Source organism: Brachyistius frenatus, unplaced genomic scaffold (genome assembly GCF_029030835.1).
Source record: "Brachyistius frenatus isolate BFR_SWC_R1_liver_20210118 unplaced genomic scaffold, ASM2903083v1 Contig_14, whole genome shotgun sequence".
In the NCBI taxonomy this organism is placed as follows: domain Eukaryota; kingdom Metazoa; phylum Chordata; class Actinopteri; family Embiotocidae; genus Brachyistius; species Brachyistius frenatus.
In genome coordinates this window covers 3,394,872-3,539,050 of record NW_027210613.1, presented here as the reverse complement: position 1 = coordinate 3,539,050, position 144,179 = coordinate 3,394,872, and the positions used below count along the sequence as shown (strand labels likewise).

Here is a 144,179-nt window from a genome sequence, read left to right as displayed (position 1 = left end):
TGAGTTCACTTGCAGCTAATTGTGCAGTAATGGGGGTGGGGGGGGGGTAATTATGGGGATCAGCTATCTGACGTATGCCTTGATACCTACCTGTCACCTGAGAGACCTGTGGACACGCCCAGTTCAGCTATCTTTCCCAAATATTCCCACAACCCCTCGCTCTTGCATTGCACCAGGAAGTGACACTGGTATTAGCAGCTGACTTAAACATCAAAGACAAGGTCTTAATCCTCTAACAATAGCCCCTGACGTCCCTACAAAGACATTGTTTATAGAGACATTTCAGGTCAGACACCTCATCTAAACTTCCACTAGATGCCTTGAGGTGACCGTGTTGTCAGCAGAATTCCTGAGACCAGAGCTTTTTTGTCAGAGAAACCCGTTCGTTTCTTGCTAAAGGCATACATGTACCAGCAGCAGAGGCACATCTCGCCTCATTAATGGTTCTGCCAACAGCTACATTTGCAAGGAGCCTAGTGTTCCGATTAAAAATGGTTAAAAAGCCCGTGTAACATCACACCCCATGTTAAGAGTTGAGTCAAAAACTTCAATCTGGCTGATATAAAGTGTGCATTTAACCGCTGCTAAGGTTTTCAAATGCCAACCTGGAAACAGCTCATCAATAAAGTTACAGCAGCCTTTGATAATTCCTGAAGTTCTCAGAGTCATAACTCTGATCATGATACAAACAGTTTGAAGGTATTTGTCTCGACTTGTTTCGGTCAATGACAGTTTCACCACTGTGCAGGTTCTGCTCCAACTTGTGGCCCCTGTGGCTGCACTCTTTATATTTTTCCTCAGTGACATCATGATATAAGTTAAATGGCTGCAAAAGAAAATAACTTTTTCTAAGACGTAACAAATGTGAGGAGAAGTTTTATCCATAAAAAGCTGATGACACCATTTAGAAAAGAAATGAGTTTTCCTCCCGCTTCTTCTATCCACAGGCCTAATAACTTGTGTGAACTAAGAGCCCACCTCCAGGCCACAGGGTCACCAGTAAACATAAATAACAGATTGTAGAGCTCCTCTCAAATGCGGGCAGAGGCTTATATGGGCTAGATAGAGCAAAGATACGGTATATAATACACACCAGGCAAAACAAAAGAGAGGCGCAAACTCCTTCTAATAGGATAATCAGCCATGTATTCTTTTACAGGTACTGTGACAGAGTCCATCATTTCCCACTAATGCGTTTCCCAGGAGGTCTGGGTGCCCCAAAAGACCTTCTACCATACATATTTGTGAAAGCGCAGTTGATATTGTGGATACTCAGCTCTTTTTTCCCTACATTTCTTTTCCCCTCTCGCTCTTCCCCAGAGCCTGCAGAACTTCCTCACAGTTGTGGTTACATCAGCAAGTTGCCACTAACATTGTCTCACGCACTACTTTAAGTAAATAAAGCTGGCGATATATTGGAAGAAATATCTTAGGACTGGATTATGCCCACTTGGCCTCAGACACTGGTGTGAACAAGTTTGAAAATCAGACCCCCCCCCCCATCCCTGCAATGATGTCGTCACATCAATCTAGACTCTAGATAAATAATAAATAAAGAAAAGTATTGACATTATTTTATTTATTTATGGGGGGGGGGGGTTCTGTTGTAGGATGAATTTACATTGGTCTTCATTGACAGAAGTAGACTAAAAAAATGTTCTTTCCATGGCTCCAAGTTAATCAAAAGTCATGACAATGTCACTTTGGAGTAGTGCAAAGAATTATCAAAGCCAATCTTTGTTCTTCAAGTCAGTTTGTGTGGTACGCACCATCCCTCTCTTTCCGCTATAGGCTTTCGCAACGTCAACGTTTCAAAGTAAGAATTCACCTCGTGCCCCAAATCAGAGGCTCAGTTAGCACTGACTTAAATCTTATGTAACTCTGGGCTTTTGACAGGCAGACACCTCTGCTGACTACAGATAGGTAATTTGTTTTGATCTGTGATTATACCCCTCGTGTTCAGAGAAAGATGTAAACCCTCTCGTGAAGCTGTTAGGCAAATCCGCACAATGAGGGGAGAAGTGCCCCTGGGGGTCTCAAGTCTTCACCCTCCTTCTTCGTCTTCTTCTTTTCTCTCCATCTTTTTTTTTTTTTTCATCTCGTATGAGAGACAAAGCCTTCTGCCAAACACTGAAGCCCCCCAGGAGCTCATCATACAGAAAACTAGGGCTCCTCAGAGAACAAGAAGAACGAGAGAGAGAGGGGGGGGGGGGGACAGAGAGAGAAATGGAGTGAAGACAAGGGCCTGTGTAAAGGTGGGAATAGGCTGTTTGTGTGTGTGTGTGTGTGTGTGTGTGTGTGTGTGTGTGTGTGTGTGTGTGTGTGTGTGTGTGTGTGTGTGTGTGTGTGTGTGCGTGCGTGCGTGCGTGCGTGTTCTGTCGACAATGTTAATGATTGTTAAGAGTCTATTATAGCCACCGGGCATTTAGAACATCCCACAAGCCTCCATCCTTTGACACCCTTCCTGCTATTTTCCTTAACACTGCCTTTTGTGGCTTGTGCCAGACATACCTGCAAAATTATCTACTAATTATCTGCTAAATATGTTTGTTCATGTTGGTTGAACAGCTTACTTAATTGAAGGGGCGCTCTACCTTCTCTGTGTTCCCCTCCTTCATGCCCTCCAAGTACGGGAGGTGGGGGGTGTGGGCTTAGGAGAGTGGCTTATCTCCAAGAGCTCGTTATATTAATGCCAGTAATTATGTGTTTTACTTACTTTTGATGTCCCTCTGTTCAAACGGGGCGAGTTAATAAGAGGATGATGGCAAATATGTCGGAGGGCCCTCTGTGTTGTCTTTGGGCTCTGGAATTTCCTGTGTGTACCTGTGGGGGTCTTAGACACGTACGTGTGTGTGTGTGTGTGTGTGTGTGTGTGTGTGTGTGTGTGTGTGTGTGTGTGTGTGTGTGTGTGTGTGTGTGTGTGTGTGTGTGCGTGCGTGCGTGCGTGCGTACTTGGGGGTGATATGAAGGGGTGGCACCTGACTCACAAGAATGTCAGTACATAGGTGATGGTAGGAGCTTATGATCCAATCTTGACTTTATTTTTTATACTAGTGCTCTCCTCAGGCACACACACAGAGACACACACAGACACAGCTACCACCTTCCTTTGGAACCCAAAAAGGGTGGAGATGGCACTGGCAAAGGGTTTGGTAGAGGGGACTGTTTTAACTCTATTTCAGCGTTCAAAAGAGAGCTGGCTCTTGCCAAGAGGAGCATGGGTCTCTCTTTGCTGTCCCTGAGGAGAATGCTGGCATGATGACGCTCTCTCTAATGGAAAGAAACAATCGCTAATGAGGGAAATAAATAACACGCTCCTAAAACTGAGAGAGGAGGGCTGTAGAGGTAGAGAATGGAAGAACAAATGGTGTAAAGTTAAATTTGAATGAGAGTCATAAGATCAGGCAAACACAGTCGAGATACAGACACATACATGCATGCGATGCTGAGCTGTCATTGCTAATAACAGTGTCTGTGATGTAAGGACAGGAGCTTGCTGATGGAGATTCAAACAGACAGTTGAATAACATTATCTTCTCTCTCGTGTGCATTGTTTGTGGGTTTTTTTCCTTTCCCCCTTTGTTTCAGTGCACTGATTAATATGCTAAAACAACAGAACCCCTCTATTTCCTACCTTTTTTTTTTCCCAGTCCAAAACAATCATTTGTGACACAGAATGTAGTTTGAGGTTTGTGTAATATTAGATATGATCTACACAAACACTCACTAGATTGGGAATAAAATAGATCAGTGATTTTCAACTACTTAGGTCACAGAGCCCTTTTTAGCAAGGTGCAAATATGTAAAAAATTCAAACTTCTATTTTAAAGTCTACAGAACTTTTGCTGCTATGCTTTTATTTTGAAGGAGATACATTTCCAACTATGCAGCACACATGCAGTCTCTGTTTGCTGTTTATTTTCATGGTCATTTGTGCCTTTTGGTTTGTATTTCCTGTTTTTAACAGTACAATAAGGCATTGTCTATTACACTACACCAGTTTTATATGAAATTAATTTGAGAGGCTCAAAAAATAATTTTAAAAAATTGGGTCACGACTTAATGACACAGAAAAAATGTGGGTCCTAGAACAAAACCAGTTGAGAACCATTGGAACAGATTAACAAGTATGTAACTTCCATATCTTTTTCCTATGAGTTGAGTAAGGTCAAAGTAGTTGCATTGTCTCTCTCTTATTGACTGCTGTGTCCTCTGGGTCAGAGGAACAAATGTCATTTTCACAAGTGTGAGATGAGCAAAAATGACATTTCAGTGCCTGTACACAACAACTACCATCCCAATGTGAAAAAAAATAGAATTTCCTTGAAAGCACCACAGCTTTATGTGACTCTGCTTTTCACACTTAAGTCATAACAGTGTAGCTGTATATCACAGCACTTTAAGGCATTATCTCTATTTTTTAGCAAGTAAATCTATTTATTCTGACGCGTTCAATTAACGGTTGTTTTATTTTCTTTGGTTAACTGTTTAAAGCACGTTTTTCTCTGCTTTTGTTTCTGCAAAATTTCATGGACTGGAAAAAAAAATCATCTACTTTCAATACACGTCTCTTTATATCTCAGTGGGTCTTTTCTCTCTTCATCTCTTTGTACCTGTCTGTGTCCCCCATGTGTCTCCGTGAGGCTCCCTGCCTTGTGAGTTTACACCCCGGGACTGTGAAGGCGGAGACAGAGACTGGTTGAAACACACTGCCGTTTCCACATTCACATTCCACCTGTGTTTTGACAACACATCTCACAAGAGGGATCTGAAGTGATTTTAGAGTTTCTCTCTTTGCCATTTGATATCAAAAGAATGATCCCCGAGATGGCAGAACATGCACGACTCCGTGGGAGGGATTAATGCAACATTAAAAGTAATCCCCAGAGTAAGACGGTGCTTCTCAACCAAAGGAAAGAAACAAAGAGACAAACGGCAGTGGATGTCTTTATCGGAGTGCCGGTGGTTCCCATGGGTATCAGGAACAGGAGCGTCTTCTTGTATGAAATGTTTACACTGCTAATATTAAATAGGTTGACACTAGTGATGACAAGAGCAATAATTATCATTACATGCGTGACTGCTAGCTACCTCAAAGATGAACAAGAGATTTGGCAAAGATTACCGTCTATTTCACGGTTGTGTGCCCTTGCAGCAATATAATTTTCTTTTTGTTTAACACCTCAAATAAAAACCAGCTACTTCAGAGAAGACAGTGTTAATAGCTCATTAACATGGTTTAGTCAGGGGGTCAGCACTAGTTCACCAGGATGTTGAAGGTAAAAGACTAGCGCTGGGGAATGTTTCCTCATGGATATGTATTTCATCAAGGAAGAGCAATTCTGGGAATAGGATAAAAAAAAACAAATTAAAAAAAAAGAGCAATAGCCCTAAACAATAGAATGTGTTTTATAACTGGGTATTTTGCTAATATATTATGGAAAGTCACCCAATATCTTACTGACAACGATGAGAGTACACACAAGGACAGATATAACCGTTACACATGAAGATTGAAATACATTACAAATATCCCAACCATATGGGGCAGCAAAGCCATGTAGAGCAAGAAAAGAACTGCAAGTAACTTAACAAAGGCCTACACCAAGTACCAGCATGCTCTGATCATGGAAAATACTTTAACACAAGTTCCTCGCCTGAGATATGGCATTTCAGTTCTGCCGATTAGCATATAATTCAGGATTATTTTACTGTATGCTGATGATAGAACGCTTTCTTCAATACCCATCGCCCTCTTCCCTGTTAACCTCTCCCTGATACCACTCTGACTTCTAACACTGCCCCGTTGAACACCAGTTAATGATGTAATGGTCTCCTTAAATATGTAAAGTATAAGACTTAATAAAACCCAGAAGTGTGATTATGTTTTAAGTCTAAAACCCCACTCCTGGATATGCAGTTCTACAAGGTGATCCATTTTAAATCAGCCTCTTATCCACTGGAACAAGGGGAGGAAAGTCCATGTGTAAATTACAGAAGTCAGTATAGTGGAAGTTTTCCAATAAAAGAGCTGCTCTTGCTCGCAGTTTCAAAAATTGTATGTTGAGACATCAAACACTCATTAAAGGAAAGGTGAAAGCGTGAAATGTCACCAGTGTCAAAAGGCAATTAGTCTTCCTGTGCTATCACAGTGTTAATCAGAGTGATGAAAAGGATGATATGAAGCTCATTATCATGTATTCAATAGTAGATATTGCTTTCATGAATGATGAGACACTAGACGTATAATGAGAAAACCAGGGACTGCCTTACTGTAGAGCAACTTTGTTGAACATTTGATGGTTTTGGATAAGATGAAACCAGCGATATGTTCTTAGAGGTCTTCCTTTAAGGCAGTGAGTTTTAATTGCTGGATAAACAAGTTTTTTAAGTCACTTAGTTCAAAATCTGAAAATAAACAAACAAGCACCCAAAAATAATAATCTCACTTTTTGGCATTGATTTGGTCATAGCAAGAGAAGGCAGATCTCATTATCTGTGCTTGGAGGAAAACTGAAATGTTATCTTGAAACAACAGACAAACCGAGATGAGCCACTCTTTAAATTTGAGTGCTTTTATGCCAAAACACAAACGGAGGGGTGGGGGAGGGGGACAAGGGCGGCGAGAGAGACCGACAGACAGTGAGAAAGACGGAACAAAACCGACTAAGAATAAGAGAAAGCGTGAGGGGAGAAGCATAGCTAATGGCATTGGTATCAGATTTATTCCAAAGAGGCAGCAGCAGAAGGAGGCAGGAAGGAAGGCTGGATGATTTCTTCGCCCCATCTTCCCCTTTCCCTGATTATGAAAGGAGACATGGCGCGAGGTCGAGGGTCAAGCCAAAAGGAGACAGCATTGTGTAGAAACTGTCACGCACCGCCACCTATTTTGACATGCACAGGCCCGTTTGTTGTCTGTCGAACATGCAAATTGGCGAGCCCGGGCTGTCATATAAAGGCAGGCAGATATGTGCCGGTCGGGAAAATGAGAGACCACCTGTAACCAAGAGAATGGGGAGTGATGGACAAGCATTCAGTCAGCCCGCTCGTCATTTCCCTGCCCGCCATTCACCCATCAGTGGAGTATCCCCCAGCGCCCTCCCTCCTCCTTCTCAATCCTATCCCCGGCACACACATAAACATGTAAAAATCTATTCTTAATATTCAGAAGCAGGAAGTGAAGGGAAATAAATATATATGACGGAAGGGGATTGGAGGGGGTCGGTGGTGGTGATTTCAACCTGCTGGCTGCCTAATAGGATCCTGCATGGAGACAGCTGAGGGTCAGACCTGGATAATTAGTTGTCCACAGAGGAAACATCACTCTTCCACAGGGAGTGGACAGGAGGGAGACCCTGTAGGGTGGCCTTAATGTTGTGAATCCCAAAGAAAGTCCACAATGTGTCAGGTAATCAACATTACATTTTGTCCCAGCTGAGCTCAAAGCTGGATTATGTTGGTTCTACATGTTTTAGGTTAAGAGGGATTGTTCATTTTGGCTGTACAATTACATTTATTCACTTAATTATACAGTAAGATGACAGTGTGTCACGTAAGCTTGATGGCCTTATGTAAACTATCCAGTGTGTAAAGTTGACCAAATAATTAGCTGTCCAGTCGAAGCATCACCCTTCCCAAGAAGCTAGACGGGTAACAATGGAAGAGGTGGACCAAATGTTTTAGTCCAAGTGTAGATGTACCCTGAGTGACCCTAGTTTAAAGTTTCTTTTACATGAGGGCATTTGGAAAATAGACGTCTTCAATCCAAAAATTCCTCATCGCTGTATCGAATACCTTGAATTACCTCTTTTTTCACCATTTATTATTTATTTATTTTAAATATGGGTTATATGTTTGGGTCTAACATGTGAGCCTGAAACAAGTTTTAAGGGCGAAATTATTCATATAAAACACTAACGTTGTTGCTAATTAAAATGTTAGCAAGGATGTTTTGATTTAAAAAATAACTTTTGCTACATCTATGCAAGAGTAAATGTTATCAATGTCTGTGAGCAACAGTGTTTACCACACGTAGCCTTTTCTTGGGCAGCCTGCCCACGTAGATAAAATAATTGTGTTTTAAGTAGGGTAAATCTTACATTAGGACACCTTATTTCACCTTTTTTAAACTCAGTTTTGGTCACAAACCTGTCTGAGTTGCAGACGCTGCAGAAACTTCATTCTTCTCTGTGCACAGCTGGCTACCTAATGTCTACTCCTAATCAAAACGTATAGTGACAGGAGACATCTGTTAATTGTAGATGCAGATAACAAACTAGGTCACATCCTCCACCTGCAAACTACATTTTTTTTTTATTGTCATGTCAAATCTAATTTTCATTTTCTTAAAATGGATTTTTAAAATAAAAATTCAGGAACCAGTACAAAAGTCAAACTGTCAATCCTGGTATCAAAGATGTTTTACGAATACCCAGCCCTAACTAAGACTTAGTTTGATCATGGGTTTAGAGCTAGGCAAGTAGCACTTATAGCTCAGGTAAGTTTCCACGAAATCAATCTAAGTCAACATAATATCCTCTTCATGATGGAAACACAACTGCGAGTGTTTATTGTGTTTTTGTGCATCTGTCTGAACATGAGCACAACATTGAAAAGGCAGCACATGACTTTAAAAAAACACTCCTTCAGTGACTTATTCCTATTAAAACTGTCTCCGGTTGTTAATTATGATCAGCAACCACCTCTGCATGCAAATACATATAAATACAAATACGTTCTTCAACACTAACACAGATACACATGCAGGAACAGAGACGCCACCTCCAAAAGTTCAGTCTCTAAGGCGCCTCGTGGTATGCAGTCATGTGTAATTTATTATGAGATGTTTTGAAGAGAAAAGTTAAAAAGAATTATTATATTCCCCAAAGACAGCTCATTTATGAACTGAACTACCAAAACAAAAGGGTCACATACTGTACTTTTTTCTTTCTCAGTCAATTTAAGCAATAAATCATTATCCATGTAGACTTAAGCTAATCACTGCTGTCCGTTGTTGTCAATTCACCAGGCAAAACATTTTTTTCTTTTACCAAATGATCCATTAATATTGAGGGATTAGGGTCTCTTTTCTGTTATGATATAGGGCAGAAACTGTCCTCATTATATGATTTAGTCCAGTCAAATGTATTCAAATGCCACCTTTATTACCCTGGAGGTGCTTTGCATAAATTGAATAAATCCAACGGATTCTCTGCAAGAATCAAACATATCAAAGGTTTCCTGTCTTTGAAGTGGGGGTAGTCTCTAATTCCAAAACAGATTTTCATGATAAATAAATACATTATTTATGAAATATGGGGTAGTGCCGGTATAAGAAGACCAAGAAGAAGACCAAGAAGAACAGGAAAAAAATGAAAACAGCGATAAAAATGCATAAAACATTTTACGCTGCTGAAATGTCAAGAGACATAAAATGACACACAGAGTGGCGCGTGCCGACCAACTGCCTGACTGATAAACAAACTGATTAGCATATGCACATTGGAGCATATGTTGTGCTCATTTGCTTACACAAAGTCTCAATCAGAATAATACACCGCACTGGATGCATGTCATAAAAGTCGAGGAATATGTTGATGGGAATGATGAAGATGGAAACGTTTCAATTATTTCATTTCTGACAATTACACTGACGGCGTGACAACCTCGACAACCAGCATGCAGCATGGTGCCTAATTGCCCTGCGGAAATTTATGGAAATGGGAAATAAATAAAAATAAACCAACATGTTGACCAACTGCAGCACAAGCTCTCACATCTCTGTGCTGACACGTTGTCAGAATAACATTCCCACAATTTTATATTCTTTAACATTAAATAGAATTTGTAAAGATAAGTCACTGGTTGCACAGTAGGCCCGAAAAGAAGGTAATTTTGTTGGCATGCAGAGAAGCAGTGGTGCACAAAGTATGTGAAGATGGACCTTTAGAAAGTGTCAGAGGTGAAAGTTAACATAGCAGCAGATCGAGGGTGGATGTGGGACTGGGGGCCGCATTACTAACCTGCCTGAGAAAAGTATACTCATAATATGGCATGGAGATGGTTGGGCCATAACAAGGTCCACATGTGCCTTTGAAGTGCTGCAGGATTTATGGAGGCAAGAGGAGATAGAGTCTTTGAATAATTACACATTTTCTTATCGAAATAAGACTGGGACTTTCCACAAAGGATGGGTCGCTATTGGAGTTACAAATACACCAAAGCAGATGTTTTCTCTTCACTGATGTTCAACCTAAACATTAATTAGTACTGCACCATGTCCTCTAAGAGTTATTTAAGGTTTTCTTTCTATGCTGTTAACAAATCGAGACATTTCAAACATGTGGCATCATGTTTTCTTTTCGTTTTGTATGATTTATTTATACGAGTGCACCTTAAACAGAATTTAAATCCCACAGTACGTAGGCCTCTGGATGTGTAGAACCAGTCAGTATTCTTGCTGTACAAGACATATTACTGTCCTAGTGCTGTACAAGCCCATGCAGCAGTATGGTCATCATTTAAAATGCCTTTTTTTTTGTTTTCCAATCCCCGAAGGGCCAAAGAAAAAGCACATTAGGAATATTACAAAACATATATTGAATGGAGTGGTGGGGGGGATTAATCAATTAATCCTTTCAGTAAATAACCACAAAGGGGAGCCCATTGGGGGTAAATAATGGAGGTTCTGCACCTACGCAAACGTTCATTTAACCTGTGAACCACAAGGTTATTTCTGTTAGAAATGACGTTAACACACACTTGGACAAACACGCACGCACGCACGCACGCACACACACACACACACACACACACACACACACACACACACACACACACACACACACACACACACACACACACACACACACACACACACACACACACACACACCAGCCTGGAGGAAGGATGATTTATGTGGAAAGATCCATCTTCATCATCTTGCCTCTCACCTTGGTCTCCATCAGTGTTAATTAAAGGAAGGTCAGTGTCACCCTCCTTGCCCCCCTCCCCCCCAAACCAACCCCTCTTTTACATAATAAATCACCGCAGACACACAAAGGCGCTGTTGACACAAACAGAATGCTCGTAGGTAACTAGCAAACTGCAGCTCGTTGGACTGAGGAGTCAATTCAAAGCCTGCCATAAATAATACTGAATGTCACAGTGGTGTGTCTTTGTCTGGGAACAAAGGGTGGAAGACAAAGACAGGTTGTTCTGGGACTAAATTAATCCATGATATATACAATATGTACAAGCACAGAAGGCACACAAATCTCAAAATGATATACAAAGACAAAGACACTCAGAAAGTGTGACTGTCCGATTTGACTTATTGTCCTGCATTAAGTAATTACTTATTTTATTTTAATTGATTTACTCATAATTTTTGATACATTGCTTTTTTAACTTTTTATGATTAGTTGAACAAAAGCTGTGTCTAAAAACAGTGGCGGGAGAAGACTGTTGAAAACTTTGTGGTAGCTTGTGTCGCATTATGTCAACAAGTTTATCTAAAATCATCCGTGACCAAAAACAATAAAACCCCGGAGTAGTTATTATGTGGGTAGCTCGCTTCATATGCTTCCATTCTTTATCCACCGGGACCAGAATGTGAATGTGCGGTGGACTTAAAAAGAAATATCCATTGGCATGAATACACCACCCACCTCAAAACAGTACATCAGTTTGTGTCAGGGCTTTGGTCAGCCTCACATTGTCTACATCATTAATTTCTTGGAATCAATTTTCCTCCCCAAAAGAAACAAGAAACATGTGCTTTGTATTGTGTACAATTTCCTAGGTTTTCTAGGTTACTGTCAGACTTGCATAATGAGGGCCGTGGTGCTGCAGAGTTCCCCCTCTTATCACAAACTAGCATGCATGGCCCCGCTGCTCTCTCCTCAGTCATCAAGCAATTGATGTAATTGAACCAGCCCTTTGCTGTCAAGCAAGCAGCGCAGCTCAATAGCATATGCTCCGAACACTCTGGACAATGAGAGCCACGCAGCCGGGCAGGAAGGCAGACCGGCTCGTTGCTGTTCTGTCAATAAATTTCAATTCCACTAATTGTCCGGAATTCATTAACCGAGCCTTTGAGACAATGTGGTCCCGTAGAAAGCAACGCAGCAGTACGAGAACAAACAGGCAAAGGAGGGTATTTGATGATATGCGGTGAATATATTTTGTGAATTGTTGTTTTGCATTCTGTGGGTGGTGGTTGAGTGGATGCACCAAAATGATGAGTGTATGCTGGGACTCTACTGTCCTTTTGAATAAAATCCTTAAGGTAATCAGTGAGCGACCGTGGTATGTGTGTGCAGAGGACATTCAGCTATTAGTGACATAGTGACAAATACAGTGTGAAAGCAGATATGTTAATTGGGGGTACATTTTAAATTTGAAAAATTAATTGTTTTGTTTCAGTGAAAATATGAAAAATGTAAGCTTCAGTTTTAGTTTTTTTTTTATGTATATCTTGAATTTGTTTTAGCTCCGATTGTGTTATAATTTCTATAAAAACAACTAAAAAAAAAAAAAAAAAAAAAAAATGCACTGTAGCGCTCTGGATTTTTCTCTACAAATTTCAATTTTCAAGCCTGCTCCACGGTTGTCGTGTACGTGTTATACCCTGCAGTGGCCCTTGACTTTTCTTCCTCTTCTTCTTTCAATACTATTTTTTTCCTACACTGATTTAGCATGACGTCAGTGTTATACCCTAAAATATTGAAATTTATTACATCATTAAAATAAAATAAATTGACTTCAACCTCAGCGATGTTTGTTTGTCTGCAATTGCTGCCAACATTTGACTTGTGGTTTGCATTATCACCCTTGACTGTATGAAAGCAGAGAAAATTATCTCTCTCTAAGTCACAATAACAAATAATAACTTCTGTCTCCTCTGTATTCCCTCCTTCATCCGATTAGGACTGGCCTTGCTTTCTCAGAGTCCTTGTCGTCCTCCAACAAAGCCCTCAACGTCCCACGTATCTGCTTAAGTGACCGGCTAGGGTTCAAGGGTCGCCAGGAGCTGCCACTTCCCTTGTCACAGGAAACAAGCAGCAGGAAGGCGAACGGAGGGAGGGAGAGGTGGAGAAGAGAGGAGGGAGGTGTTATTAAAAGCAGAACAATGACAAGGAGGTGCCTGGAATTAGTGCTCTCTTTCTGTCTCTCAAACACACACACACACACACACACACACACACACACACACACACACACACACACACACACACACACACACACACACACACACACACACACACTTTGTCGGGCACAGGTTTAAGGTGGATAATAGCAGTGACAGGGAAAATGGTTTAAAAGGCGTTCACTGTGCAGGTTTAAAATTTAAGGGTCTTAGAGAAAAATTATAGTTTTTACATGTATTCTACTTGTGTAAGGTGTAGTCACATTTCGACAAAGTGCAATCATATAAACAACCACCTCTTGTGGAAATGCACACGCACCTCTTCACAAGCAGGCCCCGGTGAGAGCAGGGTTATGGTTGAGTAAGCACGGAGCCATTGCGGCTGTTGAGCCCCGCGCTACTACTCAGGAGGGATCACTAGATCACATTATCAATCATACAGTGCTGTACAATCAAACATGCAGTATCTACTCTGTGTGCGTGTGCGTGCGTGTGTGAGTGTGATGCAGTCAGTTCTCTTCTCTGTGTGTTTATTTTTACGTGGCACAATGGATCTTCCATTAAATCTCCAAATACTGCAGGTACACTGCATTGGGCTTCCTGGTAACACAATTGCAGGATACACTCTGTGTTAATATTGTGATGTATACTTCGTCATGAACATATAACTTCTGTGAAAACTGTAAACTATTGTTCCTCTCCACAGACAGCACATACAGTGATCCCCCTGCCACTTTGTGCACTGTGTTGCAACAGTGCACCAGCAGGGCAGTTATCACGTAAAAAAAAAAAACTTTAAACTTGGTGCAATGGCTAAAGCCACAGAACCACTGATTCTCTTAGTGGGTACCAAAACACCACTTACAGTGGCGACACTGTCATCTCTTTATTCGTAAAAGAGCATAAGCGCGGTTCCGTGAAATGAAAATAACTATTATCAAGGAGCTTCCGCATGTGCAGGCTGCCACAGCAAAAAAATGGTCCTTTGTGAGACCATGAGCTGACACAAGCGCGCAGTTATAAAAGTTCTTTAAAGTGCTGTGTACCTAGTTATTTTGAAGGCCGGCAAGTCATTATGCTTGATGTCGGTGCACGCTCCTCTCCTCTTTCACCAGTCAAGCTTATTTGCCTTTGTTTTACTTTGTTGTACACGCAGCAGGCCGGGAGTGAGCTGGTGCTGAGGCCAGAGTTTGGGCGTGGGGGTTTACAAAGTAAGATGGTTGGACAAAATTTCAGTGTGACTGAAAATCAAGAACATCTTGTAAAGATAAAATGTACCCACTGTCCATATGTGTGCACAATAGCCCAATAAATTACATCCTTTGACATCGCACAATCTTAAATATAGCAGGCAGTCAAGCCAAGAACAACATCTGCTGTGCAGGATCGCGTCTAGTTGGAATTTCATGGATGCAGTATAATAATAATAATTAAATTAAAATACAATTTGATAATACACTACCAAATATTCTTGTTTAGGATTATACAGGATTAGAATTATATTTTATTCATATTATAGTTCTACAAAATTACATCTTAGCATTGAGGTTAAACAGAACACACATTTTTCACATGACTACGGGTTCAGAAAATTAGTCGTGCTTATTGACTACAAGTTTTTTTTCAACTCAGTTCAACTCAACTTTTTTTTTAATGCCAACATGCCTCAAACTAATCTCTATTCCCTGTCCAAGTACACAGTAATAATGTTTTATTTTGTTTTTAAATCAGACCCTGCCATTGTTTTTTAGTATTTCATCATATTCTTTGTTGAACTTGATATCAAAATAAATATGTAAATATTAAGATATAACTACATTGTAAACAGCCCTTCATCCTGCTGCCTATATTGTTATACGTGTGATTTATACTTCTGAAAGCATTTAAATAAATACATCTTTGCATAGAATAATTCACTGATTAAAACTTTTGGTACAAACAATAACACATGCCAGGCGTTCCCACACTTTGGTAGAGAGAAAGTGCATCGGCTTCTGAGTTATTAAGAATCTTACTGTGCTCTTTAACACATCCCCCTTTCAACTATATATTCTTTGGAAAAGGTGAGGCAAAACTTTTACATCATCCTCTTTGTTAAAGCTGAGCAAAACCTGCACCAGGCCTGTGTGTTTACCCAAAACCCTGAGACTGCACTGCCCTCAAATGGCACAATGAGGTCAATGCATACGACTCTTTTCATCCCATCCCTGTCTCCATGCCTAGAACTGCTCCAGGACAAAGAAGCATTAATTAAGAAGCAACCATGAGCAGCCAAGGAGTATAATGCACCCAGAACACACACACACACACACACACACACACACACACACACACACACACACACACACACACACACACACACACACACACACACACACACTGCAGTGACTCTCAGCTATTCTTCCCTATTCTCCACAGCTTCTGATAACTGTGAAATTCACTCCCTATGCACAAAGACCGGGGAGGAAAATAATTTCAGTAATAGAGCTAATGGGTTTAAGTGAGACTGAAGAGCAGCCAAGAGCAACTAAAGAAGGAGAAGAGGGAGGGGAAGAGAGAGACATGGATGTGCGCACAGACGTGAAGAAAGAGAAGACAGTGAGCGGAAGACGGAGGAAGAAATGCAGAGTGTCTTTTGTATTGTTTCATGATTAGATTGTTGAAGAACAGAAGGGAATGCTCATTTTCTCCTGACTGCCATGATACAGTAGCCGATAAGCGTCACTTTGCGTGTACAATGGGAGGATTTGAAACGGTGGTTAATTTAATTGATAAAGCCCAACAATGGCACAATGCTCGCAGACCGATTACATTTCTTTTTGTGTAATCACCGTAGAGGGAGTTAAACAAAGAAAAGTGAGGCTTCCAGGCAATCTGCGATGATTCTGAATGCACTGTATCACTCTCGTGAATAAATAGACACACACAAACACAGATCTGTACTTGGAACAACATGGCCACTTAGTACATCAGTAGAAATATAGGCGGCATCTTCTGTCGCCTCCTCTCTCTCTCTCTCTCTCTCACCGGGATTCCTTCGAACAACGCATTCGTGTTATTTACACCAACACAATTTGAGCAATTGGGGCCGTTTAACAGTTTAAAATAGGATTTTAATTGCAGTAATAATTCATGTTTGTTTTTTTTGTTTTTTTAAGTAAAATCATTTTGGAAATCTTAAATTTGCTCACCAAACAATTTACAGAAATCTCCTTTTCATTTTGACCGCGAAGTATTCGCAGATAATTTAGGTATATTACTTTATGTTTATCATATACAGTTCAATGCACATTGGAAATGTCTTCATTAATAAGGATAGGTTACAATTTTCACAATTTTGAACAGTCACTAAACAAATAAAACCATCTGATTTCATGTGCTTGGTAGTAATGCATCAGGGTGCCAAAAGGTGGCAGTAATTCACCTAAAAGCTGCTCGCCAAACACCATTAAACAACAAAAGGAGGAGAACGACAACACATTACTACCAAGTGTCGGTAAAACGTGTGTGGCGCTGTGAGATTAAATTCTACAGTGCAAATATCAGCAACATGCAAAGACAACCAAAACTGTAAAAAGCTTTGTGCAGTACTCCCTCAAAAATATGAACAAGCTTGAGGATCAGCCCAAACTTTTTGAATTTCAGTCTACAAATAATAGTCAAACAGTTCCCAGTGAATATCGAACAGCAGTTTTAATTGAAATGGTAATTGTTCACAAAAGAGTACGCAAACGTTATCAAATGTTTGCCGTCAGACGTTACATTTCCAGATGAAAAAAGAGCAACAAGGCTAACGTAAAGTAAAAAAAGATCCAGGAGAAAAAAAATTGTCAAAGTTAAAGGAATATCTAATGTACAACAGAATAGTTCTACTTTGTTTGGCAATTTCCTCATGTTGATGGAGTAAATGATTGTCTCTGTGATCCATCAGTTAAAGTAGAAGAGAATTTAAGCAATGCAAATTAAATAATTGCTGATTCACAGATAAAGTTGACCTGCTATCTCATCATTGTTACACTCATACTGCAGTTTTTACTGGTTTGTATTGCATGACAGAAAACTATGACTAATTGTTCCCACAATTTAGATCCACGAAAGTGCATCCGTGTTTCCACAAAGAACGGGTTTTTTTTTTGTTGTTGTTTTTTTTTAAATGTGCAATCTCAGCTGAACAGCAAAAAAAGGCACCAAAGTTAAAAAAAAAAAAAAAAAATCCACTTGTGATGATTGATGTGATAATTAAGAAAACTACTGTGAAAAAAACAGCTATATCATCTCAGTTCCTTAAAATGGTCTTAATGTAATTGCATTTGGTGGGATGCTTTCATTATATAAAGAGCTTGTGTAGAAAGGAGTTAGCCAACAGCTGCTGACTGCTACATCAAGAATTAACTGTCACCTCCTCGGCAGAGGAGAGGGCCAAATGAACCCTCTTTCCTCCCTGCTCCTCTCCTCTCCTTTCCATCCACCCAGTCAACCATCCCAGTATTAAGTGAGGCGAGCGACAGAGATATGAATGCGATATTCCCTCTGGTATTTTTAACCGCCGTATTGAATTCGTATAAAACACTTAAGGCTTCTCTGCTTCTGCCTGATGGGAGCCTCTCGCAGGGCTATCTTGGAGTCTCTAGAGAGAGCTTCTCTGCTGCCACAAAAAATTTCTGTTTTCTCTCTTATACATCTTTGCCTCCCTACCTCCATCCGAGCCCTCCGTCCTTTGCTCTTTGATGCATATGGGGATTTCATGAGGAGCCTCCCCACCCACCCCTCACTCATGAAAACCTAATGAAGTTAGAAGGAAAAGTCCATAAAAATCTCATTAGGGGTTCACCTCCTGATATTGGATACAAATCAAACTTAGAAGCCCTCCTGAGGATTGGTGTAATGAGTAGTGATAAGTAGTATGTCTTTTGAAAAACCCTGCCATTTCAAGACATGTGCTTACAGGATGTTTGGTCCATGTCATGCAGTAAGACAATGAGTCCCCGCACTACATAGCAGTAGCACAACAATAAATGATGACATGATGATAGAGCAGGTTAATGGAGACCGACCGAGATTAATAGAGTTAAAACAGACTGCCAAGTGGAGGGACAGGGCAAATTAGACTTCTTATTCTAAAAGTAGCTAATCAAGAAGTTTATATTTTGATGAGAACAAACACATTGTGGTATTCATCACTGGAAGTAAAAAAAATTCCTCTAAAAGCCATAATTGAGGAGATAAAATTGCCGCCAAGATTGTGTAAAATGTATTATACTTACAAGTTTAGGCCAGTCTCCTGGTCCTGCATTAAGACGGCATCTTACTGTCATTGGTTTAATTATACTTTGATTTAAGTCTGTAACACACACACACACACAAAAAAGGGCTGTTGCACACTACGTACGTAAGTAACTGTTACAATATTAGGCAGACACCAGGCATTCCAGCACCTGCAGTGATAGTTTTCAATTAGTGTTCATTTATACAATATACATGTAAAAATGCTGAGCTACATAAAAGCATAAATGGTTAAAAGTGCCTAGGGCTTATTCTATGGGTATTCTATACCCATAAGCAAGATTGTACACTTTTCTTTGAAATGACAATGGTATGCTTTTATCTTACTTGAGTTTGCATCAGTTGGTGATAACTGTATGCATTTTAATCTTGGCTCAATTTGGACTGAAAACAAAAAAATGTATGCCCTAATTAGGCTACTGGTTTTTAAAATTGACTGCAAAACTTTGTAAAAGCCCCAATTTCTAAGACATTAAAGGCAAAAGTTGCCACCCAAATATTTCTTAAATTTCCTACACGAGTGGTATTACTCTACACATTTTTCAATTATAAAGCCAACCCTTGTTTCTGAATCTAATCACAAGAGAGACCATTAATGACTTAGTCAGAAAGAGGAAGTACGCAGCATATTAGGCTATATTATGAATAATAGAGAAGCCTGAGAGACGCCTACACTGATCGAACACAACCTTATGAATTATACTGTGATGGGTTTTCATATTTATTTCTGGGCCCCGACTATTTCTCATGCTTGAGTGAGGCTCATCACTTAACAATCAATTATTAACATGTGTCAGAATAAGGAGTGCTATTACAGGGATTGAGATGCGTGTTGTACTGTACGCTGGCCAGAACTGACAACACTTCTTGTACTCTCACTCCTGCCGTCTGTTTGGGGGGGGCTTGATTTTTAAGGTGGATACCGAAATTTTTGGCTCTTAATTTGTGAATAATGCATCGACCAGAATATGCATTATGCCAAAATATACGAATAAGTGGGATGGTACAGTAGAAAGGTTTCTTCCTCGACATGCTTGCTTTTTGCTATCATTTGCTTGAATATAATTAGATTTGATAGACAGAGGCAGTGACTATTCTGTTCTTCAAGTGAGGAAAGTTTAAAAGTTCCCAGTCTGTCGTGATTATTAAACACCACGTATGATGTAAACACTATTCTAAAGAGTAAACAAGATAAACTACTTGAGGTTTTGAAGTTTAGTAATACATATATTATAGTTTTAAAGTTTTCAGTTACATCAATTCAACACTCAGCCATGAAACGTTCAACTGCTTCCCCTGATTTAAGGTTAAAACTGGATGCCCTGCCAGGAATATTAATAAGGCATACAAGTCAGTCAAGAATATCATCATCACATCCTCTTGTCCATCAACAACAGTACAGATGTAAGCAGTGGTAAGCCTGATGACCGTTAAACAAAGACCACATTCATTATGCAGAAAGATCATCGCTCCATATTCTGTTAATTTGCATATATCACAATCTTGTCTATTTGTATGATAATCTGACGGTTGACAAGAGGTGCATATGTTTTGATTGGGGCTGCAAAAAGGAACAGGCCATGGGAGAAAAGGGTGGGTGTCTTAATGCAGGTTTTGAATATGCAATGTGTGTCTGACCTCGCTGGGTACGGAAAAGGAGGCATGTAAGATTTATAAGTCGTCTGCAGCTCCCTGATTGACTAAAACACAGGGGATCATTTAGATAATGTATCCCCCACTCCTAACAACTGCTTCGGGTCAAAAAGTAAAAGTCTGTATTGACAGCTGCAGCTTCTGCAAAGGTCCCAATCATATAAATACTGTTTCTCAAACATATGCTACAGTGCAAGTTATTTTCTCCGCTTTCATGTTCTAAACAATTGTTTACTTTCAGTTGGTTAGCGCATGATCTTATGTCATATTTTGCAGTGTGACCTGAATCCCAAGAAAGGGGGAGGAGAAGGAAGGACCCTTACCGTACTCTTTTTTTTTTTTTTTTTTTTTTTTTTTTGCAATGGCAATCTGGGTATGGGAGATAACAGGGTGAAAAATGTTGGAAGCAATCCACTCTGCCTTGGAGTAAGACCTTTACGATTTCACCACTTCATTAGGAAGTGGCTAATCTCTCCACTCGAGAGGCCTGATAAGGACTCTGCGCTAATGCAGGGGGAGTCAAAGTTCAAACAGCCTTCGATGTTTTGATGCTTAACTTACTAAAGTTCTTGTATGTTCATTAGACAGCTTTATCAGGAAACTCTTCTCTTACATTCCCCAATAGCCATCAAGATTGGAAGAGGTGGTGGTGGGGAAAGGGTGGGGGGGACAAGGTGAAGAGCGGCACAGTCTGCAGCTGTGTGGAGATAACAGATAGCAGGGATAGCGGGCTCTTGTAGAAGGAGAGATGGAGGGATGAAGTGGAGGGAGAAAGGGAGACGACTGGTCAGACCATCTTCTCTTCTCCTCCGGAGCGCGCTCTCTATATCTCGATTAAGCCTTCAGCCCTGACTAGAGTGTAAGTGTAAAGCCAATAGAGAGTGTGTGTGTTTGCCTTCAGCCATGTGTGTTTGTGCGTTTTACTTGTGCATGCACATGAGGGTTCCTGTGTGTGTTCTTGTGTGTTGACCACATTGCATGCATATGCACAGTTGTTGTGCGTGCGTGCGTGCGTGTGTGTTTCAGGCCTTGATGTCCTTATGCAGTCACATCTCCATCCACGCGACAACAGCCCAGGCCCCTCCACTCATCAATTTTGCATTGCCATTTAAAAAAGCCTATCACAAGTTCCCCATCAGTTTCACATCGGCCCCTGGTGCACATAAAAAGGCCTATTTATACTGATCCCCTCTCCCTGAAATTGTTTTTCAAAGGGAAGATATTATTTTGTGCCCTTCTAGTATCAAAGGCTCGTCAGCACTCCAGAGAGTCAACCAATATCAAAGTAACACAGGAGCTAGAGGACACATCGAAGAGAGTATGAGCAAAAAAAAAAAAAAAAAAACACACATTTAGCATGAACTACTTTGGGATGTTTGGTTGCTCTTATTTTTGTTTACTGGATCTGAATTCTGTCACTTTGTGTCAGGCGACATGCGGGCTGCCTTTTAATTGGGTCTGACATGTTTCTCATCTTAGACTAACTTTACCAATGTACAAACATGCTGTTCATCCTTCACAGAGGAAGTTGTGAAAAATATGAAATACAAACTCCAGAGAGTGACTGAATCAAAGGTTACAAAATGTTCAGACATCACGAAGTGGTACGATGTGTTTGAGTGCGCTTGATAAAGTGGGGTTGTACTGTGGTGGTACCTCCTGAGCACAGGTGCATTTAGAAAAGTCACAGCACTAAATCCTTTGGAAATACATGGCATATCCTCTCCTAGGCATGGAGGTGTGGATTAGATACTCAGCCTGTCAATGATAACAGGTGCAGTATTCCATGGATGATGTGATATGTTGGGGTGCAAATGTTGCTGTTGCAGGGAAGCCCCTGTGTTCACAATTCTCGGCAAACAGTCAAATAATCCAGGTGGAAATTAAAATTTTAAAAGGCTACACTTTGCCTCTTTTACAGGTTGCGAAATTTTAAGAGGTGAATGTTTAAGGCAAAACATTTGTCATGTTTCAGAAGTTGTAATATTTGCTTACGTTGTTGTCACTGAATTGTAGTTTCTTTTTCAAAACTGTTTGAAAAGAGTTTGTTTTTGTTTTTTTTAAGAATCTGATGGCACATCAAACACAGTAAAAAAAAAAAGTATTTCCAGCAAAGTCATGACTTGGCACATTATCTAGTCCCCTCCAGGATTTTACAAAGGGTTTTGGAATTGTTGTGATCCAAAATGTTTGATTTTGCATCGACTTAAGTGAACATTTTGTGGTAAAATTGGAGAAACCTTAAAAATGTAATCTCATTTTAAGACAATAGGCATTATATTTTAGGGAAAATGCAATCAACAAAACAATTGCTAACATAGCTCTACCAAACAGTCTGTGACTGCAATATAGAATATGTCGACTACATATTCTGTAAAAATATGTACTTAAAATGACTTAAACAATATAGATTCAACACATTCTGTATGCCCAAAAACAAAGTGCAACTCTTTACACCTGAAATGCATGCAAATTCATTGGTAGTGCAATTGTTATAAGACCCTATTCCCTGTCACTTCTGGTTTTGTCATTTGTTTTGATAGTGAGCGGAGAGCTTGAAGAGTCTTGCTATCTATGAATAAGGAGTAGTTTTTTATTGACAAAGCAAGTTTTGTTTGAAAAGGCTTATTTTGCTTGGCGAATGCTTTTAATGAAGAGAAATTGTGGGAATTTTGCAAAATTGCAAGCTTCTGCAAAGTGGTTCAATTTGCATCTAATGCAATTTCCTGGAAGGTGTTACTGCCATAGACCATTTGAACAAGGAAGATTTTGTTTGTTTTAAAAGATCACTATGGCCTACATGTCATAGAATGTCTACACATATTAACATATTATTTGGCGATAGCAAAGCATGAACCAGTTCTACCAGTGGACAGGCTACCACTTGTATTTCTGTGAATGTTCTATCGAAGTACGGATGGTGGTTTTGTTGAACTTTATTACCTCACAGACATTCACACGTCACATGGAATAATAAAGAGAAGAAGGGAATATGTCTGAGATGTTTTATTCTGACATTTCTCTCTACCTCCACAGACTGTACCTCAGTGTATCTGTGAGCAGATAACAAATGAGGGTGCCAACTGGGCCACAAAATGCTGCAGAGATAATCTGTTATCAGTGAGCCTCACTGATCCCGGGGAAAAGAAATAGGGCTTAGAGGGCGAAGTGTCAACACCTTAGATATCTGTACATACTTAGCCCTGGAATCAAAGCTAAGGTAGCAGGACCTGCTCACTACTTAGCCTCATATCTCCACAATGGTGACATCTCTGTGCTACAAACCAAAGTGTCTCTTGACTTTCAGCCCCGGGAAGGCAGTAAGTATGATCTATACATCCGAGGTGTTTTTATGGCAAACTATATTTACTTTTGTTCCCCTCAAAATTTCATTGCATTGTTGATTTATTTTTTTAAAAACAGTCAAAGGATGTGGCCAGACTGATTGGGCTTTTGTCCTGCTTTTTTTTCTTTGTCTTTGACCTTGTTTTTCTGTGTGGCTTCTGTTGTGGCCAAAATCTAGTGACACAAAAAACAGAATGCTTTCTACTTACATTGAGGTTGGAAAATAGGGAGATACTTTGCATAATTAGTTGTTTAATTATGCATAGTTTGCTTGCTGAAGGGCCTCACATGGGAAGAGATCAAGAAAAACCTTGAACTTTATATTGACTTACAAAATAGTGGAAACATTTAACAAAGACCAAGAGGATTGTGCACTGGGAGAAATCCACTCCAACATGCTTCTTCTAATGATCCCTAACTTCAATGAAGACTTTCTCAGTTCCCATTTTCTACAAGTCATATACTCTTTTTATTTGTGTAGTCTATTTTCCCAAATCACACCATCTTATGCATACATTTTAATATCTCTGAATATTGTTTTCACACTCACCAACCAGGTCAAGATCATCGTGTAACCATTTTTAATGGTTGGAGCCTTGCTCAAAGTATTAAGAAAGATACTTTGTATACTAAATGGTATCTAATACTGTATTTCCCACGCATTTTAACAGGTCTGAGTTAGTGCTGTGTATCATACCAGTAGTACCAGTTTGTGGCACTGAATACTACTCAGCGCCACGTGGAGTGTCTGTGGGGACTCCTATTACCTGCGTACCATTCTTACTAACAGTGAGAACTTTTTAACACAACATTTAATAACCCCCTACTGAATCTCTTTAACAGAGAAAACCACCATGACACAGCAATGTGTAACACATAAACAATATTTAACACTACTTATTTACAAAATTGCACCTCCAAACTGCATGCTGGGTACACTACCTAGCTACCCAGGTAGCATCATTGTCTGTTAAAAGCTGAGAGAATTTGTGTCGCTACAATAACTGAAAAGAGGGAGGATGAGGATAGAGAAACCAGAGATGCTCCAGAGGAAACAGGGAAGTCAAAGGGTCAGCTCTGGCTTGAAGAAGCAGTTTACCAAAGCCCAACATATGACAGGAAAAGCAAATGGTGGGGTCAAAATACAAACGCAATACCAATTCACCAATGCAAGGACACAGTCCAGAGACAGTCAAGAAAGGCGTGTTCAGAGCAATGATTAAAACACTAGATGAGAGGTATGTCGTGCAGTTATCAAATACTGCACTACAGTAGGATTATACCCTTAAGTGAGTGCATACAGAATTTTGTATTAACATTTTTATCCATATATCCGGCAGCACTAAAAAAAAATTTTTTTTTTTTTTTTTCACCATTGGCAGCCATTATTAACATGGATTAGTTTAAACTGTGTGACCTAGCTACATCGTTAACTTACATATGTATCTATATCCACTGCTTTTGTAAATTATATCTCACAGAATGTTACATTTCTTTGTGTTGTGACTATAGTTTTTGTGACATCAAACCTCTGGGTCTAAAAAAAAAACACTGTACATAACTAATATGCCTCTTGCCCGAAGAACTTTGACTGCATTTAACAAAAACCCACCTGGGCCTTCATTATGAGTCATTAGGCTTCATGGGGTTTTCATGGGTTTCTCTTTCTCTCATATGAAGATCCATGCAAATCTCTCAAGTAGCTTAAATCTACTCACTGCAGTATACCAATACAGATATCTCAAACTGTTCACAGAGATAAGTAAGGCTGGGTTCTTCATTACCCATCAGCAGAATGATTACTTTTGCTCTAAAAGCAGCAGTGGACACTCCCATTTTGAGAAATAGAAATACCGATGAAATTGTATGTCAATCACTGCGCCAATGCCTACAGTAGTAATCTGAGTACATGTGTCTGTATCTATAAGTGTAAGGCACGGGTGTGCATACCTGTGTGCAAATGTGTCTTTTTTTAGAGGCTTCCGACAAATGTGTCAGCATATCAAACATGAACTTTCCTTTATCCTGCTCTCCATTTTTCCATTGATCTTAGTACAATCACTTCAAAAGGACCTGACAACTACGGTAGTACAAAGCAGGGCTCAATCCCTCCTTTACATCTGAAGGGCAGCCTTGGCCCTGGATGGTACCACTCTCAGTCCAAACACTGTCAGTTCAGTCTGGCTCTATTATCAAGTGGTTTGAAAATGAGCAGAACAGAAGAGACACCAAATATCAATTTGCTGCAGGCATTAAAACTTTTTTGGCCTTATCAATACCCTAACACAGTTTCTTTCTTTGACTAGTTGTCTTTGTCAGTCTTGTTTTTCTCTATATCTAAATCTGATATGACTTTCAGATTCAAAAAGGTCACTACAGAAGCAGTAAAGCGTACAGTTCGTTAGTTTATCAAATATCCTGCAAAATCCTAGCTCCTGCTTGCACACATTCAAGGACAAATTCACAAACTCACACAATTACACTCATCTACTAAAAGGTACTTGCTCTGTCATGATATACATATAACACTGTATATACCTTTTCACACACACACAAACACAACATAACTACACCGCCACCTCTACACACGTCCTCCACCACCTCCAAATCGCAGCCGAGCAGCTCAATCTTTAGAAGTTCTCTTAATCAAAGTGCAGTTGTGAGGCTAATCAAAGGGCTCTAAATAACTCCATCTCCCAACACAGGCCATAGGAGGATTAAAAATCCACTAGCCAGAACTGGGTTTCTTCGATCTGGGGGCCGCTAACGCCTAATGAGAACTCCCCAAAGCCCCAGATCACAGCTGAGCTGCTGGGCGCAGCATGCTGAGGCCCCTCTTTAAATCCTAAAGAGATCCTATCAGGACGAGATGAAAATAGATATATTGCCCTCTCTGGGTGTCAGATGATTAAAAGAATGGCAGAGGATTATAGAGTCCAGTTTGGATGTTAGTTCTGGGAGGAAAAAAAAAAAAAAGAAACTCAAAGTGTTCCTGTATTTGTGTGTGTCTTTTACATGGCATTAGAGCCCTAACAGAGAACAGTAGCTGAAGACCAAGGGTGAATGTAAAGGCAGTGCTCTATTATGCAGACTTAGAAGACCTACATTTTGTTTACTTAGATCTTAGAAGGATTACAGAGTCCGTTTGCAGAGACTCCATTAAACACCCAGGCTTTTTGTTCTAGTTGGCTTGATGACAGTATGTTTGTCTTTATTGAACCACTATCTCTACATAATGACTGTTTGCCCTGAACCTCTAATAAGTGGATTATGATACTGGCATGCTTTGAATGTTGGATAGTTTTACAAGCTGCATTTATCTGGAACAGGCATTTGCTAATATACACTTTGACAACTTTAATAATAATCTAATAATTACACCAAATCTCATCAGAAAGACAACAGCAATGATTAGGAGTTTAAAGGTGTCTGACGATTATTGGTACTTAAACATGTTTAAAATTGGGTAAAAAAAAGCTCATATTTTTGCCATACATATTTCAAGAAAAATAAATGACTACAATGGATTTGGATTACCACACAGATGTTATTTTTTATTGTCTGATACAGATGAACAGAGCCTCTCTGGAAACCTGTAAATAGAATTACCCATTTTTAACAACTAAATGGACATTCAAGCACTTATTGTGTAACTCTACATACGGATGCATTTGCTTCACATTACATAATGCAGCATAAGATATAATTAGATGTTTATAAACTCTGATAGCGCTTTCAAATATTAATATCAGACTACTTTTTAACAATTCAACCTCCACAGAAAACCTAATCTACATGTATTTGTGCTTACCTATGCTTTAACATTTGCATTATTAGGAACCTGACAATTAGTCATCAGTTTCCTTCCCTGTGCAGCGAGACACATGCTGGAAACCGATCTGCCTGTCCATCTTTTTAGAGTGGAGGATCTTTATGCTCTAACTAGACCAACACAGATCTGACAAGGTTGTGTGCACCTGTCATGTCCCACTCTCCAACAACTTTAACATGTTCATGTCTGGGCCTGGCAGGTCATTATAATAAATGAGGTGGGCTCAGTGGACAGCCATGCCTCGTTCCTTTTCCCTAATGGGAGCGAAAGAAATCTGCAAACCAGTACTTTACACTGACTGATGCTGAGGCCTCAAAGAAACTCGTTAAAGTGGACAATTAGAATTACGGGGGAGGTGGGGTGGGATGTCTCCCTGCCCAATCACATGAAATGTCCCTTGTTATTTTAATAATTCAGACAGCAGCTAATTTCTACAGCCCAACTGTGTCAAGGTAATGTGCAGCTCACATGTCCTAGATGTGTCACTTTGAACTTGGTCACTACAGCTTCTAAAGTACTGCAGACAGGTACCTAGCAGGGGACACGTCGTGCGCTTTCAATTAAATCAAGCACGGAGGAAAATATTGAGTGAGAGGAAATGCACGAGGAAGTGCTGAAACTCTATTATTATGTGGTATAACATCTGTGGTGGTGCATTTTTTTGTGCATTACATATGTACAGATGCTTGTATCTCTTATATTGTATACTTGTATATTCATATTCAACGCTCAGCACTGCAACTGTCACTCACCAACAATATGTTGAATTGAACACAGAGAAGGCATAACTTGTATGAAATCCCCCCCCCTCCTCTTCTGGGGCATATTCTGCCCTCAGTGCTTACACAGCTCAACAACAGACCTACACACATACCTTGATGCTCAAGTGTAAGGCTGTTAGACCCTCCACTCACATCTGAAGTGGCTTAGCACAAGTGCAAATCTCTCCAAACCAGACCCTGAGGACTCTATTTCATACTCCAAGCCCTTCTCTGCCTCTTCTTCTCCAATATGCCTGACCTAGACGTCTGCACTCCTTTCATCCACATTCCCATGGAAACTCATTTAGCCTAGCTAGAGGGAGAAGCCAGCCCTGGGTTCAATTGGCTGGATTTACACTTGAGATATTATTCATTACATTAGCTGCCATGCTGATCTCTTGCTCGGTTGTTCTCTCTCCCTCTCTCACGTTCTATCTCTCTCACATCGTCTGGTGCCAGGCTTCTCAATATATTCCCTGTCTTAAAATTCATGGACTTCTCCTTAATACATACCTATATTCAGTTTTCTTCTATTGTTATCCGCCCCGTCTCATTGCCACATGGAAATTGCATTCTTGAATGTCAAGAGCAATATTTTCAAGGACAAATTAAAACGATGGCACAAAGCTGCTGCATAAGAAAGTAAACTTGTCTCAGATTTATTTGAAAGTATGTCAGGGATTGTAATAATATGCAAATACAGCGGTATCTGCTTTTCTTACCAAACAAATAGATTAAAAAAAAAAAGAATAATTGAATTGTCAACGCTTGTTAAAACAATTCAACATGGTGTCCAGACAATGTAACAGTGAGAGAATTTTGTTTTTATCTTCAAAAGCCAATGTGTGGCTATCAGTAGTATGGAATGTAATGGCTAATTGTCCTTGCTGCTGCAGATTTTATGGTCCTTAAGCTTATTATATAATTGCTTGCCAGAGCCTCTTTCCTGCAGTGAACTGAACCATAATGAGTGTGTATGTGTGTGTGCATATCAAAGGAAATGTATGATTCTTCTTCTTCACATTTGTACTCAATCCTCGTCCTCTATCTTTTCCTCTTTACCCACTAGCAGAATATTTAATTATGTGGCCAGTACATTGTTCGTCACCTGCCGGGATACGGTAACATGATGTCGCATATCAATGGACATGACTGGAAAAACTCCAAGCCAAATAGAGAAGCATCCCGCAGCCACAAAGTTTGTTATACACGTTGATGAAAACAACATCAAACACAAATGATCCTGTTTCTTGCTGAAAAGCTGTAGTAAAAGTTCCTTCCTCTCCAGTCCAATCCCCGCACTGGGCCGTGGAATTAGCTGGTTCTTCAGGTTCCTTAGTTTGCATGCACAACTCCACTCCCAATCCTTCAGGCACAGACCCTTTATATAGACCATTTTAATCTCTTCTGAGAACATTCCTCCCTGTTTACAAGTTGAACAACATCCATACAGTCTGAGCTCACATACTGTATCCATCTGTCCCCTTATAAGTGTGAACAGACATGTAATAATGTTGCCTTAATTAAATGTATTTTTTTCTATCTATTAATGATTTTACGTATTCCTGTAATCACCACACCAGTACAAAACTGCACTACCAAATAATAAACTCCTGCCTCACCGGAAGTCTAGACACAGAGCTTATACAACAAAAGTTAAAAAGAAGATGCAACTGATTCTGAACTCTGCGTGCTGACTTGGACCAGAAGGCCAGACCACATTACCCCCATTTCAAGGTCCTTATATTGGCTACATGTCAATTTCCATATTGCCTATTTGAAGTTGTTTAACTTTTTTGTGAAGCACTTTATTGTCCAGCCTGCTCTGCTACCATACTTCTAGTATATGCACCAGCGTTGTCTCTCATGTCCTCTGGCAGGACTCTCTTGATTTTATGCTCATTTTAAGCTTTTCTATTCCCTTTTATTGATTGTATTAAAACAGACTTTAAACCTACCTTAGAATATATTTTGATAAGAATGTTTACGGCCATCATTTACTTTTATTTTGTCATTTATTTTACTATAATTTATGTTTAAAATTATTCAATGTCCACATTGATTTTATTTGCCATTGCATATGATCCATTTTATCTGATCTGTGTTTTGACTTCTGGTTTTCAAATTTTCATCTTTTGTCGGTGCGTTTCAGGCTTTAATTGTTTTAGTTTTTACATTTGAACTTTCTTATTATCAGCCTGTTGATCATCTGTAAAGCACGTTGAATTTCTCTAATCATTATAAAACATACTATACATATAAAGTTTGGATTTGTTTTATTTATTTTTTTATTACCAAACAATATTATTCTTGAAGACAAAACATTTTGACATGTGCATGTTTTTAGGTCCAGGTACATTACATTCTTAAAAGTGTACACACACACACACACACACACACACACACACACACACACACACACACACACACACACGGGTGTATCTACTTGTGTGGGCTTATATGGGTGAGTGTGCACTTTCTCACATGTGCATATGCCTTGTTGTCACAGAGAGAAGGGGGTGTATCCATCTTTCCCAGTCCATTTTTTGGAGATAATGACGACCATTTCTTCTTCTCAGTGACTGATGACAGGCAGAACTAACCGCTAATGGCATGCCAGTGCTGGAGCACGCCACTTATGTTATTTTTCCTGACAAGGCTCAGGGGAAGACTTCATTTTTTTGACACTTGACCATGCAAATTCACTCCTGCTACATTATTCCACATTTACATCCATCTCTCACCCCACCACCCTAACCCCCCACCTCCTCGTCTGTCGACATCCACCCTACCCCACCCCACCCATCTCTTTCCTTGAGAATCGGCTCGTGGCTGCAGACAGTAAAAGCCAGGCAACTAAAGTGCCATGAAAAAATGACTTGAACAGCAATACAAATGAAATTATGAATAAAAAGCTCAACCTTTTCTATTCTGTACTTTTCCAGTTTAGACCATTTCCATAGCAAATGAGGTGGTCAAACAGAAAGCTGGTAAATGCAAAGAGAAGTGGTAAATTTGAGCTGTGGCGAGTGCAGTCAAGGTGAATATGAGCTCTACCAAATAATTCATTGACACAGGAAATTTCAATTTGTGTCTTTGTGTATTGTTCTTTTTTTTATTTTTTTTTATCTCAGGTTGTGACAAACGCCTGTGCTGCACATTTCACAGAAGGGTCTTATGACTTAGGAAACCACTCAGACAATTTTGCAAGATTTAGTATCAAACTTTTAGAAGAGGTTGAATAATGAAGATGGTTTGGTAGAAGGGGGTCACGGTTAGTCAGGTTGGATTAGAAACCACATGTTACAGGAAAATACACGTATAAACTAATGCACAGACTGAGACAATTTAGAGTTTACAGTGTTGTGGATGATTGGACATTTCACAGTTCTATCTTTATCCTCACATTCCCACCACAATTTGTATTGCATTCATATTCTGCCATTATGAACAAAGAACAAATTTTGCTCCACTGGCTCTACAAAAATAGAAAACATATTTTTGCTTAAATGTCATTTTTAATTGTATGTTCTTTGTCTTGCCTTTTTTTCATTCTTAGACGTTTCAATTAAAAAATAATGCTATGATTTTTTTAGCTGATTTTTATTGATACAGTATGTGCCTTGTGAAATAATTTTTTTTATTAAAACCCTTTAATTTACAAATAACAGGTGTGTTCCACGTGCATTATTGAGATGTCTATTTTGTCTTACTCCTTATGCTATTGTTTTTTTCTCAAAAGTTAGAACATTAGGCTCTCTTATTATTGCAACAACTTCAACTCCTTTCAAATGATATGAATAATTATTGTTCTTAATGGGTGGTATTGGTTTTGTGTTCATGTGCATATTTCTATATTGTGTACAACCATTTGCACAAACGTGTGAGCGTACTGTCAGAAATGTTGTGTTTGTTTGTGCTTTCCGATCTGAGATGCGAGTCTGCCCGTGGGTGCATGTGAGCGAGAGAAGCAGGAGGTTGATGGGTCTTGGTGGGTCAGCACACCTGCTGCGGCTACAAGCACTCTGGGACAGCTAATGTTCTCTGAGCTGACAGGAATCTCCCCCCACCACTCCAAAATCCAACCCTCCTCCTCTCTCCTTCCCCTTTAGCTTGAGCTTAGATAGATTGCCCTTGTAACGGGGGCTAATAATGTGCCACAGAAGGCTTTTTAATGGGGAGGACTTTGATAGGTTTTCCAGGACACAGAAAAAGACACATGGAGGAAGACATATGCATGGCAAGCGCATGAAGACAGGAATGGACACACACATTGATGCGCACATGCATGCTTGTGAACTCACACACTTAAATGTGTATGTGCGCACATCATCGCACGTACACACACACACACACACTCTACCTGTCGGCTTGTTTTACCACATTATTACGGCTGGCAGGGAGTCTCTGGCCCTCTGCTGTTCTCCAAAGGCAGCCTGTAATGTGTCAAGAGAGAGAAAATGAGGAAGGAGGGAACAGAGGGAGGAAAAGAAGGAGGAAAAGGAGGAGGAGGTAGACTGCCAGCTGACAATGAAATAAAGCCTATTAGAGAGAAGTAAAATAACACAGGGAAGGAAGTGACAGCAGGCCTGTTACACATACAGCTTTACTGTCTTTAACTACTGTCAGCCCCACTGGGTGACAGCAGCTGCCATCTCTCACACACACACATAAAAGAGGCCTATATGCATTCACACACATGCACGCGAGTACAAAAACATAAGCAAGCACACACACATAGGCTTGAAATTACACTATCCCTGCTGGTAATAATGCACATGCAGGGTTGTGTAAATAAAGGGACACACAAACACACAGATTCATTGCAGGGACAGCATGTACATCAAGCTCAGAAATACACACTGAAATTCCCACAACCATCGAAAGATCTGTTTATGTAGTGTTAAAAAGTGTTGTTGTTTTTTTTAACTGTCATTGTTTAAATGTAGTGATGCATCCTTATGTATTGTTTTCCCTTATCAAGAATGTTTCAAAATAAAAACAAGAAATTAAAAAGAAACAATGATCATTAGTTCTGCTAATTTACTTTTGAATTATGATTACATATTAGAAATACAGAAAGTAACTAACATTTTTTTGTATCCTGATTCCTTCATCGAGCCTCCTCTAATTTTGTCTCACTGTTTTCTAAAATCTCAAAAATTGCTTTCAGCCCTTCAACAGCCTGTTGCCAACCTAGCAAATGGTGTGACTTTTAACATGCTACATTTTAACTTTGTTAACTGTTCATTCACAATACATTTGGTGGTGACTGGCAGATAATGACTTATATGTTTGTATTGACATGCTCATGCTTTAATACATTAGACATTAGCCACACTGAGCAGACATCTCCATGAAAAATGTTGGGATTAAAACTCCTCCTCCTCTACATATATAAACTTCCACAGAACCACCTGTTGTCATCAATCTTCTGTCCTCATCACAAAAAATATCAGGAGGCAATGAGTCATCCCCTCCTCTTCCCTCTTTCAAGTAATGCCTTCAGCAATGCAGTTTTAAATGCAGTGGACTTTCTGCTGGGATTAACTGAATTATGTGGTGGTAGAATCATTGCTGTCATTATTTTTGGTTAAATTCAATACCAATGGGACAGAAAACCAGTCCCTTCAGTGTCCAACGCAAGACTATTTTTCTCCCATTAAGCCAGCAAGTCAGAGTTTTACTGGTCCCCTGTACATTTTCACTGATTCAGCAGTTTTTTCCCAATTTTGGTGAGTTATTATAAAAAAAAATTAAAAAAAATAGCAGAACAGTAAAGTTCTCTTTACGTTTGGTTGTTTATGATGTAAGAACAGATACAAATGTACGACAATAACATTTCAGCTAGTATGGACGGATCAAGAACTGAGACAACGCTGAGCGATCTCCCACCTGTGTTTCCTACAGGTTGAGAATTTAGTTTTGATGGTGGGTGTTGCAGCGAGTAAGTGATATATGTATGCAGAGATTCATACAATTTAAAGGGAGAGACCGAGGTCATTTTCTCACGCTACAATTTACTGATGTCCCCGAAACACCTCGCATGCTGACTATCAGTTGACACAACAATTTACCGATATTCCTTAAACGCCTCATGCACGGTATCACTGGCTAGGCAGCTACGCACGGAGAAGAATATAGTCACCACTGCACCGTTAACACGGTGACACGTCGCTCTGATGTAAGATTTACCAAAGCTGAAACTTTTATCTGTCTGGCCAGGAACTGGCCAAGCTACATCAACTTTTACTGGCCCCGGGCCATTAGGCCAGCAGTTATACTAGACCCTGGTCTTACAGAGAAACATCAGGTTCTTGTATATTTGTTAGATGAGCACTGACCATTAAAATACTGATTTCCACCCTCTACATGTGTGCACTTATCACCTGCATTAAATAATGAATACGTCACCAAACATGAACATTAATCTGAGTGAATATTCCCTTTTGACAAATAGCGAATTTAATAGAATTCCTAAAGAAATACGGTTCTGTTTTTCTGCAGGAAAAGTGTCCGAGTTGCTATTTTAACTTACCCATGGCCAAATAATTACAGTGATATGAGGCTAGCCCTTTGGAGATAAAATCGATGTCATGTAAAGTCAGATTTCACTAATGTTCTCGTCACCATGGTCATTCAAATGTACATTTTAAAGTGACATGAGGCTGACCTGTCGGGAAAAATGGACTTTTAAATGGTATAGACAGAAGACTTGTAAGGCCGGGTCTCACTAATATCCTAAAATATTTATGTGTCCCTCCATCAATGCATGAGTGAGGGATATTCTAATAGATGCTCAATTATTCATATCTATAAATAAAACCTGCTTACCTAGATTAGGATTTCCCTATCTTGATGGTTTATGAGGACAGTCTAATAATGTATGTATGCAAAGGTTTTTGATGTTCAGCTCTACCTGCACGCTAAGTTCAGACGGCAGTCAGAGAAAGATGGGTGTCACAACTAAAAGCGTGGCCATCAGATATATGCTCATTTCATATTCACAGGACACAACTTTCTTGACCTTTACAGCACTTTGCAATAGCTCAGCCACCTTGCATATTTCAATATGTGCAGTATATATATACGGAGAAGGCCAGTTTGTTAGATTGTCAAACCGATGACATAACATCACGCATGCTTCGGATGTTTGTGACTGCTGTAATGAGAATAACCTCTGCACATGTCAAACTCCTGCACAGCTGATATTAGTAGAGCTCTATGTGGCATTACCTTTTCAATACATGAACAAACCGTATTAGATATGGCAGCAGAGATGGTGAAATGTAAGAGTATTGTGTGCTCCCGAGTTTATAATGTGTGAAAGGTGCTTTGGGAACAGGCCTTAAATGAGTTGTGTGACATTAAACCCAAATCTATTCACGTTCTGAAGTTATTATTTTGTCAACGACTGAAGACTGACTTGTAAAACAATGAGGAGTACTATTCATTAGAACTGCATAAGTAATTGAAAAAGCTATCGCCACGGTAGCAAACTAACGCAGAAGTACCTTTTCTTCACCGTTGTTTTTATTGACACGTCTGCTTTGTTGTATCCTCCAGATCTCTAAGACCACTTGTGAGAGACAATTAACTGCTAATCAGTTTTAGTCACAGGCTGTTAGTATTTAATTGAATAAACAAACAGACACAAACAACTTAATGGGGAGTGTTGAGATAATGTTTTGCATATTCACTTACTTAAAATTCTGTCATGAAAAATGTCATTATTGTCGAGAAAATTAATCACATTATAATTACACTGCGGCAGAAAACAAGAGTTGTGGAAGTGGGTTAAACATAACTTCAGTTATTATAAGAAGCCATTTCCTCTTTTTTAAGTTACGTTTCATCATCAAGTGCAGATTTAAGTAGAGCTCAACTGATTCATCGGTCGTCCGATTCTAACTACTGATATTGGCCTTTCATAGATATATCAGTATCTGCGGACAGGTAGTTCAAAGCGAAAACTTTTTTTTATTATTTTTTTTTATAACAGAATGTGAAGAAAAGGTTCTTGTGCTATTTTAGAAATTGTTCTATTTGTTGTTTTGTTTTTTTATTATTCATAATTACTACTTTCCCTTTGAAGTTTTCATCAATCATTTTGGACAATAAGTTTATTGTTATACCATAAAATACCCTGCCTCCATAATATATCTTTGTCATAAGTGTTTGTTTACCACCTGTCAGTCTATATATTGATATCAGAATTGTTTTTACGTCCTATTATTAGTATCAGATGCAAATCCCCAGTATCAGTCGCTCACTTTAAACATGCTACATTTGCTGTAATGGAATGACCGTCTTTTATGATTTAGTTTTATGATTTAATTATGAGAGTAATTGAACTGCCAAGTATTGATTTACTTCCAAATACAAACAATAAAGGTAGCACTCTTCCTGTTTTGGGTTCACTATATTATTTTGTTTAGTTATAAGGCCACATGAAATAAAAGATGCTTAATCAATTTTCTTTGATTCTGTCAAACAACAAAATGTAAAGATAAAATGTATTGATCAGACAGCATCAATACATATCTACATTCCCTACTTAAAAGCACGGTGTAGTCAATTAAAGCGAATGCTCTAATAATCAGTGATCACTTGGAGAGAAAAGACCAGTCGGTATTCAATAATAGCGACTGGTCTTTTCTCCCCAAGTGATCCAAGTTATTGAATAGACGGGGAGAGTTAAAAGACTTCTGATGAGACGAGCCCAGTAAGCCTATCGAGAATCTGAGAGGCAAGTTCCACAGATAATGAAGTCTTCAACTGTGGTGAGCAACACAACTCACACTGTCTCTATCTGTGTCTGTGTGTGTGTGTGTGTGTGTGTGTGTGTGTGTGTGTGTGTGTGTGTGTGTGTGTGTGTGTGTGTGTGTGTGTGTGTGTGTGTGTGTGTGTGTGTGTGTGTGTGTGTGTGTGCGCGCGAGAGAGAGTAACAATCTCAAATTGTGTAATTAATTATGAACACATCTAAATAGGGGAGATACAACAAAGGTTTGAGATACATGCAGAATGAAAGAGAGAGAGAGAGAGTGAAGGAGAGAGACACATAATTCCTGCTTTTGAGTCGTTTCCATCTTAATAACGCATCAGGGTGAGAGATGAGCCTACTCTGCCCTCCTGTGGCCACAGTGGTGAAATACTGACTACCACAGTTCTCTTGTCTGCAACTAATTGCACTCTCTGAATTGTATTATTCTGCAACAGAGGTGCATCATGGAGTGTGGTTTTAATAACAATGACATCAGTGTAAAGATGGAGTGACAAAACACAGCTCCAACTGGTCTGTAGTACAGCAATCATTTAAGATTTGATCTAACATTTACTATAGATGATATTGTAACATTTGTCTCCATAAATGAAGATACATGTTTCAAATAATTCTGACTACTTGAATGATGGGATAAAATTAAATAAAGGACAATAGCCAAAACACGAGATATGATGCTCATAATTATGATTAAAATCGAGATTGCTGTGTTGAATAATGACATATATATATATATATATATATATATATATATATATAAATGCCATCATTCCTACAACAAAAGGGTTATGCTACAACAAATATAAGGCAAAACAATCACCTGAGTATTGCTGAATGTACAGAACCACAATTAAGGAGAAGTTATCGGGCTTATTGCAGCTAACCTAATTGTTGTACGTTTTATTAAGGAAAAAGAAATAATGCCGCTGCTGTTTACAGATCATTACCAGTGTTCAGCCAGACTTTTCAAAGTTTAAGTATTAACTATTTACACCACTTACTTTTACCTTTCCTGTTTTGTTTGTGCATTAACGAGCGAGCCACCAGCCAAGTCAGTATTACAGTGTGAGACAAACAACCACCAATCCAGCCAGTCAAGGCAGTTGGCCGAAAAAAAGAAGAAAAAAAAATGCAGACAGGCATCTCAGCAGTCAGCCAGAGTGACAGTCATTCCACCAACAAGTCAATCAGACACTCGGCTAATCCTTTAGTCAGTCAACAAGCCAGTCAGCTATCCAGTCGGCCTGCCACTCATCAGGTTAGCCAGTCAACATGCCAACGCATCTACCAGTCACTTAATTTGCTCCCACACAGCCACCGAACCAGCAGCCTGTCTCCACTTCAAATAACCAGCCAGTCAGTCAGTCAGCCAGATAGGAAACCAGTTAACCTCTGCCAATGAGTCAACCACTCCGTCAGTATAAACAATAACCGTATACCTGTCAGTTTAGCACAGTATATATAAGTAGGACTGAAGAGCACGCATGACCTTTCTGGCTTCCTGCATGGAGGTGCCAAATCATTAATATTACTATGGCAACCACAGGGCAGACACAAACTTAGGATACATAACGACTGCATCATTTAAGGATGGCCTCCTTGCCACAACCATATCTGCATATGCACAACGACACGTGTGCACATAGACACAAACACACATACCCAATATATGACATGTGACCATCTCCTCTGTTCTGCCCTTGGAGAATCTAAATGCTAAATGTATGTGCATATTTTTTCATAGCAAGAGACATATTAGAATTTTTCCAGCGACTCCCCACTACTCCCCCCCCCTCGCCTGTCCACATTCGCCGTCTCCCATACGGAGGACATGAAAGAGTCTGAAGCGCATAATGCCGGAGGAATTAAGGGATTCCTTGGTGGCCCTGAGTACCAGGGGCCATCGCAATGACGAGGAGGCTTAAGCGCTTTGTATCCTCCCTTTTACCCCACTCTGTCTCGCAGATTTCATTTTTCATATTTTTCTGAGGGCGTGTGCCTCTTTAAATATTCATTCTGAGGTAAAGTAATGATCATGTGTTTTTGTTATTGAAGGAGGCACATATATTAGAACACAGAGGAGATAGATGTGTTCTCTTGTTTTGAATGGGAAGACAAAGCAAGGAGGGGAGGAGGAAAACGTCCCCGCCTGTGTGTCTATACATGTGCAAACAATATGTTTGTTTCTTTGTAAAATGTTTACTTAAGAGCATCTTAAAAAAAAAAAAAAATTTTTTTTTTATAAAGTCAGTTCCTTATCTTATTTTTTTTTTTTTTTTGTAAATCAACTACCATATGCAAAAAGGACAAACTGCCAAAAGGACCTATTTCTCGTGGTGAGTGGAGATGATCTCACTCGTTTCTTTTATCTCTTCTTCTCCAATGATGGCTATTGATCTGGGTCAAAGGGAGCGGAGACAAAATTGATTGAGAAACTCTAGCATGGTCAAAGAGGAAGGATTCCCACCAGACCTTCTGACTGGTGTTTGCATCTTAGGGATCTCTCTCTCCATCAGTGGCCACTTACCATCTCACCACCACTGTCAAACATGATATTCCCTGTTTTGAGAGAAGCTAGTGATGTAGATATTTGCAGTTATAAACAGTAAACTGTGTTACTTTATCCTAGGAGATGATAAAGATGTGAAAGAAGTTTGGATATCATCTTGTGAAGTTGATGGTAAAAATAAGCCAGCAGGGGTTCTGGTGTGATGCACTCAATCATAGTGAAATAATAACAAGATTTCATCAAAATTTCAGTAAGGTGCATACAAATATTGAGTATATTTAATATACTGTTCATATAACGTTCATGTTTTTAAGATGTTTTTGAAAAGCCATTAACAATAAATATCCACTAGAGGGAGATATTGAGCTGTTTCATTTAAGAACAAAATTCCGTTTACATGCACATTCTTTGTGCACATGTAATCAAGCAAACTCCTTCAGTCAGGTAATCTCATGTAAGAGATGCTGTTCAACCATTCAGTGCGATTACAATACATGGAGCAGGGGTTGGCTGCTTGTTTGCTGGATTTAAATTTGCATGACTTCAGGTCCTTCTCATGACTTCATACTCTCCTTCACCCTCCTTTTTTTTATACTGAACAATTTCCCGTTTGCAGTATATCAATAGAATTAAGCACATACTAATGACATCAATATTAAATAAAAAGTTTTTATATAATATTTTATAATTATTAAGTTTAGATTTTTCTTCCATTAAGCTAAAAAAAAAAAAAAAAAAAAAAAAAAGAGTTCCATTGTCAGTCAATGTTTTTTTTACTTTCAAGGTTTTTATGTGAGAAAAGCTCATTATGAAATACACAAAACCTAGTTTTGACATTCATATACATTGACCAGAAAGTCATCTATGCTATTGTCCATGACACGTCGATAAACAATGTCATTTTCAGAAAAGTTTTTAACTTAGAAAACCTTTGGGTAAAGCCAGTCAAGTATCCTCCTCATACCCCGTCTGTACATTTTATTTTCCTTAATATATTTTTTTCAATTTCATTTAGTCATAACCTTTGACAGTGCAGTGCAGACGGGATGATTTCTGTCTACACAGAGGTTCACGCCGTGAAAATACCTTCTTCCACTGCACTGCATCACAACAACTCAGAGGAATTGACGTGAATATTGTCGACCAAACCCTTATCACAATCAGTGCATCCCCACGCTAATAACTCTAAAACCCATCATTCACTGGACAAAGACATGATGATGCCAGTGTGTCAGAGGTCAAACTGCTCAAATATAAGCTACCATGATCGGCTGTGTAGGACCAGGTTGCCCACTAACGGTAAGGTTGACAGTTCAATTCCCAGTTTCTCCTGTCAATGTTGTGCGCTGATGTGAAAGGCACTGAACCCAAAATTGCTCCGAATGACCGGCAAGTATGCACCTTACATGGCAGCTCTGTCGCCTTTGGTGCATGGGTGAGTGTGTGAACGGCTGAATGAGAGACAAACAATGTAAAACGCATTGTAGGCTGCCAAGATAAAAAGACAATATAAATGAAGACCTTTTACCATTTAATGTAGTAATAAGCGGTGTTTACAAATGGGCCATTTCTTTAATAGCGCTGCATAATTACTGAAGTTTCATGTTTTAACTGCTTATGTTTAAATGAGAGTTTAACTAGGTTTAACTATGTTTTTACTTCAGACAGTGCACATGATAGGCTTACTGTAGTGCAGCAGGTCAGATTCATGTTTTGTGTTAGTTTTGGCGCTCTTCCCTCTTTCAGAGGTGAATGTGAACATCCGTTAAAGTGTCACTGATCTTGATCAAAGCTGACACCCACCTGACCCAGCTTGTTCTGTTACACACACAAGGTACATGTTACTGTAAGTGCATGTATACACAAGCACATACACAACGGTATAGATATAGCAGTTGCTCCATCAACCACACACAAATGCTGATATAGTATGTACGGTATAAACAGCCCCCAATATGTACTGTACAGGCCATGCACATTTACACACAAACGAATGCACGCACGCACGCGCACACACACACACACACACACACACACACACACACACAAGCGAGAGAGAGAGAGACACTCGGTGAATCAGTGGAGGAATACCTTTTGGGAGAAAAAAAAAAGGAATCCTCTCCCTCCGAGTGTTAATCCCTTCTGTTGTTATCGATGTTAATTGAAAGAAGGAGCTCTCTAATATGGTCCCCTGCTGGGTGATTACTTAGCCCAAGCACAGCCTGGCACGATTCATAAACACTTCCAGGAAAAACTGAATTACAGCCATTCTTTGAGCCGACACACTTAATAAAGCCCTCGCTTCGACCTGAGGACGGTGTTTATTTGAAGGCATTACTGCAGCTGTGTATTGTCACTGGAGAAGCAGAGAATTGACAGCGATAGAGAGTCAGAAGGAAAGGTCAAAATGGTCTGAGGAGAGGAAACTAAGTGGCCGACCCATATTCTCCTTGGGTTCGGGGTCAAGTGGAGTTCAGTGACTGGTGAGTGTCAGGTGAACCCTGAAGTAATTTCTGTAATTTCTCTGTAGTCGTTTACCTCCATTCATGTCTAGTGGAAAACATGGTGCTCCACCAAGCAAGTCAACATGACAGTAGGTCCAACTAATGATTGGATAATACAATTACATATCATGTCAGAGATATTTTTGCCAAAAATGACTGTACTTTGGGGTAAATAAATATTTATTTTTGTTTGTGTATGTAAATCTAATAGTTAAAATGCTGGAGCCCTATGAAATCAATGAAAGTAAAAACATGGCAAAAAAATGGGTTTTAAGTAATTTGGAGAAAGAAGTAAAGTGTGGTTCATCCAGTAAATTGTGACTATTTATTTCTATGTGTGCTTGTAAGTGTTGAACTTGCGTCATCTCAGCACAAACTCTTGTGTAAGGAGCCATCCTACCATCGGTGCACAAAGATGGCAGTGCAATTGTGTACGTATTTCAACTTTAACGACCTGTGAAAAACTGCGCTGATATCCATACGATGGCTTATATTTCTGTGGGCGCAGCTTTATGCACATCCACAGGGATCCTTATGTGACTCAAGGGGGCTCTCAATGTAAGAACAACTCCGACCAGCTGTTCACGGGATCTATAGCACATATGAAAGGCATCTTCTCTCTGCAATTTTCAGCTCATGGAACTAGCATTTGTCGCATACAGGCGGAATGGTGCAGGGATTTCCTGTTGATATTACACATATTAACTTTCCCTGATGCCTGCATGTGAACAGTGAATATTATTCATTGCTATGCACGACAGTGGGGAAAAACAAAATAAAAAGGGTGTTTTTGGTTTGACCATTTTTTTCTGAATTTTTTTTAAATGGGTTAATGTAAATTTAGATCAATTTCAATATTTTACATGTGTGTATCCTCTTGTAGTTCACACAGAATATCACACAGAACAAGTTTTTTTTTTTTTTAATGGCACAAATATTTACCTAGATGTAAAAATAGCATCAATAAAAGTTAGATCTTTCAAATAGCAGCAGGGCCAGTAAGCCTTGCCACCAGGTCTAATCCATTCTCAGCATTTACTGTAGTGTTTCTTCCCTCTGGTGGTCAGAAGATGCACAGCTAGAAGGCAGCAATTATCCTGAAGCGTCATCGCAAAAAAAAAAAAAAAAAAAAAAAAAAACTTACAGCACAGTGTGCACCACGCACTCGGCATCATGTGTGTGATGGTCAGCAGTCAGTGGAAGGTCGTGACTTTCCCTCAATTTGGCTCAAATATCAAAACTTCATCAATTCTGCATGAAAAATGCTACATTTAAATGCCAAAGAGTAAAAGGTTCGAAGTGATAAGTTTACACCGAGGGCACGAATCATGCATTATCACTAATCTCCAGATTGCACATGCAAATAATATGCATGCATGCATAACATCTAAGCAGGTGCAGGTCATTCATCTTGTCAGTCTTTTTTAAGTACAGCAGCTCTAATTATCCTACAATCACAGAATAATATTTTCTCCTTTGAAAACAAAATTACAGCCCCCTCTTTTTTTCAGTCATTGTGGAATGTGGCGTTGGCTCAAAGTGTGTGTGTGTGTGTGTGTGTGTGTGTGTGTGTGTGTGTGTGTGTGTGTGTGTGTGTGTGTGTGTGTGTGTGTGTGTGTATTCATTCCTTGCACTGTAGAACCAAGTCTAGAAAGAAAAGGCTGTCAGTCCTCAAACATTTGGCAGAGATCTTAGATATGTAGCATCCTAATTATGTTGATTGAAACGCAGTCCAGAATCATCACGTAAAGGTTTCCACTCATTAAACAGAGTTTGTTTGTCACAGAAGAAAAAAAAAAAAAAATTAGAAGCATGAATTCCATCCTTGTTTCCACCCAGTCTGACTACCGTTGGAGGGAGGTGGAGAAAGTGGGTATTTGTTTTACTCATTCACACCGAGGCTCTGGTGGAATTAACTGCTTGCAATACATCCGTACATGATGATCATTTCAGTGACTTCCTGTCTTTGTGACCTGCATTCATAGCTGCTGAACCAAATACCACTATGCATGTGTTTATAGTATAGAGATTTTTTTAAACTCCATTCAAATACAATATTTACATCTTCAGAGGTATTATGTATTCAACCTGGACATTTTCACATCCACGAATTAATTATTCTGTGTATAGTTCTATATCCCTGAAGAGTATACACACTTGTTACTCCTAGACAATAGTAGCCACACGTGGTACAGTACATCTTAAACCAAACGGGAAACATGGTACTGATTAGAGTACTATGACATTTGTATTAAAACACTTTTTTTCTTGCCTGCCAAACGTGCAATAACAATATTACATATATAATTAGAGGGGCGCTCAGAGAGCACACGCCTTCAACAAAGCCAATAGTCCATGTCAAGTCACGTCATCCCCCTGAACACGGCAAACTTTCACGCAGAAGGAAACGGAGCTGTCAATCTGTCGTGGCGCTAGCAAAACCCAAAAGAAACTGTGGTAGGCCTGGGTGTGCGTCACTCAGACAAGAGTCAGCCAATGATAAGAGAGGGTCACTAATATCAAAGCTCCTAAAAGATACAGATGCAAAAAAGTGTGTTCTTGCTAGAGCAGAGAGAAGCTTAACTATAACGATATTTTTTGGTACTTAAACCCATAAAAATGGTGCATCTTAAGGTTATCAAGACTGCAAATAAAACATTAGAGAAGTCCAACATATGGGTCCTTTATTGATACAAAAACTGCCAAGTTGGAACACACCCTATAATTTTTGCAAAATACTGTATATATAAAAACTTAGAAACTCCATTTATATGTTGACATCAAAAGATTATTGGGACATCAAGATGCTGTTGAACTTTACTTGAAGTTTACATTCATCTAATCCACTTGCTACAATACTCAGGCAATGACAACATCAGGGATATGGGCATATAGTCAAAGTTATTTTTTTGACAATGGACAGTGACTGAATCTAATCAAGCAAAAACCAAACTTAAACATCATTCCATGATTTGTAATCAGCTTAGTTTAATTATGTTTTCAATCTCCAACTAATGAGCTGTAGCAGCTCTACAAGTCACTGACTGATGTGTGTGAGTGGGTATTTTTTTTTTTATACTGAGGGTTGAAGGGTGGTAACCTAAACAATGTAAGAGTGATTGGCGAGATGTTGAGAACACCATTTGAGTCAGTTTGGTTCCCAGTATCTCCGTGTGTGTGTGTGTGTCTCATACTCCTCCTTTCCTTTCCTTTCCTTTCCTTTCCTTTCCTTTCCTTTCCTTTCCTTTCCTTTCCTTTCCTTTCCTTTCCTTTCCTTTCCTTTCCTTTCCTTTCCTTTCCTTTCCTTTCCTTTCCTTTCCTTTCCTTTCCTTTCCTTTCCTTTCCTTTCCTTTCCTTTCCTTTCCTTTCCTTTCCTTTCCTTTCCTTTCCTTGGTCATTGACTAATGTTCTCGATGCTATTGTCCAGCCACACAAAAGCCACCACCAGAACGTGCACGTAAACACATACAACACACTTTTCTCACATCACCCCTTTCTGACAGTCAGAGTAAAGGCTCCTCTATGACTGACAACGTTAGCCTATGTCTAAAAAGTTAGGTTTGGGGGTATTTACAAAACGTGGCACAGGTGAGCCTTGTCCTGTGGGCAACCATGAGCCAAGACCGGAAAGTAGGTTAGAGTGAGTCTGTGTGGGGTCTTCTGGAGGCAACAGGTTAAGAGTGGAAAGAGTATCAATGTGAGGGACTACTTATGAACACACATATTGAGCTAAATGAGGGCAAATTAGAGCAGAGAAAGCCGACTCTGTATGTGTTTGTGATGTGATAAACTAATCTGTAAGCATTGGATATTCTTTTACAAATGAAGGTGTTTTTTTTTTTCTAATAATCTGCAAAGGGCAGTTGTCTTTGTGGATGGACATGTCTCTTGTTTATCAAAAATATAAAGAAAAAAAAAGAAAATACACAGGTACTGACCAATTTTTTTTTAATTTTAAATAATAGAAATTCATACTGTGTGAGAATATTTGACTTGGGTCAACATGTCAACAAAATGAGCACCGTGTAGAGGACACGTGTTCTCTAGGTTGGCACGTTGCAGGAAAGAAAAAAGGAATTTGAAAACTAACTTAAGTTGCGGAAAGACATTTTTTTAATTATATATGTGCGTGTATGTATATGTGTGTATATATATATATATATATATATAGTGGCTGATTTGTAGCCCTGACATGGATTCCAAGTAGACAAGCATCGAAAAATGTTCATATTTTACAATATAGGGCGGCACAGTGGTGCAGTGGTTAGCATTGTCGCCTCACAGCAAAAAGGTTCAGGGTTCGAATCCGGTCCTGGGCCTTTCTGTGCGGAGTTTGCATGTTCTCCTTGTGCCTGCATGGGTTCTCTCCGGGTGCGCCGGCTTCCTCCCAACATCCAAAAGACATGCACCTCCCCAGCTACTTCTGCCCACATGCCTAAGTGTCCTTGAGCAAGACACTGAACCCTAAATTGCTCCCGATGGTGTGCCATCGGTATGTTGTAAGTCGCTTTGGATAAAAGCGTCAGCTAAATGAAATGTAATGTAAAAGAACTAATTATTTGCATTACGTTTTTTTTGAGTATCATGTTAATATTAGTGTCAAAATGGAAATGATGCAATGCCACAGTGGATGCAATTAAAAGAAGGGTTAGGTTGTGGTGATTCAGTACCCCCTGCTGATTATGTCAAATGTTGTTGTTTTTTTTACATTGTATTCAGTTTTGTGTTGCTGAGCTGGAGGTATAGTTTGCCTCCTAAAAAACAAGTACATTTACTGTATAGCGATATGATCGTGATAAATGTCTGACCACAAATTGGACTGAACGAGGGCTAACGTGTCTCTGCAGGCAGCTGCTACCAATGGGGTCTGTTTCCAAAGAGAGGGATTAGTGAAAAACAGTTGTCAGAGGACAAATGAGAGCCATGGGAGCAAAAAGACAAAAAAAACCTCACAGACACTTATACGAGCACATGAAACAGCAGCACACACATTTATATTAGAAAAAAATACAAGCAGATTTTTTTTTTTTTTTTTTTTCTAACTGTAGAAGAGTGCTGAAGCTTGCCACATGGAATTAACAGTGTTTGTTTTTGTTTTTTCTAGCAAAATCAAACATTCAGTCAACATTTCCAAGTATTCGGTTACAAGGGAAAGGGATATAAAGAACAAAGGCATTTTCATTGTTCTCAATTTGTTGTGTGACAAGTGCATTAACTATGCGAAACTAAGATTGAAGAATTTACTATTAGAAAGTCTTTTCTAGGATTCTGGAGGGTTTATGTGTTGTTGTAGCGGTGTATGTGAAAGAGAGGAGGGCAGCTATTTTAATAAAACTATAAATTTTCTCTTAATTTTGTATTATTATCATGACAATGTATATTTAAAAAAATGTAGTCTCAGCCATTAAAACACTAATCATAAACACTGGTAAAACAAAGCTTCGTCAATAGAATAGACAACAAGTTTCTCATCCTCACATGGTCTCTATCTGTATCCAGCAATCAGCTGTAGGGGTGGGAGAGGATCAAATGTTATTTGTATCTTAACGGTCTGGTTATTTATCAACAGTCTTATCGGTTCTTTTTCAGTATTCAAGACCTTTTTTTTTTCCAATTATCTTTTAAAAAGGGATGTCACTTACTTCAGGGCTAACTCCGTTCACTTTCATCCGTAAATTGCAAGCTAGACACGAGAAATTGGCTTGAGACTTCATTCAGCTTAGGTGCTGTAAAAGGAAGTATTTGGGTGCTGGGCCCAAGTGTTGTAATGACAAGGAAACCCATGAATTAGCATTTTCTATTCCTGCACCAAACATTACAAACGCATCCAAGAGTATGACATTGGATCATAAAAACAACAGGTGTTGTAGGCGAGGGTCTACTGAAATGCAAGATCAGTGATTGGACAAGCAACATAACAGTTAGCTCATTATTATTGCTCACAATGTGTTGTGCCAAAATGAAGTGCAAATAGATCAGTTTGTGATGCAGGTTTTGTCCACAATGGCGAAAGGTGATACAATTACAACAATAGAGGCGGGGAGGCCTCAAGCTTTTTCTGGAGGGGCAGTGTGATGGCTCCCCCATAAAACGGTGTTATAATCAAGATGCAGTATTACAGTGGATTTGTGTGAAACTGTGGGGATACCTTGTTAAGTCTAAGGGCAGTGGTCTGTTACTAACCATTGAGATGGCATAGAGTCACAATAACTAATGTTATAGAAAAAGTATCTCTGGGAAGCTAGGAGCTCGATCAGAGTAGGACACAATACATTTTATTCACAGAAACAAATGATCGCTCATTTACCAGATATAGGTCATTGACAAGCGCAAGGCATTAGTGTGGCTGTTTGGGAGTGTGTGTGTGTGTGTGTGTGGTTTTAAATTAAAAAAAGAATAACAAAAAAACAAAAAAAGAACAGCCTGCGTAACCGTTTCATACATAAACTATTACCATGTCAATAAGAGTTGCAATGCAATAGTTAAATATAATATACTGGTTGAGTCAAATCTAAGCATTCTGTTTTATACATGAAACTAATTACAGTTATCTGTGTTCCAACTATAGGAAGCACACTGCTACTTAATTGCAGGCCAGAATGACCAACTATACTGTTAGCAGTAGCATCTGGTGGCCAGAAATTGCAACAGCGGTACTGAAAGCGACAACATAGCCAACACCGTGTATAATAATGCCGGCATGTGATATAATCAAAGAATTGCCAAGTTACAAAACATACATCCCATCATGTACATATTCAAGAGGTATGCCACTCACAGCATAAAGGCATGAGGCAAGTAAGCTATATGTAAGAAATATTACACTGTCCTAACATGTTCTAATCCATGTGCTAACAACACAACTACTCTGATATGCATTGAGCACATAAAGCCTTGAAAAGACAACTTCAAATAACTTCAGGAATAAATATCACGTAATATCTATACTATAAATATTTGATGATCTCACATTAGCCAAGAGAGGTTTTCGACTGATGTTTGCGCACAGGCATCCACTACTGCTCAACCAAACTGCACTGAATGGTTTGACCACAATAACAACAGAAAACAGTAGACTTTCCTATAACTCAAAGTCATCTGAGTGATTATTGGGACAAAGATTACGATCGCTGACTTTCAGTTGAAGCAGCTCATCTCATTGCTTATAGATTCCACAATGTAGTGGAGCATTTTAACATCACTGTGACTTGTTCTGATCTAAACACAAGAAAGATTCTGTGTTCTTTCCCCTCGCTTCCTCTTTTTTTCCCCCTCTTCGAGCCATGTTAAAGGTCTCATTTTTCCCCTTCTCCCGCTGCTGAATCTGCAGTCTTCCTTTGTAGGGGATCTGTTGTGAAAGGCTCTTCATGTCGGGAGACTAATGGTCTGCCACTTACAGATAATGGGCTTTTAGTTGTCTCAGCAATTTGGAGAGAGTGACAACTACACTGGCGCTGCCCACACAAAATACTTTGCTCTTCACACGAGGACAGAGTTGTGGGAGAGCAAATCGATTGGGGACTTCTTTGGTTGAAGGGCTGCTTCTCTCAGTCTGATTTCATTCTTTTTATTAATGTTTATATTTTGTTTTACTTTTAGTGAATAGATGACTGGACTGGAACAACATTGACCTAAATTACTTTAAGAAAAAGAGCGTAGGCCTGACTTTTGGCATCTCGATAAAGTGATTCACTACTGACAAGAGGGTTGAGGAAACGTAAACAAGATTTATTTATCTCACTTACGGTTCCATTGGTTCTTGAACTAAGCTCTCAGTTCTGACAAAACAGTCCGGGGTTTTGAATTATGATAGCAAAACAAAAATGAAAAAGTGTTGACTGAGATGGTTTCAAGCTCAGTATATATAAGATTACACACTACCTCCAGGACATAACCACAGCATGCAATACTGGTCAAACACCATCTCCTACTTATTTTATGATTCTCACCAAGTAAAATTAATGAAATGGAAATATTGCAACCTGAAGAAGTGTTTACAAAACCACAGAGATTGCACTGACTTTTTTTAAGCAGCTTTGGCTAAAGTCGCCACAGGTCACAGCATGGCGGACTGTGTGGGTTGACCAATAAACAGAATGGCATATAGAAATACAGACAGATCAGCAAAACAAGAGCAAAAACACAATACGGATATCAGAAAAATAAAAATGACATTTCTTATAGAAATACAGACAGATCAGCAAAACAAGAGCAAAAATACAATGTGGATATGAGAAAAATAAAAATGACACTTACTGTTTGTTAATCTACCTGAAAAAAGAAGTTATTGCACCAAAACTGATCCAAGTCGTTTCAATAGATGGATAGACAGATCAATCGATTTATTTATATGTATATATACACAGCAGCCCAACAAAAGCACAACACACTTATTGGCAGAAATAAATAACTAGTGGCACGGCAGCAATTGTGGGATCATAAACAGAATAGCATATAGAAGGACAGACCGATCGGCACGGCGATCAAGCAAAAAACACAACACAGAATATTAAAAATAAAAATGACACTTACTGTTTGTAGATTTACCTGAAAAAAAATTATTGCACCAATACTCATTCATGTTCATTCAATAGATGCCAAGACCAAGAAACTAACTGATTGGTAGATTTAGAGATAGCTCAATAGGCATAGCAGCCAAGCAAAAACACAACACAGTCAGTCTTACAGAAAGAGATAGATCGGCTCGGCGGTCGGACAAAAACACATTCTAATCATTGGCAGAACCAGATACATAGTCGTGGCTCAGCAGACACTGTGGGTTGATAAATAAACAAAATGGCTTACAGAAAGAGATAGATAGGCTCGGCTGCCGAACAAATACACATCATTGTCATTGCCAGAAATAGTCAAGGCACAGCAGACAATCTGATTCACAACACTGATAAAAATTAAATAACAAAAAGGAAACTCACTGGTGCTGATATGGTTTTCAGTTATGCAGACATCTGAGGCCTCGATGGGACAACAAAGAGGAGAAAGAAAGAATCAAATTAATTTCAGACTCTCATGCATTAATATTTTCTTGCGTCATACTGACATCCAGTGCACTCCTTCCATCGTTAAGAACAAGCTCCTTGATAAACACATGTTGCTGTATGCCGTATATTACCACATATTATAACAGCTTCAGATTGGGTACTTAAGGATAAAGTTATGGCAATTCTTACTTACAGCTTTGAGCCACTCATTGTCTGTTTTCCGCACCTCTTAATGTTGTTAAAGGGTCTTAGACACTTTAGCTGAAACATGAACTCTGTCTGAAACGCATTTTCAAATTTTAGGAAACCTATATTATATTTGCCCAAAATGGGTCATTTCACTGCTTTTTTTTTTTATTTTTATTTTGTTAACCTCTAGACCACATTATACCTGGTCCAGGTCCAAAACTACCATACTCAGTCAGGTCAAACCTGGTTTAAATTATCACAGAGATGCTAAAGATTCTTTAAAAAACAGTTTCTCATTTGTGAAACCTTTATTCTATTTGTGAAAATGCCAAAAACTTAATTTTGACTGCTTTTTTCGCTTCCAGACCAAATTACACCTGTTCCAGGTGCAAAAGTGCAAACAGACAAGTCGAACCAAATTATCACAGAAATGCTAAGGACTCTAAAAACATTGTTTCTGATTTGTGAAACCTTCATTCAATTTGAAATAATTGTAAAAAGCCGTATTACCAGGTCTAATGTGGCCCAGAGGTGAAGAAAGCAGTGAAATGTCACTTCTTTTTTTTTTTTTTTTCATTTTCACAAACATAATAAAGGTTTCCCAAATCAGAAACTGTGTTTTAGATCGCCTTTAGCATCTTTGTGATAATGGAAAACATCCGATTGCGTTCTTGTGCAAAAAAAACAACAACAAACAACGTAGTAAGGTCAACATGCAATGCTTATTCATAAATTGTTTGACAAGTGTTTCCCCTGGGTTGAGTAGTACTTTAGGCTGGCTGGGTAGGCCGCGGGAGATGGCCTGTGTAGGCCTACAGCACATTCAGACCTGCACAAACAAACATTTAATTTCGCACCAAAACTTACCGATATCGGTCTTGTAGAGCCAAGACTTTCTTCTCAGACACGGTGGATCAAAGCCTGGTCTCCTTACGTAGAGAGCCGCGTTGTTCTGTCCAGGACTGCTGGCATGAACGTTCACATCCTCGCCACTGCCGCCGGATTTACGATGGTCTTTTAATGCACTTTGATTGCACTAAAACCTTGAATGTCTTTCCCTTGCTGTGCTCCGTGTGTGGCGGGGACTGGGGCGCACCTGATGGAGGATTCAGGTAGGGAGACACCACGAAATTTTGCCGGAGGCGCCCGCGCAAAATACTCCTGATGGTGGCATTTGCACTTTTCGTTAGCTTGCCTATCACTCATTTGCACGTAATGTCAATGATTTTACGTCTCTGTGAGTCAATTGGGCTTCTTGAAGTGACTGCTGCTACACTTTGAGAGTGACACGGTCCATGCAGATCTCCCGCTCGTTGACAAGGTGAGTGACGTTACATCAGTGGTCCGGATTACTGCTATTTATCAGTTTCAAATTAAAAGCACCTAAATTCAACTCCATGTAGAGCGTCGTCCATGGTCCAGCCATTTAACTATTTTTTTTTTTACCATTTATGTTTTTAACCTATAGTAATATTTTATGATTTATGAAGTATTTTATTTGTATATTTGATATTTTTTTAATCTAATTTTCTAAACAGGCAATCTAATTGAGTTTGTCCAAAGAGACCTGTAGAAAATTAAATGTATAGCCTATAATAAGGATAAGCAGATGCACCAGTAATTTACAGACATACAGAATACATTTAAGAGAAGCAGTCTAGGTAGATGCTCCTTAATTTCTCTGCAGACAGAGAAGCTTCTGTCATGGCTCTGTCATGTTGGGTTTCTTTTATTTTGAAATAACTCACTATTTTTGCTTTTTCCCCAGGAGTTCTTGTGTTCACCTGTATTTCATTAGCCAATCAGCATTCTAGCAATAAAGTCCTTCCTGTATCCCTTTTAGTTGCCAGATTGTCCTGGCAGGAATGCAGAGCTGTTCAGCCATGTTTCTTAGTTTTCCCTATTGATGACTTTTGCCTACTCCTGGTTCCAACAGAAGTGTTGAATTCACAGTAAAACAAACCTCAATAGTTGTGGGTGGATAAGGAATGTAAAAGCTCAACAGGTAGATTAAGGTGGATTAAAAAGTAGTTCAACAGATCCAAGTCCCCTTAAAGTTTATTGGAGAAATAAGACAAAACAAAAACAAACTGGTACCAGCATGGGCAATAGTACAAAACTACTTTACACAACACTATTCTGACAAATTTATATTCATAGATGGTTTCAAAGACCCTAAAACATGACGCACATATGCAGCATTATTCTTCCCGAAGGGTAATGCAGGTATTAAGAGAACAGACCATACTCTAGAAATGTTACAAATATGAGCTTTGCAATGGGTAGAAGATAACAAACGAAACATAAAAGCGTCAGATAGAATATCAGCACTTACAAGTATTCAATTTGGAAAATCATGCCAACATGATATATATTTTTGCATGAGTTTATAACCAAATCGACAGATTACGCTGCAGAAGGAAGTTTATGTCCTCCGAGTTCCTGCCTTAATAGGTGTTGAAGGCAATGAGCACGTTGACATATTATTTTCCTTAGTGAGCTACTGACCACACTTCAGTCCATTAGGTTGCAGTAATGTGCCTATAAGCTGGTTGCCAACCGCAAACAAAAATCCAAAGAAGAAAAAGACAGCTTCTGGTTTTTGTTTTCTCCTGGTGTGTTTGTCCACCTGCGGTTTGTAAGTAAAGCCCACTATTGTTTGCACTTCGGTTCTCTTCCTTGTTTCACTGTGTAAAATATAACAACCCACAGTTACTGCAGTGCAGGTGTGACCTGAAGGACTGGAGGGTCAGGTGCTGCTAAGCCCCCACCTGAACCCGGGCACCCCCAAGACTAACCTCAAGTCAACACAAAGAAACGTAAAGCAAAATAAGGATAGACAGGGATGTGGCTTCAAGTCAAAATATACAAATAGTTTATTTAAAACAGCCATTATTATTAAAACAGCATCAACAATCATACAAGATACAAATAAAATTATTAAAATTCAGGCTATTGTCTAAAACTGTGTTAATTATTCCTATATAATAAAAACCAAAAGGGAAAGATTATCAATAACGCTGGTTAACTGTTGAGAGGACTAGTTTTTCCCCCACTTCACGTGTGCAACACACACACACACACACACACACACACACACACACACATACCTCATGCAGTACAGTGCAAAATAACTGGCTGGACCATCAACAGCTCCGCCAGGTAACTGCTCAATTCGGAAAGAACAGAACCAGCATTAAAATATTTTAGTGAACAGTGAAACACATCTAAGAAGACAATGCCCTATAATGTGCAACTTTCACAAACCATTGCCAAGAATAAATGTGTCATTTGACTGGTGAAATAGGCTATCACTTGATACATTTAGTCAGTTTAAATGCCAGTGGATGCATTCACTATAAAATGTGCCCTGATTGTGACTGATTGATCAGCCAAATTAATTTTAAATGGAAAAACACCCAGCATTACAATCTCTGTTATCCAGTCAGAGACCCAGACAGTGTCAGTATTTTAATCTTAAAAAAAAAAAAAAAAAAAAAAAAAAACAACCTCAAATTAGCTCACAGAATTAAAAGCAACAGAAAGCATGCCTAATAGGATAACAGGAATTCAGATCTCTATTCGATCTTTTCATTAGCAACACTAGCCCAGTGATTGACAGCATTACTTGGTGGCTGCCTTGTGACAGCAGGAAGAGGCCTCGAGCACATCCTGTGTGACTCAGAGCAACATTTAGCATTATCAATGTGTTCTGGTGTTTCGAGCAGAAATTATAGTTTAGGTGAATGCAGTTCCACACAAGGATGTGTAATGATGTTTGGATGTTAATAAAAGGCTCCATTATTTAGAGGACTAGTTCACACAGATCAGAAGGCAGTCCAATAAATTACTTGACATCTGTATGTCATAATCTGGGGTTATATTTTATTGTACAGTTGTTTTGTCTCAGCCCTCCAAAAAAAAAAAAAGACGTTATCTTTGAATATCAGATCTCTCTCGCTTGCCAGCATCAGATCTCTGACATCTTTTTATCTTTGACCCAGATCGAAGGTAGGAATGTGCTTTTTACTAGTGGAGACATGGATATGTAAACTCCCTGCACTACGGGGTCAGAGGTCACGCCACATTCCAAAGGAGGCCCTTTTTTAGAGTCATAATAGTGACAGCAGAAATATATTCATTGAGAATTTATGGGTGATATGCTCATTGTCATGCCTAGCAAATCAAGTACTTTCCAACATGGGGGCTTTTTATATTATAATTTGTTGAAATACCACAACAAGTGTTTTTCAGTATTTATGAAGTTTGACGGTTAGCGACTCAGAAATGAGGAAGAGAGGGACATGCAGTGACATGAGGTGCAACCAAATGATTTCGGAAGGAAAAAAAACAAGTTTGAAAGTTGTGATATGCAAGAACATCAGTTCAATGCAGCCACTTTATTTGCCTCTAAAAAAACAATACCTCGAGAGGAGCAAATGGCAGAAATCATTTCACCCTTTCATCTTGCAACAAGCGTAAATATTTCCGCTAGCTTTCATTCTAAAGCCACAGTTTTCCAACCATAGGTTTCTTTCAGTGAAACTGCATACCAGCCTCCAGTGGGAGTGAATGACGCCCTCATCTACCTGCTGCAACGAGCTCAGTCGCACCTGGACGGAATCAGTGGCTCTGTGAGAATCACTTTCTTTGATTTCTCCAGTGCATTCAACACCATCCAACCACTGCTGCTGAGTGAGAAGCTGCGGGTGATGGGGGTGGACACGTCCAACGTCTCCTGGATCACTGACTACCTGACAGGCAGACCACAGTTTGTCCGTCTGGGCGGTGTGCTGTCTGATGCGGTTGTCAATGGTATTGGAGCTCTTCAGGGAACTGTTCTGTCCCCCTTCCTGTTCACCTTATACACCACTGACTTCCAGTACAACTCAGAGTCCTGCCATCTGCAGAAGTTCTCTGATGACTCTGCAGTGGTCGGGTGTATAAGGGCTGGACGGGAGGACGAGTACAGGGCAGTAGTGGAGGACTTTGTGAAGTGGGCTGGTAGAAATTACCTGCTTCTGAACGTGGCCAAGACCAGAGAGATGGTGGTCGACTTCAGGAGGAAGACGACGGCTCCACAACCGCTGAGAGTTCTGGGAGAGGAGGTGGACATGGTGGAGGAGTACAAGTACCTGGGTGTGTCCATCGACAACAGACTGAACTGGAAGACCAACATCACCACTGTCTACAAAAAGGGGATGAGTCGACTCTTTTTCTTGAGGAAACTTTGATCGTTCAATGTGTGCAGCAAGATGTTGGAGATGTTCTACCAGTCTGTTGTGGCCAGTGCATTGTACTTCGCTGTGGTCTGCTGGGGGAGCAGCATTGGAGCCGGAGACACCAACAGACTTAACAAACTGGTTAAGAAGGCCGGCTCCATCATTGGCTACAAACTGGACAGCCTGGAAAAGGTGGTGGAGAGGAGGACGCTGAACAAACTATTATCCATATTGGATAATCCTGTCCACCCTCTCCACCACCTGCTGCAGGGACAGCGGAGCACTTTCTCCAAAAGACTCCTCCAGCTCCGCTGTCACAAGGACAGATACAGGAGATCATTCCTGCCCACTGCAATAAGACTGTACAATAACTCACCTCTGGCCAAATCTATCACGTATCAATAACACCGACGCACTACTGTTTTTTGTTTTTGTTTAATTTGTTTCACTGTTGTTTAGTTTAGTTTAGTTTACTTTACTTTACTTTAATATCATTTGATTTTTATTGTATATAAGTTGTATATAATGTGAATTAAAACATTTTGTATACCTCTATTTTGGATTCTGGCAGTTTTTATTGCTTTGTCCTGTTAATGCTGCTGCCATGCAAAATTTCCCCTTGTGGGATTAATGAAGTAGCTTTCTATCCATCTGTCCATCTATCCATCTAAGACCTGGAAGATACCTTATTTAAGGGCACCTTGGTGGTCAAAATGAGGAGGGAGAAAATGCTGCATTTTCACTTTCACTGCAGTCATTTATTCTCCCAATCTGGGGATCAAACCATGCAGGTTAAGCACCTGCATAATGTCTTAGTCTTTATGAGACCACTCGTCACTCATTTTTAGAATAGATGAGTCTAAATCTTAGACTATAAATTGCATGTTTAAAACTGTTTCAATGCTGCATCAAGAAAAATAAAAAGTGCTCCTTTTACGACAGGAAGCCTTGCTGGTTTTTTTCCCTAGCATACACTTTAAAAAAAAAAAAAGTATTATTTAAAGTCACAGACAAATCTTTATTGGGTTAACAGCTGCTAACACGCTTCATCTACTTAGGTATATCTCTGATAAATACTTGTCATAAATATTGAATGTATATACTATAAAAATAATAACTACAAAAAACGACTTACCTGTCAAATGACGTACCCTCAGGAGACAAGTATAAACAAAATTTGATCGTTGATAAAGTTATTCCTGCACTGTTTACGTCATTGCCAGTGGCTCAAAAGTGGAGAATTTCATCTTCTTTCTTGTTTTATCTGTTTTGAGTTCTCTAAAATCCAAAAATTCCTCCTTCGTGGCCTTATACTCGACCTCTTGCAGGCTCTCTCATGGACACTAATTCATCGCTGTGAGTAAACCTTAGCTTGAATGACCATTAGTATAATGCTTTTCAGCTTGTCTGCACTTTGAAGAAATTAAGCATTACTAAAAGAACAAAGCAGGCCCTTCATAGTGGAAGGTAGAGGCTTTCTGCAACCACAAAAGGCATTATCTTCAGTCATGACTGAAAATTTGTTGTGGATGGGAGCCATGAGAGGAGGGTTCAAAGATACAGATAATGAAACTGCCGTAGCCGCCGACATTGCTCTGATATTTCAGTGTTGATCTTTTGCTAATTTGGCAGGACTTTGTGTGAAAAATACAACTTCGCATTCAGTGGGGCAATTACGTGTGAACCGCAGAGTGTGTGTGTGTGTGTGTGTGTGTGTGTGTGTGTGTGTGTGTGTGTGTGTGTGTGTGTGTGTGTGTGTGTGTGTGTGTGTGTGTGTGTGTGTGTGTGTGTTCCTGGGTGGTCTGTGAACTTTCCAGACTTTGATTACTCTGGGGTGTGTGTGTGTGTGTGTGTGTGTGTGTGTGGAGGGGCGGGGGGGTGGGGGGGGGTTGGTGGGAGTCGGGTTGTTGGTTTGGTGACTGGTGGTGAATTGAAGTTTGTCAACATTAGGTGCCAACGAAGGAACATTTAATCCACATTAGCAGCTCTGACTGGCACTTTGGTGTGACTCATTTGTGGCACAAGAGCCATTCTTGAACTCTGTTGAGTAACAGATGTAAAGTACCAGTACAATGCTGCTAGCATCTGAAATATGACTCACTGATCAGCGTCAGGACCAGTACCAAAAGAGTCGAGTGGCTGCGCAGAATTAATCCTGAAGCTTAGTAGGTATTTCCTTTAAAACTCTTTCTAATGAATTCAGTCTGTAATCCTCTATCTCATACATTAAAGGACATCATTCACTGTATTATCCTGACTGAGCTAGTTCACTTAATGATGTTAAAACTGAGTGATTGGCCCTTTTCACAGTTTACCTGACCCACAATGGTACCTGGACGGTATCGGGGTAGCCAACACACCCTGCATGACCTCTGCTTTACGGTGGCAAGATACTGTATGCCACGCAGCGTCTCAACAGGGATCAACAGTGAAAAAGTAATTTAACTGTGTGGCTGATGTCTATACAAAATGAATGGTTATCTGAAACCATGTTAATGCTTTAGTGATCCAAACATAGAGATTTGTTTTCAGTAAAGTTGATCTATTAAAGCTCCTGAGTCTATTAATCACCAGATCGACTGTATGTATGGCAGATAGACTTTGAAAATAGAACAAAAGAACCCCTTACAATACACTTCATTGCATCCACAATATAGAAACTGGTACATTGGCAGGTTTTTATGAATTCTGCTCCACTCAGCAAGAATCTTGCACGCAGGGGATTTTGAGCTAAATGAGGAGGTTTGTTCTTTTCCCTCATCTTCCTGCCAGCAGGTCTATTTCCACACCACACTATGGACACTGGTGGGCTGTGTGGCACAGAGACTCTGGCCCAGACAGCGGTTCCCACAGGGTGAAACCCTGCAGCTAGTTTGCAGACATGCAAATGTTTGAGTGCAGAGAGAGACACTTTCCTTTGGGTCTGGCACTGTAAAATAGAGCCACTGTACAGTACAGAAGGTCTGACCCTCAGTGCTCCTGAAACTGGCATCACATTTAGCTGAAGTTTGTGCAAGATTCAAGCTAAAATAAAGGTTTTCAATACAAATGTTTATTACTTATCTTACCCATTTATTACTGCTTCAAGTTAGGGCTCGTTATCGTCACCTCTGGTTGAAAAACCCTGCAAACAGGCTTCTTTTCATCTACCATCTCTGATAAAGGTTTTACAGTCTCTTTCCCCCCTAAGATGAAGGCAGTTTCATATAACAGGCCTGCTTACACAATACAGAGGTGATGAACTTTAGCGGGCTCTCACCCCTGCAGAGTGTCATAAGACTGGCCACTTTGTTTTTAGGTTTCACCCCTCCAGAGATGCTCTTTCTGCCCCAGCGATCACATACAGCTGCCTACCAATAATTAGTGCAATTCTTCAGCCCTTCATTTTCACGTTTTCAAAAACCAGAAAGAGAAGTGGTGTGTTAGCAAATTAATGGTGTCCTTTTATACCATGAAGAAATATAAAAATGTAGGTTAGCAGTGAGGAATGTTAGCTGCACTTACAACCAGCTGGATTTTTCTCAAAATACTGAAGTGTACTGTTAAAAATTAACAACAAAAAAAAATCATTGAGTTGGCAAATTACCCCCCTTGCTTTATTAGCACCTTTTAAAAAAAATAAATTAAAAAAAATCTATGCAATGTTGATCTCTTTAAATAAACATAAATACAATATCCTGCCATTATCTTGATTGCTTACATCCTCAAGTAGGAATCTGTGACTCAAACCATAAACCGTACTTGTGTTGTAATTACTATATTTCACACGCTCAAAGCATGACCAACGCTTTAATCGTACACTTCTTGCTATAAATAATGTGCAACTGATTGGATTAATAGCCTAAACTACTACTTGGATAGCAATAGAGCAACATGATGATTACTACTATAAATCAGATTAATCAGGAAGATGTCAGCTTCTTCCAGCGCCGTGTCCTAGCGTGAACTGCTCACATGTTCAAATAGGGTCAGAACAGGACCTCCCATGCTGCAACACTTCTTGGGCCAACTGATGTAGAGCACTGACATCAGCACAATAACCCCACTAATCAGTGGTTATTATGAAGACTAATAATACTCGTCACTGATCCATGTCAAATACATTATCTAGTTGAGTAGAAGGGGAGGGTTGAAGCAGTACAGTACCATATTCCAGGTGCAGCTTTCTACTGGAGCGCTGGTAAAGCTACAGAACTATCAATCAGTGAGGGTTTCAGAATAATTAAAATCAACATATTTCTTACTTTAAAGAGGCAGACGATGTGGGAGTCTCTTTTTTCACCAGTTATATGCAGTACAGTTTGTTGTTGTAGAGTAATGTGCATGGACTTTTTTGGTCATTTCTCTGAAGAAAAGCTGTTAACAGATTCACAAATCTGCTGCTGTTATACTGCTAAAGGAAAAAAAAATACTCCTTTGCTTCGACAGTGCAGTTGGCAGCAAACTGCTTTTTGTTGCTTTTGGCTGATAACCGTGCAGACAAAACTTTCACCAATTTAAGATTGGAAATATTGATAATAATTGAATTAAATATTACACGTTATGTTTGTAAGTAGAAATGGAAAAATTGAGAATTGTGGGAGAATTATGGGACAATTACTAGAAATGGTCACTGCACTTGAACCTTAAACCAGGATATAACATGATATATTCCACAGCTCGCTATGCAAAGCATTGACACATCTGAGAGGTCTGTGCCCCAAACAACGTGACAAATCTATGAGCTCTAAATCATTTAAATTAACATTTAGTCGATTGCTCTTCTAAAAGCAAATTTAAACATTTTAGCCAAGCTTCCCCTGCTCTTCATGAATTTATATTTCACTACTTCCCTCCTTTCTAGAGTTTATTTCTGTCTCTTCCTACACAACATATAGCTTAAAATATAATAACTATTTGTCTTCTAAAACGTAAAAAGACCCATGAATTACTGGGAATGGGTCCAGCAGTGAACCCAAAGCCAAAGACAGACTTCAGCACCATCTGCAAATATTTAGGAGAAACAGTGTTTCACTCTGAGCTGATGCATTCAAGGTGTATGGGTTACACCAGATAAGGGCAAGGCAATAGCAGTAAAGGCATCACTATTCTTCGACAGCAGTGCAGAATTTCTGCAGAGCCGGACTAAACCTTCAATCACGGACCTGGCTGGCGACCACAGTCTCTGCTTACTTCACTCTCACCTTCCTTCCCCACCTCCCTTCACTCTTGCTCCATGTCAGCTCCCATCAGCCTCCCCTCTGTGATGCTCGGAGAGGAATTTTACAGCTGCTGTCAGCTTAGTGTGCATGCACACTCACACGCATAAAGAGCAAAACACAGAAGTGTGCATGCGCATACATGCGTGAACAGACTCACACTAACAAAGAGACATATGCACATAAATCACATAAGAGAGCATGCACACAACAATGCACATGTGCTCGCCACAAGTATACACTCGAATGCACACTCGCACATGTTGCCTTGATGACAGTTTTAGACTAAGCTAATACCTGTATAGACTAAAGCAGAAAAGCATTGGGAAATCTAACCCATTACAATTAGATGTGTGTGCAGATCATTTGCAACAGTTATACACTAAAGATAATGCCAACCTGAGTTTGTTTTTATGCTTCCATGCTGGTGACAGCCGTGGCAGGAGTTATGATGTTTTCAGGTTGTCTGTACGTCTAAACAACCACTTTCACTCAAGGATAGACTGTTTTGAATTTGTGCTGACACAAAACACATTTGTGGCCAGAACATAGACTGTGTTTGAAAAATTAAGCCGATATGGAAGTGCCTTAAACTGCAATACCACCGAGGGAGACAAAGAGTTGTCTCTAAAAAGGTTCTGGCTCCGTAGACTCCTCTTCAACTTCTCCAGATTCATAGGTCTCAACATCTTTTTTTCTAATGCCATTGGTAGAGCTCTCTAAATTGTGGCACAATGAGACCACACACTTATATTCCACCTGTCACTCTCTGAGTAGGTTATAATTATTGGCATATCATTTGAAACCCCGGATTCTAATTGTATTTATGAAAATGACAACTTATAGTCAGTACCACCTTTATTAATGGACAGTGTCACAAAGAGATTCAAGTGTCGATGTGCTAAAAAGGTTATGTACTTCACTTGACTGTGTGAGACAACATGCCTTAATGTGTCTGAAAATACATGTGCTTGAATGGGTTCCCTTTATGTGTCAGTTCCCTGCTTCTGTACATCCCCAGATGATACTGAAGACAGACAGTCAGGCAAATAGCCAAACTGACAGAGAGACAGGCAGCCAGAAGTGCAGGCAGCCAGACAGGCAGGCAGACTGAAAGGCATACAGGAGCTCAGCGGTTCAGAGGTCAAAACACTCACGGCAGCCAGCTTAGTTCAGTCTGCAGGAGGTGTCTTTATGTTCAACCCCTTCAAACAATACAGCATCTTCTCCTTATTTCTCTGTCTGCCAGCTGGATCTACCCACACACCTCCCACAGTGAAGCATCCTGCTGCACACCCCGATACAACGCTGCCAGACTCATTCAAAGTTCAACGGCCACTTTCCAATCAGCTGTAAACATTTGCTGAACAAATACAAAGAATTGGCTCCCGCAGAAATATGTGAGCAGCATATTTTCCATATGTCCACATGATACCAGTCACGTAGATGCAGAGCGAGTATTGTATTGCAGTGAATGCACACATGTGTTTGAGTGAGAGGGGTGTGTATTCGTGCAACAGGAGGAGGGGGCTTTACAGTGTCAGCTGCTGCTGACACTGTAAAGCACAAGTCCTGAGCCTCCAAACATATGGTAAGAATTGTGTTCATGATGGCATTTTATCACTGATTAAATGCAGGATTGGCAATCTTCAGCAGAAATCTGGAAGTGAGCTTTGTACATTTATAAATTGTATCGACGTAGAACATATCACTCTGAGGATGACAGCGCTCTTACTTTGCCTATTTCTTAACTGTGGGGAGTTTCATTCAGAGGAAAGTTGATCATTTGCCTCAGATACCACCATATTGTCGCATTTATTCCCTTCCTATCATTCAAAACAGATACATCCTTAGTGTGTGGCATTATTGCTAATTGAACATGTCACAGACCATCTTGAGGAAGCAGAAAACACCTTGTTCGTTGGGAAACAAACCCTCAAGACCGAGTGTTGCAGAGAGCTGAAGTCCTGTCCCAGTCGTGGGTTAGCTTCTGTTCCTCAAGCATTCATTGCTGTGTGCAATTTGTCATAGAGGTCTTTTCTCATCACTTTTCTGGATAGCTGAAAGGCTATACCGGGGTTTTGTTTCCATATCTCTATCTATTTACTGTGCCGGACACCAAACATATATGAATTTGTAGATATCAGAGTTTCTGTCGCGAAGACCCATTATATGTTACCGAATTGTATGTGAACAAAATACTTCTTAATTTGATAAAACAATGAGATGCTCTGATTTAATCCCATTTATTTTACGAAAACACCTTGTCTGCATGGCTGAGCTGAGTAGAAATCAAAGAAACCATATGCAGAAATACTTTACAGCCTCTGTTCCACAGGCTGCATCAGAGTGAAAGGAATCACCTCTGATTCCTTTCACTCTGATGCAGATATACTGACTTCGTGCCAAAAAGATCATTCCGTAAACCGTCACACATTTATTTCTACTGCCGCACAGCAGAAATCTCATCTGGTTTTCTTTTGGGGAGGATGAAATGCTCCAGAATATGAAACAAAGCGCTCCCTGATCCATTGGCTCCCACACTCCTCAGCACTTCTATGGACGATTGCGGGGAGTTAAGAAATGTGGGCATGCTGCCTATCAGTGCAGCTGCGGAATACGGGAGAGATGGGAGAATGACGGGCGGATTAAACGGGGTCAGAGGTTAAATTTCAGACTGTAAAGCATCACAAATTACTGATTACCTGCTCCAGGGTGTAATCCGCAGATCATATTTGAGCTACAAGATACAGAAGGCTGAATTCATATAAGCACTTTCATACTTTAAAATACATTGTTTTTTAACGACGTGATGTGGAACAAACATTTATTGTCGTCCTCTTAAAGTCTGTGTCAGGAGGAAATGTGATACTGTACACCCTGCAAGCTACAAAAGATAGGTTTTCTAGTTTTCTAGTTTTTTTAAATTTTTTTTTTATCACACACTGACCCTGGTCCTCCTCTGCATGTTGAGAAATGGATACAAACCCCATCTCGCAACACAGGTGTCACGTGTGATTGGCTACAGGCTGAATCCACCCCACCCCCCTCTCACACACACACACACACACACACACACACACACACACACACACACACACACACACACACACACACACACACACACACACACACACACACACACACACACACACTGTCTTGTGTTCAGAGCTCCCTCAGCAGGCTCCCCAGAGAGACTCACTGCGACGTTCACAGAAGTCTGCCATTGCCAAGACGAGACGCGCCTATTTAAGACGATCACGTGGTTTCATTGGGGGTCAAAATGGAAATGGTCCGCGGGGGTCACTGGGTAGAAAGAGAGAAAGAGAGAGAGAGAGAGCAGCAGAGTGAGCGTCTGTGACAGAGAGAGAGAGAGAGAGAGAGAGAGAGAGAGAGAGAGAGAGAGAGAGAGAGAGAGAGAGAGAGAGAGAGAGAGAGAGAGAGAGAGAGGGAATTTTGGATTGTTGTCGAGCTGAGTGGAAAAAAGGAAAATGACTTGCCGGGAGAGATGACCTGAGCTCGAGCAATTTACCGCATCTGGATACTGCGCATGGAAATGAATGGAGACCAAAGTGGCGGAACTGAAGAAGCCTGCATCTGAAACTCGTTGATGCTTCAGTCATCACAAGCAGAACCATTGCCGCCACTGCCGCTGTTGGACTGGTTTATTTAAGTCCTTTGTACTGCTGGAAAGTGGCTCACGCGTCAGAGTGGATCCACAGACATGGCTTTGTTGCGCTTTTCTTGCGCAGAGTGGAGAAACTGGACGCGGTCGTTGCTCTTTTTCCACCTTTTTTGTTTTTTCTCACTGAGCAAAGTAAGTCTGTTGTAGTGACAATCCCCGCATGCGCCTGCACGCACATGCACGTGGAGCTCATAAAGTTATCAACACTTGACATGACAAAGTGCCGAGTGAGGATCATTTTCCGAGATAATTTGCAGAACACACAAACCAATTCACATTTGCACTTTCTTCTTTACAGAGCATACTTTTGAATAATGGTGCTGACAGTCCTCAATATCACCAAGACGCATCGGTTCTGCTACGATCTCTCAATTTACCTCAACACACAGGTAGGTCACTTTTCAAATGTCAGTCAGATGTCACGACTGTTTCTGCGACTGTTATGGAAGTTTTCAGGTTGGTTGAATGCATTATGATTTTGCCCGTTATGGTATTTGGCGCAATAATATCAAAACTAAAGCTGTTCGCTGCATCCCTCAAACGACCAGCAGCATCGACCTTTGCTCACCTGCGCTGTATGGTAGCTCTCTTCACCGCTGGGGGGCGACCTACACCCTGACACAGAGTCGCCAGTGTGCAGCAGCAGTGAATGTCTAACTGGGGTCCACAGCAAAATTTTGCAAAACTAATTTCACTTTTTTTTTGACGCTACCCCGAAGGAATTATTAATTTGTGAAGCCCTTGAACAAGAATAAGCTTAAAGTATCAACATAGTTTATGACATTCATCTGATTACTGAATATTGAAAATAGCTCTGGGAAGTGAACAAAGTCCTTAATGAGGATGCACTGATGGAATTATTAGTGTGAGCAGTTGAGGCTTTCATGTCTTCTTTGTTTTGTGGATCTAACAATTGCATGCGGTGTGCTGAGTCAGCAACTTCTTTGGCTGTGCATTCTCCTCCAGATCTTTTTGTTGTTGTTACCAGGGAAAGCACATTCAAATGAACAAAGCAAACATCAAAACTCTTTTCACTGCGGCACATGTGGAGATGATCTGAAAACATAAGTGAATGGTGATCATCTCACAGCCAGTGCGTCAACAACTACTTGTCAATGTTAATGTGTTTATCATTCATACAACCATATGGGCGAGGATAGAATTCATATGTTCCATCTTTTGTTAAATTTAAGCCAAGGCCCCCACTGGTTAAAGCCCCTATCAGTGCTAATGGCACTCAGGAGCCACTAAACCAACTGCAGGATCTTGTCTCAGTCCAGCAGAAAGTGTGTGTGTGTGTGTGTGTGTGTGTGTGTGTGTGTGTGTGTGTGTGTGTGTGTGTGTGTGTGTGTGTGTGTGTGTGTGTGTGTGTGTGTGTGTGTGTGTGTGTGTGTGTGTGTGTGTGTGTGTGTGTGTGTGTGTGTTCTGTTCCCGCAGACTCTTTGTTTGTATACTGTCAGACATGGGTCATTGCAGCTGTTTTTTGACTTAGGGTGGGACAGTTAACTAGTGTGTGTGTGCTGGGGGGAGGTGGACAAAGCCGCAAAGACAGAAGACCCTTTTCTGGTTTTGGCTAAGTGCTTTGGTGTCTGCACAGATATTGCCTGAGACTTGCGGTATGTGTTTGCACTTTGCAGTCCTGTAACTTTTAGATCGATTACGTCGCTAACACTTCAAGGGTTGGAGGTTTGCTTACCACTGTGACCACCCATGCTAAAACACATGCGGTTATAGTAAAGCAAGGTGCTTTAAATAAATGCATCTGCTAATGAGCGCCGTGTTGTGGATAGTCAGCCTTTAGGATGCACCAAATAACCAAGTTGAGGCATTCACACTGCCACTGATGACATACTGTCTGCCGCCCTGCGTGTTTCTCCCACTGCCAAAACATGTCTGTCTCCATGCTATATATACTCATTATCAAGGCTTGCTAAAGCAGGTCATCCTGTACAGTAACTGACTCTTGTTGACTGTATATGTGAGGATGCTGTTATTCCCATGAACTTCAACCTAAAAAAGTGAGACCATATCATACTTCAATAGCTGGACTGAACATATTTGCAATGGCCATGACGACACTGTAACAAAATCCACCATGATGCTGTTATGTTGATTTGCATACTGGTTACGCACAGACCCAAATGTATGAAGAGCAAAAGGTTCAAAGTGTGTGATAGTGTGAGTGATCCCACACCATGGTGATATAGTCATAAATACAGAAGAAATAGTGCACGTATTAACACATGTTAAACATTTTGTGTACATTAAGAGGCATTATCTCTCAAATCTGGCAATGCATCTAAACTTTTAAAGCGTACATGTGCTTCATTTCTCACACAGGATGTCCTCTGTTTAGTAGGCCAGGCCTTTCTCACTCCTAGGATGAGCAGAAGCAGTTTCGACTGTCATGATGTCCTCTGGAAAAGCAATTTTGGTGCAACTCAAGGACTCAGCTACTTTTGATTTGACCTTTTCAGGATGGCCCATTAGTTTCTGTGACCACAGTGCCATTAGACATTTAAGTGGACCAAGAGGCCAGGCCTGCGACCTGCCACATCTCCCTTTATGACCTGCAGTTATCCAGCTTGTAGTAAAAAAAAAAAAACTGTAGTAAAACACCAGGTCAAAGATGATTCACTCTCCACTCAAAAGGCCTGCGTTGGAATTGTCTTGATCCCTTCCTTTTCTTGTAACTCTTTCTTGACCCTGCCAGCAAAAGTATGAGACAGGTCAAGGAGAACCTACAAAGGAAAGGAAGAGGTTCTAGTTTTTATTCAGTTCATGATGCAGCTGAGACAGCCGCTGACACAGTGTGCAGTATATCACAATGAACAGTGATGACATATCAAATTAGTACAGACTGACCACAAGGACAATGTGTTTTATTTCTGCCAAGCTGCATCGACAATATATGGTCAAAAATATAGTCTCTGACATCTGATATATACAGTTTGACCTTAGCAATCTCCCACTCCGACTGTTAAACCCATTACAACTCTATATTTACTATAACCATATCAAAGGAGTATATTTTACCTTTAAACTGGATACTTTGTGTGTGTGTGTGTGTTCTGATTGCATTTAAATTCAGTGTTTCACTTTGCTTCAAAATTTGCAATCACCAAATAATCTCCATATTTTCTGTTTTTCTCTCCCTGTCATTTTTAACACCAGAATATGAGATTGTATCTCCATATGAAGTCAACCACCAAGGTGTTTACATCTCTCATGAAATCGCCCACCATCAGCGCAGTAGGCGACGCAGATCCCTGAACCCAGATGCAGGCTCACCAAACACAGACAGCAGCAGCAGTGAAACAGTTCACTTCCGTCTGAGCGGCTTGGGGCAGGACTTCCACATGGAGCTGAGGGACGCCTCCGAGAGCCTGATCGCACCTGGATTCACCATCCAGGTCCTGGGAAAGAACAGCACCAAGAGCCTAAGGGCTTACCACCCGGACGACCTCTGCTTTTACCGGGGGTCGCTGAGGTCGAGCGTCAACTCCTCTGTGGCACTGTCCACATGCATGGGAATGGTGAGTCTGAACATGCACAGAGTCAGGTTGCAGGAGGGGTTTGGATGAGACAAAGGGAGTAGATACATCTGGGTTGGTGTGTGTGTCTTTGGGTCATTAAAAAGGAGTTCAGGGTCAGCTCATTTTATTTGATTTTATTTTTGGAAGCATCTAGATTGATCAGCGAGAACTTTAATTGCACTCCCTGACTTAGAAGAAATCTTGAGCCTGGGAGACAAAGATGTTTGACTCATCCTGGGACCCCTGATAATATAAACACAGGGTGTCAGGGCTCTTGTCATGCTGAAAACTAGAGAGAGTGAAAGGGAGAGGTCAATGACCCTTTCTGGATTTCAACTCAGCATTTAGAAAACACTAAATTAACACTCAGACTGAGAAGAGCTAAGTAACTCAAAACGTAAAAACATAATGTTCTATAATTTAGGGTCAGGGCATATTAGACCCCCAGATACCAATCAGACACCGAGCTAAAAGAAACAACTGAGAGGGGAAAGAAGGATGAAAGGAGGAAAAAAAACCGATTAAAGCCAGCCAGTAAATCTAGATCGAACTACAATTATTTCATTGTGAGACACTGTCCTTTTTTTTTGACACATCATGACTGTCATCAGTTAGCTCTTTCAGTATGATTCTGTGAGGCTGCCTTTCACCCAGTGTGTGACTTAGTGCATTGTCCATCTGCTATGGTCAGAAAACTGGCTTGTATTCCATTTAAGTCAACTTAAAAACCCACTGCCTGAGCCGCGCACAGGGGTTTCTTCATCCAGTCTGTCGTGCATCATTAGTTTTGAACTCATTCATGTATATTGCCTAAATCAGCTAATGAATAACTAATGGTTGGAAAAGTCAGGCCAGTGAACTCTGCATCATGTTTGGTCTGTAAACCAGGGAAATCCTAAAAAAAACATGCAAGCCAAATATGCCTTCTTATCTTATTTAGCACATCGTATACTGTTTGTCCCACTTTGCATGGGTTTTTGTTTGGGGTTCAACTCGAGAGTAGTAACTTTTGCAAATGTGCTGCTGGCACTGGGAAAAAAAGTGAAATGAAAATATGTACAAATCAGAACAGACAGCAAATCTTATTTAAGCGAATGGTCTGACAAGGAAGGGTTAGATGCTAACATTTGAATGGATGGCAACTGGGTTGCAAGCTAACTTGTCAGTGAACGCAATGTTGATATACAACATACTTAAAGCAACACAATTAGTAAGCTGATATCCACGTCCAAAACTGATTTATTGGTGTTGAGATGATCAGCAGCACAGGTTGTATTTGTGTTAGGTCGCTGACTAGCGCTGTGCTTGTTCTACTGCCTTTTGGGGAGTCATTTTTGTTTTCTTTTTATTTGTTTTTGTGTGATAGATCAATCTTGTCCTGGATAAAAGTTATTATCATATTATTTAGGCTAATATTGCTAAGTGGACAAATTGTATTTATACCCCCTCAAGTGGTTTGTGTTCTGCGGAGAATGCTGGCATCATTTCAATTTTTGTCTTGGTGGTCCTCTTCTACTGCATGAACATAAAGAAAACATTATTGTAAGAATGACATTAAGTAAGCTGAAGTGAGGCAGCTCCACCCTAAGACCCCAAGTGTTATACTAGCCATCTAAGCAGTCTGGACTAGGGAACAAAGGACTTTATGAATACAAACATAAACCTCTCAGTCACAACTCACCAATCACTGAAGACAGCGACTGGGTCGCAAGCAGAGACATCTGTAGTGTTCCTTGTTTGTTTAACATCGGTGCAGTCTTGCAGTAACAGTTTTAAAATAACGGTAATTAAGAGCATTCAGGCCAATGGTCTATACGATTCGCATCTAAAGAAAATAAATATTCCTTCATATTTGCTGTCTTTTCACAGTTTTAAGAACAAAAGCTTTAAAAGCTAATATGAAGACATTTTTTCTTTAGTGTGACTTTTTGGTCTTCTTTAATTATAATAAAATTCCAGGCCCGTTTTTGCCATCTCGCTGTTTGTATTTCCATTGTAGAAGACCACTGCTGTGTCTGAGAATTGCCCTCTATAACTACAGACAGAGAATGGCACATCTCCAGGGATTCTTCTTCTTCTTCTCTCTCTCTCTCTGTGTGTGTGTGTGTGTGTGTGTGTGTGTGTGTGTGTGTGTGTGTGTGTGTGTGTGTGTGTGTGTGTGTGTGTGTGTGTGTGTGTGTGTGTGTGTGTGTGTGTGTGTGTGTGTGTGTGTGTGTGTGTGTGTGTGTGTGTGTGTGTCTGCATTTCAGACCAGATCCCAATAAAAGATTCAGCCAAAAGGTCCAGGGTTGCAGAGACTGTAAATGTGGTTCTCACGGCTGTGGCTAGCTACAACGGACTGGGTCAGTGCATCAATGGGAATTTGACTTTTTCTGATGTGAATTAGGGAACTTCGAAGGAATATTAGCAGACAAAGGTATTTAGACTCCCAGGGAAAGATAAAGATACTTCCCATTTTTCAAAAATGCTTATTTTGCACTGAAGAATATATTTGAACCAATGTACATTTTCACAACACTTCCTCAAAGACAGTCAGAGTTTTGATATTCCTTTCTACAATTAAAATTGTATTAGGCTATATTTTATTTAGACCTATTATTCCAAATTGGTTTTATGATTGAAAAGTATTTCCTTGATAATTTTTTTTTGACTGTTGTGCATGTGTGTGTTTTTATTCATGTTGTGAGGAAATTGTTGGACCTAATTCTGGGGACAAAAAGAAAATCCCCATAATTTAAATGATTACATTTTAGTATGAAGATGGTTTGGTGGCTTTAAGGTTATGTTTAGGTTGAGTTTTAGGGAAAGTGTTAGGATTTGGCAAGTAGTGTTTCGAGTCAGAGTCAATCTCCAGGAAATAAATGTAAGTCAATGTAATGTCCTCTGAAGTGACGGAAACACAACTGTGTGTGTATGTACAATATTCACACAAGTTTTGTGTGCTTCAGATGTTATATACGACTGGTCAAAATTTGGTAACTAGGTCACCTGAAGGCTAATGACAGGCCTTGCACTTTGCCCAGTTTCCTATATGGCAGGCAATGGGTAAATATTGACCAGAGGAACACGGCACCTGGCCCCCAACTGCAGCATGAGACAGCTTAGATGAGACCATTTCATCACCCTTGTTTGCTCTGTCATGCTTTTGAGAAATTAACATTACCCATCTGCATTTAGCGTGACTTACACAGCCTGCATGTTAGGGTTTTTCAGGCTGGCTGATAGATGCAAAGAGCAAGATAAAGTAAGATCAGAGCGAAAAAGGGAGATGTAGAGATTAAGGCTGGAAGGGTCATTGTTCCGTCTCTGGCATTTTGAAGTGCTGAAAACCCCCTTGTAGGGAGTGTAATGTTGTAAAGCCTGTGTGGAGGTTGCCTTTTCAACTCTCCTCTTCTGGCAGCCTATATAAGGTTAGCCGTGCTTTGATGACAGTAGGGAGATCAACCATAAAAATATGTTACTTACAAGCAAAGAATCGGTGGAATAAAAGTAGCAGGCCAATCCTTCCAACTGCACTGTTCACCTGCCAAATGGTTTCATACTACGCAGTCACACACATATGTGGTAGGGGAGATCATAAAACAGTTCCTCCTCTGTCGACTTTATGCTGCAGCATAATACGCTTTAGTCTGGCTTTTATGGAGGTGAGGGTGTTGAGGGGTGAGCTGTGCAGACATTGTTTCAGTCTGGTCCCATGAATCATTATTTTCCCCCTGTAAATGGCATCTTGTGTAATTTTTAGCCATGGACTCAGCAGGGGATGACCATTATTTTGGTCCAAGCTGAAATAAAAAGATAAATTCTACTGACTTTGATCATCACTTAACCTCTCTTTTACTGCAATCATCAGGTCAAAATTGAAAATGTGTGCTTCTACCACTCACAGATCATCAGCCTCAATTGTCAGCTATTTTGTGTCCAGTGCAGTCAGCAAATATATATATATATATATATATATATATATATATAAGTTAGAAAAGCTAGGTCAGACATTGTTACCCATTGTGTACCAGTTGGTAAGAATGCATTAAGCAGTATTTTGCGCACACAAGCACTGTAGCAACAGGTTGACTGAGAAAGATTAGGACTGTGTGAACAACTAACTTAATGAGACACAAATAAGACAGAAGAGCTGGTACGCAGTATTCATTATCTTTCACTACTATTGAACCACCTTCTTAGATTTTGAGATCAGGGTTGGTGAGGTTTTTCCAGCCTACAGAGTCAGAAATCTGACTTCTTGATTCGCTCCAGTTGAATTTCCCTCAAGAAACTCTGAAATTCCAACATTCCAGTTCAAATTGAACGCACGGTAAGAACAGCCTCATTGCCGAAAGCATGACTTCAGATGCTTAGTTCCTCAGTTAGTCCAGTGAGAGTAGGCTATCAACAAACCACAAGCTGGAAGCAGCCACCTGCTAACTTCAAAGACTGAACATGAGACAACATGGTGGCACATCACCATTGCAGTAATGTCTTTGTCTTATGAAGCCTTTCTCAAAAGAATGGTAGCCTCAGACTGCTGCACATCTTGGACTTTTTTATGTATTATTTTTTGTCTTTTGAATTTGCCTCTCTAACTATTACATAACACCAATAATGTTTTATTAATAGAGGGACATCTCTAGGTCTGTATGTGTCTATTTTTGCCTCTAGATGTACTTCGTTGTCCCTGTGTTTCATGTGTTTGTCGAATCAAATTTTTACTCTGATTTGTGAAGCACACATATCAAAGGGAAATTCTAAACGTCCCACTTCTACAAATCAATTGGAAGGCATGTGTTTTCCTCTTGTAAAAGGACGGGTGTGTTTCTCGCCTCAGGCCTTGTAGTAGTGGTAATAATAGAATACTGCGCACTCGTCCCACCTCTGGGATTTCCAAGAATATATGAGGGATGGTCTACTGATGTGATGAATCTTTGAAAAGCACAGAGTGTGGTCTTGGCAGGTTTTTATCATCAATTTTCAACATAAGGAACATCAAATTATCAGAAAGGATTGTCACCAGTTTTATCATCTGCTAACATCACTCATGTCATACAAAGTACATTAGGTACAGAATCATAAACAGATGAGATGAATTTAGGTCAGTTTGGAATATATTTTTTTTAAACCGATAGACATCCAGTTTGTTTAATGTGTTCTGGATAAACTGGAAATCTCAAATCGATTAAAGAACAGTGACTTGTGCTGAAATCTAACGTCATAGTATCAGTCCCAATTTTTCAGTAAACTCTGTCAACCCAAAGCCAAAGTTTGAGTCACTGTCTTCAGCTGCTAAAACATGTAACCTTTATGGAATCAGTTTTCATGTACCAAACACAATAAATTATCACAGCATAAATGATTGCAGCCCTTTGGTCTGTCAAAAGAGGGATTGTTAATGCTATAGAGGAACAGATTTGAGATGACAAACTCTCCACTTGTTTTCCTTTTATACTTAAATTCTTGGATTGCTGTTTATCTGACTATACAACATGAAACAGTCTTAACTCTCACACATACTTCTCACTTGCTTCATTAAAAACATATAGAATATGTGTAAGTGTGTATAGTTGGTTTTCAGTCTCCATCCCATTAGGGAGAGCAAGTTAAAGAGCGGTAAAGAAATAAAAAAAAGAGAACCATAATACTGCTCACAGTCAGGTGCACCTTGTAATGCACTGAATGCTTCCCCCCTCATTTCCGTTTTTCCTCGTGTTTTTTAACCCGCCCATCCCCATTCCTGTCGCTGCTTGTCTGGATGAGTCTGACTTCAGAGCGTCCAGCTGTTTGCGCCCTCCCAAGTAGTGTTTCAGCATTTTATGACTGCTATTTGCACCTCATAGAGTGCAGTGTGTAATCTGATGACTTTGGCTATTTGGGAAATACTCTAATGTGACCTAATCTCCTAATATAGTGGCCTGCATGTACACACTGAAAGAAAACTGCAGATGCATGTTGTTTTGTGTACAACAAGGCATAAAGACTGAAACATTTACAAACTAAAGACTTCATGATCTGTAGGGTTTGTTGGCTCTCATGCTCAGGAAGACAAAGAGGATGCAGACACATTTTGAATTCATTGTACAAAGGGTACAATTTCCCAATCTGGTTTCTATGTACAAACAAAAACTTTTTCTTTGCACTCCATATAAAATTACAATATTTTAGAACAACCGAGCCTACCAGCACAAGTTAAATATTACAACATCAACATCTGGATTGAACAGTCTTAAACAGGCCAAAATACATAAAGACAGCCTTTGTTTAACAATTAGAGGCAATGATCTGTCTTGAAGAGAAACAGACCTGTCAGTCAATGTGACAGCAGATGTAGATGAGGGGAGACGGGGGGATGTGTGGAGTGTGGCTCATGGTTTTTGTTATGAGGGAGCTGGAGACACAAGCGGACCAGTAGCTCATCCCTGACTCAGCTTTGAGATGCTTTTGACAATATTTTCATGTGAAGACCTCACAAAAACCCTCAGTTTGGCAACAACCTGTGGAGCATCATATAGAAATAAACAGTTTGCTCCGATTTCACGGCATATATTGTATCCATCCTACTGCATGTAGAGAGAGTTGGCAATATGTAGCTGAAAGTAAGCTCACGTCGTCATCTCCATAAATCACTTCTCTGCTCAGAGACCCTGGAATTGGAATCTCATCAAGGACCTTCGGAGATAGAGACCCATGTGTGGAAATAAGGAATAAACATGCAACAAATACAGCTGCCGAAAAGACCGACCAGCTTGTACAGACACATGCATGTGGTGCTGAAAGGGAAGGGACAGAAGAGTCAGTCAAAGAGCGAACACTGTCGCTTTGAAATGTAGTCACAGCTATCATGATGTTCTCGCTTGTTGACAAATGGAGTTGTGAAAAAGGATTTGACTGAGGTTGCAGTTTCTGAAATTACAGCCTCAGCATGATTCTTAAATTGTTTGTTGAGCACATATCTGCATGCTGTTCTAGTGCTGTGTTATATGCAGATATGAACAACAGTGAAAGCCAAGATATTTGGCAGGAATTAATTGAAAATATGGTGACTGTAAATAATACAGCTCTGAAGATAGCTTTACTGTGAACACAGTTCTTTTTAAGACTGTATGTCAGCCAGATTACCATGTGCTCTCCACACTAATCCTTAATATGTATGGGAACATGACAGTTTCTAAAACAACTCCCAACTAAACAGTCCAGTCCACAGGCTGCAGGTGTGATCGATTATTTCCGTCATGTATTTCCTCTTTGTTATCTGTCCCATCTCATTTTACTGCCATAGAAATGAGCTGAGCAAAAATAATCATTATGACTAAAACTAAATAAGGAGAAACATTTTCCCAGGACAACTTCTTTACACGGTCTCTACTAATGCCCCAACCACCCACCCAGACAGAATAAATACTTATCATGTGAAGTTTGGAAGGTTCACAGCAGCACGGTTCAGGTCAAAAGGCCTCACCGTGACTTGGAACCAAATGTTGACAATTGTCTGTGATTACACCGCGCCTGGGCGGACGCCATGTGGAATCACGCACCGGTTGTCACATGTGATTGTAAGCAATAATCCAGACCGGGATATTTCTTCACCGCTGGCAGGCAAGCCACAGAGGAAGGTGGTAATGCAGTAAACCTCTTTCTCTGTTTCTCAATAATTGATCCCCCACCCTCATTTTTCATATTACCCAAAGCAAACTAGAGTCAATCATCTGTAGTCAAGCCGTCTCATTGTACTATAACATTGTCCTGGACTGTTCGGAAACTAGAGCTGTAGCAATTTAGTGGATTTTAACACTGAATTGCCAATGCAGCAAAACATGCACACTGTATGAGGACTTCATTACAAAGCAGCAATGTTTTTTTTTTTTTTTTTTTTTTTTTTTTTTTTATGGCTTAAAAGATTGTAATCAGAAACACCTGTGAGCAACAACTGCTCACCACTGGCTTGTGGTAAGGCCGTACGACAGTGGGATTTTAACAAGTATTCCCCAACGTTAGACCCTAAACTTAAGTGATGTACAGTTGTGATTTTTTTTTTTTTTTTTATGTAGATAGTTTAATGTGTTCATATTAATATTTGTATCACATTTTCAAAGATATGCAAGATTGTCTGCTGTAGAACCAATAATGAACAACTACAAATGCACAATACTTAAACTTTCCTTGCCACAGTACGTGTTGAAAGCTGTAAACTATACGGTCATAGCTGAAACATCTGTATTGGCTTGTTTTCATCTGTATTGTATGAGTTCATCATTTTCAGTCAGTGCTTTATACAGCCACAGCGTTTTCCAAGGACTCTGCTGGTTTTCTGATCCGTGGCTGATTCAAAGGCCCAGGTTAGTGAGTGATGGTGAAAGGAGTAAAAAAAAAAAAAAAAAAAAAAGGTACAGAGGACCATTATAGGAAGATCAGACACATCACCAATAGAGGTTTGCATCTGCAAGATAGACTCATTAAAGACATAGACACATAGATATGTACATTTACACAGGCAAATGCACATTTATAATCCCTGTTTTTCTATCTGTCTATCTCCGCTTTTTGTCTCACGTGCAGATATCCACACACTCACCCCTGCCATGGTGTCAGTCTCTTTCTTTCTGCCGAAGGACCTCACACTCCACTCACAGTAAAAGAAAAAACAAAACAGAGACTGCAGTCAATTAAACATATTTTAGGGAAATCACTGTTCCTGCCAAGTGCAGTTAAAGTCCAAACTCTACGTGCCAGCTGACTGTCAACGCAGATGTGGTGCGTGTTTACAGAGACCGGGACAGACAAAGAGAGTGGCACAGAGCAAGAGAAATAATCTCCAAGTTTCTGAATCTGCTATGTTCATAGACGTTTAGTGAATATGAAAGCTGAAAATGTCTCTTTGGAACAGAAATAGAGACAGGCAATAAGGTCAAATGGAGAAATACTATGCTGAAAATCTAGAGCTGTAAAATGGGCTTTCCCAGAGCTCATCCCAGAAAATTAAAAGTACAAGTCACTGGTACTTAAAGTGAGGCCCTCAGCCTCATGTGGCCCTTCATAACAATAGTTTCAAACAGTAAGAGAGACTCATAAACATGTAAGAACATACTTTTAAAATATGTTTGTGACATTATATTCAGATAATATTCAAAGAATATTTGATTTGCTAGATTTCAAATGCATGCAGCTTATATACAGTAGTACTTAAAAGAAGGATGCCATCAGCCCTTTTGTCTGAAAACCATTTTATTTGACCAGGTCTTATTTAGATTCTGCTGAGATAACAGCTGACCCTGAACAGCAAAAGCAGATGTTGAACATGAAGAAGCAAAGCCAGTAATTGAGCTGCACAGCATTCTGGTGGGGTCAGGTTGCAGTGACCAAGAGTCAGATCTGGCTAATTGCTGACAGTGACAGACTGAGCAGTTAAACAAATAGCTGGGTAAAGTTATTGTTGTAAAGTAATTATTGTGATGTATGACTGCAGCCCACCAGGCTAATTTCAGTGCCAGCTTTTAAGGTGTTGAACATCTTTACTCCATGGGTCACTTTTAAATATTTTATAACACAAGTGAAACTACTTTAATGAAGTTTTGTGAAAGTAGATGTAAACTTTAATGTGAACTTTTTTTTTTACTTTCAAAATATGGCATATGTTTGGACCCTTAATTGAGGTAAATATGATTCTTTTGGATCTTTTTATGACGAGTAAAGGCAACTTAACGTGAGTGCAACATCAGAATAGCTATGGTTAAATGAATTCAAGAGCCAGTGCTGTAAAGCTAACAGGACTTTCTGTTTTGCCTCTAGTCAGGTTTGATCCGAACACAGGATGCAGAGTACTTCCTGAGACCGGTGTCCCGCAGCCTCGCACAGAGGGAGAACTTCACAGCAGCCTCCAGTCACCAGCCGCACATCCTCTACAAGAGCGAAAGGGACTCCCAGACAGAGCAGAGAGGTCAACGACCTCGAGTGCTTCAGAAGAGATCTGCAGACTCGTCTCATCACAAATCACACAGACAGGTGGACCCACAGCCCGAGTCCGCCGACAACATAGTTAATGAAGATCAATACAGGAATGATAACAGCAACAGTCACACTGACCAGACAACACATCATGGAGGTGGTCATCACCGTGGGAGCCATCGCCACGACAACGACTACAGACACGGGGAGAAGCAGAGGCAACATTTCTGTGGGAGAAGGAAGAAATGTATGTAAGGGCAATTTCTCATTCTAATCCCCATGTAACCTGCACACACATATTCCTCTTCACATTTCGGTGACTCAAACATTCCTGCAACGGCTCAGCTACTGTAAACGTGAGGCAAACAAAGGAGGACATGGAGAGAAGTAATGGAATAAAACACTGCATGAACGTTTTCTGCACTGATGATGAAGGAAGTCATTTTAAATAGATTTTATTATGAGGTTAACCTCAGTAACATCTCTTCTCCTACTACTAGGATATTTCCTTTTGGATTTAAAAAATTTTTTTTTTTTACTATAACCAACTAAAATTTGATTAAGTAACAGTTTGTTCTGAAAAATGTTTAGTGGTATTTTTTTCCCTTTTCAATCCCTCAAATGAAAATGGATAGCATTTGACACTTTAGTCAGAATGTTCCCACCCTAAGATACGTCTCACATTGCAATTTTTGAGGTACTGTAATAATATATTAAAATGTCCAGATATAACTACATTATCAGTTTGAACTTAAGGTTAAGCCACATTTTGAAAAATGTTCACACCACTCGCTGCTTCACACAGAAACGAAGAAGACGTATTGTGTGACATTAAATCTATTTGTTGACATTCTTGGTTAATTCTATTAGCATGTCAGCCTCACAGGGTTGTGCCTCGTTGGTGTAATGAGAACATCAAAACGGCACTCATAGAATATGTTTTCGTATGCAATTTATTGCTACAAATAATGCTAATATCACCGTATGTATGCAGCAAGCATTGACACGTGCAGTATTTACTGTGCAGTTAGGACAACAGTTGTGCCTCATTTTGCAGAGTAACACCACATTACAAGTCTGTGTTGACTTGTGGTTTTTAACACATTGTTAGCCCCTTTTGTGTTAAAGAAAACAATGTCGACTGTTCATTCTATGACTCAGCTTTAAATATATTGTTATTATTTGGATGGATTTTCTTGACAAATTAACCCTTGGGAAGGAAGCCTTACGAGGAAATTTTGTATTTCTCATGATGACAAAGATTATCTCAATTTACATAGACATTTTTGCTTGAATTCATTTGTGACTTAACCTGTTAAAGGTTAGGGAGCATGTTATATATCCCCTTCACACTGTGACAAATGTTTCTTGTCAAGAAATTACCACTAGATCAGTTAACATTGCTCATGTCATGGGGGTCATTGGAAAGACAGCAGGCAGGGATTGGACTCGTACGACCGCCATCTACCCTGCACAACCCCAGCTGTCTGTCCCCTGTGAAAACATGCTCATGTTTAAATTTCCAAAAGATGACATCAACGAACACCTGTGCTGTGTTTTAGTCAAAAAAAGCACTTTGGTCACTCACCTGCTTTCCGCCTACAGTATATACTGTATGCAAACTTCCAAGCCTTTATAGTTTATCTCGGCCCGACAGTGACAGGTGAAAGTTTTGATGAACCGAAAACACAAACGTGAAGATTTAAGGTGATAATGTCAAAAGCCACAATAGTGTTAGGGTGTGTTTTTTTTCATTGGTAGGTGTAATAATGAGCTTTTGTCATAGTGTAAATGTGATTGTGAGAGGGTGCTTTTATTCCCCGGGAAAACAAGCTTTAGAAGGAGAGTTAAAGACAGCACAACTGGGAATTTAATATTAATATCAAATTCGGTATGTGTCTGAGTCACATGTTCACTAAAGAGCTGATAAGTCTGCACAATACGTTTGTGAATTCACTGCAATCATATTTTATATTTACGGCATTCCCTTTGGAAAAAAAAAAAAAATCATCATATCTATGACACACTGACATAATGTTAGCCACTATTCAAAATGATCTTTATTGACAGAGTTTGCCAAGGTGATTGAAACAGCGATAGTTTGAAAGCTGAATTGGTTTTACTCCTCATAATGAATACAAAATGGCCTTCATCCATCTAACATCGTGTTATGTTTACAGAATACGAAACTGCCCTGTAATCTTTTAGATGACTGCACTTACAGAAAAATGGATGTGCTTTGCAGCATATGAATTTTTCCCATGTTGTTGCATGTATTGTTTATTTCTGTAGCTGCAGCTAATGCACAGCACATAGTGTGGTTTCACACTTTTCTTAATGGCAGCATAACACTCAGACTGCCAGAGTCAGCAACAGAAAAAAATGCTCAGTCTGCAGTTTATCCATGACATCAGGTCACAAAAGTAAGAGAATAGTTAATCATCTCGAGTGGTTGTCAGCTACTTGCCAGAAAAAAGTAGCCATTTGGCTAGTAGCTATACGTCAATTTGAAATTGTGTGTAAAATACAGTATAATCAGATGTGGAAGGAAGGCTTGTATTTGTAATGGACTTTATAACTGAAATCCAGTTGTTATTATATGCTCTATTGTTTTTTTTCTTTCATCAATCATTCACAAGCCTCTATACAGTAGTTTGTTCCCAATCATGTCGTCACAGTGCACTGCAGAAAGCACATCACCTCGTAAATTTGCTCCAAAATAGTTAAATACTTAATGAATTCTAATTATTTTTCTCTCCTTCCATCTGTTTTCACAGATATGCCCAAACCTCCAGAGGAGGATGTTTTTATCCTCCAAGATGAGTACAAGTTCCTCCCCAGGAACAAAAGAGCAGTGCTGATGAAGAATCGGGTCAGTCAGAAGCTCAATGTGGAGACACTGGTGGTGGTGGACAGAAAGATGATGGACAACCACGGCCATGAGAACATAACCACATATGTTCTGACTGTGCTCAACATGGTAAGAGAAAATATATGAATGCTGCTGCGTGCAAGTGGGTTGTTACTACATTAGCTTATGAACAAATACCTGCCAGACTCTAATGACATTATCATTAGTCTCAACTGCACATGCAAACAGTAAATTAATAAATCTATAAATATTGGCATTTTAACATTGTTATTGTGGGCATGTTAACATGCTGATGTTAGCATTTAGCTCAAAGCTCTGCCTTTTAGTCTTAGTTTTATGACCAGCAAATACGATGCAGAAAATGTACGTCCTTGCACCACGGCTTTTATATTCCTGTAAAAAGGACAGTTCTGCATCTTTACAAGTGGATTTGATAGCAGTATAACAAAGCTTAAAATTTGGCTTTGCAGTGGCCTGCGGCAGTGCCTTATTATCTCATCAAATTACGTTTTGTCATGTTATGCTACAGTGTATAACATAATTTATTATATATTTTGACATTGTACAGCATGTACTATCAGCTGACCTTGATGGAAGCCAGACAGTTTCTTTGAAGTTTGCCAAAGTTTAGGGTTTAGTGACTCGACACCTCTCTCTTCTCGACCGATTTATCAGAAAGAGCGCATCTAAAAACATGAAACTGATATCTGGGTGAGATCATCGCCACAACGCTCTCAGTGTCTCCCCTCGCTCCTCTCAGCTGATCTGCAAGCGAATACCGTCACGCTCATTTTGCTACTTAATGACTGACTGACAAATCCAAAGATAATCCATCTATTTTGAAAACATAGTTCCCTCTTGTAGAAACCAAGTTGGAGCAGCCACAGGCGGCCTCAGAGGAGTCACCTAAATACAGTATGGGGTTTCACGGAAAACAGGCAACCCTCTATCCCACCTGACAGGTCTCACAGGTCTTTAAAATGTTATTTAATATTTGTTGAAAATTGTATCTAATGAGCCATTTTGTAATTTCCAATTGTAAAAAGCATTCTGCACATTATGTACCACAAAACACTGAAGCTCAACGGAAACAGGTGTGATTGTTTCTTCTGCAGTATGTGGCAGTGAAAACACAGTGATTCACTGTATCTGTTTGGATCAGATCAGGCTCTGTCAAACACTGGGGTTCCCGGATATCTCAGTTTAAGTCAGTAGCTTTGACTGCCTCTTTGACCTCAGCAATTTCTCTTGAGCTGTGGAACAAACCACAGCCATGTGGCTTCTCATGAGTTAGTGTAGAGGAAGACCAAACATGGAGGAACATGAGGAATGAATGAGCATGTTTCTGAAAGAAAAAAAAAAAATGGCAGTGTGAGTGGCACCTGATGTGTTCGCAGGGCCTGAGAGGAAGACAGATAGCAAACATGAACAAAAGATTAGGACTCAGCTTTCAAAGCCCAAACTGTTATGACTGATCGGATGTCTGTGCAAGAAGCTGAATTGGAAACAGCAATGGTGGTTGTCAGAACTCAGCGATACCATTAGAAGGGCTTTGTGTGTTACTTACACAACAATGTCACGGTGTGTTGTCTTGTACATTAGAGACAGGGCTCTTTATTGTATGAGTAACAGTATCAATGTGTAGGTATAATGTTGTGCTAGTAAGCTTGACCTATTGATGCAAATATCCACAATCATCTCCTTAGTTCATATAGCTTACATTAAGGCAGAAACAGAGAAATTAAAATGGTGTTTAGTATTAACAATTTATTTAGGAGATTTTGTTTTTGACCAGATGAGTCTCAGTTTGTATCAGTCTGATTCTGAATATGAAGTTTTTAATGACTGACCATGCACGTTTGAGGTCATGATATCACTGCCGATGTTATTTTATAAGAAAGCAATATAAAGCTCACTGAAATAATATGTGTAAAAGTAATCTATGCTCCCGACTACATTAGGTTGAACTTGATAACACTGATAACTATCTGTGCTGGGTAAAGTTGCTTCTTTCTCTCTCTGTTTCTGAGAGTGTTTTACATTGGTAATAAGTTGCAAACATTGTCATTGCAACAGAACTTTGATAAGGCAGTTGTACACAAATAAATATGTATTTAAGTCAACAGCACCCTCATTGATATGTAATAATGTTTGTTTTTGTGCCCTCTAGGTCTCCAGTCTGTTCAAAGATGGTACGATAGGGGGAAGTATAAACATAGTGATCGTGGGCCTTGTCCTTCTGGATGAAGAGCAGGTGAGCATCTTCAAAGCAGTGTCAGGTGAAATCCTAATATACCCAAGAAAACTGATACACTAAACACATTGTTTGTCTCTCTGTGTATCTGTACTAGCTGTGCACATCATGTGTGGAGCCTCAGACATACAGAGAATGAAGAAAAAAACCACTTCATTTGTTTATTTGTTTTTGTGCCTGAAGATCCAAATCTCTTAGGTGTCTCAGAGATTTTCCCGGCGTCGTCCTAACTACTAAGGACGTTTACAGTGGTTAATTATAGGGTATATATTTCCTTGGATCCTTGCCAGATGTAGGAGGGAAATTCTTGTGGAGTTCAGTTGGAAAGACAGCGAGAGAGAGAGAAACAGGTGGGGCACTGTCAGAAAGAGAGTGGAGCAGTTTGAGGACAAGAGATTCTGCTTTCCACCCACCTGTGATTCTCACAGATTCCTTAAATGGAGGTAATTATCAGCAGGAGGAATGCTAAAAATCTCCCAGACGTTTGTCTTTCCAGGAGCAACAATGTTGCTTTTGACATGGGAATGTCTAAAAATGTTATTATTGGTTGTAAAGACCAGGCAAGGATCTGGAAAATTAGAAGTAAATATAAAATAGAGGCCTATTGTCCATAAAGAAACATTGTCTCTCCTTCTGCCTCTTTGTATCTGTTTTATCTCACAGGACGGCTTGGTGATAAACCACCATGCAGACCACACACTGAACAGCTTCTGCCACTGGCAGTCCACTCTGGGAGGCAGAGAGGGCCGACACCACGACCACGCCATCCTCCTCACTGGACTCGACATCTGCTCTTGGAAGAATGAACCCTGTGATACTCTCGGTATGTCTTTATTGGCCTGTTCATCGGTGTACTGCTCACGGGGGAGTAGATTCTGCAGGAGTAGATTCGAGACCAAACGAAAAATCCTGGCAAATTCACTCACTGAATGCCATGCGCTGACATTGAAATAACAAATAGTGGGACAGTAAGGGTGTTTTTCCTTACTTGAAAAGTATTCTTTCATTTATTTGATGCTCCTAACAAAAATCTGTCACTTTTTGTCTCTGTTGTTCTCTGGGAAGATGCCTCTGTCTTCTGTCACAGTGCGATCCAGGAACACCAGCCAAACCAGATGTTAAAAAGATCTGCATTTATCCTGTTCCACTGGGTCATACACTGTGTACTTTACAGTAACATGGATTATCGGGAAATTTAACAGAGATAAAAAAAAAAGCAGTAAAAAGCATCTTCAGCGAGTCCGTATAATATTTATAGTTGTTTATGACATATAATAAAAAGAATCAATATTTATATTAAGCTACATGTTCAGAGGAGTAAACACACTAATCATGTTTTCACTTCAATCACAGAACATTTAAAAGAGTTCTCTTTCGCTCAGCTTCTTTAAACTCTCACACTCACTCGGTCTTTTGTGAGCGTGCACCATCTAACAAACTAACAACAGCTTGTTTGTGGTAATGACCATGCCAACACATTGTTGTGTCTTTCACGGTGAGAAAAAAAAACATCCATTTTGTATTCCAGAGAGACACAAGTGTGTGAGTGTGTGCACTCAAACACACACATATGAACAAACACACACACTAACATCAAACGCCAGACTTAAGTTTTGACTTCAAAGTGTGGAGGATAGTAGCCCTAATCATTTCCACAAAAGCCTAGTTCAAAGATATGTGTATGTGTGTTTGTGCCTGTGTGTGTGCGTGCACGTGTATGTGTGTGCATGCATGTGTGTGTGTGTGTGTGTGTGTGTGTGTGTGTGTGTGTGTGTGTGTGTGTGTGTGTGTGTGTGTGTGTGTGTGTGTGTGTGTGTGTGTGGAGTCAAAATAAGAGTTAGCTCTGACTAATTCCCAAAGGTGCATGGTAAAATTAGTGTAACCAGCAGCTATATGACAAAGTTTATTTGCATTACTGTTACAGCCCTATCCCACAGTGTTTTCATTCATAATTCAAAACCAGTATACGATATCACTGACCTGCGTCTTTGCTGAGTCAAAAAGGAGCTAAATGGTAGTTCTCACAGTCAATCTGCCTTCTTATGTTTAATATCATTACTCACATTAGTTATGCACATGAGAACATGACTTTAGTGCTTTTGCAGTCGATGGCGAATGACGTACAGCTGTAAATTAAACAAAACACAAGGCACAGTTCTCCATGAGACACTCAGACAAAAACGTTCAGGGAGGCCCCCATGCATATTATCCTTTTTGATTCAGAGCCAGGGGTGCTGTATGTGTGTGTGTTCGTGGAGGAGAGACAGGAGTAGAGCGGACAGTGAGAGGCATAAAGGGAGCTGAAGAGTAAAAGGGAGTTTAATAAAAAAGGAGAGATGAAGTAAAAGGCAACAGGAGGATCTGGAAACGTTCCCATGGACTCCCATATTTTAACATCTGGAGAGATTTTAACTCAATTAAACCATGTTTGATATTTCTTACACGTGCAATCCACAGCTAGTTAAGACTATTGTCAGTTTTCCACTTATCATTTCATAGATTTCTTTTGCATTGTAAAACTAAAAACAGTCAAATTTTTTGCAAATTTGGGCTAACACAGCTTGAGAGCAGTTATTGTAGTTAATCAAATACAGTTCCTGTAGGGTCTGACTGAGTTAAACTTGATGAAATAATTGAAGTGGGAGGTAAAGGTTGAAAAATTCTCTCACTTTCTTTGCAGGGTTTGCTCCAATTAGCGGGATGTGCAGCAAGTACCGGAGCTGCACCATTAATGAAGACACTGGCCTGGGTCTGGCATTCACCATCGCTCATGAATCTGGACACAAGTAAGGGGTTTCCACTCCCTGTCATTATCACGTGATGACAAAACGTGAAAGTCTGTTCATTCGGGATAAATGTGCACATCATGCCTGCGAACTTGTTCACAAAAGAGTTGAAAAATGAAGCAAAATATGCTGAAAGTAGTGAATAACAATAGCAACATTTGACATGAGATGTGTATAATCATAGGATTTAAACAACAGAAGATGTTTTAAATCATTTTTTTATCTACATACACGACAATTCACAAAGCTGATGACAAACATCCCTCTTATAGTATATCAGTGTAGTAGTTCTGCTTGCTCGCCCTTACTACAAACGCACTCACATGACACCAGTCTTCTACTGTTGGATCAAATTACCTAAAGCTGTACCACAACTATTCAGCACTGTCACCATAACTTGTACATTCGTACCTTTTTTCACTCTCCAGTTTTGGAATGGTCCATGATGGTGAAGGGAACGTTTGTAAAAAGTCAGAGGGCAACATCATGTCTCCCACACTTGCCGGTCACAACGGCATCTTCTCCTGGTCCGCCTGCAGCCGTCAGTACCTCAGCCGCTTCCTCAGGTAAGATTTTATTTTGGCCAACAATACAAAAAGAACTGATTTGAGAAGAACTTACTGCGTTGTTAATACTGACTTTTATGAGTAACTGTTCTTGATAACTTTGTTAACTTTTCAGAACTTCACATCCATACAACACTGATAAATAAATCCTCATGCCAGCCTCTGAAGTGCTGATGCAACAAAGACACAAAGCAGTGGATCCGTTTATAAAAACAAATGAATTCAGACTGGGAATAGCCCCCTTTTAATGTGCATTGTGTTTATATTATTCAACATGTGTTTCTGATAGATGAGCATGTGTTGTAGAAAAACATGTCAGCAGCAGATATATCAGCTACTAATGCTGCTGTGATCCTAAGAGTGCCATGTGAAAAACGGCACTTATATTGTAACTGTTACACACTTTATTTTTCAAAAGCAAGGGCAAACAAGGCAATTATGTGTGTGTGTGTGTGTGTGTGTGTGTGTGTGTGTGTGTGTGTGTGTGTGTGTGTGTGTGTGTGTGTGTGTGTGTGTGTGTGTGTGTGTGTGTGTGTGTGTGTGTGTGTGTGTGTGTGTGTGTGTGTGTGTGTGTGTGTGTGTGTGTGTGTGTGTGTGTGTGTGAAACAGAGACAGAGGCTAAAATATACAGTGTAGCTGGCATAGCAGCAAGGTTAAGTGATATGTGGTGCTGCTTTTCTCCTGTAAGTGCTGTTTTACAGACTGCATATTTATTATGTGTCAAGGTCACATGTTAGGGGAAGTTTTCAAGGGGGAAAGTTGTGTGTGTGTGTTTGTGCAGTTGGTGCATTTTCATGCATACAGCCTGCTCACCCAAGTGAGAAAACAACCATCACGGACGTAGCGTCCGTATGTCTGGGTGTGTTTCTATGTGTCTGCGGATGTGTTCATGTGTGTGTGTGTGTGTGTGTGTATGTGTGTGTTTGTGCTTGAAACTAGATAGCCCAGAGTCTGTGCCCTCCACTAAATTTACCAGTGTGTTAACTGAACTGTCAGGTCTCCCCTCTCAGAGTGGTGGAGACAGACAGTGTATTTCCTCGCTGAGTTATTAGAGCTGGGATGACCTCAACCTTGTTAGGCCTGTCAGCCTTATATTAAACTCCCATCACCCTTTGAGGCCACGTGCAGGGGATCTCCGCACCACTGAACCAACCAAGGGTCCTCTTCCTGTATAATTACTGAATGATAAAAGTGCTGTATGTTTTCCTAATTGCAATCAACAAAATGTTATGATATTTAAATGTTCTTGGCTAAATGTGTCTCATTGAGTTAACTGAGACTCCTAAGCATCTCTTTCATTTGCTGTGGGGAGGAGTGTTGTGCCAGCCAACATAGTTTGAATCACGCTCCCTCTAAATCTACCTCTCCTCGGTCAGCTATGACAGAGAGGTCTGTGCCAACGCTCTATGTACAGTCAGATGCTTTATTTGAACTCGTTGTCATGCCTAAAAGGGATGAGCAACTTACATGGCAGGTGAAGCAAACCCTTAGAAGCCACTCTGAGTTGTTTTTGTTTGTATGAGCAATAGTGAAACCCATCAAAAAGTCAGTGACACATGAAAGCTACAAGATTCCTTTGTGGTTCCATTTCTTTTCTTAGACTCTTCTTTTTCACAAGCTCTTGTTTTGTAACAGTTTTGGAAACTATACCTATTTGTTTTTAAGTGGATAGCAGGTGCCAGTCGTCAATTAGCTAAGTTTAGCCTATACATTGAAAACTGGGAAACAAAGTCACATATTAGCAACCACACAAAGCTCCCTTATAAACAAAGTAGGCTATATCTCGTTTTTGTTCAAATATGTATAAAAAGTGAAGTGTCAAAACAATACCAGCTGCCTACCTGTCAGGAATAGTCTGGCACATAAAGTCCCATAAAACAGCAAATTGTCATTTTTACACTTTCATTTTTGCACAGATTAAGCAAATAGGAAACAATGTGCAAATTAGTGAGCTTTAGAGGTGTCCAAAGGTTTTGTTACCTTTGGACAGAGATAGGCAAATACCGCTGTTTTCCGCAGTCTATATGCTAAGCTAAGTAATTGCTGGCTCCAGCTGCATATTTACTGTAGACCCGAGTGTGGTTTTCTTGTCCAGTTCTCAAGAATGCAAATACATGCATTTTCCACAAATGATCCCATTTTGGTGAAGCTCAGAGGTGTTGATTCAAATCAAAGATCTGTACTCTTGAAGATGTCGTTTCAGTGATGCTTAGAAAACAGTCTCAAAGAGTAGCTCTCACTAGTCTTGAAGTAGGTTTGTCATCAAGACTTTTGCTGCTTTTTTCTTGCCACATAGCAAGATGTTTCTCTCTTTTTGTTTAAGTGCACCATTAAAGCATGGCGGCTATAACAAATGTTGTCTGGAAGAAATGAGTCAGGAGATCAGTCATCGAAGTCATAGAAAAGAATGGGGGCTTTTCTCAATTGTTTTTTTCCTCTCCAGCTGATGATGATCTTGTGTGCAGTGCTTTGTCCTGAGCCTCATGCAGTGCCATCAGTGAATATAAAAGGTGCTCTAAATTAAATTTGTTATGAAATCCTCCAAAATCTATGTGATTATGCGAGTTAGTTACATGAGTGACTGCATGTTTGCCCGCAGGCCTTTCTTATGTGCCTGCTGATGTGTGTGATTACTCTGTGAATGTAATGTATTTTTCAGGAACCTTATTGTGTGAAGAATGTAGAATATCAGACTATTGCACTTGCAGAACAGCCATTGTTCTCTGCAGACACAAAGGGCCCGTAAAGCAATGGAAGATCTCACATACGCGCACACATACACTCTGCTAAAGCAATCAGGACCACTCACTAACACAATGCACCATTCCAACATACTTTGCCTTTTCTTGGTCTTTCCACCATATTTTTTTATTTTATTCCCCTGGCTGCAGTGTTTAAGCTGTAAAGCATCTCCATATAGTAACCAGTGATATCAGTTAACACGGGAAAACCCCCCACTGGTGTTAGGATGTGGGAGATAGGGGCGTCATAATTGAGTGTCTGATGCATTAAAACTGTTACTCTCAGGTTTTGAGTTTGGCAGCTTGTTATGTTACCATGGCAACACCATAGAGTTGTCCCAGTGTTGGGAACAATGGAAAATGTGGAGTGATGCTCGCTGTTGAGGAATTTCTGTGTGTACAGCAGGGAGTCTTTTATACCAGCGACTTTACATGCTGGCACCAGCTGCAGATACGATACGTCTGTTTGACTCTTTATAAGAATGTGCACTGTGATCAATGATGAATGATCAATGCCCACCTGTAATCTCCCTTCCTCTCTCGACCTATTCACCTCCACTCCTCTCTCCTTGCTACTATCTTCACTCCCACTCTGCCTCTCGTCTTACACTTTCGTTCGCTTCCTTCTTTTCCTTGTCTTGTGTCCTCTCTTTTTCCCTTATCTGTCCTTTCCTCAACTTACTTTTCCTCTGTTTTCCCCATCCTCCAGTTCTGCCCAGGCTTTGTGCCTATCAGATGAACCCAGAGCAGTCAAGGAGTATCGGTACCCCGAGAAGCTGCCTGGCGAGCTGTACGATGCAGACACACAGTGCAAATGGCAGTTTGGGGAGAAGGCCAAACTCTGCACCCTCGATTTTAAGAAGGTAAAATTGATTTTGACTTCATTATGCCATCCCATGCAAATTTAAAAATGAGCTGAAAGTTTCACTCCATGCCATGAATCTCTCAGGGGTTTTGTAAGCACGCCCACTGGAACCAGAGTGCTTGCTTCATTTTTAAAAATGTGTTAGGAAAAACAGAGGACGAACTTGAGAGTGGGATGATATGAATGAGGTATAGGAAAAAAAGAAAGAAGGAAGGAAATGAGGAAGTAAAAGATAAACTGGTTGGGGTTACATGCCCTCATGTGCATAAACACACATGCATGGATACTCTCTGCTTCTCTAACACACACATACACAAAACAAACAGTGGGAGTTGTAATGCTGCCCATGAAATGCTCACTGGGACAGATGACTAAAAATACACTGGAGCATTGCCAATGGGAATCTCTTCTTGTTGCTCTCCCATTGTCTCACTGGTGATGATGATGCTGTTTAAGATACGCTGCTAGATATTCCAGATAGGATTTAAATTACATTGATGTTTAATGACGCTTTAAAGGTGTAAATTGTTGTAAATTGTTGCTGTTCTTGCAGCTGAGTAAGATATATTTCAAGTTATCTTCCAAACACAGCACTTCATGTGAGCCAAAGATGCCAGTTTTTTATGAGACAGTTGCATTTAGCTGTTGTTGGGGCCATTCGGGTAAAGAGCTCTCAGATGGGTAAAAGAACATGAAGCATACTGAACTCCACCAAGGGTGATGAAATCACACAGCCAAGTTTTGGCCAACCAGACACTCTGCTCAAAGAACCCAAAGACACATTTTTTGTCCAGTCTCCCTAGCAGATTAATCTGGCTGTACATACAGTGTACATATATGGACTCATAACCCAAAATGTTCACTTCCAGCACATAGAAATCGTACACTATAACACTGCGGCATCTGGCCAGACAACTTTAAGTAACTGGTACATTATTTTACAGTGGCCCTGAAATATAAAATGTGACGTTTCGCAAAAGACATACAGGACGCAATTTCCAGTTAGTTAATAAAAGACAATTACACCCATTATGAGCATTTGTTGCTGTCAAGTAGACCTGTCTGTAAACCAGGGATTCTTTTTTTGGTACACTAGTTTCTTATGCTTCTTAGTTTACCAATAGTTCCACCAGTCTTGTTCATGTATAATTGAATGCAACATATTGTCTTTATGTGGACACCATCATTAATTCTTCATATCTGAAACTGTCACAGGATGCAGATTCAACGCTCCCTAATAGAGTAAATGCATTACACATAGAACTGCTGTCTCCTCCTGAATTGATTATGGTATGGGTCTTCAAGTTTTTTTTTTAATTTCCAAAATTCAAGATTACTTTTGAGGTTTGCTGTGTTATTGAAAAGCTTTAAAGTGTTAAAAAAGCACTTAGGAAAAAAATGTCCAATGCCAGTGCCAGTATTATCTGGATTTCGACCTAATGTATCCACACGTAGTATCTTACTTTTGCCTAAATATAATCTATTATTTGTATTATTTCATCTATAACATATGCTCTTGCAGCTGGTAGCAGCAAGGTGCAAAGGACCCAAATATCCCCGACCCGTCATCGTGCTCACCATCTTTCCAGCCACTTGTTACTCAGAAAAAAAACCTACAAGCATCAGCCTCAGCGGTGCAGTTCATTGTGTAATGAATTCATTTTTCATGCAACCTTTTGGCAGGCCTTCTCAAGATAAGATACAGCTGGAGGAGACAAATGATACTCTCCATGGCATGTGTGGTTAGATAGAGATGGGCTACCCAAGGAAACAGCAAAATAAATGTGTAGAGGTGTTTTTATTTCTCTCTCAGGTTCTGTCACACTCTGTCCATCATCCCTCCCCGTCCCTGTCTGTCGACTCCTTCCATCACTAACCCTCTCCCTGCCATTTTTTTTACTGCTGCAAAAAGGCCTGAGCAAGCAAAACAGCTGGACAAATAGGCCTTGGGATAATTCCATGGTGGCTCTTGGCAGCAACAAGCTGAGGCTGAGGTGCCTGTCAGCATCTGCACTGAGTTGTCAAAATCTGATATAGTCATTCAGATACTAACAGAGTGGACATGTTAAAAGTAGCAGGCCGTGTTTCTCAGGCAATATGAGCAGGGAAAACACCGGTTGCTCCCATCTGAGTCTTTTAGACCACTGCTGAGACGTACAGCCATGACTTCACGTAAGTTTGGTAAAACAGTTTGTGCCCTGGTAAACTTAATGTTCCACCTTTCCTAACCTGAACTGTGTGTTAGGCAAATAAAATGTGTCAAAAATACTGATTCCAAGTGCTTGTGTTCTCATTGTTTGGTGCAACAGAAACAATGAATGAGGACCAGTTGGACCAGATTTCATGTATTTTTCTTCTTTTATTCAAAACTGTTGTTTTCCTAGCTACTGAAGCAAACATATTTTGGTGATGCGCGACTGCTGCACACCGATAGCTCGCCAGAACATCATTATTCAGACACTCTCTACTTCAGCAAGTTTTCATCAACATGTTTTAACAGCTCTCAAGAGGCAAAATAACAATGTTACGATCATTTATCGTTATTCCAATTGTTTGCTTGGTTTACATCTGTTGTGAGGAAGATCCTGGTTATCCTGTTTCCAATATTTGCAGCAAGGAAACATGTTTGGAGTGACGTGTAAATCACCCTCTGCCTTTCTCTGATGTTGTTCCAGGATATCTGCAAGGCTCTGTGGTGCCACCGTGTTGGGAGGAAGTGTGAGACCAAATTCATGCCAGCTGCTGAAGGCTCTGCCTGCGGCCCTGATATGGTGACTTAACATGTGTTTTTGTATGTGTGTGTGTGTGTGTGTGTGTGTGTGTGTGTGTGTGTGTGTGTGTGTGTGTGTGTGTGTGTGTGTGTGTGTGTGTGTGTGTGTGTGTGTGTGTGTGTGTGTGTGTGTGTGTGTGTGTGTGTATGTGTGAGGTAAAGGGGGGTCGGCGGTACACTCCCAGGCTTTGTCACCTCAAGAATGGCATCACATGAGTGGCATGGGAACCACTGACTTCTATTGGACTTGTTTATCCGTTGCCTTTGAGGCAATTCAAGTGGTCATACCAAAGACGTTTCTAGCAGCTCGCAAGAACATGCAGCTAGATACCTCCTTCCACCAGAATGTCATTAATCATGTTTTTGAAAAAAAAAAATGCACCATCTATTCAGGCAGTGGAGTTACCCTTTAATCATACCACCACTAAGATAACCTTTGTTCCATTTTAGCCCAAGGAGTCAATATGATCTTAAAATAATCTGCCTTTGACAAAACGTTGTCTTGTTGTGCCAGAACACAGTTCCACGGCAACATCTTAATTAAAGAAATCCACAAATGAAAGGTACCAAACAAGAGCCTCTCACGAACAGTTTTGGTGAAAAAAAAAAAAAAAAAGACCCCAAGCAGAGTACCAAAACTCAAACAGGAACACTAAAAGTGGCAGGTCTCAAATTCTCCATTGTGTATCAATAGATTGAATTGTGCAAGACCAGTTTAAATTAGTGATTTAATTTCAGAGTGATTTTCCCTTTTGATGCATCAGTTGGCCCAGTAATTGTTTGGCAGTGAGCTGTTTAACATTATAAACGGTGTAACATTTAGTGTTAAAAAGGGGAAAGAGCTTATAAAATAGAGATTTCTCACATACATGGACAAACACATTCCACCTCCAAGGGATACCACAGACATCTGAGTCAGTAAATTTCATTGGACAAAGAGCGACTTGTAATTTATACAGTGAACAGGCCAAATTGATGTAGATACGATTACAAAAGTAACATTTATTGAGCATTTTAGTGTTATATAGTGCTAATACTTCTACCGAGGTAGGCCATTTCAAGACAAAAGACTTGAACTGAGAGACATTTCTTCTTTTAATGGTGCCTTTTTACACACCAATGTCCTTGTGTCCCAACACGGACTGTTAAATGTCTAAGCTTAGTGAAGAATTTGGAGAAACTCTACTCTGTTTCTGAGTTGAGTTTATTTGAGTGCAGTGTGAATAAAATCTTTCCTTTTGATAGAGGTACCACACTCTCCTTCCATTATTTTACCTCGGGGAGCAGCTGCAATTGGTTTGTTGCTGATGTGGCAGAAATATGCCATTGGGGTTGGGGCCAAAAAGCAATCTGTGCTCTTTATTTATTCTTTGTTTCTTTCCTTCTCCTTTCAAGATGATTCTCCCCCCAAGGCTCTCGCTCTTACCCTCACTCCCCTGACAGCCCCTCATCGACATTTGCTTCTCAATATATTGAACTTGATGGTTTAATCTGGCCCTCTCCCTTCGCGGGACAATTAGCTGAACACAAACAATGACAGGCTCACATAGGAATCCGTGGCACTCAGCCGCAGGGGGAAAACTGAGGGGAAATCAGCTGTTCTAGTTCTTAGTCAAGGACCATGAGATTATCTGGAGAGGTGTGTGTGCTGGTGTGTGTGTGTGTGTGTCTGCAGGCTCGAGTGCAGGCATGAACACAGTGAGAACGAGAACAGCTGAACATATGCCTCCATATCAGAGCGGGTTGTATGTGCACTGTGTGTGTGTGTGTGTGTTTCAAAGGTTGTACAGTTGAGTGTACGGTGACTGATGTCATCTTGACATGTACAAATCCAGTTCAGCACTGTACCAGGAAACAGCTTGAAACATGATGCTGCTTTAAGTGAGTCTAGATTTCACAAACTCCTCACAGCACTGCTCATTTTGGAACCTGTGATTGGTCGGCTAGTTCATGAGTCAGTCTTTTTGAGGCAGATACTGTAAATATACTTGATTCAGGGGTGTGAGACATGTTTGCCCTGCAGGATGTTCCATCATCTCATGCAGTACAGTCTAAAACTACTCACATAATTTAGTTAAATATCCCTCTTCTGTCTTGCCTGGTTGCCTCATGGAACACATTTGAAAGTGTTCATTGTTGGAAAGTTGCTTGGTCAGTGTGGCACTTATGTAGAGGGGGTGTGGATTCAGAGGATGTAACTGTGCACCATGGTGAGGCTCGTCTCAGTAGAGCAAAAAGAAGCAACTGGTAACTTCATGTGTGTGCATACCTCTATGCACACTCAGCAGGCCACCAGTCACCAGACTGAGAAGGAAAAATTGTCCTTTTCAGATTAGGAGAATGTGGGAAAGTTTTTCGGTATTGCATTGTAAAAATCCTCTCCCAGTTTTAGGTAGAATCCAGATATAAATACATATAAGTCTCAAAAGGCAGATACTCCACCCTTGGAGTTGATTTGCACTGGAAAGAAGTCAAATTATCTCAGTCCCTTGGCGGATATTTATTCTTTTGTTTCTGTTTTTTGTTGTCATCAGTGAAGAAATATTGATTTGTGAATTGTTGGCAACAGTATTTTAGCGTTTCTTGTGTTTTTATCAGAGGGGGGGGGGGGTATATTTGACTGCTTTTGTAAAGGAAAAATGGAATGAGGTCCAAAAGGTGAAATCCAGGATATTGAAAATTAAATGCAGATATAACAGTGCAAACAGCACGAGACCTTTTTTTTCCAGACCGTGTTTGGCTTTGCTCTGATAATTCAAGCTGATGATAGTTCAAGCTACTGCGTTTCCAAAACGCAGCACAACTGGAGTTTCATTGATAGATTGGGAGCATGTAACCAGGACTGGAGCACAGCCTTTTCGACAGTAGTTAAACCTGAAAGTTAAGAACTTCTATTATCGGTCATCATAAAGAAGATAAAATGTTTGGTTCACTGTCTGTGTGTTTTTGACACTTTTATGTCTGCTTCAGTCTCCAGTCTTCTGCGCCTTTCTCTCTTCCACTCATCATACCTCTTTCTTTACTTTCAGTGGTGTCGTAGGGGCCAGTGTGTGAAACAGGGTGATGAGGGCCCGAGGCCTCAGCATGGCCACTGGTCGGAGTGGTCATCATGGTCCGCCTGCTCTCGGAGCTGCGAGAGCGGAGTCACCCATCGAGACAGGCAGTGCAACAACCCCAGGTAGACAAACAGTTGCTGGATAAGATAAAAAAAAAAAAAAAAAAAACGACACAAAAATTGTAATATCTCCAACTGAGGAATTTGGAAAACACTGGGACTGATACCAAGCACATTTTTAATTATTGACAAAGCCAGGTTATTTATCCATGTGTCCAGTCTGAAACCTAAACTAGGCTAATCTAACCCCTTCATGACGCAGAGACATTAGTCTGGTTTCAAATTTATGTAACTCTCAGGAAGAAAGAGAAAAGGACTGTTAGACACCTAACTGTTGTTGTCTCTGTTGTTGTTGATTATCAAAGCAAAACTACTGAAATGTAAATTTGCAGTGCACACAGAAGATTTATCAAGTGACTGCTTTGTTACAGAGATCGTTTGTAGTGTCTGTGCTGGTTTGACTCAGGGCCAAGAGTATATTAAGATGTGATTAAAATAGTGAAGATCACTCACATGGTTCTGTCGCTTCATCACTTATCTGCTCACTTAGTTCCCTACTCATGAGTCACTCAGGATTATTTGCGCTGTCAGTCAGTCAGGGCCCCTATCCCAAATACCCAGACCTCCTTTATATTTTGTCATGCCAAAATCCTGACAAGTGGTGGGCTAAATTAGACAGAGAGTGATGAGGAGAACTAGGGAGAGAGAGAGAGGGGAGGAAAGATGGTGGTGGAGAGAGGAGGGGCTGAGGAGAGATGACAGAGAAGGGATTAAAAAAGTGAAAGATGAAATTTAGAGATATGAAAGGAAAGAACCTGAGAGCGCGAGTGGGATAAGTGACAATGTGATTGGACGGCTTATAGAAGATGTAATTGTCCCGTGGAGGGGATTTTTTTTTTAGGAACATAGCCCGAGGATATACACCTGTGATTGGAGAAGCCGTCACAAAGGCACACTCACACACACAGCCGCATATAGAAGGAAGTATACCCATGTATTAGTCATGATTGAACAATGAAATCTAGTGTTCTTTGTAACACAGTAGAGTTTGAATTTTGCTCACGCGGCAGATCAGAAGCAACATAAGTGTTTTCTTTTTTCGCACTGGATTGAATCATGTCAATGCTTTGCACTACTACCTGTGTGCTGAGTGTCAACACACACATGCAAGCATTCATATAAAAAGAAATCAGGACATTGCATAGAAAATCAGTGGAATACTACATCTTAATGATATGAATATAGGAGTACGATGCAACAAACGTAAATCTTTGTTACATGACATGTTTGTGTCCATCTCTGCAGACCTGCATACGGAGGGAAGTTCTGCGAGGGCTCCTCCAGATCATACAAACTCTGTAATACGGAGGATTGTCCCCCCAACACCGTCGACTACAGAGCACGACAGTGTGCTGAGTTCAACAGCAAACAGTTCAGAGGATGGTACTACACCTGGAGACCATACACGAGAGTTGACGGTGAAGCAGTTGTCCTATTCATATTCAAATTTTCAGATTTTTTTTTTTTTTTTTTTTTTTTTTTTAATCCTAAAAAAGAAACTTTTCTAAAACAATGTTTCCTCTGGCCCCTGTGTGGTTACCTCTTTTTTTCTTCCAGATCAAGACTTATGCAAACTTTACTGCTTTGCTGAAGGATATGATTTCTTCTTTGCTCTGGCCAGCAAAGTTAAGGATGGGACACTTTGTTCCCAGGACAGCTCTAATGTCTGCATCGAAGGACTGTGTGAGGTAATTTTAAACGTTAAGCAGAGACAGTTTGACTGAACATTGATTTCAAAGTATATGGAGTTGCTCCTTTTTTTTTCTGAAGAATGACACCATCAATGAGGTCTTTGAAGTCGAGCTATAAAACTTGAGTCAGGACTTAGCAGTAGGAAACATCAACAAACACCCATGTCTTGTCATGAACAATAAAAAGCTGTTTTGTCACCACATATGGAATACATGTTTTCAACTGTTGTCATCTATTGCATTGTATCATGTCATTTAGCATTTTATGTATATAATGTCCTTGTGATGTTTTTCTTCCACAGAGAGTGGGCTGCGACCGTGTTTTAGGCTCCACAGCTGTGCCTGATGCTTGTGGGGTGTGTAAAGGAGACAACTCCACCTGCAAGATCTACAAAGGACAGTACACGAAGCAACATTATACGAACCGTAGGTCATCCTAATTCACTAGTTAGGTTTATTGGTTTTGGCGATTTAATTTTAAATATCCTAAAAGCTTTTGACTTATTTTTTGTCCCAGATATTGAAACTCAAAGCTATTAAACTTTTGTTTTAGTTTTATTGGGATATTTGCAGCTTTTCATGCTCGTTTAAAGTTTTGTACTCTTTCTCAGAGTATTATGGGGTAGTGACCATTCCACCAGGAGCTCGGAGTATTCGTGTGGTGGAACTGAATACATCCAGCTCCTACCTGGCTGTCAGGGACACCCAGAGACGCTACTACCTTAACGGTCACTGGACGGTGGACTGGCCAGGCCGACACCCCATTGCTGGAGCTATTTTTGAGTACAAGAGACCATATAACAGACCAGAGAGCCTCGTATCAGCTGGCCCCACCAATGAGACACTGATCGTAGAGGTAAACAATCAGTGGACTCAGAAACTTTGCTTCAATATGTCACTTGTTTATGTGTATATTTTTTCATATCTTCCATCCTGTCTGTCATTCCTTTTTGATTTGCTCCTCACTTCTTTATGTGTTAACTTGCCAACACATCATTTTCTTTCATTAGATACTGTTGCAGGGCTGGAACCCAGGTGTGCGTTGGGAATATACTCTTAAGAAAAGTGATGAGAAGCTAATGAAGAATCACATCAAACACAATTATACGTGGGCCATCATACGCTCCCAGTGCTCAGCGACTTGTGCCGGAGGTACAAATATAATTTTTATGTTTTTTTCATATATAGTTCTAAAAAATATTTCAAAGTCTTTTGCCTCGATGAAAAAGGACAGATCACCTCTAATCTAAATCAGGGTCAGACCACAGATTAAGAGGAAAGGGTGTAGATTGATAGATAAGCATCTAAAGCTCAGTCTGGCCTCTGTGACCTCTAATAAGGCTTTTAGCTGCAGGTTAAATGGAGAGGAGAGCCTTCCCATTATTACTGAGAGGACATTAGAGGCTCCTGTTTGGAACCGGTGGGACCTCTTCTTGTTCTACTGGAGACCTGCTATTACACACACACACACACACACACACACACACACACACACACACACACACACACACACACACACACACACACACACACACACACACACACACACACACACACACACACACACACACACACACACACACACACACCAGCGAGCAAGCACACACATGCATGTCTGCGACCAGTGGTCTTTGTCCCAGCAGAGGCCTGGTATTAAACTAGTAGCCACACACACGCTCTAATGACCTGAACAGATAATTTGTGGCCAGAGGTTAAGGGACAAAGGTGTGTGTGTGTGCACATGTGTGTTCACTCATACACTCTTCTCTTTGAGGGTGCATGTATGGGTGTATTTGTGCATGTGCACTTGCTTGGCTTCATGAGTGCGAAGAAAGCCCCCAGTGTAGAATTCCTATTGATTGACCCTGCAGGTCAAAGTTCCCCACCCTGGTCCGCTGCAGTCCACCCTAACCACCTCCACCTTTCCGCGTCCTGATTGGAGGCCGTGATGGGTTGGGGGTTGTTTGCTTTATTAAAGAGGGTGACTGACTAACTGACCCGTATGAGTTGAGATGTGCAGACTGACCTTGCCTAAAGCCAAATAACAGCCAAAGGGACCTGTTAACCTGGGATTTAAGTTTCACGCAAATCAAACACTGTCAGCGCAGCATTTGTGGCAGAAGAAGTTACCAACAAAAAGTCACAGCATTTAGAGAGAACTAGCTCCCTTTAATGAAGAAGGTTAAAGAAAAAGACCAAATCATTTCTTTTATATGACACATGTGCAGAGAGAGGTGTGGCAAAAAGGCACACATTTTAATATCTATGAACATTCTTTTACCCCCCCTCCACAGTGTGTGAAACATATTGGCTTTGCGATATTAAAAATGTCACATATTCGCATGTGTTCACATGTATATTATGAGCAAACATTTAATAGCATCCTGATTTAAATTCCAGATTGTTTTTGGTTTTTTTTTGTCAAGTTGTTGTTTCCAAGATATTCAATAGACTGCATTAACATGCAAATTAGTTTTGTAGTGGTCAAGTGTAGATTGCAAAATGAAAATGATATTCTCCTTTAAAGATGATATGCCTGAACTTGTTAATCTACAACCCATACAGGCCAAATGAACACCAAGGCAGCATGTTACAAAGACTTAAGAGTGCAGGTGAACATGTCGTACTGCAACTCCAGATCAAGACCAGCTACTGGACTGATGCCCTGCAACTCCCAACCATGTCCTGCCAGGTCAGAACCTATGAGCTATAATACGTCAATGTTGTGTTTGCTAGCTTTCCTGTGTTGTCGTCCAGTCATATGAATGCAGTTATTCAGTTGCTGTTGTTTTGTCCAGAAATTCAAGGGTTCTCTATCATGATTATGTTTTTTAGCCATGTTAGTGTCATAACTCTTCATATATCGATGTTTGCTGCTCAACTGGTCCACCACTTTGGTCCAGAGTGAAATATGTCTGTAACTATTGGATAGATGGCCATGAAGGTTTGTACAGACAATCATGGTGTCCACAGGAATAATCCTGGTGACTTTGGTGATACTGCCTTTTTGTCCAGCTCCAACGTGAGGTTGACTTTTAGTTCTGGCTTAGTTTGTAGTCTGTAATTAAATATCTCAACAACAATTGGATGTGGTACAGACATTCACATTCAACTGGGAATGAATTTGTAACCACTTTGGTGATTCCCTGATTTTTCATCTAGCGCCGCCATCAGCTCAAAATATAACAATTATTGATGTGTTACTTCCTTTAGTTTTTAACTAAATACCTGCATACTTCTAAATACTATTGACCCTCTAAGCTTAAGCTTGTGTATAGTCATAATTAACAAATGTTAACTTATTAACATGCTGAACTATTCTGGTCATTATGGTGAATATTATACCTGTGTACCATCAGCTTGTCAGCATTTTCTTGGTGAGCATGTTAAGATGCTGATCTGAACATTTAGCTGGAAGCCCCAGCCTCACAGAGCTGTCAGCATGGCTGCAGACTCTTGTTGTTAAGATGAGTTTATGTGATTCAAATATCACAACTCATTCAGCTCAAACCACAGAAAGTCTGTGAAAATGTTCTAAAGCTTGTGAATGACCTCATTAATATCTCCACTCAGGTTTAACTGTCTCTCAGTCTGCACATCATTAAAAATGGTATTGGGACTGTGCAGACATTTCCTCATATTTTCCTGATACAAACTTTGGTTGGAAAACGGCACAATTTTTGGCTGCTGTAGACTTCAGGGTATGTCAATTATTCAATTGTTTATTTAACGTATCCTGGAACATCAATATAGCGTACCGTAGGCTAAGTGACAGCTGAAACTTTGTTGGCTATAACAGCTTTTACACACATATGTTCATGTTTGGATCAGCTTTAGGGCCACCAACTAAGTAGGATGATATCTATCTTCATGTGAGAAGACAGCATTTTTTTGTATTCTCTCTGATTTGCCTTGATGATCCTTCTATCAGTCTCTTTTTGTTCAGTGTCTCCCACTTTACCGCTAGGTTTCCAGTTTTTTTTCTTGCTACCTTCTGTCCTTCTCACCGTCTTCCCTCCTTGCTCCTCCTGACCGCCATGTGTTATTGGCCTACAACACCTTCACATCTGTTCTGTGATTTCTTCACATGCAGTGTCAAAAGAGCTTTTTACTGGTTGAGTCAATTCTTCCGCACTTCCCACACTATCTCCTCATAATAAAGCGAATGAAGGGTGTCAGGCAGGACTGACCGAATTCTCCGCCCTTCTCCAGCCCATTAACACACCTGTTCTGTGATGATGACATTCCTCCCTTTTTGTAATGAAAAATACACTTTGGCCAAAACATGTGTGTGAGACGCAGGGAAGACAGGGAAAGTTTCACTGGACGTTCTGTTCGTGTCTTCATCCAGTTCACCATGAAACCTCACCAACTGTCAGGAATACTTAGCTTCTGTGTTTGTTTAAAACAAAGGGCCAAGAACTTGTAAATCTGCTCACATGAAGCATCACTTTGGGACCCAAGCTCTTAAGCAAACTTTAACTCTCTGGCCATATGGACCCACCTACAACTTGTTTTTTATTGTTTTAGTTCTTTAGTACACTGGTGTATGCAAAACGCTGAGCCAGTTTATTTAGTGGGACATGTTGGTTCGCTTACAAACTGTGGTGCTTAGGACCTATTTTCCCACAAGGTTGCACGAGAAACAGGCCCAAGACTAATTTACATTTGGGATGTAGTTATCCTATGTTATCCTTTTGGCAAGCAGGCGTTCCCAGATGTTGTGAAATGTCACCGATGTCACCTTGAGTGGCACGAACATTTCTCTATGATGTATGACATACCAGACAGAGCGAGAGTGGGAGCGAGACCCACTGATGATTGTGTGGTTTCAGGGTGCGGCTCTGGGATCTTGGCAAACTTAAGCTGGTTTGGTCTCGGACGCTCAGGGTCGAGGCAGAGGATCAAAGATCAGTCAGCGGGGTCTGATGCTGTGGACATCATAGGGAGGGGTTCGCCTGTTGACAGGCAGGACATGTATGAACACACACACACACACACGCACACGCACACACAAGGGAAATGTCCCTCCCTTGTCTGTGCTGCTCTGGACAGTGTCATGCAGGGTAAAGTCCTGGCCAGAAAACATATCAGTGAAAGACACTTTTGGGAGCGGGGAACTTGAGGTTTTGTTGATAATGATGAGGTTTCAAATCATTGTTTTTGAGTTTACACATATACGCATGGTATTTACAACAGGTTGTTGGCCACAGAATATATTAATACCAGTCAAATCTGTGTTGCGACCAACTGAGATAAAGTATCTCATTCCTACAACAGCTGTTTCTGAGGTATTACTTCCCCTGAGCACATTAGTGGTTGGAGTAATAATTTCTAAGATATCACTCAGACATGTTCTCTTGGGTCTACAGTACTCCTGTAAGACAGGAAGGTTACTGGTGCAAAATATGATGAAGATGAAGATGGTTACTTTTCTCATAGCTACCAATGTGCACTAACAGAGAGGATACATCTGGTGTCGTGAGACGTTTTGCCACTATTTGGTATATTCAATTTAATTAATTTATACAGCGTCAAATCTCAACATTAGCGATCCCAGGGCACTTAACATAATAATGTTGAGACCGTACAATAAGAAGAGTCCACAATTTCTATGGAAAACATGAAAAAGATTCACACAAAAAAATGTTTTTTTTTACAAAACATTGACAGTCCTGTAATTTCGAAAGTGTGATTGAACTTATAGAATACATTACCTCTGCTAACTGCTTTTCACTTCATTGTTTATAGTCTACAATTATTAGCCACAAACAAAACAGTACAACTTCTGAGCATCCACTCAACCGCATTCTTACTTAAAACACTTTTCATTGAGATTGTGGACAACATCTGCAAACCAAATGGAGGAACTGCTCAACTTTCTTGCACTGCGAGATTTAAAACTGACATCTGCCACTTAAAATGTTCTTTGCTGGATAAATTAAAAGAGCATTTACAGCTTGGAACCTCTACTAAGGCGACCACTGTAAAGCAGGGCAGCTCCAGAGTTGACGATGCCTGTCTTTCAAGGAACAACAAGAGAATTTGTCTCGTGTCTTTTGACAGCTGCTGTTGAGGCGTCAGTTCCTCTGTGGCTCTATTCGGAGTATTCCCTCGCACAGTCTTAGCAGTGGTCTGAAATATCAGCCAAATTCTTCGAAATGAAGGGGACACTGCTGACAAGTTGTGCCTTGATTTATGAGCAGAGAAGGGTTTAGCTGAGAGTCTGACCTCATCTTGGTCAGTGTTGCATGTGCATGTCCAGAAAAATTCTGCTGCGGTACGTCCAAAAGTGACTTCGTCCCCGGCTTTTAAAACTCTTTTGTTCTGTTGCAGCCAAACTAAGCCATTAAAAATGCTTTTAAAACTCACATTATTAGCAGATATTAAAGGGCCATACCAGAGACAGGCACAAGGCCTTGATGTGCCTTTTTGCTTTCTATGATGATGATGCTAATTGGGTGCAATGTAATACAAGGGCATTTTTAAAGTTTAAGAATAGATGAAGTCGTACAGGAGAGCAACAACTTTACATTGAGGTGTCAGAGATACAACAACATTCTGCGCTGCTGCTGCATTAGCTACAAAAGTTTTTTGTTTGCATTTGTATGCATACAATGTAATGTAACATATAAGTTGTAAATGCAGTAATGGTGTATTGTGTGATGCTGTTGTAACAGAGAGCATAATGCCTGGCCATCAGCTGCTGTCTGGCACACACACACGAAGAAGACATGGCTGGGCAGGAGAGGAACAGTGGTGGTGTCCGATTACTCTGAAGCTCACTTCCACCCAAACTTTCTCACCCTCTCATCAACACAATTTTAAGTGTCTCTACTGCGCCCCACCCTGAAATCAGTGCAGCCAATAGACTAAAACCACAACAATCTATTAGCACTGATGCAAACAGTCATATTCATTACTCTAGTACCATATTCTCAATGCTTTCTTTGGAATCCCCCTCTTGACCATGAAAAAATCTCTCTTTAATCTGCATTGCATTACGGTGTCCCAACACCTGCTAAAGAAAAAAAAATGAAACTCTAATGTTTCAAAAATATTTTCTCAGGGATACAGTATTATAGAGGGCACCAATATTATGTAATCTGCTCTGAAATCATGGAATCCCAATTACGTTAGCATTTATCTCATGTTTTATGGTCACCAGCAGCTGTTCAAAAGGGGATTTTTTTTTTTTTTCCTCTGCATAGCAGTGTCATTGCCTGAATATTTCCCTCTCGCTCAGTTTGTGTGCGTCTCCGTTTTGGAACAGGTATCCTAGGAAAAAGCTGTGTGATGACCACAGAGCTGTCTCATATTCACTGACATAAAGTAGTGATCACGTTGACGGAAAACATATAAATAAAGTGCTCAGGAACGAAGGCTGCGTCCTACAGATCTTTGTTAGGTCAGACATTTTAAGTAATGATGGCATGTTTGTGGTTCATTGTGTCATCGTGTGTAGTGATGCGCTGTATATTATGTAGTCATTCCCACTTTGTTTTCACTGTCAGGTTCAAGAAAAGCTGGTGCTGTGAGTACAGCGCTGCACTGCTAGCTGTACTGATGAGTCCCTCCCCAGCTCAAAAAGAGCTCTGAGGCACTTTGGATAAAAACATCTTCCAAATGTTTTATTAGGATGGCTACCATCATACTCCACCTGCAGTCTGCAATATCAACTGTAGGACTGGATTACTGTAATTACCGTTACAGAGGGTTTATTTTTTCTTTAATACCACACAAACGTTTCCGGTAATTATAATGTTGAATTAAAACTAAGTAAAGAAAACACATTTGAACTAAGATTAGCTTCCCAAATGGCTGTCAACGGACAAGATGACATTAATGCAGTAAAAAAAAAACTGTATAGAGCAGAATAGTAACAAAAAAAGTCCCAAAAAAAGTCAAAATTACTTGTTTCCAAAGCTTTCAACACATCTTGTGGCCTTACTCAGTGGATGTTCAGTTGTCATGGGAATGGTTTAATTGTTTTGCATGACCTGCGTGCTAAATTATCATTATCTGACATCAGGGTCACAAAATAACATAAACATAAAACATGGTTTACAATGTAAAATGTGTCACAAATGGTGTTTTTTTTTTTTTATTTACTTAATTCTTTAAAGAATGCTCCAATGTCCTGAATAGATCTTTTTGACAACAGACATGCTGTACTCACAACATTACTAATGTTATAAGCTCCAACTATTGTCTGCTGTAAAGAGGTGTCGACGGTACACAACAGAAACCAATGAGTAATATGGGTAAAAAAAAGAAACATGTCATTGATACTGTAAGTTTAAGGAAATTGAACTTGGCTCTAGTTGTCACCCGTTTCCCTTAATATGGTTACAGGTTGATAAATATGCGTTCACTATACTCGCTTAGGGAAGCATGACATTTTTTTTGGCCTCCAAAATTGGACATGGCTGAAAAGGTCTGGGATGCACCTGGTACATTATAGTAAGCTCAGTAAATGTTTCTCGACCTCCTGTAGGAATCAATAAAAGCACTGATAAGATTTTTCTTTTTCTTAAAATGTCATGCTAAGATTTATTTACTGCACTCTAAAAGTGGTGTATATTGAAACACGACTCGTTGAATTGTCTAAGTTATGTTTATCAATCAAACTCTTGTAGAAGTCAGATATCACAAATTTACATATTACTACATATTGAACCCTGTATGTACGTGCACCAAACTCATGTAGTGTATAATGTTTCTATGCCACGCTTTCAGTGGAAAATCGAATTATGCTCCTATTGGTAAATGGATCGTAGTGGAGTCAGGAAACTAAATGTTTCAGGGCATACATCCAGGATCTGCTCCCAGTTTCCATCTGTCTGTTTCCCTCTGTCACTCTCTCACACACACACACACACACACACACACACACACACACACACACACACACACACACACACACACACACACACACACACACACACACACACACACACACACACACACACACACACACAGAAATGAAAACTTTGAGGTCAGTGGTGAGACCTCTCTGTCCCACCTCTCACCCAGCCACATACACACACTGTTGTCAGACCTCCACTGCAGTGTCTATTACCTGGGTGGCTTCAGGCTCAGCTGTAAGTCTAATGGCCTGGATGCTTTGATGTGCTGTCCTTTTTTTTTTTTTTTTTTTTTTTTCGTGACCTGTCCAACCCTGTCCTATCGAACACATACACACACACACACACACACACACACACACACACACACACACACACACACACACACACACACACACACACACACACACACACACACACACACACACACACACACACACACACACACACACACACACACATGCACACACACTGGTACCACTGAGCAGTCAGCCAAAGATAGCTGTCATTCAGTCTAAATTGTGCTCAGGTCACAGCACTTCCAGTCGTTCAGCAGGGATTTGTGAAGCTGTGGCTGTATGACAAACACTCTCTGTCTGTATCTTTTAAAGAGCTCATATAAATATGTTCAGATTTAGTCTCCCTTCTTCTCAAGTACTCCAACACAGCTTTTCCTCTACTCTCTTGTGGTTATCTTATATGCCTCCTTGTTTTTCTTTCCCCTCTTACCTTCTTTCTCACGCCACTACTTACAAAGTTACACACGGCTCTCCTATCAGCATTTGCTCACTAATGGATCTGTGTGTTTACACTGAGTTGAGGAAGCAGTGATAATGGTGGCCGTAAAGTAATCGAACAACAGTTTACGCTCATCTCTTGGCCTTATCTCCGTCATTATCTACAGCTGGAGCTGCTTTGGTGTGCATGCAAGTCCATTTGTGTGCATGTAACTGCGGGAGGAGCCATGTATTGGCAAGACATTCAGAAACTATTCTGCTGATTGCAACTTTTATACTAATGCAACAGATTTTGATTGTTTTGATAGATCATTTAGATAATTAATGAATTTAAAGCAATTCTCCACTTTTGTGGTTGCATTGACTGCGTAAATTACCAGACTTCATATTCAAACACTAAAAGCTTCAGTACTCATGAGATTGAAGAATATTTGCACAATAACACTGATATCGTACAAATAATAATACAATTTATTTGTATAGCACCTTTCATACAAAAAAATGCAGCTGAAAGGGCTTTACAGCCAGGAAATTACATACAGTGTATCACATAAAAACAGATACGTAAGAAATGAGATGCATAAGATCAGATAAAATTAATTTATTAAACACAAATACAGTTAAAATACATAATGTAACTGCATTTTAAAGGTGCAGTAGTTCAAGAGCAGGCAAGTGCAAGAGAGCTTCAAGAGTGGCAAGTTAAAGGCTAATGTAATGTTTTGAGCTTTCTTTTAAAAGTATTAATTGAGCTAGCTTCCCTGATATCTACAGGTAATGTGTTCAAAGTGTGAACATTAGATAATCTATATCTTTCCTATTGGTTGTGTAAACCTCCAGGCCACTTTTGCATTAATTTACACTCACATCAGAGCGTCTTACACCATTGCAGCACATATAAAGCTCAGATTTCCTATTAAATGTCAATAACATGCTTATAATATAGTGTTTGCGAGGATCTCATTTATATATCCTACTATATTAATGTGCTGTTTCATGGTTTAATCAACCAGAACTGGTTTTGTTTGTACTTCTGTTATAACTATATAGTATAGAGCATCTTTATAGAACAAAACTGAAACATATTTTACTTCATATGCTCCTTTTTTAAACAATAATACAGACAACTTTTTTAAAGAGCATCAGGTTTTTACAGTTTGTGGCTGTCCTCCTGCATAAACTGTGAGCTTAGACCAAACACATGCTGGACCAACTAAAACACACTCGCTAGACTAGCCGGCTGCAATCATCAGTCCATCGCTGCATGTCATACTATTCTGAGGCCGTGTAGTTATTTCATTTTGCTGTGTCTGCACCCACTGAGTTGGACTTAACAAGCATCACATCATGGAAAAGGGTGTCCGGTGCCCACTCACATTTAGAGCATGATATCACTCTGTCTCACAGTGTGGGCACACACTGATACAAGCAACGACAACAACAACAAAAAAACACACGCTGACATATACATATGAAAGTTCAAGCACACAGTGGCAAAGCCATAAATTCTGGTCAGGGGTTATTTAATGCCCCTGGTGTCCATCTCAACAACGTCATTTTGACCACAAAGCCTACCTGACACGCTGCCCACAGGATACCTGATCCCTCGTGCTTCTGTCCAGACAGTGTGATGCTTACTCGTCCTTTAACCGCACTGACTGATAGCAGCCAGGGCAAAAATCACAAGGTGGTCTACAACTTGATATGGCATATGTATTACGCCAATATCCATTTCCATGAAGTCATTACAGAGATAAACCTGTGGTACAAACAAATACCCTTCAATATTAGTTAATGTGTCACCTTTATCGTCCATCACATTAAAATATTTCGCTTACAATAGGTCAGATGACTATATTTTACTTTTCTGTTCAAAAAGCGATACCTGATATGTAACCAAGTGGTGCAAGAGAGCCAAAGCAATATGCCATGAAGTGTGTTAGTATGATGTCATGCTGTAGCAGGTTGGTAAAAGTTCATACATATAAAATCCATGATATCAACTCACCACTGCAAACTTGTTACGTCATAGGAATCCTGTGAAGTTTTTTTTTTTTTTTTTTTTTATCTATAAAGCTACACCAATTACAATTACAAAATATATTGAATGTCCTCCCTCTTGAAACCAATAATATGCATAACGTACCCAAATATAGCTCATATCTCAGCTCTTAAAAGACACAACGTGGCTCTAAAAATGGCTGTGACTTTAGCTCTGCTTGCATTTACTCATATTGAATGACACCAAGAAGGTTCAGCTGTTATTTCTTTGCCAAAGGCTAATGAATACCAAGTCACCATGTTAAATATGTTACATGTATGTGATGATCATTTAGTTAGCTGTTTAAAAGAAATAACCAAACAAAAACTTTCTTCCCTATATTCCCCCTACTCTCCCTCAAATCATACTTTGATGATACAACAGTTTGTATCTTCCTGCTGACAAGCCATAGCATAAAAAGACCAGTTGGACTTTGTCCCTCTATAGTTATTTAGATTCAGGGGTGCATGTATATTGCCCTATAGATCTTTCCTCTTCTCATTCCCCTCATACAACATTCCAGGGAAGTGATGCACCAAATTACTGCAAATAAAGTTTAGACTGTTAATATATACAAGTCAGTGTGCTGACAGAACCGTTTTTGGGTTGTTTGGGGGAGATTGTAGGAGGCTGGGTGGGTACATTGGGGTGAGGTTAGGGAGAGAATGACAGAGTGTGTAATGAAGGATTGAGCTGCCTGCACCTTGAGTTATGAGTCACTAAGAAGAGATGCAACAAGGCTGTAAGGACAAGAGAAGTCTGGGAGAATAGGTGACTTAAGATATTCTACCAAGGAGCAGTGTTGTAAGAAATGAACAAAAATAAATGTGTAAACTTTACTGCCCCAAATTGAGGTGCATAATATAAAGGGTGACATTTTTTATATATATATATATATATATATATATATAATTGCTTACATACTCTAATGTGTTGAGTACAAGTGGAGGTAATTATGAAAGAAATATGTCCTCAGCGGCCTTGTGGTAATGTTTAGTTTTAGTGGTCATCAGGGCTGAGTTTGGACAAGCATGCGGTTTAACATTTTTGTAATGGGGTTTAGGTTACAGTTTAAAAGCCTGGTGTTTCGACTGTTCTGACTTGCTCTAAAGCCAGTCATCCATGAACAAAGTCTAACACCTTATAGATTAAGACCTGTGCCAGTGGTGGAGGAAATCAGATCTTTTACTGAAGTGAAAGTACCAATACACCAATGTAAAATTACTCCATTACAAGGCAAAGTCTTTGTGAAAAATCCTACTTAAGTAAAAGTTAATAAGCAATTGTAGTAAAAGTACTGGTTTTGTCCCACTGACTGATATATAGTGATAAATGATATCATTAGATTATTAATGGTAACGCATCAGTGTGTCAGCAGCATGTTACATTTGTAGGTGCTGCAGGTGGAGCTAGTTTGAACCACTTTACATCCAGTTTTATATCCAAGGACAGCTGATAAATCTGAAGGGTCATCAGGAGAGGAAAAGACAGAGCACAAGTTTTCAGTTTTTCAACTTTTTCTTTGATTTTGGGGAGATATTTGATGATTAAATTTAAACCATGTAAAAAAAGATTTAGTGGAAAAATCACTATTTGGGTCTGTTAACAACTCATTGACTTCTGAAAGGTTTGTGCTTTTTGTAAGAAGTCAGAAACCAAAAAGGTTGGAAACCACTGGTTTAATTTTCAAAAGTGTTTTTTTAAAAGCTTATCCATCCACTCCAGTTCACCTGATGTCATCAATATATGGAGACTGGTATTTTAATTTTTTTGCATAAGTCTATATAAGTCTATGAATAAGCTACACATACATTAAGTTCTTAGGTTTACAGTCACTTTTATTTTTGAAACATCTGCAGTGGCCACAGGAGAAGAGAAGTGACTTTAGATGCAACACTGTGGGTCTTCTCTTCAATTACAGTTATCATTTTGTCATTCATGAGTTCCTGCGGGCTCATCTTAATCAGTGATTGAGGAGCTGCGCATGTTGACTCAGCGGCCTTGTGTTGTGTTCTTTTGTCCCAGCTGGTCTGTCGGAGAGTGGGGGGGGTGCAGCCAGAGCTGTGGGGGAGGTGAGCAGACACGGCAGGTCCAGTGTGTCCAGAAGACCAGCCAGACCAACGTAGACGCCCTGGCTGACTCTCACTGTGCCCAGTCCACCCAGGTCAGGAGGCAGGCCTGCAACACACACAGCTGTCCACCAGTTTGGACCACTGGGCCATGGTCACAGGTAAAAAGGGCAGGAATGATCATTTTCACCGTGTTTACACTCATACAAGTGGGTGAGGGCATGTTGCTGCTACAAAGCTCTAACCCATAGCTGGAAAAAACACTTCAAAGCCGACACACTCGCCATTCAGCCTGAAGAGCTCGACACATTGGGTTGTTAAGTGGACCCCAGCTTTGATGGCTTCAGCACATTTTATGACAGTGATCTCAGTGGCTTTAAACTATGAATGTGCCCACTGAGACCTCGAGTGTTTCATTCTCTCTCCAATTCCTGTACATTGTGTGCGGTGACTTGTCGCACTGTTAAACTTTTTAACAGCTATTTTATCCCAAATATCCCCAACTACATGGCACAAATGGTGTCCAGTTTACTTGCTCTCTGGTACTCTGTGCCACAGTACACGTCACAGCTCCGCATTTATTGTATATAGTGAAACACTTTCAAGATTTTGATGTGCACTGTGCCATAAGATGTGTGCTTGAATCAAAAATGAATATGGGGGGAACTGTTTGATGGCCTCAGTGGTGTTATTAAGGAACTAAAGCACAGTAAGTCATTGTGTAGAGAATATGGAATGAATATTAATATACTGTATAGAAGTAATTCTGAAATGCTTTCTGTGCATACTTGACTTGTTAAGATTTTTGGCCTGTGACATTTCTTTCCATGTTCACGTCATATTTTAACTACATTCTGTCGAATCTTGAATTCATTTTGATAATTACTTCTTAAGTAGAAAAGCTACCTCTAAAATAATGAGTATATTATAAATGTCCAAGAACAATTGAAACCATTTAGCCAATATTTATTTTATTTTATCTTTGTTAGTGAATGATAAAATGTTCCTTACAATGAGGCCTCGAGTTGACTTTGGAAACTTCTGTAATGTTTGGTTTCATATAGTGGCTCAGTGTAGATTTCATTTATCTTCTTAACTATCTTCTTTATTTGGGCAATTTTTTTTTTACGTAACTGCAGTAAATGATATTGTCATTTGTCAAATGTGATATTGTCACATTTGCTGATCTACCATTGATTAAGAAGTTTTACCTAAAGCATTTTGACAGATCAAAGCGCCATATAAATCCTGTGAAAGTGTCAAAGTCCAAATACACACAAGCCGTAATCAGCAACTGTGACATTTAGACGAGCCATTGGGATTTCCTTAAGTTTGGTATGTCACAAATTCTCACTGATGTCGTAGCTCAGCATGGCCCACTGTCAGAGCGCTCATTTTGTCGCAGAGCTCACAATCAACAGGACCAAATAAAACCAGTGATTGGCCGGGAAGTGTCTCGCTCAGAAAAGAGTCAGCAAATCACAAGAGACGGTCATATCAGTGAGCCTTAAAGTCACAGACACACAACACCCTGTTCTTGGAAAAGCTCCAGAAAGAAGCTTAAAATGGAGATGTAGCACGATATTGAGATGTTTTTTTTGGACTTAAAACCACAAAAATATCTTCTAAAGGATCTTAAGACTGCAAAAAAAACAAAACACCGGAAAAGTGTCAAATATGGGACCTTTAAATATCATGAAATATCTTGATCATGTTTCTTTCTATTTGGCAGTGCTCACGTAAGTGTGGCAATGGTTTGAAGAAGAGGACTGTGCTGTGTACGAACACCGACCCAGTCGTCCAGACACACACACTGCCAGACAGCGTGTGTGCAGGCCTGCCGAAACCTGCCAGTCAAGAATCCTGCTTCATCAAACGCTGCCAGAAACAACGCAAGGTCCAATGGTTTGTCTCCACATGGCAGGAGGTAATTTAATGTAATACATGAAATCGAAACGAGAAACAAAAATTAATGTTCATTTGTAAAAATATTTTTAGCCAATGCAAATAAGTTCTGTTTCTCTCTCTTTTCTGCTCCATGTTTAGTGTTCAGTAACATGCGGTCATGGCCATCAGGCACGCTTCATCAAGTGTGCAGAGAAGGTGTGTATTATATGTCATGGCAATTCTGTGCTTTAATCTCACCACCATATTAAAGTTTTCATTTGTTGTCTCTACTTATGTATGCATGAAAAACGTAAACTGCGCAGACTGTAAGAATTGTTTACTCAATGGTTTTGTGTTGTGTGATGGCATCTTATAACTTTCATCGCATTCCTGTTTTGGGCGATAAAGGACACTGCAGGTAAATACAGAGAGCTTGCTGCCAAGAAGTGCCACCACGTTCCCAAGCCCACAGTAGAGCTGCAGAGGCCCTGCATCCTTGCTGAGTGTCCTGTCCGCACAACCCCGCCAGTCCACCGATGGAGGACGCATCATCACACCTACCCGCCTCAGCCCCTCCCTCACCCTCCACCTCGACCAGAATGGCACTCACCTCCTTGGTCTCAGGTAAGTTAACATAAAGCAGGATTACACAGCTGAAACAAGGGAGAGTTTCTGCTTCTTTTTTTCTCTATTACTTTGTAAACTCATCAACACTTGTTGTTGAGAAAAGACAGGGCCCAGAGTGTGTTATACTTGGCAGATCATCAAAGCCTTGTTTCTTTGTACCTTACAGTGCACTGTGACATGTGGAGGAGGAGTGCAGGCCAGGATGGTCCAATGTCTGGTCCAGGGGAAGCCTTCCTCTGGCTGTACCCTCCATCTTAAACCCTCAGTGTCTCAGGCCTGCAACACCAACTTCTGTCCACAACCTGAGAAGAAAGGTACTGAAGCTCTTACACAATGCTGTTTGAACGAAGTTCTCTTAATTCACCAATAATTCATTTTCCATTTTTTTTCCACAGACCTTGCGTGTAGGGATTACTTCAACTGGTGTTACCTTGTGCCCCAGCATGGAGTCTGCAACCACAAGTTTTACGGCAAGCAGTGCTGCCAGTCCTGTTCGAATTCCAACCTATAATCATTGGAAGTGACTCAGTCTGTGATACAGACAGATAGGTAGTTAGCTAGTCCAAAGACTACATTTGATGTCCATGCTTGAAAAGACGTGTTTTTGTTTTAAGCGTGTGGCGAGCACTGAAAAACAGAGAACATTTCAATGGAAGTGCAAGAGAGTTGCAGTGCCCTTTGTTCTCCCTGCGATGCCGGACATCTGGATACAAGAACTTGATGCTGACAGCACTACGCAGGAATGTGATCAGGAAAGAACAAATAAAGGAAAGACAGACTTATGAGGAGAAATTCGCAAAATGGGGATCTTGATTAAAGCGAATAGTACTGACATGTCAAAAAGAAACTGAAAACCTGAAAAATCCCCGCTTTGTTTATGTACCGCAACTGAACAGCTCTGTACCCAGGACACCCAACATCTCCCCGTCAGCCAAGGGCTAATGATGGCAGAACAACAAAGAAACAGAGAAAAACTGTTGACGAGGTTTCAAGCACTGCCACACAACAACTTGAGATACACTCTGGTCTGCTCTGCAGTTCCTGATCAAATGGTAATGAAGGTCTGATAATGAAAAGGGATGTTTCAAAGAAGCAATTAAGTAAAAATAATCAAAAAAACAGGCTAATCAAAGCGGATTTCTTCAATAGCTGGACAATAGCAGACTGCTCTGTGTTGTCATGAAAAGGAAATAAAAGAAGAAAAAAAAACATATAAGCAGCATCATACATGAAATAACTGTATTGAAATAGGACAAAGCTCTGTGAACTGTCTTTTATATCTAGTGGTGCTACAACATTTTCACATTGATTTCACCCAATCAATTTGAAATCCTCAAGTTTCAGGAAAGAACAAATGAATTGTTGAGACCCATGTACAGTGTTGTCTTGTTTTATTTATTGGCTTTACAATACAGTGTTGCTGGAAGACTGTATTAATAAGCAGTCTAAATGTGTCCTTTTATTACTCTTCCCTAACCCCATAACATGTTTTATCACGTTTCAATACATGCTGAAAAACTGCACCTTTTTACGCAAAACATTTCTTTTAATTTGAAAAACCAGCTGTCCAGTTGAGTGTTGGAAATGTTTATCAGTAACAAACTGTATGAGCATGTTGTTTAAAAAAAAAAATTAAAAAAAAATCACTGGTTCATGTTGTATTATCCTGCATTATTCTATAAGGCAGTCATGCATTGCATATATGGCACAAAAATGCATTACATATCAGTTATGGTTTAAAAGACCTGACGGATGATAGCTAATACTGTTCCAATGTGATTTTTTTTTTTACAGTGTAAATGAAATAACATTAACAAATGTGTGTCATGACAGCAGTTCAGTCGTAGCGTGAGTCCTAATTTTATTCTTTTTAGTCTGACTGAATTTCATCTTCCATGGGGGGTATCAACTTTTAAACTCGAAATGGATTCTGTCGGCATGGAAAAAGACTCAGGAAGGAAACATGATCTCCAGTCGTACTTTTTTGGCTGAAGTCAACCGGGCATCATGCCCTGACAAAGGATTTGGCTTCCAACATATTGTTAAACATCACTATCATCATCGTTAGATGTTTTCACCTCCATAATAGCAGGGGCTAGACTGTTCTTTCTGCATTTCTGTGGCTTTAATACACAGCTTTGTAACTTTCAGATTTAACCGCTGTATTGTTTGTACATGTAAAGGTATCTGAACTCCAGTCTTTGCTTCTATTCTTTCCACAAAATACAAAATTATATGGTCTATTCCTCCCATACTAAAGCCCTTACATTCTTTTGTCTTATTTAAGATGTCACCAGGCAGGGCTTCACGTTACCCCATGAATTAAAACTAAATTCTAAAGCAATGATGACGCTTCCTTTAGAAGGAGCTCAAAGAGTAGGAAAATGATTGATGAGACTGGATCAAAATAACCAATTCGTGAGCCATAATACTGAAATATTGAGTTAAAAATACTGAAGGCAATTGCAGAGACAGTAGTTCTTTACTGCATGGGTTTTGTCACGAGCAGCAACACCTTTGCCTTGGAGCTACACTGCGTGACTTTTACACATAAGTGATCGTCTGTTACAGTCAATCCACTGCTAAACTAGTTCACACAATGCTGATTCATGCCAGATCAATATCTCTGTAAGCAGAGTTTTTAAATCTGGTGTCTGGTCAGATATTCCTGTGCTGGGCGGTTGAATGCAAACTCGTCACAGTCTATGGTCAGAATACCCAAAGACTTCCTCTGGCTGAATTCTAGTTTAGCACTATAGTAACTTAAATGTGGATAAAATAATTCAATCATGAGAATCTTGTAGAATTTACAAATTCTCTTGCAGAGTTGTGACACCTTTTATTTCATTCATCCTCCATTTTACAGCTGCAAAAGTGGCGATGGAGTTGGGTCAGGCTACTGACGTGCTGGACCTCACCTCACATGCATCAGCGTTCTGCAGTTCAGCATTAAGGCATTATGATATTGAGGTATAAAAATGAACTTGATTTGATTACTTGTTGTTGTTGTTTTTTCCTCTAGAATAGGCACATCTGCTGCCTTTCTTTTGAACCTTTTTCACTGTTTGTTTAATACACCAGAACCACGTTACACTTCATATCATTAAAAACCTCAATAGGAATTTGATTAAGTTCCTAAAACAGCGTGCATGGGGCTAATGCTAAGAAGATGGAGTTTCCAACATGCAGCGGAGTGCAGCACATAAGCCAAAGGGTACTGGCTAACAGCAATGCCAATGTGGTATTAGGCTTTTCAACACCTATGACATATAGTATCTGGGCTTTACTCTTTAGTCATTTCTCAACAAGTCGAGGAGACACAGATGCCCATAACAAAATAACCATTGTCATAATCCCCGGGGCACAGCCCTAAAGCTTTCAGAGGGAGAGACAGGGAGGAAAGAAGAGTTTGAGAAGAAGTAGGGTGGAAAAAAAAAAAAAAAAAACCAGGAGAGGCAGAATATCTGTGGGTTTCATGCTGTCAGAGAGAAATGGTTGCAGAAAGAGTGAGAAGGATAGGCGGGTAAGAGAAAAGGGGGGTTTTCATCCTTACAAACCAACTCTGTTTGGTTGATTTATAGAAGGCCAACTCTGGCCACTGTGTTACTCTGGTGTGTGTGTGTGTGTGTGTGTGTGTGTGTGTGTGTGTGTGTGTGTGTGTGTGTGTGTGTGTGTGTGTGTGTGTGTGTGTGTGTGTGTGTGTGTGTGTGTGTGTGTGTGTGTGTGTGTGTGTGTGTAGACACTGAACCGCTGAACATGCGAAGGCCAGAATAACAAAGTTCTCTTTTTCCCAAGCAGATGTTTGCAAGAATTTCAGTGATGCAACAACAGTTTTATTAATTGATGCTAGTTGTGCTTACAAAATTGACACAACACACGAGAAGACAAGAGAAGAGAAGAGAAGAGAAGAGAAGAGAAGAGAAGAGAAGAGAAGAGAAGAGAAGAGAAGAGAAGAGAAGAGACAAACAAAAAAAAGTCACATTTCTGTCAACAAAAAAGAAAGATAAAATCCAACCACACAAGAAGAAAGGGATTAAGAGGATTAAGCCTTTTTCTGTTGTTTATATAAAGATAGTGATCAGACACATGCTTCCTGTAGATAACAAAGGTGATCAAGACAAATCTGGCAACATCTAAAATGTTACCTATCTCATGTCAGGTAACAGAAGAGATTATCTGACAGACAGGAAGCGAGAAAGCTTGCACAACACTCACCTTTCCACTTTAATGAAACTATGCTATCTCTGACTGCATCTGTTTGGAGAGAGCTGGCTCTTTGGCCTTAAGGCTACACTCAGAAAGTTCATCTGAAGTTACAGGGCTATTATCGTTCCATCAGGATGCACCTACAGCAATCCCTTTAGTTGTTTCCGCTCGGCTTAAAAACCTGCTGGCACTGTATTAACGGCCAACATACTGGCTCTCTCCATTTATTTGAAAATATGTTAAATTCATGAGAGGCAAATTATTTATTAAATCTATCCATTGGATGAGCAATGGGTTCCAATAAACAAAGTTAAGTGCAGTGGATAGGTTAGAGGCATAAACCATTTCAGATTGGCCTCGATTTCACACAGAACCATATCAAGGGTCTGCAGGGTTATCAATGAAGGCTCAGAATGAATCCACACAAACACAGCTCAGCCCGGGGCAGTGTTACCAAGGCTAATGGTATGGTTTCTGCCATTCCTTCAGTGTGTGTGTGTGTTGTGTGTGTGTGTGTGTGTGTTTGTGCGTGAGAGTGAGGAAACTGTTACCAGAACAACAGCGCCCTCTGCTGACTGTGTATAGAGATTTAGAAATTAGGCAAATATCACAACCTGAGGGACAAAAAAAAAAAAAAGCGAGTTCCCTGACCGGGAATCGAACCCGGGCCGCGGCGGTGAGAGCGCCGAATCCTAACCACTAGACCACCAGGGAGTGGTGCTCTGATGCGGTACGAGTCGTCGTGAAATCATGTCTATAGTTCCGCGATGGCTTATTGATCTGTCCTTCGTTATCTGTTGAAACACATTTTAGACACGTGGAGATGTTTGGTTCTAAACAGAAAATGCCACACGTTGAAGACCAAATCTTCTAAAGCCAAAAAAAAAAAAAAAAAAAAAAAAATCACGTGACCACCCCAAACCCCAGTGCTGTTTCGTCACGTGTATCAGAGGGTTTTCGTGCTGGCTTGAATACCAATAATCTTGTCAGTTTGCTAAATGACAAAACTGTAAACTCCGCTTAAAATTCATAAAAGCAGTGCCAGATTCAACCTTTCAATACAGAGGCAGTACCCAGTATTTTCCCGGCAGATGTCGCTATTTTTGACTGTATCGAAAGTCCACGACAAAACAAACTATTTTCAGCAGTAATGCTTCATGCAGATTTTGTGCTCCAGTAATCATTGTTACCAGTGTCTCTATATCAGACTGTAATTACAACAAACATGGTGCTAATGCTTTACAAAATTGTTATTTTGACCCTACATGCCATACGGGATTTTGACCGGCAATGCCCCACAAAAATATGCCTGAACTAAAATCCGACCAACAGCAAAAAAAAAAAAAACAAATCTAGACCAACACAAAATGACGACACGTTTTAATACATGGTGTACTTATATTCAACTATATATATATATATATATTTACAAATTTGAACATGTTTTCAGCGTAGCAATAATATCTAACTTCAGCTCTTCCGGCATTTCGCGGAGTTCCTCCTGCGGGGTCCTGGCTTTGGGTCCTCGGCCAACGTGGGAGACGCGAAAACGTGTGAAGTTGTTTTGAACCTGTGTGGAAGTTGTGACACCGGAATACGTTCGTCCCGTTACACCTTAGACACACGTGTCTATGCTCATAACACCTCGGCTGCGTGGAGCTCGGTGGACATTGAGTTACTATGATGCCGGGTGACAGTCGGGCCAACACGGTGGCGATAGCCGCGGACGCGACGGTTGGAAAATGTCCAAACTGCTCTCTCTTGCATCAGGTCAGATCAACTCTTCACGACAAAAGAAGTCCATTAAAATGCTGCGTTTCTCGTGTGGAGACTTGAGTGTAAACAGTTGTTGTCTTATGTGTGTGTGTGTGTGTGTGTGTGTGTGTGTGTGTTACAGAGTCTGACAGAATACGTGTCGTCATTTTTGGCACTGAAGCAGAAGATAACGTTTTCAGAGTGAGTATTAACAGACGATAGTTGCCATCGTTACACGTGTCCACTCAGAAAACCGTCGGTCAACAAGTCGCGAAAAGAAAGTTGGGACATTATTAATGATTCCTTTGTTTTATATATATATATATATTTAACGGTGGACTGTGTTCAGGAAACAAACAAAGCTGCGGTGTTTTGATTTGAGGTTGCTGCCGACAGAGAGGATTCAGCCGCAACCACGTTGGCGAAGTTTATTCACCTGTTCTCCAACTTTACTTAAAGTGTGTTATCTATGGAAATATGTCCCATCAAAACACGAACAACCAATTATATTCTTGTATATACACGAGTTTTAGCAGTCTTAGCTATTTTTTCCCCCCCCTCACAACTATGTAATGTGAAAAATGTGTGTGTGTGTGTGTGTGTGGGGCGGGGAAATAACTATAGTACAATGGTATTATACAGAAACATAACTTTGACATGTTTATCCTGTCTTTGAAAACTTCACTCTCGACCAAACAGTATCAATGTTGTTCAATGTTGTTTGCAACTGGATTAACACGTCTCTGTCGTGACCGGGTTTTATACAGTGACTCAATCAGGCTTCAACAGCAGCTGGAGGAGCTGCAGATCCGGTTGGTTACTCAGGAGAAGAAGACAGCAGATTATGAATCTGTGCAGGCAGAACTGGAAGAAAAGAAGGTGTGTCCTTTCTCTGTAGAACCATTTCAAATGATATTGTCACTGCAGGTAAAAATGTATTTGCCTCTCAGTATTGTTGCTACACAACCAAATCCCAAGTCACTGAATACATTTGTTGTTTATTCTGCTGCTATGCCGATATTCACAGTGTGTTTATTTTTAATAAGGGTGCTCTGGAGGCATACGGACAGCTGTCTGAAGAGGCGGAAAAGCTGAAGCGGGAAAACAGCAAAACAATGGCAGAGTAAGTGATGGCGACAGTTATAATCAGGACCATTCAGATAATGGTATTTGTCTTGGTGGTCTTTGTGATGAAATATTAACAGGTGTTTTCCATATCCTTTAGAAATATGAAGCTTGAAGACCAGCTAACACATGTGAAAGGTACTTTGCATTCAGATGCTGTTAATTTTTACGAGGCAAGAGTCTCATATTTGTTAATAATAGTTTATTGCAAATGTGTTAAATGCTTCTCTCTGATTCTACATTGTCGTTCACACTCCTAGATTTGACAGAAACACAGTCACTTGAAAATGCACAGCTGAAGAGGGAAAAGGCTGCCGTGGAAAATGATTTGCTGAAAACCCAGGTGAGAAAAGCAAATGCTCTTCGGGTACATTTGACCAGCTGCATTTGAATTTCATGTAATCTGAAAACTGACAAGAATATGGCCATTCTTCTTAAGAGATGTATACAAATCTTCTACAATCCAGCTCAGAAATTTGATCAAATTTGTAAATCTTTGTTTTCACCTCTGCAGGCATCCTTAAAGAAATCTCAGGCACAAGCAGAGCAAGTTGAAAATGTGATGAAGGAGAATGACAGGCTGATCAGTGTGTAAGAACTTGCTCTGGTTCTACAGTTGCTTTAGAGATATGGTTTCTTAAATTAGACAGTAATGATTGTCTTTTTCTTGGTGTCTTTTGTGTTTTTCATTTTGAAATGTCAAACAACTTTATGCTACATTATTATTATTTGCAGTTGTTGCTGTTGTTTATCATCTTTCATTTGAGAGACACTTTTCTCAGTCTAATCATGCTAAAAAATACTGTATGTTGTGTTCTCATCAACAGAAAGAACAACCTTGAAAATACAGTCAGACTGCTCGAAGGTTGGTATTAAAAAAAATCAGGCTTTACTCGGTATGAAAGATTGTTATGATCATATGGATGTCTTGAATCTGTGTTTATGTGACGATGCTTGTTTGGTGGCTCAGCTGTTCTTACTTTGACCTCTTTTCAGACACAGTTTTAAAACAGAATCAACAAATATTCCAACTGACTACAGAGAAGATCCTGTTGGAAAGAAATATTTATGACCTCCAGGTGCAGTAATGACTTTTTATAAACAATAAATTGGGAAGCATGTTTTTAATACTGTGGAAATGACCTTTCTAAATGTATAATTTCAATTTGTTTGTAGGTCAGACTGATGAAACTGGAAAGAGAAAGGAATAAAGGTAAACAAATACAAAGTTTTGTTTATAGACACAGTGCTGCAATGGAAGCTTATTTTACTGTGGTCAGGTCTTTTTTTCTTCCAGAAGTTTGAAAAGTCGCAAAACTTCTCCCAAAAATAACCAGACCTGATATCATTTTAATTATGTTTCAATGTCTGTAGTATAAATGAAAAAAATCTTTAACAATATAACCAAGTTCATTTTACCTGTGAACAGTTTTTCCAACAACAGCAGAATCTTTTCCTGACACAAAAGATCATTCAAATTCAAACTATCTGCATTTTTTTTTCTCCCCAAGAATATAAGAGCACAACAACTCAAGCAAGTGTGCCTACAGAGCATAAAGTTGACAAAGGTATGCAGTTTGTTTCACATATTAATTGACATTGGTTTGATAAGCAAAGCACATGCATTACCCCGACTAGCAGATTGACTTTTGCTTTTTCATTGTACAAATGTTTTGGTGTGTTTTTCAGAGAAGTTTCGAATTCTGCTGAAGGATCTGTGGGCATGTGTCCAGCCAGAGTCGGCAAACCAGATGCACCTTGCAGGTGAGGCATCATTAATCCCTCTCGCATATTAGTGTATTGTTACAAACAAAACATCAGTCAATTCCGTTTTTTCAGTTTTGTTTGTATTTCTGTCACAATTTGACTCTTCCACATTTATGAAATCCTTTCTTTAATTGTCCTGATTTCAGAGTCCAGCGGCAAGCACGTTTTTCCCTCCCCTCCACAAAACAGACAACACTCTCACCAGAGTAAAATGTCCCCAACAGCTTCTCACAAGACCAATGAATCCCACACTTACCACACACAGGCGAAGGTCACTTACACAGAGTTGAAGCTGTGTCCTGCAGCGCAGCATGCCATCAAGCGTCAAGCATCTCTTCAGTGCTCAAGTGGCAAGAAGCAAACAGACTCTTGGAAAAAAGGCAAGCGATTGACCGAAGAGCGCAAAACCGAGGAGTCATCTTCTGACACAAGCATTCCTGAATTGTCTTTAGAGGAGATAATGGGATTGTTTAAACCTTTGCTTCCCTGCTTATCGCCGCTATCAGATTTGGTGAGAATTTGTTTATGATTAATGGGAATGTCTTTTGTTGTTGCTGTTTAAGTTGACTAATGTGCAGTTTTCTCTGTTTTTGTCTGTAAATTTAGGCCAGTGCACGTTGCTGTGGTTTTCTATTTATACAGTATAAACTGCAAATAGTCAAAAGTCATAGAAGATCTGATGTGAAAATGACTTTCAAAAAGTATGTTTGTATCAGGTACTAGTTCGAGTCATTTATGGATTCCTCCAAGTGTTCAAAACTTTACTTTTCATAAAAAAATACTTTGAGTTATATGTATCACCAGTTGATACATTTACAAACTACATATTCTCCATGTATAATTCACAATTTATTCATACACTCTGAAAACTCCAGACATATATATATATATATATATTATATATATATATATATATTTAATGAAAAATGACAGATTTGACCTTTTTAGTAATTTTAGTAAAGCATGGCTTTGGTTAACCTTGTCATTCTCGGGTCATGGTGGACATGAGATTTCAGAAATGACATTGTTGCTCTCTTATTTCTTGCAGGACACTGAGATGGAACCAATAGAGATGGATGATGGAAAAAAGAAAAACCTTCCTAAACCCCCTGAGGACTCTCCTCCTCTTAAACAAGAGGAGTCCTTCCACATCAGAGCATCACTGTCAAGCCTAAAGAGTTCAAAATCTGCTGCAGTTCCAATAGAGGACAATGCAGACTCGCCAATGGTCCCAACGCAAGAAGAGGAATACATTTCCAAGGAAACGGACTCGAAGGACTTGGGACAAAACGGGTTGAGTGGCACTGCTGAAATGAAGGGCAAAATCAGTACAGATGATGGAAAACTGCATCCTCAAACAGACGTGCTGACTGAGCAGGAGTCAGCATCTGTGCAATTAATATCAGCATCATCACTGCCGCCTGCTTCTCCCACACCAGACATTACAGTTATAAAGGAGGTTCTTCCATTAATTAATGAAGGTCCAGAGCCGTCCTGCAGTGTGAACCTCAACAGCACTGGGGCCAACAGCATCTCTGAAACTGAAACTGCTTTAGGACAGGAAAAGGAGGATCTGTCAGAGACTATTACAGAAATGGATGTAGACACAGGCCCTAGTGATGTTACTGATGCCAAAACAGTCACTCCTGATGGCGGGGAGTCACCCAGAGGAACGGATCATTCTGTAATCTCTATGGAAACACAGGAAATGCAGCTAGTTACCTCCTCAATGTTCACTGGATTTGTGAAAGACAACAAGGCAGCAAATCCAGAAAATGGTTTAGAAGTTGAAAAAAGTCATCCAGATTCTTGTAGTTTACAACACGACAGACAAGATACACCTGCAGGCTCTCTCTGCAAGAACTCTGAATCTGCCCCCTGTTCATCAAGCAGCAAGGACAGCATCAGCAGTGCTTCAATTAAAAACCTTGGAAAGAGGCTGGAAACTGATGAATCTATCAAGCTTTCTGGGGAAGAATGTGGGAAAGCAGCACAAAGATCTAGAGGAGTAGAGGTAGCTGCTTCTCCTTCAAAGTCAAATGGTGATAATAGACCTTCACCTACTAAGACATCGCCACTGTTGAAGAGAGGAGATGACGTGTCCCGTACTGATCAGGAATTTAGTCAAGCAAATGTCGAACCTCCTTTGAAAAAGGATGCTGACGTAGAGACAATGAACATTACTGTTGACTGTAAATCTCTGGAACAAAATGCACATTTGCTTTGCAGGCAGTTGAGTCCTTTATGCCTCTCACCCATTGTTAAACTGCAGGCTTTGGAAAGTTACCCAAGACCAGGAAAAGTGGATGCTGATATTAACACAGAACACATTTCAGTGGACAAAACAACTCTTATTCCCAGTTTGGAGGAAGAAGGCAACATTGAAAAGGCCATTGTAAAAGACTTCCCTCAGGACAGAATTGAGGCAGGTAGTACGACCTCATCAATTCATAACGCTGCTGAAACAACAGGGGAAAAGAGATGTTTGGAATCACAGACTGCAGTGTGTGAAAAACAAAGTTCCCATTTGATCAGAGAGGAAAAAGTACCTGGAGGAGTTGATGTAACAGCATTGCCCTCAGAGTTAAATGGTGGTAATAGACCCGAGTCTCTTAGAAAGTCTCCAGTGTTGATGAGGGAAGATGACGGGTCGCATGCTGAACAGGAATCTAATCCAGCAAATGTTGAAACTCCTTCAAAAAGAGATGTTGACATAGAGACAATGAACAGTGCTGTTGAATGTAAGTCGCTGGATGAAAATACACATTTTCTTTGCAGTCAGTTGAGTCCTTCATGCCTGTTGCCCACTTTTAAACTGCAGGCTTTGGAAACTCACCCTCACCCAGGAAAAATGAATGCTGATGTTAACACGGAACACATTTTGACAAAGCGGCAAACACCTGCTGCCAATTTAGAGGAGGAAAGCAACACTGAAAAGACCATTGTCAAAGACTTCCCTCAGGATAGAATAGACGTGGGCAGTAGTACAACTACAGCTACAACCCCAGAGTGTATAGGCCAATTTCGCTCTGAAATAGGATCTCCACTTCCTCCTGTCCTGACTCCTCTGACCACACCTCCAAAGGCAGGCAAATCAATCAACCCAAGGCAGGCTATAGGAAAACTCCTGTTTCCTTCACCCATGGATAGACTGGCTTCGCCAAACACTCCCGTCCAGGCCCACTTGACACCCAACAGTCAGCAGCTGAGTTCTTCATCCCTCAACAGCCCAGCCCGAGTCCCCTCCTCGCCACTCCAGTTCGGCTCGGCCACTCCCAAACATGCCGTGCCAGTCCCTGGTCGCCTGCCCTCGACAATTAATTCTTCCCCGTCATCTTCTACCAGTCCGTCTCAGGAAAACTCCATGAGGTTTCTTGACACCATGTATCCGGAGCTGTCCGCCCGTGCTCGGACTCTGAGCATTCTCAGAGGCAATGTCAATCTCAACACTTGTTCATCAGACAGTGGAACATCACCCGCAACGACTGACAGCCAGATGTCTGGCTTTAAAACGATAAACTCCACCTCTACGGCCTTCACCAAGACTGAGATGAGAGGAGAAAAAAGGTCGGACGTCAGCTTGCCTCAGAATGTAAACAAACGTCTTAAGCTTGACTGCAGCTCTGCTGGTGTTACTCGCAAGCAAGTGCCTTCGCTCTCCTCCACCGGTGGAGAGGAGACTACCTCGGCCCAGACTCAGAAGCAGAAAGATGAGACAACACTTCCATCCATCAAAGGTGGAGAACCCGCAGAGCAAAATCTCATAGTTAATGCTTTAAAGAAAATTGAAAACCAGAGCTTTGATCTGCTGCCTGTGATCTGGAGCCACCTGCATGTCGGTAACTTGCCCAAAAAGCCTGTTCTGAGAGATGAGGAGAAGGAGGTCATCTCTGACATTTGCCAAAGAAGCTTGGTTAGTGTACTTGTTTATTGTTCTTGCATATCAACATGTTCATTTCTGCCATCCATTCTGTGTGGGTTTTTTTCCAGCTTGAGTTACTGTACATTTGGAAGAAAAACTAGAATTCCCAAGTGATCTGTATTAGGATACAGTGAACCCTCCTTTATCGCGGGGGTTACGTTCCAAATAGAAACCGTGATAGGCGAAATCCGTGAAGTAGTAACCTTTATTTTACAATTGAAATAGATAGAACTGGACATTAAATATATCTACGTTACATATAGTCGTAATGTGATTTCAATGCACGATGCAAATCCGTGAAGCAGCGAGACCGTGAAAGGTGAACCGCGTTATAGCGAGGGTTCACTGTATATGATACATTCTTCATTTGAAATGGCATTTTTCTACATAATTAAACCAAGCTATGGGATGCATAGCAAACATGCTAAACTAATCATGCCTTTTTGATAACTGGGATGGAACTACACAAATGATGTTACTTGGGAAACTACTTGCCTTCCAACAAAATGTCCAGGTTCTTATTCAAATTTTTGTAGTCTGGCTCATTTTGTATTTAAATTACTAGAAAACCTTAGTTTGAATAGATGATCTTAACCAGATGTAGTTTCTACAGAACGCAAGAGCAGGAGATCTGTTAGGGAAAACAAAACAAAAGTTATTTGGCCTGCAAATAGGTTTTGCAGAAACTACAACACTTTTTGTTTTCGCTAAAGATTTTTTGTTTTGGTAAAGACTTTATTCTCATTGACAGCATTTGCTCATTTCCTTTTGTATGTTGTGATTAACCCCTTCTGTCACTGTTATGTTAACTTGCTTCTAAAGTTTAACAAAGAAAACAGAGAGGGAACCACATACAAGTTGGCACAATCTTAGTACGAAGGCAGTGATGTGTGAATGTAATCACAAGGGTTCAAATAAAGCCGGGAAGCGCTTCATGCAGGCCTCCCGTCAAATAATAGTTTACTATATGTAAGGACAAATGACTGTCATGGGCTCGAGAGATCAGCTTTGTGTGAATGTACTTATGCAAATGTTTCTCTTTTCTCCTCAGCTCGAGGCAGATCACATGATTTTAGCCATCCTGAACAAACTGAGAGCTGAAAAGATGGCTCTCAGCAGAAGCTATCTGCAGGCCCTCTGTAGAGTCTACACAGGGATCTGCAGACAGAAGAAAAACTGGGAGAAGGCTCACATCCTGGCCTACAGCATTCTCGCCGAAGGTGAGCAGTTTATTTCCTACACCGGTGTTTTTCTCTGAGCCTTAAAGTAGAAAACAGGGTTTTACCGAGATGGAAGAAACCCTTCATATCGTCTGGATGGTAGTTCTTTTGGTTCGGAGCCTCTTCATCAAAGTCAAATGGAGTTCAGCTGTTTTTATGCTTTGGCTTTTACAGGAAAACACGGTGAGCAATGAAAATGGAAACTAACTGAATTACAAAAGAAGACTCTTAATGCTTTTACCTTACACCTGGTCACTCACCACTTGAGCTTAGTTGTACTAATATATGTATTTTTATTTGATTCTTTTCCTCTGCAGATTTCCCAGATTCTGCTAAGCTGATTTTGTTTATGGTGTCAACATGGCCCACTGTTCTGTCCCACAGTAGTTCTCTGTGCCAGGCCATTCATGCCATCACCAAACTGAAAGCACCACAAGAGCTCATCAGCTGCCTGTCAGCATTCCTCGGCTGGGAAAAGGTATTTTTAGAGATTCATTTCCACATTTGTCACATTGTCAATATTATTTAACTGACATAGCGCCAGTCCTGACATCTCCAATGACCAGAGTTTACTACAAAATACTATTCTATATACTATATTTAAATATTGTAACCACCTTGGCACTGTGGGGGGCACCAACCACGAAGTGCAACATCCCATGTCTGTGTCCAGCAAAAGACTTAACATTTCTCCCTCCGTTCTCTTTCTTTTCATCTCTCCACATCTCTCAACACATAACGGCAACAATATCAAAGAATAATAGTTTTTTTTTTTAAACTGCATTTTTGAAAACACTTTTATGAGCATGTTTTGCTTTGAGGACTGGTTCATTTCCAACCTGTGTGACCTGCGGTTGGAGTCAGTTGCTTGTCTTTATCACACCATCTCTCCTTGCCCATCTTTCCCATCTATGTCCTGTCCGATTAAGTGAAGTGCACCCTCTACAACTTAATCGTCTCATTTCACTACAGAGTCCTCCCCGCGACATTGACCAGCTCATCTCCAGAGCTCTGTCTGAGGTCCAGTCAGGGTCAAATCTGTCTTTCACCAAACACAGTCGGTACGGGGATGACCTGGCAGCTGAGGCTTGGGAACATGTCTTCACACTGCACCTCCTTTGCACACACAAGAAGTGGAGGTGGACCTATGAGTATTTATTGAGGTATAGTATTTTTTCTAACATGAGTCTATAGTGAGTTTTACATATAAATGAACGTCCTTTACATTAAAGCCTTTCTAAACTAGTTCACACAGTGCTGACTAAGTCAACCACCGCCAGATAACTCTTTCTGTATATCGCAGTATGCCGAGTTTTTATATTTGTTGTCTGGTAAGACGTGCCTGTGCGGATTGGGTGAATGCATACATGCTCTATGGGCAGAGACTCGAGACTTCCGCCAGTCGAGTCGACTGATTTCTGGTTTAGCCCTATGTTAATTTGACTCGGAGTAAAATAATTAAATCAAGCAGCTCTTCTAGACTTTCCAAATGTTATTGGACTGATTGCAACAAATATTTTGATAGTGAAATGCATACTTCTAAGCCTTTTATTTAATTTGTCCACCGTTTTACAACCGCAACATACATGGAAGAGGCTTCTGGATTTTGGTAATTACTCTCCCTGCTGGAAGGGGGAGACAAAAGTTCTGCACTGCAGGTTTAATGATGTCATTTAATCCACTGTTGTCTGCCAATGAAAATATAACAACAATGTTGTAGCAGGTGTGTGCTACCGGGGTTCCTCCTGGACACAGATGACTCGCTGAGTCACACGTTCGTGTATAAATGCTTTTTATTCACCCCTGACCCCACACCAATGTCTCTGTGCCGACGCTCTCCTGCCCTGCCTCCGAGCGTCCGTCCCGTCTCTGGCTTCTCCCCCTCCTCTCCAGGTCCTGCTCACTTGTATAGGAGAGACAAAATCATCCTGATTTAGTTCAGCTGGCATGGTGATCTGTCTCGTGAATGGGAAAACCATGTTAAAGCGCTTTGTGACCGAAAGGTGATAAAGCGCTATACAAGTCCAGACCATTTACTCTCTACCCCCTGCAGCTGAGCTAACCACAAATGTGGAATATAGTTATAAAGATGATCCATTATTTAAACAAATGGCTCGTAAACCTGTTATAATCTTTTCATTTCACTTTTGACAGCAAGGAGTTGTGGCCATTAATGAACACTTGGGTAACGCAGCCAAGAGATCAACAAGAACCGGTTTCTGACGTGACTGTCGCCACTGTACTCCGACTCATAGGTCAGTTTTTTGTGAATTTATGTGTATATTAAATATCTCCTGTTGTGGTGTCATTAAATTATCAAAGGGCAGTGGAAAATTTAATTTTTTTTTTCTTTATTTTTTTAATAGGACGCCTCAGTCAGCTGGGACTCAAAGAAAGGAGTGTTTCCTCTGTTTTAACTGTTGCCAACATCATCAACACGTTTGGTAGGCAGGGACACACTGAAGGTAAGAAATATTATGAACAATGGAGAGAACATAAAGATTTCCGTTTGACTAACTAATACATAGCCTTCACTTTGTGCTGAGAGTTCTTCTAATTTCAGCCACACATGCCTTTCACCAATGGTCATTTTAAATCTGTTATCTTTTTAATGTCAAGACACACATTTACTTGTCTGCCTTCAAGCAAGATCTGTATTTATATCTTGCTTTGTCATGTGTTGGAAAAATTACTCACAGGCTAAGATTCAAAATCAAACATATCGGACATTTATTCTTGCAAGAAGGAGCAAATACATGTACACTCAAAGAAGGATGTCCAGCATTGCTCAACGTCACTCCTCCGTAGGGCAGCTTTTATAGTGTGACAAACAGTTGACAGTCACCCCCATTCCCTTTGTATCTGCTTTAATACTGGTAATACCGAGTTGGTTGTAGGTCACAAGATAAGGACACCGGGGAGTCATAGATTAGATGCGAAAAGTAAAACAAAAGGAGTTTTCCAGGAGCCACTTGATGAGAAACTTACCGGAGCCACATGCAGACAAGAAACAATCGTTTTTCTTTCCATCACATGTTGAAGCACGTTTGTATTTATTTGTCACAAATGTGACAAATAAGAGGGAAAAAAACGCATGACACCATGAAAAAAAGACAAAAGTCAGTCCCATTAGTGGATTTCCCTCAAGAATTCTAATCGTATGACATCATCCGTCTGCAGGCGTGCCATGGGAGGTCCAGTTAGCAGCTGTCTACTGCATCTACGACTTGTCTCCATGTGACCCCAAACAAGCCCTGGAGGCCCTGGCAGGGTGGAGAGGAGAAGCATCTCAGAGTGTCCCCCCTGCTGTCACCAGCTGCATTAACCAGTTAGCCTCTATTTGCAGACAGGTCAAGAGCTGAAAGATCCAGCATGTCAGTCTCTTAGAGTATTTTAAAGATTAGGAGGAGTACCTCAATGATCATTTTAACTAGCTGACTGCCAGCCTATAATTGTAAATCATAGTTTTCCCAAATCTCAAACAGGTTTGTGCTCTTTGTCTGGAGGTCAATTAATGTCTTAAATTAAACTAAATTGTTAAAGAAAGTTTCAGACTTCTTAAATGTCTGCGTTTTTGTTTGTTTTGTATGTGCACTTAACCTCTAAAGAGTCGTATAGCAAATAATTTCGTCAATTTTTAATGGAGACAAAAGTTTTGGTTTCCAAACATTTTACTGGCATAGCATCTTGCCTCTGCAATACTCAGGTAATGCTGTAAAAATATTGTAAAGCATGTAAATGTGTTAAGCGGTGAAGCGGCTGTAAATGTTTTTTCATTCAAATGTCTATATGTGGGCTCAGTGTCTGTATTCATTGCTAAAGTAAATGTTTTGTACAGCTTCAGTAAAGTTTCAGAGATTTATTTAAATTTTTCAAAATAAAATACATGAAGTCATATTTTATTTGTTTTAGTGTAGTCTCTATTCATGTGTCTCCTCCACATCATGTATTACAAAGACATTTGCCTTTTGAGGATTCACCTGATACCACTGTCTGTTGTGATGAAAAAACAGGCGTTAAAACCAAAAGAAGAAGCAAGTTCAGTGAACATTATGGCTTATTAGGCACAACATCAGCAGTCATAAAAAAGAATAGTGATTGAGGCAGCTACTAATATTCCAGCCAAATTACTACTACTATCACGTTTTATTTTACCGGGCTGCATCTCTGCTCAGTGTGCAAACAAGTTAGTGTTACTATTTCCGGTGTAGGCCACCAAAATAAAAGCCTCACCCACTTTTAGACCAGTAAATTGGAAGCGTTCTGTAACATATCAATGTTAAGTAGTAAATATGAACTTGTACAAATCAATCTGACTTCATAAACCAAGATGTTCCTGTATAACGGCTTTGGACGTTTTGCACTGATAAACCCTTAAACTCATAGAACTGCACTTTCTAAAACAGCCTAAAATAAAAATAAAGAAAAGTGTTTTTTTTTTTTGTGATCAGCTTTAATTTGAAGATTAGAATAACACCTTTACAATATTTTTCATTCAATTTCAATTGTACTTATGCAGGAGAACGTTAGAGAGATTTGGACTGAATTATACAGTAGCCAATCAAAGTACAATATTTGATCGTTATTATTAGCAAAATGTAAGAAAAACAAAACAGATCTAAACTCCTGTTTCTGGCAACAGCTTTCAAAAATGGAAACGAATAGGCTTTATCATATGCCAATATGAGCTTTAAAATAACTCACAGTGAGTATAATGTGTGAACAGAATGAAAATGTAATTGGTTTTTGTGTGTGCATATTTTTACAAATACATGTGTTTTTTTTTTGTTTTTTTTTTAAATGTTGTATTTTTGTTTCAAATGATCTCCCAAGAAAGAAAACATCTTAAATAGCTCAATTTCCGGTTGTTTCCGGCACGCGTAGAGGCAGCTTTACGCATCTCTGTGATGAGGGGTGTGTTCAAAGATTTAAATCCCTCGCACATGCGCAAATGCTGATTCGTACTGCTGGGTGCGCCATATTGGCTTGTCTTACATGGGGAGTGGAGTTGGCCAAGCTGCTTTTAAACGGCAAACCAGTTTCCGGACATGAAGCACTTCGAGGATGACAAGTAAATTAACGCAGTAGGGTATACTAGTTTTCTTGAGCGCAAAGTGTTTAATTTGCCAAATTGACTGCAGTTTACTCATCGAAGAGGTTTTCGGCAAAACTCGAGTCCAATGGATGTCAGGACCGCTTGGATCCAGCCGGAGCAGAAGGGACCTGCCAATTCCCTATGGATGCACATTTGGGAAACCTCTCAGGGATCCGCAGCGAACTCCGGCGTCGACAACCACCTCCACCACCAGCGCAACTTTGCGGCGCAAAACTCCGCGGACTCACACCGCGAGTACTGCAGAAATGTAGCGCCGCAGCCGGGGGTCGTGTTCGGGAAACCGCCGAAGCGAGACGGCGGCGGAGAGAGGAGGGGAAGTGTCCGGAGGAAGGGCTCGTTGTCGCCGTCCTCCTCCTCCTCTCTGGACTCGGAGGCCGAGAGCTCCTCGCCCTCCGGCTCCTCTCTGCAGATAGACAATTTGAACGTCACGGAAGAGGCCAACCAGTTTTTACACTACGGCGAGCGCGAGTTGAACGAGCACCGTGTCCGAGAGCAGCAGCAGCAGCAGCAGCAGCAGCAGCACCACCACCACCACCCCGCTCCGCCTTTCCACACTGTCCAGCAACACTGTCGCAGCATGCAACAATCCGACGGCCACACCCCCGCTGGGCTGAAAAATCTCAACCAGTACCAGCAGCAGCAGCAGCAGCAACACTATCCGTCACATCCATCCGGCCGCAGGAGGCAGCTGAGCCGGGCCAACACTTTCCACGGCATCAACCCGCTGCTGTCCTACAGCTGCAGTGGACATCATGAAGACTCCTCCTGCAGCCTGTGGAAAACCAGGCGCTACAGCCCGGGCGTCAATGGGTAAGAGAGACGTGGAGAAATATTCTTGTATTTGTCGCACTTGTATTCTGTCCCTATTTCATGTCTCCTTTTTTTTTTTGCTTTCAGTCTTCACGAGGAGATAGTGGACTTTTTCAACTTCATGTCACCGAGACCCGAAGAGGAGGCCATGAGGAGAGATGTTGTGAGCAGAATAGAGCGCGTCATCAAGGACTTGTGGCCCACGGCCCGGGTGAGTGATCCAGCTTCCTTTGCAGAGGCTCGGAGAGCTAAACTCCTGCTCTCGTGGAGGATGTGCCCCACTCCGGCCTGCACAGCATGCGGGAGTCTGGCCTGTCTTTTGATTACTCGAGGTGCACCGTGCTCGGCCAGTTCCCGAGGCCTTGCTGCTCGTCACCCCCTCCCTCTAACTTGGTCGATAGATAGAGAGATAGATAGATAGTTACTTTATTAATCCCAGAAGGGGGATTTTTTTTTTTTTTTTTTCTGCTACAGCAGCATTATAGGTACAGGAAAGCAATAAAGCAACAGTAAAATATTACATATAAAAATGCACAGTATTTACAATAAATAGAATAAATTAAAATAGAATAATTCAATTCAATTAAAACTAACGAAACAACAGTGCAAAGATTTTAACAAACAAGAAAACAGACGACCAACGGTGTTATTGTTGTGTGATGGATTTTGCCAGAGGTGAGTTATTGTACAGTCTTATTGCGATATCATTTTTCTGATAGGTTTCCAATCATACTTGTAGGCTGAGCCAGGTCAGTGCGTGGCAGCTTCAAGTATTGGGTGCCTTAACTTAAGCTGAACAAGGCTGGGGTTTACGTTTGTGTCGGATAACTGTGTCATGGCCTTTAAATTCATGAACTCTGTACAGCAACCAAAGTCCTCTGAGCGACGCTGAAATAGATCGTTCACCTATTTTTGAATAAACACAGCTATTGTATTTTGCTGAAATGATGCTGAAACATTTGATGCCAGACTTGGAATTAGGTCTGCAACTCGCAATTATTTTTTTGTTATTGAGACACCTGTCAATTGTTTCTCTTGATTAATCAATTAGCTGTTTGGTCTTTTTAAAATGTCAGAATATGGTGAGAAATGGCAACCCGTGTTTCCTGAAGCCTAAAGTGCAGCATGAGATGTCCTCCGCCACGACATACTCGGTTTGTTATCATGGAGGAATAAAGGACCCCAAAATATTCACCTTTTTAAGAGGCCAGAGTTGAGTTGTAGCTTCTTTTTTTTAAGAAACGAAAAAAAAGACTCAAAAATAGAATTATTCTGCAGAGCAAATCATCATTGCGGCTCTACTTTAATTTCCTCCGTCTCAGTTTATCTCAGTTAGGCTCATAATTGTACAGCAACTTCAGTTCTTTTGAAACTAACATTGTGCTAAGATAAGAAAAGTGAACAGGTATCTGGTTACATTATGTCACACTTAAAAAAAAACAGTCCTCAAAATAGAATTTCCATCCTTTAGTTATGATTACCATGCTCAGTGGGATTTAGCAGTTTTATCATTATGTAACCTTGTTTTTTTATGGCAACATTTTATTTCTAGTTGTGACTTTTGTTTATTGCTTTCCATATTATACTGCACAGCTTTAAATCAATGTTCTTGTTTTAAATACTGAGCCGTCCCGTGTGTTACTCCACTTGCGTCTCTTGTTTCACCGCACAGTAGTCGGTCAGCAGCTGAGTTTACACTATATGTCCAAACAGAGTTGGCCAGATGTAATTATTTATTCATGTCACTTGTATTCCCAGAGCAACATTTGTGAATTATTTTCCACAATATACTGCCAACAGCATGTTAGACAGGGTGTACTTTGTTACAAATAACTTCCATTTTATTTTATTTTTTGGGGTTGTATTATAAACATTTTAAACTAATCCTGGCCTGCAGAAATCCCACTGGGCCTCACTGTGAATTACATTTGTTTCCTTCTCTTCTCTAAAGATCATGTGGCGTTATTCTTCCAAGCTGTGCAGCTACAGATGTTTAATTCTTTTAGCTGAACGAGATAATTCAACAGGAAACGGCACATACAGTGAGACCATAGAGTCGTTGTACAGAAAATAATCCTGCCCTTGTTCCAGAGCAGTCACATTTTCACCTAACATATGACTTTTCAAAGTATTTTAGACATTTTAAACAAACACATGCAGAATTGAACTCTGCAGAAAGACATGCATCCAACTATGAATGACTTTTGATGGCCAGGTATCAGTATGACGAAACCTTGTTTGATTTCTATATGTCCCACTTCCTGCCTCCTCCAGCTAACTGCACATTTTAATCTAGCTTTTTCTTTATTTTGAGAACTACTTTTTAAGATGGCAACAGACCATGCTATTTCCATATGGATCGCAACCAAAGTATCCTGCTTTTTTCCCCCACGGGGCTCATCAAAAGTGGAGAATATCAGTATCATTTTAATAAACTAAATATTAGCTTTATGTTGCCAGTGAAGTTTCCAACTAGTTTAGACATGAGCTATCACCTTGCCAAGCGTTTTACTGATGTGTCAGCTCATTCATTTGTCCTGTCCTCTGCAGGTGGAGATTTTTGGCAGCTTCAGCACAGGACTTTATCTTCCAACAAGGTAACATTTAGGTCGTAGCCTTTCCTGTACTGTCTGACCTTACATGGGTTTCTTTTAATACATCTCAGTATGCTAAGTTGTAGGAAGTGGGAGAACTATTTTTGGTCGGGGATGTTTTTTGTGTGTGTTTGTATTATGATATCACTCTGCTGCTGGAAATGCTAATTTTACTACAACTTTTTTGTCAAGTACTGTTGTGGTATTTGAGTTTCTCAAGACCTCATGGTTATGAGAGTTATAGAAGTGAAGAATGTTGAGGGGAGGGAGATTTGACACGTCTTTTGGAAGAGGTTGTGCTTCAGGAGGTGGTCAGCAACCGTTCGTTCAGCTGAAGAAACATTTTACTTCTCAGGAACATAGTTATAGTTTTTTTGTCTTGTACATCTAAAAGTCTTCATCTGTCAAACTGTTAACAATGTGCTCGCCACCCTCGTATGTGTTTTTCGGTGGCCTGGGCATCCGTGCGCTCCGCGGTTGTAGACGGGGCGCTTGAGATCACACACTTGTTGTTTTTTAGGTACAATGTATTTTGTGGATTTGTCCTTTAGTGACATTGACCTGGTGGTGTTTGGAAAGTGGGACCACCCCCCACTGCAGGAGCTGGAGCAAGCCCTGACAAAACACAATGTGGCTGGCCCTTATCCCATCAAAGTCCTGGACAAAGCTACAGTAAGTCTCTTCTGACAGTAAGGTTCACACACACACACACACACACACCAAAAAAGTTTCAGTTCATCACAAAATCACGATGCATTGAGTGGCTGAAATCCTGACCTGTCCTCAGGTGCCAATCATCAAGCTGACTGACCATGAAACAGAGGTGAAGGTGGACATCAGCTTTAATGTAGAGACTGCAGTCAAGGCAGCACAGTTGATCAAGAGCTACCTGAAGGTAAGCCTTTAACACGTGACATATTAAATGGGGCTAACATGGATGTTGTTGATTTGGTTGTTGATTCCGGGTTGTTTTTTTTTCCCCTTTTATTTTATAGAAGTACACTGTCCTTCCACCTCTGATCTTCGTCCTGAAGCAGTTCCTGCTGCAGAGGCATCTGAATGAAGTCTTCACTGGAGGCATCAGCTCATATAGCCTTATACTAATGGCCATCAGCTTCTTGCAGGTACACATGTAGTACACATACATGCTCATCTCCATAGCACTTAGCTCCACAGTGTGTAAATGCATCTACACTAATACCTACATATAATACCTTTCTGTATTCAAAACACAGCAGGTTTAGTGAAAACAAAATAAACTGAAATGTTCTCTGTTTAGTAATATAGATATATATATATATATATAGTTTTTTTTTAAAGAGCATTTTGTGCTGGTCACGATAATTGTACCACATAATTACATTTACTTTCTACTTTTATACGATTTCTTTTTTTGTTTTACTTTGAATAACTTTTTAGTATCTGAATAATTAATTTGAATTCCTTTTTGAAAGACCACCAAAGTAGAAGCGATATTTTGAAATGTATTAAGGATGGACGTGTTCATAGAATTGAATCGAAAATTAAAATGTTTCCGAAATAGATTTAATTGGGTATTTTATTAATCAAGCTGATTCTATGAAGGATAAAACAAATACAGACAAAGTGAGATGTACAAAATACTAGACTTGGTAACAAAGGTGGTTACAAAGCAAAGCTAATCCTTCCTTCTAATCACAGCTGCATCCTCGGATCGACACACGACGTGCCAACATCAACATCAACCTGGGCATCCTGCTGATCGAGTTCTTCGAGCTGTACGGCCGCGATTTCAACTACATGAAGACCAGCATCAGGGTGAAGAACGGAGGAACCTACCAGTCCAAGGAGGAAATGCTCAAAGCCATGGGGAGTGGAAACAGGCCATCCATGCTCTGCATCGAGGATCCAATACAGCCAGGTCAGGAAACGAATGAATAAAACATGCCCAAATCACACATGCATATTACAGAGGATAATGTACATTGACAGGAACACGCATTCGTTCATCAGGAGCTTTAAGTGCTGTCAGGTGGCGGAATGAATGTAAAAATATGCTGCACTAGTGAAGAGGAGTTGTGTAACCACCTGTACAGATAGTTTGAGTTTTAATAAAAGGAGCAAAAAGAGGCCGTACAGTTGGTTTATGGTTGCTGAAAGTTAGATATGTACTTTTGCCATCGTGCCAAGTATGTTGCATTTTGATCTTGACTTCCTTTTAATTGTTCTTGAGATAAAGTTATGATCAGGCTTTTTTTTTTTAATGTTTACATTACTATCTTGCACAAGTAAAAAAAAAAAATAATAATAATATGTACACGCTAACATTTTGAGTTCTCCATCTGACTCGTATCCACAAATAAGTTATTTTGATGAGTTAGTTAAACGGCATTCAGGATACACCAGCTGCTGTCCCACGATGTGGTGTGTAAATCTTTATGCTATTTTTCATTTGTGTGATCTTCACAGGGAACGACGTGGGCAGGAGTTCGTACGGAGTCCTGCAGGTCAAGCAGGTGTTTGACTTTGCCTACATGGTGTTGAGCCACGGTGTGTCTCCTCTCGCACGCGCATACCCCAACAAAGAGTATGACAGGTTGGTTTCTTTAACACAGCTGCTGTCTTCCAGAGTTTCTTTCATTGCACTCAAATTAAAGCACGACAGAAGGGTTAATTAAGCTTTTCATGAAAGCTGTTTAACTTTCCTTATATTAAAGGGTGATAAACTTTTATTGTGTTTTTTGTTTTTGTTTGTCCCTCAGTGCTTGTGTTTGACTTTGTCCGGCTACCATACCTCTCTGTTTTGCAGTACTTTAGGCCGGATCATCAGAGTCAGCCCAGAGGTCCTGGCCTACAGGGACTGGACAATCAAGAAGTGGGGAGCCAAGCAGTACACCAAGCTGGAAAACCATGGTAACGTTCTGTTCAACTTTGGGTTTGCATCTACTCTCTGCAACTTTTTGACTGCAGTTCTTCACTTTGATCCACAAGAAATGTTTCTCCATGTTAAGAGACAAATATGTGATAAATGCCTGGTCAATTGAAACTTTTTTCAACAGTACTATTGTGTTTGGTCTTAGATGTAGAGACGTGTGAACAGGACCTAGCCCGGCTGATGCTGGTGGAGGATCAAAGAGACTCTTCCTCCCCCCTCAGTGCTGACTCGCCCTCACCTTCCCCCGTCTTCATCCCCAGCCCTCAACACCATTCGTCGTCCTCCTCTGCTTGCTCGCTCTCCTCCTCCTCCTCTGGAAGTGACATCGTAAGATCAAAGGATATTTTGTTAGCGGAAATATTTTCTAAATCAGTAGTTTACAATGATGCTCTCAACATTTTTTTTTTTAATTAAAGTCCAGCTGTTGAAGTTTTGATCCTTTCTGTGCAGCTTTGTTGACACCACATGTATTTTCACAGGAGTCTGATTCTCCACCGAACAGCCATGCATCCATACAGCTCCACCCTCTCACCCTGGCCTCAGTGCATTCAGTGATCCAGATGGCCTCTGACCTGAGGGCCACACATCCAGCAGGCTTCATTCACACAACACGGCAGGTTGGTCTGACTTTTTTTTTTCTCTCTACCTAATTCAATTTATTTAATTTGTTTTTAATTTAACAGGGAGATGTGTATAGTTTGTTTGTATTAAGATTTAGTCTGCTGTATTACTACTATGCAAAATCACACCCTAAGCAGGATTCTCATTGGATTTTCTTCTCTTTCTAGGTGCAGATGTCCCTCCCAGAAAACATAACCATCCCCTCTCTGTCTCGGTGCCAGTTCTACCACGAGAATCCTCCTTCCGTCAGCGTTGTGCACCGTCACACGTCGCAGACCACACACATCACCCAGCACACCACCTCCACGAGCCCCCTCCACCAGCTTTACCACCCTCAGGTGGGAGGGCATCAGAGCCACACTTACACCCTGAGATCCAACTCCCATGGCTCACTGGAGCCGCACAGTTTTGGCTTCAAGCACAACCAGGGCGGTAGCCTCCAAGGACAAAACAAATCTCAAGGTAACTTCAGTCCACAGTGCAGGTTAGTTCCCCAGAGTCAGAACACGGCACCGGGTTTCAGGAACCAGCAGCAGTACAACCGTAACACCTGGCGGCGCAGGAAGAGGGACATTCTGCCTGCTTTCAACCAGATCAGGTGAAACAACCGCACTGCAGGACTCGACGTAACGCGTATTGATCGTTGACAGCCTCTCTTAGCCCATCACGAGAGATCGTATGTAATCATACGTGTTTTACATCATGCTACAAGTCATGTTGTCTCCCATTTCTTGAAGGAAAAGTGTAAACATCTTAACTGTGCTCTTTTTGTTACATCAGTCTGACGTCAGAAGCACTTCCTCTGAATTTGATGCACACCAGCACCGACTTGAGTTGACTGAGGAATCCCTGATTTCCAGACTGGGTCTTCTCATCATTGTCGCTTCCTAGCAGCTAAAAACTCTTGGTTTTAGCTGCCAGTCGGCTGAAGTGCTCAGTCAAGTATTGACTTTCCATGCAACTTGAACATCTTAGGACATCATGTGCCATAGTACTGAACTGGTTCATCAAGCCTGGCATCTCTTGAAGTATTGACTCTTATTGAGCCTTTTGTGATCAGGTTTTGAGCTCATTTGGTTTCATGAATCCAACTCCCGACGAGCTCAACTCATGATTCAGAGCTCTTGAAGCTTGGACCATCATCTACAAATTGTACTTTGGACTGAAGCGAACCACTACCTTTCTACCTATGCAGCGCAACGCTGACGATGTTTTTGGTGTGACGGCACAAAACGGACCTTGTCTTAAGCGTTTAAACTGTGATGACTTGTTTGAATGTACTGAGAACGTCTTTGTGTGTGTTGGTGATTCATTTGTTGTTTTTGTCACTAAGGGATATATTTTTTTTTTCCACATCAGCACCATTATATTTTGTTCAGTACTGTAAACATTGACACCTTATGTTATGTTTGTTGCATTTATGTGCAATAATGACTTGCTTTTTAATTTATTTCACATTTTAGTTTCATTTTAGGGGATCTCCCCACTATATGTTTGCTTTTTTAATTTCTGGAATATACTGATCAGTGCAATAGATGGATTTAAGGGCCTAGAAGGTGTGTTTGTGTGTGTGTGTGTGTGTGTATGCGTCTGCGTGCGTGTGTGTACTGCTTTCCAGCAGAAGGGGGCGCTATGGTATAACATGAGAAATGTGCCAAAAATCCTATGATGCCAACATTATGATGATCACTTGAAACGTTGCAAATTGCCTGTCCAAATATTTTTTCCACCATTGCTTCTCATTTTAAACATATCACTCAAGATGCAGTAGTTTGGCTATTATGAGGCTGTATTTCCTCTTGATAGTGTGTGTTGACAGGAAATGCACCTTCAGCCCTGTCTACGTGTCATTTCAAAAAACGTTTGGTGCTACTTATTACCAGCAAAGTGCTTCTTTTTCTGCCTTATATATCCTTTTGATTCTGTTAAAGCAACAGGTTAACTGCCTTCTTGACCAAATCTGCCCTTTCTCCTGTACGTAGCCAGAGCTTTCCATGTTTGCTTCAATAAGCACTGCCAGGGTTACTTGGCTTTATCTTTACATGCAGCTTCTAGGTGTAAGCTCCAGGAGCAGACTCCTATTGCAGTTAGTGATTGTTAGCATCATGTCACATCCTTTTTTTCCCCCTTTTTCTTACTTTTTTTTAATTCAATGTGAATAACTAGAAATCGGTTGAATAAGAAGTCCTTATATTCCACAGAGGTTTTCCTTGGCCATATTTAACTGTATTTGTAAGACAAGGTTGCAAAGCTACATCGTTTACACAGCAATCCACATGATGACTTGAGCTTGGGACACCATAGATTCACCTTTTTTAAAAGGGATTTGGTCGAGCCAAAGTCGGATTGTTGTAACAGCTCGTGTACCAAACTGATGTACTCAAAATGATACTCATAGCGTTATCCCTTCATTTTTTTTCCTGCAGCTTTTCAGAAAGCTGTCAAAGGGATAATCAATAGGTTGTTATCATATTGCCACAAACCAAATCCCCAGCTCTTATCAGTGTAATTAGGATGGCTTGTAATGTGTAAATGACAGACATAAATGTGTACCTTGTTTTTTTTTTATCTAAGTTTTCTATTTTTTTAAAATAAACATTTTAAAACTCTCATTTCTGGTTGAGCGTTTTAATTTTTGTGTTTTGTAAAATAATTTTAGTTTTTAAAAAAAAAATTACTTTACTTAACCAGCTAACTGTCTATTCCAGCATTTGCATGAGGTAGATCTTAAAATAATGTTTTCTGGTTTTCCTTTGTTATCATGTATCTAGTTGCCCACAGGTATGTACATTTTCAGAACACCTCATACTTGACCTGTACTGTTTGACATGATGCATGCTGAGGATCACCATCACTCCTTTTTGTATTGTAATCCGTCAGTGTATCTGAAGGGGGCAGTGGTGGATCATTGCTCGACTTTGAGACCCATTGCCTTTCAGATTGTCAGCAGGGAAGGGCTTCAGTAACATCACTCCCCTGAAGCTTTAATCACTGGAGGGTTAGTGGCTAAAATCGTTGCCATTTTAGTCCAATTAAAACAATTGGAAAAGAGCATCCTCACTGTGTCCCCTTTCTTGATTCAAACTAGCTGACTAAGGCACTAGGAATTTAAACCCTAAATCCACATCCACTTTCTTGGAACTGTCTACAGTTCATAATATTGTTAAAAGCTGGCTCGATGCTCCTGATGAATATCTTAACCAGATTAAATGAGGAGGACAGCATTGATCCTGTATTGGAAATCTGCTGACACAAACGCACACCCCATCATGGGGGGCCAGTCTGGTCAGTGCACTGATGAGCTATTTAAAAAATTTCCCCTTGGGGATTAATAAAGTATATACCTACCTACCTACCTATTCAGTTGCCGTTGCACACTGTAAATATCCACACAGTGTTGCAACCTGTATTGTGGTTATATTCAAATGTATTACCGCCTCAAATAGGTGGAGAGAGTCCTCGGGGGGAAAAGAAGCCAGATAGCATCCTCTTGCTGAGTTTTGTATTTAGTTAAGTGTACTCTTGTCTGAAAAAAAAAAACTCTCATAAGAAGTTGTTTCCACTACACAGGAACAGAAAATCACAATTAAAGATTTGCTGTGT

General features: G+C 40.2%; 3 protein-coding genes and 1 non-coding gene across 5 annotated transcripts; 3 read left to right on the top strand and 1 right to left on the bottom strand.

Moving 5' to 3' along the window:
• Positions 1 to 64,674: 64,674 nt before the first annotated feature.
• On the top strand, positions 64,675 to 115,627 carry LOC138617860 (A disintegrin and metalloproteinase with thrombospondin motifs 16). Its single transcript, XM_069693187.1, has 24 exons — positions 64,675 to 65,244; positions 65,411 to 65,501; positions 68,287 to 68,648; positions 78,423 to 78,825; positions 81,356 to 81,558; positions 83,621 to 83,704; positions 84,368 to 84,527; positions 86,385 to 86,490; positions 86,919 to 87,056; positions 90,507 to 90,660; positions 93,338 to 93,433; positions 96,462 to 96,610; positions 97,853 to 98,025; positions 98,165 to 98,295; positions 98,601 to 98,724; positions 98,910 to 99,154; positions 99,309 to 99,450; positions 100,864 to 100,990; positions 111,969 to 112,173; positions 113,745 to 113,939; positions 114,059 to 114,115; positions 114,308 to 114,523; positions 114,693 to 114,840; positions 114,922 to 115,627. The coding sequence occupies exons 1-24, from the start codon at positions 65,152 to 65,154 to the stop codon at positions 115,035 to 115,037; spliced, it is 3,918 nt and encodes a 1,305-aa protein (XP_069549288.1). The 5' UTR covers positions 64,675 to 65,151; the 3' UTR covers positions 115,038 to 115,627.
• Positions 115,628 to 119,374: 3,747 nt separating this feature from the next.
• trnae-cuc (transfer RNA glutamic acid (anticodon CUC)) lies at positions 119,375 to 119,446 on the bottom strand. The gene has a single exon. It is a non-coding gene; the product is annotated as a tRNA-Glu (tRNA).
• Positions 119,447 to 120,296: 850 nt separating this feature from the next.
• ice1 (KIAA0947-like (H. sapiens)) lies at positions 120,297 to 132,418 on the top strand. 2 transcript variants are annotated; one of them, XM_069693185.1, is made up of 20 exons: positions 120,297 to 120,502; positions 120,630 to 120,688; positions 121,255 to 121,366; positions 121,534 to 121,610; positions 121,713 to 121,750; positions 121,882 to 121,955; positions 122,127 to 122,203; positions 122,440 to 122,477; positions 122,609 to 122,691; positions 122,789 to 122,825; positions 123,124 to 123,180; positions 123,302 to 123,376; positions 123,526 to 123,890; positions 124,428 to 127,292; positions 128,353 to 128,521; positions 128,839 to 128,999; positions 129,494 to 129,684; positions 130,676 to 130,776; positions 130,888 to 130,986; positions 131,702 to 132,418. In XM_069693185.1, the coding sequence occupies exons 1-20, from the start codon at positions 120,413 to 120,415 to the stop codon at positions 131,881 to 131,883; spliced, it is 4,950 nt and encodes a 1,649-aa protein (XP_069549286.1). In that variant the 5' UTR covers positions 120,297 to 120,412; the 3' UTR covers positions 131,884 to 132,418. The 2 variants fall into 2 exon arrangements, with proteins under 2 accessions (XP_069549286.1, XP_069549285.1); XM_069693184.1 differs by having other exon boundaries at positions 121,873 to 121,955.
• Positions 132,419 to 133,511: 1,093 nt separating this feature from the next.
• Positions 133,512 to 143,188, top strand: LOC138617859 (terminal nucleotidyltransferase 4B-like). Its single transcript, XM_069693186.1, has 12 exons — positions 133,512 to 134,447; positions 134,535 to 134,658; positions 136,998 to 137,044; positions 137,593 to 137,713; positions 137,829 to 137,936; positions 138,037 to 138,165; positions 138,722 to 138,941; positions 139,490 to 139,616; positions 139,830 to 139,933; positions 140,101 to 140,282; positions 140,435 to 140,572; positions 140,744 to 143,188. The coding sequence occupies exons 1-12, from the start codon at positions 133,702 to 133,704 to the stop codon at positions 141,176 to 141,178; spliced, it is 2,481 nt and encodes an 826-aa protein (XP_069549287.1). The 5' UTR covers positions 133,512 to 133,701; the 3' UTR covers positions 141,179 to 143,188.
• The last annotated feature ends 991 nt before the right edge of the window (positions 143,189 to 144,179 follow it).

What these genes read in the sequence shown, in the direction of transcription:
- LOC138617860 (XM_069693187.1), top strand. Translation starts at nt 65,152, where the DNA reads ATGGCTTTGTTGCGCTTTTCTTGCGCAGAGTGGAGAAACTGGACGCGG. An exon ending in CAATTTACCTCAACACACAG is followed by an intron (nt 65,502 to 68,286) that starts GTAGGTCACTTT and finishes TTTTAACACCAG; the next exon opens with AATATGAGATTGTATCTCCA. An exon ending in GCTCATGAATCTGGACACAA is followed by an intron (nt 86,491 to 86,918) that starts GTAAGGGGTTTC and finishes TTCACTCTCCAG; the next exon opens with TTTTGGAATGGTCCATGATG.
- ice1 (XM_069693184.1), top strand. Translation starts at nt 120,413, where the DNA reads ATGATGCCGGGTGACAGTCGGGCCAACACGGTGGCGATAGCCGCGGAC. An exon ending in CCAGCTAACACATGTGAAAG is followed by an intron (nt 121,751 to 121,872) that starts GTACTTTGCATT and finishes TCACACTCCTAG; the next exon opens with ATTTGACAGAAACACAGTCA. An exon ending in AGAGCATAAAGTTGACAAAG is followed by an intron (nt 123,181 to 123,301) that starts GTATGCAGTTTG and finishes TGTGTTTTTCAG; the next exon opens with AGAAGTTTCGAATTCTGCTG.
- LOC138617859 (XM_069693186.1), top strand. Translation starts at nt 133,702, where the DNA reads ATGGATGTCAGGACCGCTTGGATCCAGCCGGAGCAGAAGGGACCTGCC. An exon ending in TGGCCATCAGCTTCTTGCAG is followed by an intron (nt 138,166 to 138,721) that starts GTACACATGTAG and finishes TTCTAATCACAG; the next exon opens with CTGCATCCTCGGATCGACAC. An exon ending in CACCAAGCTGGAAAACCATG is followed by an intron (nt 139,934 to 140,100) that starts GTAACGTTCTGT and finishes GTTTGGTCTTAG; the next exon opens with ATGTAGAGACGTGTGAACAG.